The sequence below is a fragment of the Scyliorhinus canicula genome, chromosome 18, assembly GCF_902713615.1.
Source record: "Scyliorhinus canicula chromosome 18, sScyCan1.1, whole genome shotgun sequence".
In the NCBI taxonomy this organism is placed as follows: domain Eukaryota; kingdom Metazoa; phylum Chordata; class Chondrichthyes; order Carcharhiniformes; family Scyliorhinidae; genus Scyliorhinus; species Scyliorhinus canicula.
Window position 1 is genome coordinate 20,087,589 of NC_052163.1, and position 144,179 is coordinate 20,231,767.

Here is a 144,179-nt window from a genome sequence, read left to right on the forward strand (position 1 = left end):
TCTCGGTCTTCCAATGGGAGATGGACCGAATGGTTGACAAGCACGGTTCACGGGCTACCTTCCCGTATCTCGATAACGTCACCATCTGCGGCCACGACCAGCAGGACCACGACATCAACCTCCAAAAGTTCCTCCGAACCGCAGAACTCCTTAATTTAACCTACAATAAGGATAAGTGCATTTTTAGCACCGACCGTCTAGCCATCCTTGGCTACCTAGTGCGTAACGGAGTGGAAGGCCCCGATCCCAAACGCATGCGCCCCCTAATGGAACTCCCTCTCCCCAACTCCCTCAAATGCTGCCTGGGCTTCTTCTCCTATTACGCCCAGTGGGTCCCCACCTACGCCGACAAAGCCCGCCCCCTCATCCAATCCACCTCCTATCCCCTGTCGATGGAGGCCCGCCTGGCCTTTAGCCGCATCAAAGCGGATATCGCAAAGGCCACGATGCATGCTATCGATGAGTCCCGACCTGGCTGGCCACCCCAGGGCCCATCTTGCTCCGGAAGTATGTGCGGGTGCACAAGTCCGACCCATTGGTTGAGCGAGTCCAGTTACTCCACGCCAACCCGCAGTATGCGTACGTGGAGTATCCCGACGGTCGGCAGGATACGGTCTCGCTCCGGGACCTGGCACCCGCCGGCGTGAGGCCTTCTCCCCCTACATCAACACCTCCCCCCCAATCCCGATTCCCCCCAGCGTCCCCTGCGCCCCCACGACCCAGCGCACAGACCCCCCCGTCCCCGATCACAGCGTCTCCACCACCGGCCTGGGGTACGGGGACACATCTACGACCGACGCTCCCAGAGTCAAGAACGATCACCGGCCCGATGTCACCGGCTCCACTGCAACGGTCCACCAGAACACCACGGGCACCCGACAGGCTGATCGTGTCCATCTGATGCAACCATGGGACTTTATTGGACTCTATTGTAATATTTTTTTGCACCCAACTGTATTCGGTTTTGTTCACTTTGGCCACGAGCCAGTGGGCAGCCCCCATCTTCTCGATGGTCTCTACTCATACCACCAGTCCTCGCCCCCCCCCTCTCTCTTTTCCCCTTACAACACCCCCCACCCCCGGCTTCTTTCTCCACAAGGGGTGAATATGGCGGTATGAATGGGAGCACTGCCATTGGTGCAGAACACTGGTTTCCCATTGGCTCTGGCTGGTCATGTGCCTCTCGGCTGATTGGCTGGGACTAGTCATGTGACTGCTCACCAATTGGTCGCGAGGCTAGTAGACCCCACCTCCGAGGCGGGGTATAAGTACCCAGAGTTCCCGGCGGTCAGCCTTTCACTGTAGTCGACCACTGGGCTAACATCTAGCTGATTAAAGCCTAAGTTTGGACCTTCATCGTGTCTCGCGTCCAATTGATGGGACATCACTTATGTACCGGTGGTGAGAGGAAATAATTGAAGTTTGCTCAACTCTCCCTCCTGTCTGCAACAATAGTTTATTTTAATGTAGCCTATTACATCTGCCTCGGTTATATCATCCCTCATCCTTATACACTGAAGGGAATCCTTGGAATATAGCCTTTAAGCCTCAGGATCATTTTGCTGAATTGGCACTACACCAGTACAGGGTCTGCCACTCTGAACTGAACACAGTAATCCAGATGAGATTTGACCAAGCCTCTATATAAACCACCTTTAGGTGCGCAGCACGGTGGAGCAGTGGTTAGCACTGCTGCCTCACAGCACCAAGGTCCCAGGTTCAATCCCGGCTCTGGGTCACTGTCTGTGTGGCATTTGCACATTCTCCCCGTGTTTGCATGGGTTTCGCCCCCACAACCCAAAGATGTGCAGACTAGGTGGATTGATCACGCTAAATTGTCCCTTAATTGGGAAAAAATGAATTGGGCACACTAAATTTATTTAATAAAATAAACCGCCTTTAGACAAAGGCCAATATTCTATTAGACATGATTGTATTTTTATACGGGTCCACGTGCGAGACTTGTGTACAGGAAAACCCAAATCCCATTGTTCTTTCATGGATCCACGGTGGATGGCCTGATACCTCCCCACATTGAGCACCATTTGCCACAGTTTTACCCACCCACTTAATCTGTTTACAACCCTCTAAGCTTTCTTGCTCCCACCTGCAATATTAACTGTGCTTGCATAGAATCATCAGCAAACAGTTATAAAACCCTGTATTGGTCCCTGCGAAACAACAACACCTGCCAATCGGACTAAGTACCTTTTAAACTTACTCTCTATCTCCTACCTCCCGAACCAGTTTTTTAATCCATGTCACAAGGAGAATAAACATCTAAACTGGGTCCAGTTTTACTTTCACAACCAAAATTACGGGAGATAGTTGCAGAGATTATTTTAAAAACTAAAGTAAGTCATCCTGTAGATCCTTCTTCAGGCTATAATATCCCATGACATTTACCTGAATTGGAAGACCTATCAGATCAGACAATGATCTCATGAAGCATATTTTACATCCAAGGTGTTGGCATTTAAACATTACATTAGACTATACTCTAAAGACTGGCTCCAACTTAAAGATCAGTTGAGACCCATCTAGAAATGATTTGTGAATGCTAATTTAACACGAGGTTGAATAAATAATACTTGCATTTACAGTGTCTGATAAAGTAGTTACATCTCAACCTGCTTTACTGAGGGATCACTGTTATTACAATCCCTCACCCAAGTTTAGATTTGGATGCAGGCGGACATGTCAAGATGAAGAACTGAAAGCATTTCTTCCTCCTGGCCCACATATAAATAAATCACTTTATTTTCCACATTCCACCTGTTCTTGTTACTGTATTAGTGCAAACATGCTCCTGAGGGAAATTTTGCACTGTTTATCAAAGTCATCACTAATGCATGGCGCATTCCAGCTCATCTTGACCTGATACCAGAGTCTGTGAAAGGAGACATGAAGGGTGGGGAATTGGGAACATCAGCCATCAAAGAATTCCAGTCTGCGTTCACAAGGACACAGCCACATGAGATCAAGCATTCATTCAGTCTTTACAAAGGCTGCCGATATTTTACATGTATATTAAACCTTTGTAAAAAATACTTGAGCGGATGGGAAAATAAAAAAATAAGCGCAAGAAGGGTGAAGGCAAGTGATGAAGTATTGTAGCAAACAAAACTTATTTCATTGGTGATGAAGTGTGTCATATCTTTGAGTTTGCCACAAAGAGAAAAGGTATGGAGGTGCCACACTCTGGATTCTTACAAACACGATGGAGAGGTTTTATTAGGGATGTTGTTCATACAAACTTAAGATGGAGAACTGAAGCCTGTGCATACACTCACTGCCAACGTCACTACAGATCACATGACACTTCATCAGTATAATAATCTTTATTGTCACAAGTAGGCTTACATTAACACTGCAAAGAAGTTACTGTGAAAAGCCCCTAGTCGCCACATTCTGACGCCTGTTTGGGTACACAGAGGGAGAATTCAGAATGTCCAAATTACCTAACAGCATGCCTTTCGGAACTTGTGGGAGGAAACCAGAGCAAACCCACGCAGCCACAGGGAGAACGTGCAGATTCCGCACAGACAGTGACCCAAGCCGGGAATCAAACCTGGGACCCTGGAGCTAAGAATCAACAGTGTTACCCATTGTGCTATTGTGCTGCCTGATTCAGCAAACAACTGCTGCTGATGGATAGTGATCTGCACACAATGCTGGGTTAATAGTTGTCTTAAAATTTCTGCATATTCTCTCTGAGTCATCGCATTTCAGTCCAGCAAGTTTTGGTGTTGCCCAATCACTTGCAACTTTCAACTGGTTCAAAGACTCATGTTTGGACTAGCCTTTCTAGTTCTTTTTTGACTTGTGGTCTGATAGGGTATGTTCAGTTCTATTGTATGGGGTTTAGCTCAGTTGGCTGGACAGATGGTTTGTGTTGCAGAGTGAAGCCAACAGCGTGGGTTCAATTCCCGTACCGGCTGAAGTCCCTGCCTTCTCAGCCTCAAAGGGGAAAGCCACCTCTGGGACTATGGTGACTTCACATTTACAGTTCCAGCTTTGAGAAATTTTGGTGAACTCTTCGGCTTGATCTTTAATTGGACTATAACTCGGGTCATGGAACCCAATGAATCTTCAAACACCTTCTCTTACTTTTCCAGTTGCTGTCGGTTGTTCTTGGACTATACTAGTTGACTTACTGCTCCACATTTGAGTTTGAACTTAGTCAGTCATGCTTTTCCAAATAAAGCAGGAATATCTCCTTGGACAACATGAAGAGGCATATCCACCATTTATCCATTGACTTCTACTTTCACCATAGTGCGTACTTTTAATGGTACAACCTCTTCTGTGTACAACCTTATCATGTTCTATAGACTGGTCAAAGTGAATGATGAATTACAGAACATTTAGTTTAAATAATTTATTGAAGAACAACTGCGTGATAAGATAACTAGGATAAAAAGTAAATAAACTACTAAGACTAATTGACTATTGCGGAACTTTAGCATTGCTGCCAACGGTGCTGAGGACCCGGGTTCGAATCCCAGCCCTGGCTCAATGGTCCGTATGGAGTTTGCACATTCTCCCAGTGTTTGCGTGGGTTTCACCCCCACAACCCAAAGATGTGCAAGATAGGTGCATTGTCCATGCTAAATTGCCCCTTAATTGGAAAAAATAATTGGGTACTCTAAATTTGAAATCAACTATTGCAGAACTACTGCTAAATATATCTAACCTCCTGCATGACCTACTCCCAACTCCCCAGCCACATGGTCACGTGATGGGTTTACACTGCCACCTAGTGGTCGGAGGCCATGCATAATATTATGTACAAACTTGCTTTATGAATATCATCACAAACCTTAGGATTACATTTGACAGTTTTAAAGGCAGATGCTTCAACATTCGATTATAAATTGTCTCAGGTATTAGTGATACAGCAGCGCCCATATCCATTTCCATTTTAACGCGATGCCCATCAAGTTTTGGAAATGCCCAGAAACGGTGTCGATTCCCCCCGCGCCAACAAGACGCCTAGTTTCAACTCCTGCAGTTGCTGTCGTCTTCTGAACTTTGAACTTTGTCTACTAATTTATAGACTTGGTGAGCAGTTTTGCATCTGTGAGGCTTCACGCCATCTTTAAATATTGTGGAGACGCCTAGCAGGGGCAACCACAACTGCAGACTGCCTGACCTACCAAACACTTCCAGGACAGCGCCCTGCTGTGGCTTCAATCTTGAAATTCAATTTCACCCCCTTCAACACCGAGCAACCTCTAGCTTCATAGCTGAAGGCTTTTTCTTTTCATTCCAATTAAGGGGCAATTTAGCATGGCCAATCCACCTACCCTGCACATCTTTGGGTTGCGGGGGTGGGACCTACACAAACAGGGGGAGAATGTGCAAACTCCACACAGACAGTGACCCAGGGCCGGGATCGAACCCAGGTCCTCAGCACTGTGAGGCAACAGTGTTAACCACTGCTTCACCCTCTGAAGGTTTTTTCAAATTTGTAATTAGTTTGTTAGTTGTGATAGCACCTCACACCCCTCAACTCTCAAGTTCCTCCTCGAGGGCACATGTGCCGTGTCTAAGAGGATGATGATTGCACAGCATGTGAAGCAAACTTTGATGTCAGAACAGTGTGTCTGAATTCTAGGAGCTTCAGCACCACAGAGGCAGCTCCCAACAATCAAACACTAAAGAGCTGGGCTTCAGCATTGGGGTCCTCTCACGACCAAAGGATCAGGGTGTGTGGATCAGGGGAGGACACATGAGCACAGTCTCCCTCATGTTCCAGGCAGAGGGCTGGGGTCTGGGGTCTCGGGTCTAGGAGCTCCTGATGTGGCCAGGAGTGAGAGTACAGAGCAAGGTTTGCTAGCACAACTGGCTCGCTGGATGGCACTCTGAGAGAAGGCGGGAAACGTAACGGTGGGGAAGGCTTGGGGGATTTGAGGGTCCCGGTGTGGAAGCCCTAACTGACTGTCAGTCTCTCTCTTTCTCCAATTCCTTAGTTATTATGATATTTGCTGATGTGGGCCCACGGAGGTTGCGCTCGCGTTGCTTGTGGAAGCCGATACAGGCAGACGCCAGAGAAGGCAGCAGCGATGATGCAGGCTGGAGGCGGCACCCCATGTGCAGGGCGCTGCCCCTCACCCTGAAGACCTGGTCACCCATCATTTGAAGAGTGACCCAGAAGGGGAGACCAGCGATGGCCCAAGGTGCACAGTCATCGTTGGTCATTCAATGAGATGATGAACAGCATGTGCCGCAGAAGACTCCATCTCAGGACCTATGCCACGCCCTCATGAACTTGCCACTCCATGGAGGAGGAGGACAACCACTCCCGGTAGCTGTAGAGGTCACCGCAGCCTTCAACCTTTATGTCACCAGGTCATTCCAGGGCTCGAGCGGGAATCTATGTGGCATCCCACAATCTACAGCCTAGTGATGGATGCTCAGTATGCCCGGGCATCAGACCTTATCAGCTTTGAGCTGGACCAGAGCCACCAGGTTTTCTGGTATGCAGGATTTGCTGCCATTGCTGGGATGCCCCAGGTCCAGGCGGCGATCGATGGCACACATATCGCCCTGCATGGACCAAAGCATCAGAGAGTGCCCTATATTAACAGGAATGGGTCCTACTTCCTGAATCATGCACCGGTGTGCTCACTATCCAGAGACCATGCATGACACCTACATCCTGGGACACCCGGTGATTCCCGTGTCATCGCGGGCCACCCCAGGATGATGGGTTGACTCGTGGGGGACAAGAGATACTGGCCGAGACCATGGATGATGACGTTGGCACAGAGGCCGAAAGTGAGGCGGAGACCCACTATAATAAGCCCTATATAGCCACCTGTGCTGTCATTGAGCATTGCATCGGTCAGCTGAAAATGTGGTTCCGATGCTTGGACCGCTTATTATGGACTATCTTCTCCTGCAATGAGAGGGCATTGTGAGCCTTACACTTGATGGATCACGGGGTCTTTGGCAGGTGACATGTGTGGGCACCACACCTTGACATGAAGGGATTGCGTTGGTGGGTGCCATGGGGTTCAGGGGAATAAGCACGAAGATGAGATGTGGCAGGGTGTGAGGTGCCACTCAGTGATTTGGAGGTGAAGGGGGGTTTGGAAAATTGAAGGGTGGCAGGCAGAACTGATGCCGAGAGAGGTGATAACTTTCCTTTGCAGCTCTGTGGAGATGGTTGGTCTTCTTCCGCCTTTGGACCCCGGTGCGCCTCGTTATGCTGCCCGCACTGACAGCAGCTGCCACTGCCTCCCAGGTGGCATTCCTGACCCGGATGCTGGTCCTCCGACCCCCTCGGGGGAACAGGTTGGGCCGCCTCACGTCCACAGCATCTAAACGCCTGGCCAGGTCAGCATTGCCAAAGTGAGAAGCAGGTCTGCGCGCTGCCATGCTTGTGTGTTGACTGGGAGTGAGTAGTGAGGGAGCGTTTAAAAGCAGCTCCCCCTTGTTGGCAGTGGGCAGCTGAGGTATGAGTCGGGAACTCAGGTGGCGAGGGAGCCAGTAATGGCGAGAATGGCTCATTTTTAGCACTAAGTGCCGTTGAGCACGGGCCTCAATTTCATCAGTGCAGCCATCGAGAAATATTCTGCCAAATGCGCCCAAAATGACGCTTTGAAATGTTTCCGTTAAATCGCGCCTGACCAAGTTCAATGTTGTGGATGCTATGTGCATGATATTGAAATAGCCACAGAAAAAGACACACCTATGGAAGTTATCATGGCAAAAACAGCCAACAGTGCTATTTAACAGGTAGATGGATAAAATATACATACCAAAAATTATTGTTTGTTAATCTGTCCTAGCTTGACTCCTGCCCACAATAGCTCCTTCATTGCTTCACATGCAAATCCATGCACCATTAGGGGAGGCACTCAAGCCGCAACTTAGAGATGAAAATTTCAAAATACTCACAAGTTAAAACTTTAATCTGACATCACAGGAGTTAATTGTTGATCGATGTGTGAAACTAAAATTAATACATGATCCATTAGAAAAAAACACAACCTTAATTTTCATATGTGGCACGATAGTGCCGTCTCATAATTATTTGCTGTTCTCCCAAGTATTTTACAATGGATTAGATGAGTAAAAAGTCAAGGCTTGCCAGATCCCTGTGTTTGTGGCCATTCCTGTCTATATGTATATGTAGTCAAACCAGAATAAAACTAGAAGTTCAAAGTTCCCTTTTGAAAACATGTGTTGTGCACTGTCTCTTTCCTGGCCTGCAAAGGTGTTACACTCTGGGGAAAGAAGGTGAGGTGTCGGAGGTCTTTCACCAAACAAATTTGGTTGGAAAAACTTCTGGCAAATGAGTACAGGAACTCTGAGTTTACTTTGCTGAGAAATAGTTTTAAAAATCCAGTGTAAATGAAAAGGCTGCATCACCAAATATTACTGAGCGACTGGGAGAGTGCAATCACGACCAAGCTTCTTTTAGAGCATATTTATTTCTTGCTCCTCGCCTGAGGTGTGGTGATCCTCAGGTTAAATCATCACCAGTTGGCTCACTTTCAAAAGGGGAAAGCAACCTCTGATCCTGGGGGACCATGGCGACTTTTCATTTCACGTTGAGTGGTTAAAGATGTATTTTACTGATAATAAATTTTTCAATCGCCCTAACAATGTAACAACCCAGCTGCTGATTGGGCAGTGGCCGGGGGGTGCGAGGGGGGGGGGGGGGGGGAGTAAGGGGGGGGAGTGTGTTATTTCTGACACAAGCAGGCCCAGAAGTGTATCGAATGTTCAAGTATTTGCCCCCCCCCCCCCCCCCGACCCCCCACCCACGAAGCCAAATGACACGCTGCTGTCAGACATTTTGATTAAGTTTGATCAGCACAACAGTCCCAAGTCAATGGAGACTGCAGAAAGTCATTGGTCTGGAACAAGGAGTCAGCTGCCCAGTGAGGACATTGGAGACTTCATCGTGGCTTTTGAAAAAGCTGTCCATTCTTTGTCATTTTGGGGCATTTCATGAGAGAACACTGAGGGATAGATCAGTGTGTGGTTCAGATAGAGAACGTCATTATCAGAAAGTTGCTGACATTGTCAAAGTAAATTTTCGACATAGCTCGCTAAACAACATTGACAATGAACATGCCGGAACGTGACTCGACAGAAGTCAGAGTTAACAACTGCTGGCTGTCTGCTGAAGTAAAAAAAGCTGAATGCTGAGTAAGCAGAGGCCAAAAAAAAGTAGTTAGCAGTTGCAGAGGTACGCAAAGTCCTTGAACCAAGCTTCTGTTGTCATGTGAGAGTACGTTTAAGAAATGGGTGTTTATAACTGGGTGTGTATATAAGTATCTGTCGCGAGAGTACCTTTAAGAAATGAGTATTTATCACTGCAGTGATGTCAGAGAGTGGGTGGAGCTGGGCTGTCTGTTAGCTTTTTAACTTTCGTTTTAGGCTGTTTGCTGCAGGGTGTGTGTTAGCTTCGTTTTCAGTGTTGAAGCTGAAGCCAGACCAAGCAGGTGTACTGCTGTTCTCTCTGCCATCAAAAGACTATCTCTTGATCATTTGGTGAATTCAGAATTATAAATGTTCTCAGTAGTGAATTTAAACCTAATGTGCTTCTGTTAAAAGTGTTTTTTTTTTTGTCTTCTGGATGCTGTTTGGGAAGTTATTAAGCATTACTTACTGTTGTATTCTTTGGGAGTTGTATTTGAATTAATGGTTGCTAAGATGTTCACTGTCAGATGTTTTAAAAAGGTGTAACTTGAGTTCATCGAATAAACATTGTTTTGCTTTAAAAAATACTTCTCCATTTCTGCTGTACCACACCTGTAGAGTGGGCCGTGTGCTCCCCGTAACCACAATCTATTATAAATTGTGGGTCAGGTGAACTCCATGATACACTTTGGGGTTCTCTAAACCCTGGCCCATACCCGTGTCAACATTGGACATGGAACTGTCCATTTGTGAAGGTGGAGTGCCACGGCTGCAAGAAGAAGGATCAACTTGCCAAGGCATTTCAAAAGAATTTAAATGGAGAAAATGGCAGTCACTGTGTATGGTTGTCCTTATCTGAGGAAGAATGTTCTTGCTGTGGAGGGAGTGCAGCAAAGGTTTACCAGGCTGATTTCTGGGATGGCGGGACTAACATATGAGGGAAGACTAAGTCGGTTAGATTTATACTCATTGGAGTTTAGAAGAGTGAGAGGGGATCTCATAGGAACTAAGGTAGATTCAGAAAGAATGGGCGGGATTCTCCAACCCCCCCGCCGGGCCGGAAAATCGCCGGGGGGCGGCGAGAATCCCGCCCCGCCACCCCGGCGGCGGCTGCTGGATTCTACGGCGCTGGTTTTTCGGCAGGAGTGGGAATCGGGTTGTGCCGGTCGGGGGCCGTTGGCAGTGCCCCCCCCCCCCCCCCCCGGCGATTCTCCGCTCCGTGATGGGCCAGTCCCGGCGGCGTAAAACAAACAAGGTCCTGACCAGCGGGACCTAGCTCTGTGGGCAGCCTGTGGAGTTCTCGGGGGGGCGCGGGGGGATCTGGCCCCTGGGGGGGGGGGGGTGCGCGAGAGGAGGATCTGGCCCCGGGGGGGGGAGGGGGGCATACCGATCTGCGGGCAGACCTGTGCCGTGGGGCACTCTTTCCCTCTGCGCCGGCCGCTGAAACGATCCGCCATGGCAGGCACGGAGAAGAACCCTCCTGCGCATGCGTTGGGATCACGCCAGAGCATGCTGGCACCCCGCGCATGTGCCAACTCGCGCCAGCTGGCGGAGGCCTTTCGCCGCCAGTTGGCATGGTGCCAACTCTGTCGGCGCCGGCCTAGCCCCTGAAGGTGCAGAGGATTCCGCACACTCCGGGCGGCCCGACGCCAAAGTGGTTCACGCAACTCTTTGGCGCCGGTACGGCCCGCCCGCCAGATTCCGGAGAATCCCGCCCAATGTTTCTAATGGTGAGGCAGTCCAGAACTAGGGGTCACAGTTTGAGGGTACAGGGGAACATTTCTTTTTAATAAATTTAGAGTCCCAATTCATTTTTTTCCAATTAAGGGGCAATTTAGCGTGGCCAATCCACCTACCCTGTACATCTTTGGGTTTTAGGGGCGAAACCCACACAAACATGGGGAGAATGTGCAAACCCCGCACAGACAGTGACCCAGAGCCGGATTGAACCTGGGACCTCGACGCCATGAGGCAGCAATGCTAACCACTGCGGGGGAAACATTTTAGGACTGAGATGAGGAAAAATGTCCTCACCCAGTGGTGAATCTGTGGAATTCATTGCCACAGTAAGTAGTTGAGGACAAATTGTTGTGTAAGTTCAAGAAGAAATTAGATATATCTCTTGGGACTAAAGGGGTCAAATGAAATGGGAGGAAGGCAGGATCAGGGTATTAAATTTAATGATGAGACATGATCATATTGAATGGCGAAGCAAGCTCAAAGGGCTGAATGGCCTCCTGCTTCTACTTTCTATATATTATGTCAATCTCAAATCAATGAGGGTTCAGTTGAGACCATTTTTTGTTTCCTTTACTTTTTTCATGAGATGTGGGTTTTGCTGGCATGGCCAGAATTTGTTGCCCATCACTAATAGTCCTTGAGGTAAGTGTCTTGTTGGCCATTTCAGAGGCAGTTACGAGTCAACCACGTGGCTGTGGATCTCAAGTCACATGTAGGCCAGACCTGCAAAGTACGGCAAACGTCCTTCACTAAAGGACATCAGTGAACCACTTGTGCTTTTACTGCAATTGATGATATCTTCTTGGTCACTATTACTGAGATTAGTTTTCAATTCCAGACTTGTTGAAATTATTTGAAATTATCCCACCAGTTGCCATGTTGGTATTTAAACGTTTGCCCCATGGGTATTAGGCCTGCGCCTCTGGCTTACTTGTCCAGTGACTTTTCCACTGCACCACTGTCTCCCATATGGTCGAAGCACAAAGATGTCCAGTGGAAATTTGCAGGGTAGTGTGGTCCAAGTAGCATTCGAGTGAGCTGCCGTAAACATGAAAATCAATGCGGTCAACATGATTCCTGAATCACTGTCGAATGATAGATTGAGTCAGGATCAGCTGGAGAAATCACACACAGAATTACAAAACAGAATTACAAAGTTATGGAAGACAGAAAATCCCAAAATAGGAAATATTGGTTGCAGTCACATATCAGTGGCAATGTGCAAAATTGCTCATCATTGTAGTGAAGGGCAAAAAACAGTCTTGCTCAGAGGAAACTGGTTAATAGCCCTTACGTTAAACTAAAATAAGTTTTTTTGCATAGAAGCAAAATTCACAAAGCAACGTGGTCACCAAATACCCTCAAGTGTTCAGTGAAAATGGAAAACCCATTCAAGGATACAAGGCCAATGTACAGGTCTAGATGAATGCAAGACTAGTTTATTGCAGGCCTCATCCAGTACCCTGTGCAAAATAAGTGAAAAGACTGCGGACATTATCCCAAGTAGAACAGAGGAATTGGGCTACTTCCAGTGTGGAGGCATCAAAGTTGGTTGGTGGTGTAAGAATATGTGGTGATTCTAAAGAAAATGTAAATCAGGTACGAGAATGTAATCCACCCAGTACTTCGCTAAACATGTCGGATCTCTTCACAATGTTGTCAGAAGGTCATATTTTTCCAAAGTTCGATCTGACAAACATCTTTCTGCAACATGGGTTAGATGATGAGGCTGAGTCGTGTTTGATTATTAATGCACACATGGGTTTGGGCTGTCATTTGATGTTCCTTCAGCCCCTGGAATTTTTCAAGGAATATTAAATGAAACTTTGCAAGAAATTCAGGGGTACTGTGCTATTTGGATGACATACTTCTTTTAGCTCGAAGCAGGCAGGCTGAATAGGTGCTCTCTCTCCCATGTTCTGAAAAGCACTGAGTTTGGGCGAAGGCGCACAAATGTGAAATGTCCCGAAACTCTGCAGAGTATTTGGGACACAGGGTGGCGGAGGATGGGTTACATCCTACCAGGAGTAAGGTTCAAGAAATCAAAAATATGCCATGACATCAAAATATCCGGGAGCTCAGATCTTCATGGGGCTTAGTGAATTAATGTGGTAAATCCATAGCACGTTTGGAAACCATATTGCATCTATTGAATGCAGTCTTGCGGACGAATGTTCTGTGAAATTGGACAAGGGAGTGTGACAAGGCATTCCACTTGGGGAAAAGTTAATTGGCAGATGTTAGGACATTATGGTGTGTTCAGAGAAGATTAAGCGAGAATGTGATGCCTCTCTATATGGAGTCGGCGTGGTAATCTCTCCTGAGTTGGAAAATGCTGAGGAGAGACTGATTGCATTTTCTTCATGCACTTTCAGTGTCAGTGAGCAAAACTATGCTCAGATAGAACGTGAAGCATAGTCTTTGATCTTAGGAGTAAGAGGCATTAGACGAAAGAGCAGGGCCTCAAAGGTTGTAACCTCTGGATTACTTCCAGTTCCGCGTGCTAGCGAGTAATAGGAGAATAGGGCAGATGAATGCATGGCTCAAGAGTTGGTGTAGGAGGGAGGGGTTTAGACTCCTGGATCATTGAGATCGTTTCTGGGGAAGGTGGGAAGCGGGACAATCTACACCTGAACCAGAATGCAATGAACTTTCTTGCGAGTGAGGTTGCTAGTGTTGTTGGGAGGGATTTAAACTAGTTTGGCAAGGGGAGGGGACAGAGAGTTTTAATGCAATAGGGACAGAGCATGTTGAGTTTCAAGGGAGTAAGGTGAGGCTGGATGACCTCTATTTTAATGCTAGGCGTATCATAGGTAAGACAGATGGGTTAAGGGCGTGTATTGAAGCTGTGATGTTGTTGCATCACAGACATGGTTGAGGGAGGGGCAGGACTGGCAGCTCAAAGTTCCAGCATATAGAATCTTCAGGCAGGACAGGGAAAGGTGTGAAAGAGATGTTGTTGCATTATTAATTGTTACAGCAGTAATGGTCTTCTAATGAGGCTTTGTGGGCAGTCACACTGCTGGGATCTATTATAGACCACCACATTGTCAGCAGACAATAGAGGAGCAGATATGTAGACAATTCACGGAGGTGTGTTAAAAACAACAATAGAGTAATTATATCGGGGGATTACAACTTCTCCGACCTTAATTGGGGTAGTCACATTGTAAAGGATTTAGAGGCAGCAGACTTTTTGAAATGTATTTAGGAGAGCTTTTTCTATCAACGTGCCAAAGGTCCAACAAGGGAAGGTGAATTGCTGGACCTAGTTTTCAGGAATGAAACTGGACAGCTGTTCGAAGTAGCAGTGGGGGAGCATTTTAGTGATAACGATCACAACACCATACATTTTAAACTTGTCATGGAAAAGGAAAAATATGGGGCTGGATTCTCCCAAAATGTGACTATGTCCCAACGGCAGAGTAAAATCGGTGGGGTTTTACTCCAGGTATTCCGAGAAACAAGTTGAGCGAATTGAATGCCCTGCAGGGGCTAGAAGGGACCCGGAGTAAATCTCGCAGCTAATACTGGGCCCCGCACTTCCGGTTCGGACGGGGGCAGCCGCGCTGAACTTCATGGCGGACTGAGAAATGAGACACCCCCCCGATCAGCCGCGCACCTGAGCATCTAACCCCGTGGATCTAATCCCTGATCGCCTATAAGGCTCCCCTGTCCTCCGATCCCCCCATCCCCTGACCAGAGCGGCCGCGGACTGAGTCCGCAGCCGCCACGCGAGCATCCCGACTAATAGGTAGTTAGTTCCACGCCGTCGGGAACTCGGCCGGTGGGGAGGTTTGCTGGGTGTGCCTCTGGCAATGGGCCCCCAGGTGCATGGCGTACTCCACGGTCATGCCGATTTTCGGGGCCTGGAGAATCACCGGACCGGCGCTGGGACTGATTACGGCGTAGAAGTGGATTCTCTGCCCCCGCGCCGGCTGCGACTTGGGCGGCGGAGAATCCAGCCCATGGTCTTTTTGGATGGGGGGGGGAGGGGGAGTGGTGTTGCCTCGAGGATGAAAAGTAGGAGCAACAAGTCCAGAGAATCCTGGCAATCGAGGAATATTCAGTACTGAATAGGAAGGAAAAGAGTGTCTTTTAACAGGTACAAAGGGAGAAAATCTACCAAGGCCTTCGTGGAGTATAGAAAGCGCAGGGGGGAGTTCAAAAAAGCAATTAGGAGAGCAAAGAGGGTGCATTAAAAACACTGTCAGATAAGATTAAGGAGAATCCCAAAATATTCCCTCAGTGTATCATGGGGAAGAGGATAACCAGGGAAAGAGTAGGACCCATGAGGGACCACGTGGGTAGTCTGTGCGTTGAGCAGATTACATTGGCAGGATGTTAAATAAGTACGTCACATTTGTCTTCACTTTGGAGAATGAGGATGTAGGCACAGAATTCAGATAGAGGGACTGTGAGGTTCTTGAGCAGTTTGACATTGGGAGTGAGCAGTTACTTAAAAGGCAGGCTTAAAAGTGGACAAACCTCCAGGTTCAGATGAGTTGTATTCCAGTCTGCTGTAGGAGACAAGGGAAGAAGTAACATGGGCTCTGACCCAAATTATTAATTCCTCCCTGGCCAGAGGGGAGGTACCAGAGAGCTAAGGTGGTGCCACTTTTCAAGAATAGTGAAAGAGCTAAACCAGGGAATTACAGACCAGTGTATTTCACATCAGTGATAGGAGAACTATTGGAGAAAATTCAGAAGGACAGAATCAAGCTCCACTTGGCGAGGCAGGGTTTGATCGGGGACAGTGAGCATGGCTCTGTCAGAGGGAGGTCATGCCTAACAAATTTGATTGAATTTTTTGAGGAGGTGACCAGGTAGTAGAGGGTAGGGCACTTGGTGCAGTTTGTATGGATTTCAGCAAAGCCTTTGAAGAGGTACCACATGGGAGACTGATAAAGAAGGTAAAGGCACATGGGAGTCAGGGTAACGTGGCAGGTTGGATCAAAATGTGCTTAGTGATAGGAGACAGGGGGTGGTGGTAGAAGGCTGTTTGTGTGACTGGAGGCCGGTGTCCAGTGGTGTACCACAGAGATCAGTGCTGGATCCGTCATTGTTTGTGATATATATAAACAATATGGAAGAAAATGTCCGGGAATGATAAGTACATTTGCAGATAGTGCAAGGATTGGCCAAGCGGTTGACAGTGAAGAAGAAGGTCCAATTCACAGTGTTTAGCACTGTTGCTTCACAGCGCCAGCATCCCAGGTTCAATTCCTGGTTTGGGTCACTGTCTGTGCAAAGTCTGCACGTTCTCCCCATGTCTGTGTCGGTTTCCTCCGGGTGCTCCGGCTTCCTCCCACAAATCCCAAAAGACATGCTTATTAGGTGAATTGGAGATTCTGAATTCTCCCTTAGTGTACCAGAGCAGGCGCCATGGTGTGGTTTTCACAGTAATACAAAGATATCACAGTAACTTCATTGCAGTGTTAATGTAAGCCTATTTAGATCATAGATCATAGAATTTACAGGGCAGAAGGGGGCCACTCGGCCCATCGAGTCAGCACTGGCCCTTGGAAAGAGCATCCAATTCAAGCCCACACCTCCACCCTATCCCTGTAACCCAGTAACCCTATTTAACCTTTTTGGACACTAAGGGCAATTTAGCATGGCCAATCTACCTAACCCGCACATCTTTGGACGGTGGGAGGAAACCAGAGCACCCGGGGGAAACCCACGCAGAAACAGGGAGAACGTGCAGACTCTGCACAGACAGTGCCCCAAGTCGGGAATTGAACCTGGGACCCTGGAGCTGTGAAGCAACTGTGCTAACCACTGTGCTACCGTGCTGCCACTTGTGACACTAATCAAGATTATCATTATTATTATTATTAAGATTTTTGGTAGTGGAAAGTTAGGTTTGGACACATAGACCATTTAAGAGGTTCATGAAGAAGAAGAGAGTTGAGAAGAATCAAATGAGTCTGATGAATTGGGTAGCTTGTAGCCATGCTGGCCACGCAAAATGGACACTGAGCCAAACTAAAATGGAAGGCTGCTGGGAAACAGACAGTTCAGCCAGAACAGCAGTCTGCAAAGAGCAGTTTGCATTCTGCAGCAGCAGAAACCAGTTTGGGCTCAGGTGAAAAGACCTTAGCTAGGTGCAAATGGCAAAACGCTTTGCATGCTAATGAGGCCATCAGACTTGAACACCCACACAATAGATACATTTGGTTCTGAATGGACACATTCTAATCAAGACCCAGACATCGAGGCACCAGAAATCTCCAAACAAAAGGACATAAGAAACGCCCCCTCCATCACGGAGACCCCCTTGCATTGGGGAATTAATCCAGTATCGATAAGAAATTGATCCAATAGGTAGAGCCCGCCCGAGAAGAGGGAAGGACAACGGAACCCCTATAAAAGATAGGGACCTCGTGTTGTCCGGTCTGTTAAACCCGTGCTCCGGCTCTGACTGACACCTGGCATCCTGACTCCAGCCGTTGAGCACCAGCCGCCGAAACCGTAAGTTCAACGCTCGCTACGCGATCCAAGCCCACTAGACTCCCAAGTACCAGAACGCTTGCTGAAGGCTGCAGACAAAACCAGGACGAAGGCCTCGTTCTCTGACCTTGCCTGTTCCTGTTAGATAAGTATTCTGTTTGCTTAAGTTTAGTTATAGCTTAGTCTCTTAGTGTGTGCATGAGCATTTATTATTAACTGTATAATAAATATTGATCGTTTGAACTTGACTAATCGGTGTATCGTCTTTATTACTTTGAATTTGACCTTGGAATACTTGTGACGTTGCCTATACGGCAACTGGCGACTCCAGAGCTAAATAATTACATAGAACAGAGCCTAGCAGTGTTAAGCACACGTCGAACTCGGAGGCGTGTTAATACACTCCAATAAACGCGTTTTACGCCCATAGTAAAACGTGCAACATTTAGTGGCGACATCCGCCGGGACCCTGTTGTAAGTGGAAACACCACAGTGTCCAGGACCCTGAAATTTGAATTAGAACTCCAAATTGCAGAGAAAGAAAGAGATCACAAGTATTCAAGGTGTTCAAAATAATAAGCGAAATTCGGAAGTGTGTTTAGTGCATGCGTACTAACAGGGCTGTAAGGTAAAACTGAAAGCTTTTTGTTGCGACAAACTTTCGGTAGTTTTGTGATCGGAACATAGCGTAAGCCGTACCCGTTTTTCGAAACACCACCCCAGCAACCCCCTGTTCCAAATTATAAAAAGAGAGTCAGAGGAAATGGCCATGCAGGCAATGGAACGTCTGATGGATCCAGCAAAGTTTGTGGTCGCAGCGACCAGCAGCAGTAGCAGGGTAGGCCAGTGTCCCACGTGGGAGCTGGAACTCCGCAAATATCTGCAGGGAAAGGGATGGCCCCTTTGGAAAGAGTTTTGTGCAAATGAGGAGACAGGTCCCGGAAGTATAGGTCATACTTGGTGGGAGAACCTCTCTCAAATACACAAAAAGAGTTTAGGTAAAGCACGCAAGCCGATGGCGATTGTGTCCTGCTTGGCACAGTTGCGAGGCGCAGAGGAGGTCATCAGGACGCTCCGGGCAGATTTAGAGGAAAGGAACCGAATGAGTAAGGTCGATGTCAGGGACATCGAGAAAGAAAACCTGGAATTAAAAGGGAAGTTGGCAGAGAAGGATAGAGAGGTGGATGATGCCAAGAGGGCTCACCAGTCTTGTCTAGCTCATCTGAACAGTTCCCAGACCCAGTATGAGAAAGCCTATCAGGACGTGCAACGTGCCGTTCTGATAAGACAGGAATCGGAAAAGCAGGTGGAGGCATTGCAGAGGCAATGTTCCGATCTCAAAGCAGCTTTGAGAGCACTCCACGCTGCAACGACCGAACAAAGACAAAGCACAGTCGACCACGCGAAATGCAGGAAACAGATTGCGGAACTGCAATCTCTGCTTTCGGTGCAGAATGGCTTCCAAAGCACCTTTGGAGCTCAGTTAGATGGGGAAAATGCCCCAGATTGGCAGGAATTAAGCGAGACAGCGCAGCGTTATGTTCAGGGAACATGTGCGCCCGCAGCTCAGCAGAAACGACAGGCACCCCAACCCCCCACAGCTCAGATCATAACCGCACCCATGAATCCCGTAACCACACAGAGGAAAGCCGAATCAGAAGGCGCCCCAGACATAACTTACACCACCCCTTTAACAGTAACCCAGCTAAGGGACGCTTGTGAAAAGATCACTCCGTTCCTCCCCACTGCAGACCCCCACCAGTTTTTCGCTAAAGTAAAACAGCAGGCTACCATGTACGGCCTGGATGAGAGAGAGCAGGTTAAGCTCACCGTGCTGAGCTTAGACCAGAGTGTAGTAGCAGCCCTCCCCGACCCACAGAACGTGGCAGGAGGCAGCCTAGAGGAGATGCACACTGCCATTTTAGATGCCATCGGGTACAATAGAGGTGACCCCGTAGAAGGATTGAATAAGTGCAGGCAGAAGAGATCCGAACACCCCACAGCATTCGCAGGAAGGCTGTGGATTCATTTCAGCGCAGTTTTCGGACAGCTAGATAGAGCGCATTTAACCCGCGAAAACATGGTTAAATGGACGCGCACAATTATCTCACACGCAACAGAAGCAGGACAGAGCGCTTGCAATAATTACGACCCCTCAGAAGAGGCCCATAACGAAAAATGGGTCCTGAAAAGATTGTCCCGCGCTTGGGAGCAATCGCTTCAGGCAAAAGGAAAGGTTAGATCCCCAGAAGAGGCTCAGGCTGCTGCAGATATCCAAGCAGTCAGAGAGCACCAGAAGCCCGCATGGGTAAATGAAGGCAAGAGCAGCCCACAACAGAAAGGACAGGAATGCTATAACTGTGGACAGTTAGGGCATTGGGCAAAAGAGTGTAATGCACCCCAGCGATCTCAGAGAGGCCAGCAGACAGGCACTCTGAACCGCAACAAAGCAAAACCCATCCACAATGTAGCAGTACAGTCAGGACCCACCAATGTGGACGAGACGAACTGACGGTGTTCGGGCTCCCCCACTTGGGTCTGTGACACACTATGGGACTCATCAGGGAGGCCCGTAGTCACGGCGAAAGTCAAAGGGAAGCCCATAGAGTTACTGTGGGACACAGGAGGATCCCGCACCACCATTAACTCCACAACCACGGCACACTCAGACACGTGGCCGACTACCTCCACCATCACACTTAGCGGGTTCACCGGACACTCGCAGCAGGGACATATCACAGCACCCGTAGCGATCCAGCTAGGGAACATTTCCACAAGACACCCCGTAGTTTTAGTAAATCTTCCCCGGACAGCAGAGCACATCCTGGGGATAGATTTTATGAACGCTCATAGCTTGTCGTTCGACCCAGTGAACCAGTGTGTCTGGCGAATGGCGAGATCAGACAGAGCCCCAGCCACCCTCACAGTAGGAGACTACGCTAATCGAATTAGCGCAGTGGGAGAGTACTCATTCGACCTGACTACACTCCACACCGACAGACAAATTAAGGCCCTACTGAACAAACACAGGACAGCATTTGCAAGTCACCGTCATGACTGTGGCAGAATGACTGGACAAGTTCATGTTACCGGACAGGACCCCCGACCGCAAAAGCAGTATAGATTTCCCCTCGAGGCAGAGGTGGAAATAGAAAAAGTTATAGGCAGCTTGTTGGAACAAGGTGTACTGAGAACGGTAGCCTCCACCAACAATGCCCCTATTTGGCCAGTGAGGAAGCCCGATGGATCATGGCGTCTGACCATCGATTATCGGGAACTCAATAAAGTAACCCCCGCAGTAGCCCCAACGGTAGCTACTAGTCCCGAGACCATGCTCAAGCAGGGTCTCAACGCCAAGTACTTCACGGTATTGGACATCAGTAATGGATTCTGGTCAATACCATTGGCAAAAGCGTGCCAATACAAATTCGCATTCACTTTTAAAACACAGCAGTACACGTGGACATGCCTCCCACAAGGATTCCACAATTCCCCCTCCATTTTCCACCGACAGCTGGCAAGTGGATTAGAAAAATTTTCCCGACCCGAATGTCTGGTACAGTATGTAGACGACCTACTACTGCAGACAGACACAAAGGCAGAACACATTTCGCTTCTGGCCGAACTCCTGGAACTCTTAACTGAAATTGGCTGTAAAGTTAACCCGAAAAAGGCCCAAATATTGGAAAGTAAAGTGATGTATTTGGGATCAGTCATCACGCACGGCAAACGCGAGATCGAATTCAAAAGAATTGATTCGATTGTCAAATTGCCCCTTCCCCAAAATGTATCAGCCCTCCGGTCGTTTTTAGGACTGGTTGGCTATTGTCGGAACCACATAGACGGATTCGCGACAAAAGCCGCCCCACTTTCAGACCTCCTTAAGAAAGGAGCCCCCTGGGAATGGCTTCCGCAGCATACAGGCGCTGTGGAAGAGTTAAAACGAGCCCTTAGTGCAGCACCCGCGCTGCTAGTCCCCGACCAACTTTCACCGTACGCAATCGAGGTAGCGAGCACCGATCTGACCCTCTCGGCCGTGTTGCTTCAGGAACGGCACGAGCAGCTAAGACCAGTGGCTTATGCCTCCCGACTGTTAGACCCAGTAGAACAAGGATTTTCGGCCTGTGAGAGGCACCTCCTTGCTGTCTTCTGGGCAGTGCAGTATTTCTCATACATCACCGGACTCAACCCCATTACTATTCTAACCGAACATACACCCACACAGCTACTACTAGACGGTCGACTGAAGGACGGTTCAGTTAGCCAGATTAGGGCAGCTAGGTGGACCCTACTTTTACAAGGACGGGACATTACTGTAAAACGGACACGCACACACACATACTTAGCCGACAACCTCCAATACCCCGGACAGCCCCATGACTGTGAAATTGTAGCTCCCCTGCATAACACAGGACCCTTTTTAGCAAAAACACCCCCCAGGAAGATAGGGAACCCGAAACAAAGCCCCCAGCCCACAGACACGTGTGGACCCTTGAGGATTTATGTAGACGGTTCCTCCACAGTTTTAAATGGTGAGCGTATCACAGGATGCGGCATCTACGTAGAGGACGCGCAGGGGCGCGCTCTCGAAGAGATAGCTCTTAAGTTACCAGGTCACTTAGGCGCGCAGGCAGCAGAGCTAGCAGCCATAGCGTACATAGTGGACCACCCCGATTCTTTCCCCAGCCCAGCAGACATATATTCAGACAGCTTATATGTCTGTAACAGTTTAACCGATTTTCTGCCCCTGTGGAGGACACGAGGTTTTGTCTCCGCAGACGGAAAACCCCTTCCATCAGCCCCCTTACTCCAGCATATCCTAGAGAAAGCGAAGGACAGGACCTTCGGCATAATAAAAGTAAGAAGCCACCATAGGTCATCACCCCCTGGGAATGTAAAAGCCGACGCGTTGGCTAAGGCAGGTTCCAGGAGAGGACACTTATGGACCCCCCCAGCTAGCGCACCAGCTAGCGCCCCTGTGAGCGCAGTCCAAGTCTCACAGACTGATATTAAAGATCTCGTGGCAGCACAGCAACAGGACGGAGACCTCAGGGAGGTTTTCAAGGGAAACTTTGTGCCTGCTTACGAGCACTTTAAACACGCACTGACCACACATGAGGGTGTGATCATTAAGGACCAACTTTATGTGGTCCCACAGCAGGACAGGAATCAGATGATTGCCTTGTTCCATGACGGACACGGGCATCAGGGAATTGATGCAACAACGAGGCACCTCAGGCAACTCTGTTGGTGGCCTAATCTCAGGAATGATGTAACGCACTACATAGAGAATTGCCTGATTTGTGCTCAGAATAACCCGGAGCGGTATTCTAAGAAAGCACAACTTCGGCATACTCGCCCAGTTAACGGCCCTTGGACAAACCTCCAGATCGATTTTATAGGTCCATTGCCCCCTTGTCGGAATGGCTATAAATACGTTCTGGTGGTGATAGATACCTTTACCAAGTGGGTAGAGGCATTTCCCTCACGAACAAATACATCAAAGACAGCTGCAAAGATCCTGACCCACCACATCTTCACGAGATGGGGTTTACCCCGAAGTATCGATTCGGACCAGGGATCTCACTTTACAGGACGGGTCATGAGGAACGTCCTGACAATATTCGGAATCAAACAAAATTTTCATATTGCGTATCATCCACAGTCCAGCGGGATTGTGGAGCGCATGAATCGGACCCTAAAAACTACCCTTAGGAAAATGGTTCAGGAGAACAATTCCACATGGGATTCAGTGCTCCCATTTGCACTCATGTTCATAAGGAACACTGTCTCCACATCGACAGGATACACACCACACACACTCATGACCGGACGCCCTATGAAAGGTACAGAATTCCTTTTAGGACTGGACATGACAAGCCCCGAAGTGACGGCCCTCACACATGAAAAGGCAGTTAAAGATCTAGTTGAGACTGTGAGGTCTGCACAGATTGCAGCCGCAGTCCAGCTAGGGAAACGCCGACAGCAACGTACTGCCTGTTTCAATAAGACCGTCCACACCACAGAATTCCAGGTTGGGCAACAGGTCATGTTATCTGTTTATAACCCCAGCAGTTTTTTGGCTCCAAAATATTCCGGTCCCTACTCAATTTCGGACAAAATTAGCCCCTCCGTTTACAGGATAAAGTATCCTAATGGGAAGACCGCGTGGTTCCATATAAACCAGTTAAAGGCATATGGAACACAGGCCAACCATGCTCACCATGTCCTGCTGGATGCAGCAGAACACTTCACCCCGCCCACCAGAGACACTTTTCCACCATCCCCCTTACAGACCAGTTCATCCACGGACTCGCCCACGACTCCGCCCACAGACCACTACAGACCACGCCCCGACACGCCCACAAGCTGCCACAGCAGAGACAGTAGGACTGACACTGACTCTGAAGACAGCGACACCACACAGCCATACAGCCCACACTGCACCAACTACGACCCCGACTCCAGTGACCCCATGGAAGTCACTTACCTCAAATATCCAGAACCACCACCCGACCCCGACTACCCCGACAACACACTCGACGCTACACAATGGCACAGGGACAATTCCTACAGGCTTGTCCGCAATGACGAGAGTGACCCCCGGTCACACAACTCCAAAATAGCATGCCTGATCCACACAAGGGTGTGGGATCCGGGAGAGCAGGACGACACGGTGTCTGACTCCCGACACGGCAACCCCTTTGTGACCCTGTTCACAGAGGCAGAATCAAAGTGAGGTGTCCAGATGATGTAAGATAGGAATCGTTTGAGGGAAACGATGTCCTTTCTGATGGAACCTGCACGTATGTTTGTCTTCGTTTTATGTTTGTTTGTCTTCAGGTTTGTACATTGTTCAGCTGGAGGATGGACATCTTCTTTTCAGCTGAAAAGATTGTGACCACCTCACATGCACGTTAGTTTGTCCGCAGATACTTTTGAGAACTTCGGTTTGATTGGAGATCTTTTCCAAAGTTGTAACACTTGTGACAGCCTGGTGAGCAGCTCACCGTATCGTCTAAAATATCTGAAGACCAGCTCATGTCCTCAGTTGGAGCATCTTGGCTCCCTTGGTTTTTTAGGTGCCCCTCTATTCGGCGAAATAGAGGCTGCAAGTCATGGTCAACACATTCGTACCCGTTTTTTTTCCAGGTTACTCAGGCAGTGGACAAACGGCACTGAGGACCCGCCCTGTCTGAGAACCAACCCTTGGTCAGCCAAGCTCGGGTATGGCACAGCACGCCCTACCCGGGGATCCCATCCAACTCGTACCCGTAGCGGCCCATACGCAACTCATTCGGATGTTTATTTCCAAGTTTGTTTTCATTTTACGTTAGGTAGCCCTTCGGCCACCATCCCACATGCTATTTACATCCGGGAACATTCGGATGGTAAATCAGCAAAGCCTGCGAGACGGCTCGCAGAAGGAAGGATTGTTAGGTGTATGCTGGTCTTTGAATTCGCTTTTTGAAAAAAAAAAAAAATGAGGGGAGTCACAGGGTGTGACTTAGCCAGTCATTTTAAAGGGTCAATTGGGATTTGAAAGACAGATGCACTAACAAGTAAAGGTCTTAAACTGTGTATTGACAGATACTGTGCTTGATCCCAAAGGTTTCAAAGGACGAGACAGAGGTCGAAGCCAGGATTGTCAAAAGAAGGAAGAGAAAGAAGAAGAACAGCAAAATGATGGAAGCCCACTTATTACTGTTTAATGTCATATGTATATGTGTGGAAACAAGACACGTTTCCCCCACAACCCCCACCGTAAATGTTAGTACAACAAACCCCCAGTGCTCAGCTCTGATCAGCGAGGTTCAGACCTGGTGTACTAAATTCATGACGTGGTACTCCATGTCCTACATAATCGAATCACTGTTGGTGATCGCGATCCTCATCATCCTAGTGCAGACCCTCAGGTTGAGGAAATGGAAGAGGAGAGCCTCTCGTTCCAGCACCTCACCCATCTATAGAGTGCAATCCCCCATCTTCGGATTCCACCAAACCCCTCAACCCCTCACTGATTACAACACTCTGTAAATAAAATTCAGCCATGTATTATATTGTTCCATACTCGACTGCCGAGTTGGGAAGTGTGATGTTGTGGTGTGAATGGTTAAGATTTTAGAGTGATTAAATGTTTAAGTTAAGGTTAAGGTTAATAGTGATAGGTAGAGGTTCCCAATTGTAGTAATGCATGTCCCTTTTGACATAGGGCCAAGTAGAAATGTTAGTTAAAATTTTTTTCTCTTCTTCCCATAGTTTAGAACAGAGTAGAACAGGAACTGGCAAGAGGTCAGAACACAAGGAAGGCAAAGTACATAGGTGATCCTTCACAATAGTATGATTGTGAGGATCACAAGGAGGGAATGTAGCCATGCTGGCCACGCAAAATGGACACTGAGCCAAACTAAAATGGAAGGCTGCTGGGAAACAGACAGTTCAGCCAGAACAGCAGTCTGCAAAGAGCAGTTTGCATTCTGCAGCAGCAGAAACCAGTTTGGGCTCAGGTGAAAAGACCTTAGCTAGGTGCAAATGGCAAAACGCTTTGCATGCTAATGAGGCCATCAGACTTGAACACCCACACAATAGATACATTTGGTTCTGAATGGACACATTCTAATCAAGACCCAGACATCGAGGCACCAGAAACCTCCAAACAAAAGGACATAAGAAACGCCCCCTCCATCACGGAGACCCCCTCGCATTGGGGAATTAATCCAGTATCGATAAGAAATTGATCCAATAGGTAGAGCCCGCCCGAGAAGAGGGAAGGACAACGGAACCCCTATAAAAGATAGGGACCTCGTGTTGTCCGGTCTGTTAAACCCGTGCTCCGGCTCTGACTGACACCTGGCATCCTGACTCCAGCCGTTGAGCACCAGCCGCCGAAACCGTAAGTTCAACGCTCGCTACGCGATCCAAGCCCACTAGACTCCCAAGTACCAGAACGCTTGCTGAAGGCTGCAGACAAAACCAGGACGAAGGCCTCGTTCTCTGACCTTGCCTGTTCCTGTTAGATAAGTATTCTGTTTGCTTAAGTTTAGTTATAGCTTAGTCTCTTAGTGTGTGCATGAGCATTTATTATTAACTGTATAATAAATATTGATCGTTTGAACTTGACTAATCGGTGTATCGTCTTTATTACTTTGAATTTGACCTTGGAATACTTGTGACGTTGCCTATACGGCAACTGGCGACTCCAGAGCTAAATAATTACATAGAACAGAGCCTAGCAGTGTTAAGCACACGTCGAACTCGGAGGCGTGTTAATACACTCCAATAAACGCGTTTTACGCCCATAGTAAAACGTGCAACAAGCTGGATAAGTACCAATAGTTACTCGAACATAAATTGCAACTGAAACCAATTCAGATAAGAATCAAAGTCAGACGGACATATCGGGTGAACAAAGAACAAAGAATTATACAGCACAGGAACAGGCCCTTCAGTCCTCCAAGCCTGTGTCGATCACGTGTCCTATCTAAACCAACCTCCTGTATCCTTCTATACCCCGTCTGTTCATGTGCCTATCCAGATAAGTCTTAAAGGTCGCTAACGTATCTGCCTCAACCACCTCACTTGGCAGTGCATTCCAGGCCACCACCACCCTCTGGGTAAAAACCTTCCCTAGCACATCTCCACTGACCCTTTCTCCCCTCACCTGGAACCTGTGTCCCTTTGTAATTGTCATTTCCGCCCTGGGAAAAAGCCTCCAACTATTCTATACCTCTCATAATTTTATAAACTTCTATCAGGTCGCCCCTCAGCCTCCGTCTCTCTAGGGAGAACAATCCCAGTTTATTCAAACTCTCCACATAGCTAATACCCTCCATACCAGGCAATACCTTGGTAAACCTTTTCTGTACTCTCTCCAATGCCTCCACGTCCTTCTGCTAGTGCAGTGACCAGAATTGGACACAGTATTCCAAATGTGGCCCAACCCATGGTCTATATAATTGTAACATAATTTTCAAGCTTTTATAATCGATACCCCATTGTATGAAGGCAAGCATGCCATATGCTTTCTTTACCACCATTTCCACCTGTGCTGCCATTTTTAAGGATCTGTGGATCTGCACGCCCAGATCCCTTTGTGTCTCTATGCTCCTGATGGTTCTGCCATTTATTTTATAGCTTCCACCTGAACTGGATCTACCAAAATGCATCACATCGCATTTGTCCGGGTCAAACTCCATCAGCCAATTCTCCGCCCAATTTTGCAGCCTATCTATATCCTGTTGTAATTTCTGAAGTGGAAATTTCAGCTGAGATAAAGGTTAAAATCAGTCTTCGTTGGAGGAAACAGCTCCACAGACTCAGGTCCAGATAGGTCCAGGTCCTTCCCCAAGTTCTTGGGTCGAGAAAGGAGGAATAGGAAAGGTGGAATATTGTTAGGAATAGGAAACCAGCGGTTAAGTTGGATTTGGAAATAAATGAAAACTAAGAAATGTAATGTAAGTTGCATGGAATTTAAACTGATGTGTAACATTTTCATGAAGCAAAGAGGAATGTAATAGAACCTTCTTGTGGCCATTTGTGTATGCACGTATATATATATGTGTATATTTACAAATTCAAACAGAAATAAATTAGTTTCAATTAGGTTCTTTGAACTACATGTGTTACACACTGTCTCTTTCCTGTCCTGCAAAGATAGCAGGCGGGATTCTCAGGTCCTGGGGCTCAGTGTTCGCGCTGTCGAAAACGCCAGAGCGTTTTACGACAGCGTCAACAGGCCCCGAGGATCTGTGATCCTGCACCGCACAGGGGGCTTGCACAACACTGGAGAGCCTCACGCTGCACCAGCTGCCGAAAAGGGCATCAGGACAGGTGCCGCACGTCCGCCATGCACGGCACGGCCGGTGACAATTTGCGCATGCGCGTGGGTTCCTTTGCCGCACCGGCCCTGACGCAACATGGCGGAGAGCTACAGCAGCCCAGCGTGGAGGAACATAGGCCCGCACCGGGATAAGCCTGTCTCCGATCGTTAGGCCCCGATCACAGGCCAGGCCACCGTGGAGGCCACCCCCAGAGTCGGATTCCCCCCTCCCCCCCACCAGGCCTTCCCCCGCAACATGAACGTCAAGGTCCCGCCAGGTAGGACCATACGAGAACGGCGGGGGCGGGACTCGGCCTAACTCGGCGGGCACTCGGCCCATCGCGCGGGAAGAATTGCCGGGGGGAGCCGCGTTGAATGGCCCCTGACCGGCGCCGCGCCGGAGCCAATGGCGCCAATTTTCCAGTTGCCAGAGAATCGGCAGACTGGCATCGGAGCGGTGTCACGTGATTCGATCCCCCCCACCCCGGCGATTCTCTGACCCGGCGCGGGGTCTGTTTTATAATTAAAGTATCTTAATATTCATTGTTCAGTGTCCTATCACATTCTCCAGAAAAGCATCTGAATTTTCAAAACTCAGAGCTTCAAAGCGTGTTTTGAAATACACCCTGCAACAAAGAAATAATTGGCCTCACCATCACATTCATCTCCAATACATACCTGCCTGCTCTTCCATAACTGCTTGTGATTGGTTCCTGTGTTAAACATCCTTCCCAATCGGCAAAACAAGGTAATGGAATGTAGACACACAAACTTCTATTTTCCCTATTTAAAGCATCTGTAGAGAAATATGAGTGAAAATAAAAATTGCCTTTCCAATGAAATGGCAGTTAGGGGAATATGTCACAAAAACAGAATTTACTGAATTTAATGTATTTTACACTGTTACATTACTTAGTTTGTTTCTTTGAATATGACTAAAAGTAAGTTTTTTTGTGTGTATAGTTTTAGCCTGGTCGCTGCCCTGTTCAACCCAGTCAATACATAAGGGAGTTGATTCTGATTTCTGGATGACTGATCGTAGTGGAGTGCTTTGGCTAACTGCCTGTTCTGGTCCTGATTCTGAGGCCCTGTCCTCAGTTTCATTTAAATTTGGCAAGCGACCGACAGGGTTTCGAATTGGCATCCTGTTGCAGATCACTGGACTGAGGTCTCAAGGTCAGGTGGAAGCAGCCACCAGCATGAAACGTTGCTGGGGGAGGAGAGCATGGATTCCATCGCGAAGAGTGGGTGCCCCAGCAGCAGCAACGACCCAGTTCACTTTTGTGGGTCCCGAGGAGACAGTCCGGTGGGGTTCAATAAATAATTTGACGTATATCCTCAGGCAGGCATCTTCAGTTCCATCACCCATGGAACCGATTGGAGATTAGTTCTGTTTACCTCAGCGGACCCTGATTTTATATTTTATAAGGTTTCATGTGAAAAAGGCTTTGGAAACTCAGCAATAGGCCTCTTTCAAACTGGAGCCGGTTGCATTACATTCAATGGAAACAGAAATTAGGATCGATCCGAGACAACATCACTAGCATTATACTACAATTTAAAGTCAAATTTACACCCAGGTTATACAGGTTAATATATAATAGATTGACAGTCTTGCTGGGCCAGGTGGGCTTTTCCTACTCATCATGTTTCTCTGTCAAAATTAATTCTACTGAAAATAACTATTACAGTTCAAGAATTTTGTAATCTCTGACACTTCATCAACTGTCTAAGCCTTGGAAAAGATCAGGGTGATAATTGCAAACAGAAAACTGTTGACAGCTTGCACATTTCCTCATAGAAACAGAAGATCATGGGCGTGATTCAGTGGCCTCGTCGCACACCCGACTTGGTGTCCGGCCGGCCGTTTAATCTCGCGAGAGGCCTCTCGTGAGGCACTTGAAACGTTTTGCGAGAATCAACGCAATCTTGCGGCGCGACGCGATCTAGATCTCGCTCTCGCATGGCAAGATCCAGATCTGAATATTTAAATGCCTGGGGACTCTCCGACCGTGCCCAGGAGACCTCGCCAGGGCACCGTTTGGCACTGGCCCACACAAACATGGGCACAAACGAGCTTCAGCTCGCCAGCAGGAAATCCCTCTCAGTGCGGCCTCAGCAGAGGGAATCTCCGCCAAAGTGCCGTTGAATGGCGCCTCAGCCGCCAAGAAACAACCCGTTAAACGCACCGTTAAGCGGACTTTACTTCAAGTCCGCTGAGTCGCGCCCCAAGAAAATTACAATTGCTATGGCTGGAATTTTCCTGGTCCCCCCCACCCCCAAGGTGGGTTTTCCAGTGGCGGAGGCAGTTTGCCATTGGCCACCGACTTCTGGAAGTCTGCAGTATTTAGCAGAACTCACTCATCCCTCCACCTGGGAACCTAGGGCGTTGGCGGGACAGGAAACCCCAGCCCACGCCCCTGGAATAAAAATGTTCTCCTCCCACTGGCAAACTAATTTCTTTTTTAAATACAAACGTCTTGTCAGGTCTCCAACTTGATGGAATGTGGAACCCAATTTGATTTGTTCCTTCTGCAGTTGGGAAATGCAACATACGCAGAGAGGGGCGACAGGCTCGAGTCTGAGGTCAAAGGTGATAACCAGAATAAGTTCCAAGTCCCTGGATCATTTCCACTTCGATCTTAATATTTTCATTTGGTGGTTTGCAACTGCCACTGATTTCACCCCTCAAACATTTTGCGACCAAAAAAATTCAGTCAAACACAAGATTCGGTTTCATTGTTTTATAATAAATATCACAGGTGGTCATAATTTGCAGTTTAAAAAAATACCCTTTCGAATGATTGTGCCATTTCTAGTAGCTGGAATAACAGTGCTTACATTTATTTCTCAATCAATGTGAAAGGATTGAGCTAATTAAGCCTCACAGCAATGGTCAAAAACAGAGAATTATGGAGTCACAGTAGCACAGATGGTCAAAGAATCATAGAATTTACAGGGCAGAAGGAAGCCATTTGGCCCATCAAGTCCGCACAGGCCTTTGGAAAGAGAACCCCACCCAATCCCACCCCATCCCCGTAACCCAGTAACCTCACCTAACCTTTTTTTTGGACACTAAGGACAATTTAGCATGGCCAATCCACCTAACCTGCACAATTTTGGACTGTGGGCGGAAACCGGAGCACCCTGAGGAAACCCACGTAGACATGGGGAGAATGTGCAGACTCCGCACAGACAGTGACCCAAGCTGGGATTCAAACCTGGGACCCTGTGAGGAGCTGTGAGGTAACTGTGCGAACCACTGTACTATCTTGCCACTCCTAATGGTCTTTCCAGTCTGTGCCAACTCTCTGTAGAACAACAGTCAGTTCCATCCATGTCCTCCCTGCAGCACCCCCCCCCCCCCCCCACCCCCCACCACCACCATCCCAAACACTCTTGGCTCTATCCCCATCACCCTGCATATTCCTCTCATGTCTATCCAATTTCCATCTGAAATCACTGATTGCCTTCACTTCCACCGCCGTCCTTATAGGCAGCATGATGAAGGTCGCGAGCACTCACCGTATAAAGAAGGTCTTCCTCACATCCCCTCCCTTAGATCTTGCTCCAAAACCATAAACATTTGTCCGTGTGCCATTGTTGAATCTTTTCCCCTGCCTCCAGCTCTAAAGTTCACATAACATCCCACATCAAAATAACAAGAAGAGAATGCCTATAAATTCTGGTAAACTGAATTAAAAACAGGAAATTATGGAAATATATTGCAGGGTCAGTCAGCTGATCGTCAAAACTTTCTTTTCTGTTCGGCATGCTGACGCATTTTTTCTTTTCTCATTTTGTTACAATGCTCAACATGATTTCACTAAATCTTTACAAGTAAGTGACTGCTCATTCCTACTGTCGGAGAAGCCAGTAGGAGCTGGTGGCTCAATGCCAACAATTACGTTTCTAAATGTTGAGCCCTCGTTTTATAGGTTTTATTATAGGAAAAATGATACTCAGAGACAACTCACATAATGACGCAAAGACTGCAGGAGACCCTCACATTACAGTTGCTGAGTTTAGTCGCTGGGTGATTATTCCTCTGGGTCTTCACTGACCTCCTTACAATGGTTTCTGTTTTTAACCTCAGTTAAAAGGCCATTACATCATATCCTCCATATGACAACACTCTTGGTTTTACAGCTACCCAGAATTCCGACACAAAAGCTGTCCTCACGAGCACAGCATACAGAGGGTGATTTTCCAGCCACACTGTGCCCGGGCGCAAATCCCGCTCTGTTGGGAGAATTCTGGGAGAGACCCGAAACATAATTTGCACCAGGCGCAAAACAGTTTCCGATGCTCCAGGCCCGTTCCAACTGGCATGATCAGCCTCTCACCCAGAAAGGGCGAGAACCTGATCAGAGCTCATTTACAGTTATTTGGATCTCATTCGTGAGATTAACGTCGAATGAGGCGGCCTCCCACAAGGTCATCCATTTTGGGTGGTAAAATAGAAAGGCAACTTATTATCTAAATAGGGAGAGACTTTGGGGTGCTCCGTTGCAGAGGGATCTGGATGTAATAAAAAAAAAGCAAATGAAATGCTGGCATTTATAGCTAAAGGAATAGAATATAAAGGTCAGAAAGTGTCATTGCAACTGTACAAGGCAGTGGTGAGATCGCACCTGGAGTATTGTGCACAGTTTTGGCCCCCATATTTGAGGAAAGATGTAGTGGCATTGGAGGCAGTTCAGAGGAGGTTCACTAGATTGATTCCAGAGATGAGGGGCTGGATTCTCCGTCGGCGGGATCCTCCATTTCACCGGCAGCACATTCACACCCTTGGATTTCCCGACAGCGTGGGGGTGCCTACCAAGGGAAACCACATTGGCCAGCTGCCGGGACGGAGGATCTCGCTGTGGGCGGGGACGAGCCACACCAAAAAACAGGTGCGGCGGGATGGAAAATCCCGTTCCGAGAGGTTTGACTTAAAGAAGAGAGATTGAGCAGTTTAGGCCTATACGCTCCAGAGTTTAGAAGAATAAGGGTAGATCAAATTGAGGTATATAAGATGATAAAAGTATGGATAAAATGGGCGGGAAGCGGATGATTCCCCTTGTGGGGCATTCTAGAATGGGAGGTCATAGTCTCAGGATAAATGGTAATAAATTTAAAACAAAGGTGAGGAAAGACCACTACTCCCAAAGGGTCGTGAACCAGTGGAATTCGCCACCTCGGAGTGCGGTGGATGCTGGGACAGTGAATAAATTTGAGGAGTCAGACAGATTTTTAATTATTAACGGGTTGAAGGGTTATGGAGAATAGGCAGGACGGTGGTGATGAAGCCAGGATAAGATCAGCTATGATTGTATTGAACAGTGGAGCAGGCTCGAGAGGCTGAATTATCTACTCCTGCTCCTTGTTCTTATGTTCTAAGAAGAACAATTCTACTTAATTCCACCTTCCAGCTCTTAGTCTGTAGCCTTGTAGGTGACAACACCTCAAGCACAAAGTTGGAGTTGTTGATTAATAAGGGGATTTCCTGATTAATAAGGGGAAAAGGGTTATGGGGAGAAGGCAGAAGAATGGGGATGAGGAACATATCAGCCATAATCAAATGACAGAGCAGACCTGATGGACCGAATGGCTTAATTCTGCTCCCATATCTTATGGTCTTATAGTATGTGCCCACCTGCCCAGTGGAAAGTTACCCAGGCACGAAACACGACTGGTCCTTAAAAGCAGAGACCAGGTGCCATGGACTCTGAAATGGACTTCTTCACTTACCTCCAGGTAGCACAAGGTCACAGCAGCCTCTGGCCAGATACCGTGGGCAGTGAGGTGTTCCTTCAACGGAGCTGGGAGCTGAGGGGGTTGAGCTGGCTGGAGGAGGCCTGGGATGGGGTCACGTTGGGTTTATGAAGCCTTAAAACCTGCTTTCATTCATGCTTAACACACCATACAGGGCAAAACATGGCTGCAGCCTATCTGTCCGCAGATCTTCTCACACGACAGAGCCATTCTTCAGCTTCTCTCTTGGAGAAGCACTTCACTGTCCTTGAAGTTTCAATAGGCTCTGTGGTTTCAATGATCCAGAATTCCTTCTTTTATCCCTTTGTTCTTGCTTGTTTTTAATTCCACTTCACAGTCCATTAACTCTGAAATTCTTCGTCTTTGTCCTGTTTAACTGCATTTTTCTATAGTGGGCTTTTTCTACTCTGAAACACTTCCTAGAAAGAGCAGGTGCTCTGTCAGAGCAATTTTTTTCAAAGTAGGTTTGTTTAAAGTCTGAAGTGCTTCCACGAAGGAGCAGGTGCTCTGTCTGACAGCAATGATTTTAGACTGGATCTTTCTGAACCTCTAATGCTTAAACAACATGCCTGCACTGGAGGTACTTTTCTCCCATAGAAGCAGCTGGCAACACTCAGCCATTAAAATGCTCAATGAAGACCTTCGTGCAGCCACTGTTGAATTCTCTGGACAGACGTCATGACCATGGTGGGGGGGCTTGGGGGGCTTTGTAGCCCCCCAGGTGATCAGGAACTTAATAGACAATGCTGCCTGGCAGGGTGGCACTGCCAAGGGTCAGGGCCAAGTGGGGGGGATTGGGGGGAAGGGCTTGAAGGGGGCCTGAAGGGAAGGTGCAGAGGATGGTTCCCTGAAGGGCAAGGGGCCTTTGCCCACTGCATAGCGGGGTGAAATACACATTCATCAACCATACCTCTCATGCTAGGGTGCCACTAACTCACCACCTGCATCTCTGCTTAACTCACTCAACTGGATGCTTCACAACTACACAAAGATGCTTTGCCTATTAATTCATCATCTTCAGTACGTAAATATGTTTTACTAAGTTCTTTCCATGCCTTATTATATCCAAGACATTCAACTCAATGGTTCCAAGCCACATCCATGCTATAAATAGTGCTGAGTTACTTAAACTCATTATACAATCCCAGTAGAATTGGTAATCAGATGTAAAGTGATATTTCAGTGAAGCTGCAGTAATGATGCTGTAATTGTGAACTACATCTTGAAGTTGACACTACTACAGCACTGACACTCACAATCAACACAAAAGTGGACTCAAAACGGAATACAGCCATTTCGTAAAATTACAACCATATAACCAAAAAAAACAGACAATGGGCTGCTATCCTGGAATAAACCTATGGTTTAATTTATTATGTCATTTGAAACCTGTGATTAGATGGCTGCTTTGTGATCACTGCTACAGGTACCCATTGTTCTGTTATTTAATTCAACATTTCATTAGCTGAGCATCCGACACAGGTATTGGCTGAAAATTAAAATCTGAAAACGCGAGAATTCCTTCAGCCTGAACGGAACACACAATTGCTTAAGATGGCGATTGAACATTCAATTGTCAAAATAAATTAAGCAGCAGGTACAGCCGTAGTACTTCCATGTTTAGTCCACGAAGATTCGATATGCAAAAAAACTGCTTCTCATTTCAAAATGGTTTTGATTGAAACAGAAGTAGTTTATGAATGCACAAAATGGAAAAGTGAGCTTTTTGCTGCTCACCTACAGTCTTGAAGAAGGTATCTATTACAATATTTATCGATAAAGATGTGTATTTCATTCCCTGTGGAGTATTTTTCTGCCAGGTTATTATTCATCAAATTTGATTGCCTGCTAACAATGCTGTCCATATTATAACATAGCTACTTTTACTAATCTTACTAGCTACAAGGCACCAATGATCTTCGTGCAGTAAAGGCAAAAAGGTTTCAAAAGGTTTCTTGAAGAAACTCAGACAGACGAATCCTGATGGCAGTTTCCAGTTCTTGGATATCCGACGCACAAAGTACTTTTCAGCCTTCTGACTTTTTTGCAAGCAACAGTCTTGCAGTATGTATCTAGACAAACAAAATCATGCAGGCGAAATAGCCAAATTATCAACGGGGCTCTGGGAGACCAAACAATGCTTTGGTGGCCAGAGAGAGCTGAGGGTTTCAATGCCTGCCCGCCGTTTCAAAACATGCTCATAGCTAGAATTCTCCAAATGAACATGAGTCACGACTTCCACACAGTTTCGCAGTTGCGGACGTTAATGTATGTAACAGAAGATGCTGCTATAATTTGGTTTGCCACAATGTATATTTAATAGACATAATTCTGGATGACAGAGTTTGCAGTGGTGCATTTGTATCCATTATGCCACATCACAACCTATATGTTAGTAACAAAACCAGCACCATTAAAAGGTATTAAAATAAATCCTGTCAGAAAGTTTTAACTCTTAGCACAGGCATTTACATGGATAGCACTACAAACTAGAGCTCATTTGGAATCAAACTTAATTTGTTATGACATAACCAAAGGAGAGTCCCCGCAAACTCTTAACAAGGAGCCTAGTGCTCATTTATAAAGTTTCTGCCAGATGTGTTAGATTCAAAATTTCAAACAACATCTGCCTCTTTTATCCTTCTTCAAATTTCACAACCTGCTGGGCGCAACTTCATTTCAAAAACATTCGCATAATAATAGCAACTTCTAACCAACACAAGCTTTGCCGCTCAGTGCGATTGTAAGAACTGTCCCCATTGAGTCAGTTGTTTCATTTCTAAGATACAACCAATTTTCCTGCAAATGTTGTGCGCAACAATTCACCTAAATGACATGTTTAAATATTGCAGCATATCTTACTCTGGCAGAGATTGTATGCCAAAATACAACCGTTCCTTCGTTTATGATGAGTGACAACTTTACTGTTTGGATTGAACATCCTCCAATCATCCTTCTTATCTGTCGGGCGCGATTTAACGTCCTCGTCACGCCGGGCTTGGTGTTGGGATGAGGTCGGTGGGGCGGCACGGTGGCACAGTGGTTAGCACAGCTGCCTCACAGCGCCAGGGACTCGGGTTCGATTCCAACCTCCAGTTTCCTCCCACAGTCCAAAAATGTGCCGGTGAACTGGATTGGCATTGATAAATTGCCCCTTAGTGTTAGGTGGGGTTACTGGGTTACGGGGCTAGGGTGAGGGCGTGGGACTAGGTAGGGTGCTCCTTCAGAGGGTTGGTGCAGACCGGATGGGATGAACGACTTCCTTCTGCACTGTAGGGATTCTATTCTTCACTGCCCGAGATCGCGATCCACAAGTGAGATTTCTGGTTCCGCAGTGTCAACGGGATTTCCCGTTGAATGCACCCCTCGTGGCCAGGAAACCCGAGGCGGGAGTATGACTTTGATGGGACCGGAATATCCCGATGGCATGAACAGTAGAAAATTCCACCCACTGATATAATTCATTCATTCTTAATTTTACATGTTTGCCATGTCAAATATCTAAGTTCATCTTCAGAACTGTGTATGCCGATGTAAATTTGTCACACTACAGTCACACCTCTTGTCAGAGTGCCACAAAATAATTATAAACACAGCCTAGCAAGGTAACATAGCGTGCATAATAAATAAAGACATCAGGGTTTACAATAGGAAATGTTGAATTTCATGCAGATATGTTGGGCGATCTACCAGTGACGATGCGCCCGGAAAGCAGTGCGTCATGGCGCAACATGGAGGGCAAATGGCGGGAGACCCCGCTCCTGGGATCTATCCGGCGCGCCATGCCTCGCAAGATCTAACGGGATATTGCGATGTGAAACCCGCCGCCCATTGTAGGCGGGATCACTTTTTGTGAAATCTGTATATTAGAGCAAGACGATTAGTCTCATTCTACTAGGCAGTTTCCCGAGGTAACCGTGGTGTTCGGATTTATCACCTTCGCCTTCGAGACCTTGGGTGAGCGCCATTAAGTATTGGTCTCCACAAATTGGGACCAGACAGAACGGCACTATTGGGGGTCTCTCAGGGGATCAGAGGCCCTCAGATGCTCGCCCGCTGGGTACGGTGGCATCCTGGCACTGCTGGTGCCAGCCAAGCACCTCGGCAGTGACAGCCTGACATCCTGGCAGTGCCACCTGGGTACCAGTCTGGAATTGACAAGGTGCCAAACTGGCATTTTTTGCGTGGCAGTAATTGGGCCTGGAGGTGACTTATGCACATGAGGTAGGGGGCCACGGGGGGGGGCCAAGGACCCCCTTATAGGTGCGTTGGGCTTTGGGTGCCACCTCCGTGGTCAAGAGAACGGTATGCCATTAAAAATGGCGCCTGGATCTCTCCCTGTGCTGAGGAGCTCCTCAGTGCAGGATATGGGACCAAGTGCGGCCTCAGCCATGCATACCACTCTGAGGCCTTGTATCTAACCGGAGTAACGTTAGATAGTGTTGTATTTCCCAGTACAATGAACGTCGGGAGACCCGCCGCTAAACGTGCTCATTATGGGACAAAGTTTCCATTTGGTTCAAGCATGCCCGTTATTTTTAAGTAGTCGTGTTTGGTTATTAAAACCTGCCTAACATGTAAATCAATCTAATATTTGACGTTACATAATGATGATTTACGTTTATGCAGGTTACTATGTGGTCAAAAGCATGACAGTCGTATCATCACAAAATTAACCCGATATTAGTTAGTAAATGTGATGTGCAGCTGTCAGCGATAGGCAATATAGACTGATATGGCTCATGATGGGCAACAACAGTGCTACAGCCAGGCTAATCATGAACAACACCACAGCAGAATGTGAAAAAAAAACCCTTCAGCAATTCAATTACAAATTAAATATGCTGGTATCCCATCAACGATTGGTGGGCTTGGCTTTCCTTCTCTGAGGCAGACATGAGTAGGAAAAACCCGTTTTCTTGTGCAGCTTACGGGTGGGATTCTCCGAGCCTCCATGCAGAAATCGCGGTCCCCGGAGAATCGCCGCAAATCGCCTGCGGTCTACGCGTTGTGGGTAGCGGGCCATTGACAGAGGCCCCCCCCCCCCCCGCGATTCTCCAAGTGTAACTGGCCGGGTTCCCGACGGTGTAGGTCTCTCATGGTTTCATGGACAGTCGGGGCAGTGATCAGGTGGCACCGATCTGTGGGTGTGCACGATTTCGGGGGCAGCGACGTTACTGGTGCTGCTCCGTGGTGTGAGTCCACCAGGTCCCTGCAGGAAGCATTCCAGGGCCTTGCTAGCCCCCTGCAAATTGGAGAATGACTCTGTACTTTCTTAAGGAAAGTCCACAGTGAAACGCCGGCGTTTTGATGACACAGCCCCATTATTAGAGAATTCCACCCAGGAGCTGTAGCGTCATGTGCAAGGATTCTACAATAATGACCATCACATCATCAGACAGCAGCTAAACCTTCTATGCTCATTCCCCATCCTCATGGCCAATGTGACCAATGCAACACCTGTGCTACACACAACATAGCACTTTCTTTTAAAGACAACAGGCCCCACTAAAGTGATAAGATAATAAAATGCAGAGAGATTAAAATTGCCACCTTAACATTGTGTTCCCCTACTTCAGTATCATTCAGAATCTAACAGGCCACAATGTGTTCGCCAAAAATCAACAGGGTGTGATGCCTAAGATAGTACTTCAAACATTTCACAAGTTACAATTATAACAGCTGTTAGTGATCAGTACTTTGAAGAGGAGCACAGTTGTTTTCAACAGAATTGCCTTCCGAGCTTCTAAGCAGTTTAACCAGTTCAGCATACTGACATCATGCAGTCTAACAAAATGAAATGCACGTTGATCTCATGCTCGGGAAGTGGTTTCTTTCTATTCACTTACTTTTAACCTGTGATTAAATGCTATTCAGTTGAGGTGGGGGTGGGGGGACTGGTTAGACATGAACACTCGTGCAACCTCAATCAATGGCGCACCAACTGTTCTCCCAGCTTTACCTCCCTCTCCCGTAAGATCCAGCCAAGACCAGCAAACTGACTTCCTCTGGCCTACATTTGCATTTGATATTTCAAAATATCTGTATTTCACAAATGGATTTCACAGTTAAAAAGAATTTGATTTAGAAAATGATATGTTAAGTGTAATAAAATCACCGAAGGTGCTGTGATCTATATGAATAACTAGATAACTGTAGCTCACAATAATGGCAGACATTACCATGCAAAACGTCAAGTAGGCCTATGCTTTTTATAATAATAATAATAATAATTAAAGCTATAAATTGAACTGCTCAAAATAAACACAATCTCAGATCAACCTGAACGCAAACTGCAACGGATGCTGTAAATTTGAAATAAAAATAGAAAATACTAGAAGTATTCAGCAAGTCAGGCAGCATCTGTGGAGAGAGAAACGGGCCAGAATTTTCCACCCAAAATAGCAGTGTCTGGATCTGAATGAACACCGGCGAGCTTCTCCCCAGAGAAATAGCCGGGAATTCTCTCCAGATCTTCTGACACGTTGTCAAAAGAAAGCAGGGGAACGTGTTTTGTGCCATCGCTTTGGCGGAGGGAGGGCCTCATGGCCCGGTTCTACAGATATCGGGCCGCCATTTTTAGTCTTTGAGAAAGGGTTAGAAGCGGACTCTTTGGGGTTGGGAGAACTTTGGCCGGGATTCTCCGAAATCCCGGCCAAGTGTTGACGCCGGTGTCAAAACCGGCCTGAGAGATGCTGGCGTCAACGGTCCTCGAGGCGCAGGCTTTCACCCCTCCCTAGGGGGCTAGAACGGTGCCGGAGTGCAGTGCGCTGCTCCGGCGGCGAAAGCCGGCCAGGATGAGAGCACAATGCACAGAATGAAAGGGGATGGGCATGGTCATCAAGGGATTAAACACAAAGATATTGGAAAGAATATGGAGATGAAAGCTCAGCTCAGGGAGGACTTTGAGGTTGCGAACTGTCTGGCTCAGCCTGAGCCCATGTCTGGGAGAGCGGTTGGAAATGATGGCAAGGCTTAGACCCTGTCATGCACTTACCAGCACTTACCAGAGAGAGACTATTATGTTCCAAATGTTCAGTTGCATTGTTTGAAAAACAACATCATGGTTTAATGTTTCATCTGAAGGTTGGCACCTTTGACAGTGCAACAAACTATAAATTACAAACAAAAAGGCTTGCACTTGTTTAGCGCATTTTACAACCACAGGGTGTGTATCAAAGCCCTTTGCAACCAAATGACCACATAACCTGTTTCTGTGATTCCCTGGCATAACTTCCTTGCTCTTCTTTGCACTTGTGCCATGCGATCTTTTACTTCCACCCATGGTAGCAGGACCTTGGTTTGACGTCTCATCCAAAAGGCGGCACCTCTGACAGTGCAGCACTGCCCCAGTACTGCACTGTAACGTCAGCCTAGATTAGTGTGCCCAAGCCTTGGAGTGGAGCTTGAACCTCCTGGCTCAGAGGTGAGAGTGCTACCAAGTCAGCAACAGCTGACACTTTGGGTGGAATTGTCCAGATGAATGACAAAGTGTAATTTTGGGCGAGAAAATCGACGCACTTTGCGCCAGCAATCCGCATCGCGATCTTCATCCACTTAGTCAAATTCTTTTCACCCGCATGATGGCTGTTTAGCACAGGGCTAAATCGCTGGCTTTGAAAGCAGACCAAGCAGGCCAGCAGCACGGTTCGATTCCCGTAACAGCCTCCCCGAACAGGCGCCGGAATGTGGCGACTAGGGGCTTTTCACAGTAACTTCATTTGAAGCCTACTTGTGACAATGAGCAATTTTCATTTCATTTCATTTCATGCTGCACCTGAGTCATCAGGCATCTGATTCGCCCGCCCCAGGGGTCAGCTGAGCACTGCAATCAAGGGCGCTGCATTTAAACGGATCCTCAGCACTCAGGCAGTGGCGTCTGGGAAAGCAGTGGTGTAGTGGTATTGTTGAGACCCAGGGTAATGCTCTGTCGAGACCCAGGTAATGCTCTGAGGACACCTGCTCGAATCCCACCGTGGCAGATGGTGAAATTTGATTTCAACAGAAATCTGGAATTAAAGGTCCATGAAACCATTGTCACAAAAACCCACCTGGTTCACTGATGTCCTTTAGGGAAGGAAATTTGTTGTCCTGACCTGGTTTGGCCTACATGTGACTCCTGACCCACAGCAATGTGGTTGACTCTTACCTGCCCACTGAAATGGCCTTGTGAGCCACCCAGTGAAGGGCAATTAGAAATGGGACCAGTCAACGAAGCCCACGTCCCATAAACAAATAAATAATAAATAAATAAACCCTCTCAGTAACGCCAGGAGGATGGTGCAAAAGTTCAGGGGCCCTCACCAGACTTCCTGTTTCCATGGAGGAGACGTGGCCCCCGCTATGCCCACGTGTTGGCAGGAGGCCTCAAGCAATGTCACCAATCCATCCTGGGGTGCGATGGCTGCAGTTGGAAGTGCAGGCAGCATGATCAGGAGGACGGGGGTGCAATGCCCAAGATGAATTACCTATATGTGTTGCAAGAGTGAGTTACTCTCTGTCTCCCCCGGCATTCCTCCCTTCTGTCACCCCTGAAAGTCACCATTAACCCACCTTCTGTCACCTCGTAGGCTCTCATTACCCAACCTCCCAACATCATCCTCAAAACCCTCAGCTCTCCTCGGCACAACTTCTTTCTAATGAGGTATGGTGCCTACAAATGCCAATTGTCCTCAACCCCCAAGCCGATAGGCATCTGGTTCACAATGACCCCTTAGTGTTCTCACAGGAGGAGATAGCCTCTGCACAAGTTCCTCCCTCACCTGATAGAGATGCAAAGGCAGTGCTAGGAAATTCAAGGGCATTGTCAGCGACATTCTGCATCTGAAAGACAGATTGGAGGAATTCCGGATCCTTCAGTCGCACGAGATGTTGCTGGCATTGCGTGGCACCCAGGCTCACACTCCAAGGATGGCGCCCACAATGGAAATCCTGGGGTAAGATGTCAAAGTCATGGCTGGCAGAGTCCATTGCTGAGGGGCTCCAGGGCTTGTTCCAGAAGCAGAAGCCCATTGCTGAGGGCATTGACACTATGGTTCAGAGAATGGCTTGCCTCCAGGACCGGCAGCCTTAGTGGAATTGTGGCATTTGGAGCTCACTCCAGCTGCCCCTCCATTCCAAGGAGGCACCAGGGGCCCACGTGCACCCCAAGTGTAGGAAACTCTGGAGCCCATCCCAGAATTTTCCACCGTAGAGACTCGGGCAGTCTCCAGTGCTTCTGAATCCCCCCCTTGGCCCCGACGCGTCTCAGGAGAAGCAGGCAGACAGGGTGACAACGCAGCACCAATGACACACAAAAGTTGGTCGGGTCCCTCCAGGTCCAGGCCCTCCAGAGGACCCCCGTTAAGGGCATCTCAGGCTGTAGGGTGCAGAAGGCAGCCTCCAGTTCTGATGTGTATCTCCAGACATCAAGATCAAGGAAGTCTAGAGGCACAGCCTGGACATGGGTGAAGTTAGGCACTGGTGGTTAGGGTTTAAATGGTGTGTCACTATCACTAGTCTCCACATTAAATCTTTTAACGCACAAAGCATTAACACTTCACTGTCTTTGACCTTTGTCTCACTGGGAAAGGTCATTGTCTCTTCTGAACTCAGCTCTTCCCACAGGGCCTGAAAGCTGAGCGAACGGTAAAACCCGCAGTGTCAGACTTCCTAGAATGACTCTGCCATCACTCAGTGAACTCTCCACCTTGCCCATTTTCCCCCCTTGGAGCTGCAGAACAAAGGAATGTTCCGCCGACCCTCTTTCAGACATGAGACTGGGAATCAATGTGCAGTCAGCACACAGACAGGAGTCAGACATATGCAGAACCTGAGGAACATCACAGATTTCTTCACTGCGAGTCGTCATCACCCTCCTGCCTTGGCATGAGACTTAAGAACATGGACACCACGGTTCAATTCCCATACCAGCCTCCCCGAACAGATGTCGGGAATGTGGCAACCAGGGGCTTTTCACAGTAACTTTATTTGAAGCCTACTTGTGACAATAAGTGATTTTCATTTTTCATTTCATCACATGTTAATCAACCCTTCAGTGGAGGTGGGGACATGAAGGTCTTTGGGTATGTGGAGCTGCTGCGCAACAACCCTCCTTTTCGAAGAACCTGGAAGCGACAAGGGCATCCCTGGTCTTACTGCTCATATACACCCTTTGCCACCACCTGTACTCCGCCGTCCATGTCCTCCTCAGGCTCATCCTCCACTCCCTCATGGTTCTTCTCCACATCAAAGGAAGTGGCTAGTTCCTACTCAACCTACTCCCCAGCTGTGCCATGTTATGCAGGGCACAGCAAACCAGGACAATGTAGGAGACCTTCTGGGGACTGTACTGAAGGGCTACTCCGGACCGGTCGGGGCAGTGGAAGGCGCCTTCTGAACAGCTGAATAGCTGATCAGATGGCTTTGTGAACTTCATTATACCAGTACTCTGCATTTGTCTCACGCCTATGAACTGTCGTTATCAGCCAAGACCTTAGCGAGTATCCTTTGTCCACCACGAGCCAACCTGGCAGCTGTGGTGGTCTTTGAAGAGCACTGCGATAGCCCCAAGACGAAGCTATCATGCACACTCCCTGGGAATTGTACACGAATGTGCATAATGTCCATGCAGCCATCACACATAAGCTGGACATTAAGGAGTGCAACCATTTCTGATTAACAGAGACTCCCATGCTGCTCTGAACGCCACGTGAGTTCCGTCGATGGCCCCCTGGACCTGTGAGAGTCCAACGATGGTTGCAAATCCCACAGCCCTCTCATCTGATGGCCGTGACGAGTTTGAAGTTGACGTCATCCGAGAACCGGTCATACAAAGCACTTGTAACCTTGGCATTTGTGAGTTGATGGCTGAGATATTCCACATAGGTCATCATTTGAGCCCTGGAATAAACCGGTGGGATGAAAATTCAGTCTGCTGTGACATTGATGGCCACAGGGAGTGGGTGACTCCTCCTTTAAGTGGCATGAGGTTTGCTAGAACGTGGCACAAGTGCCGCATTGTCTCCTTGTTGAGGCAGAGTCCCCCGCGGTGCATAGTGCCCCACAGCTCCATTAAGGACACCCAGGCCCTGATAAACACTTGGTCTCCTTCTCCTGTGCCTTCCAGACCCCTCTTCGGCCTAATGGGGGCTGACTTTTGAGTCTGCCCAGTGGCCCGTGACATCCTGGCACTGCGTCCTCCCTGGTTTGGGCATCTTGTAATGGCTGGAGTCTGACCACCTCCAGCACTGAAATGAGTAAAATGGTCAATTACACAGGCTCCATCCTGACTCAAATCAGAACTACATTGCTTGACCAGCCACAGTTGCTGCACTCGCTCCTTCAGAGTTGCCCATGAGTTCACATATGGTCGTTCCTTCCCTTTATATCAGAGCTCTTGGGTTTCTGGCAGTCGGGTTCAATGGCCGCCCTTCCATCATGTTCAGGGTCAACTGAAAGTCTATTTGATCCTTGAGGGCTTTGGATCCCCCAGGACATTCGGGTGTTCACATCTGTGAGGCTCAACACAATTCTTCCCAATGCCCTGCATCCAACTCTCATACCTTAACTTTGAGACTGAGGGCAGCTGACGTTGGTGAGGATTAAATGATGGCCAATTAGTTGGATGAGCAAGACTCTCAGGAATGTTGGTGGGCACAGGCTGCGGCAGAGAAAGGCAACACATTTAGGCATCATTCATGCTCAGGGGGCGAAATTCTCCCAAAGGGAGACAAAGTGCCGACGCCGGAGTGAAACCCGGAGTGTTTCACTCCGGCGTCGGAGGCCGCTCCTCGCCCCCTATTCTCCCACCCCCAGAGGGCTAGGAGCGGCAGCGCATCAATCTTGCGCGCCAGGCGTTGACGCCTGCGTCAAAGCGGCGCCGCTTGAATGACGCGGCCGGCGGTGTCTAAATGATGTCACCTGCGCATGCGCAGGTTGGCCAGCGCCAACCCGCGCATGCGCGGTTGCCGTCTTCCCTTCCGCTGCCCCGCAAGACATGGAGGATTGATCTTGCGGGGCGGCAGAGGGAAAAGAGTGCATCTTTCAGAGACGCCGGCCCGACGATCGGTGGGCACCGATCGCGGGCCAGACCCCTTCTGAGCACCCCCCGGTGCTCGATCCTCCCTCCGCCCCCCCACAGGCCCCACACGCAGCGGTCGCGCGATGTTCACACCGGCAGCAACCAGGTGTGGTTGGCGCTGGCGTGAACCAGTCGGATTCGGCAGGCCGCTCGGCCCATCCGAGCCGGGGAATCACCGCTCGACTGGAGCGGCGTTTCTCCGAGCGGCCTGTCGCAAAACGCGACACGCCGTTTTGGGGGGGGTGGGAGAATCGCATGGGGGTGCCAGGGCGGCGTGGCGTGAATCCCCCAGCACTCCCGCGATTCTCCCACCCGACGTGGGGGTCGGAGAATCGTGCCCAGGCTTTGTCATCCCATGATCTAATTGCTGCCATGCCTTAACACTTAAGACTCCTGGGCAGCCACTAGGCAGCCACTGCATTACCTCTGGTTAAACGTGCAACCCCCACCTCCACTTCTCTCGGGGTCTCATACAACCAGGATCTCATTCCCTTCCCTCCACATCACGAGCCCCAGTCCCCCCCCCCCGCCCCCTCAACCCACATCCCCAGACCATTGGCAAAGGCTAATTGTGAGCTCATTCTCACTTATTTCTCACACAGGCTGCAGATTCAGTTGTGGTAGTGAAAGAGGTTTTCAGAAATGAGAAGCCTTTTTCTCGAGTCTCTGAGGGCAGTCAGCCATGGTGTAAACAGAAAGCCTTTTCATTCACTCTGGATTGTGAGGTGCTTTGAAAACTGACAGGCTGAAGACATTCTCTGGAATGTGAAGGGGTTTCAAAACTGACACACAGCAGGCATCATGGCAACACACACCATCCGCGACCCCCATCTTGGAGGAGACCCCTGACCTGCCACCCTCACTTCTACCCCAACCCAACCGCCAGGACTCCGGAATGACCGCAACTCCTCCCCCTCCCCCCCCCCCCCCCCCCCACCACCACCCCCCCCCCCCCCCCCACCCCACTCCCACCCCCACCACCCCCATTCTGTAGCTGGCCAGTAGTTTTTCCTCCATTCACCGTGGAATAATGTGAAGAGGACTACTCAACTCCTTTCTCCCTCTGCGGGTCTGTAGTGCATGGTCCGTGTTTTTAAAAAGCAGTCGGAATTCATGCCTGCGTGACATCACACTGGCGGGCCAGTATATTTAACGAGGCCTGAGGATTTGACTTTAACCTCGCTTATGACGTTCAAATGCATTCAAATCAGGTTTGTGCCCTTTCTGGGCAATAACCTGATTGCATCATTGGGGAAGGGCACAGGAACATCTGAAATCTCGCCACTCAAATCCCGTTTTTGGCCTCTCGAGAGAGAGAGTTAGCGGCCATAACGGGATTTGTGCCCACGGCAAACAGGCCCTGTAAATTCTGCCCTTCATGTATTGCGTATGTCAAAATGTGTCACTTTTCTTTCTCTCCCCTTGGTCTTCAGTTACTATTACATTAGATAACAGTGTATTTGAATAAAAGTGGTAGGGCTGCACTGCATCAGTCGCACATAGCTTTATCGATTATTTCATCTATTCTGTAGCAAGTTCATTGAACATTTATCCGCCAACACACTACCCACAATGTGAAAACAGGCTCTTATTTCTACTGTGCAAAATGAGCAATTTGCAATGTTGAAGAAGTCAACGCAAAAGTGGCTAAAATCCTTATCATGTTCAAGCAATTAGAACCCAGTTGTCAGGCACTGATCAATTATGCAGTTACAGAATTCAATGTAGCCATGTAAAAGTTCCAGCTTCTGTGACTTGAATATGGCATCTGTCAACGCCAGTCTTTCAGTTGCCTTACAGACATTTCAGTTCATTAACATGCATAGCTACACTTCTGGGTATTAAAAGCGCCAAAACCTGTTCTTTCAACAAGATTGCAACAGCTAATAATATACAGTCAAGAAGCTGCATGATCCTTCCTCAAGACATCCTTCCTTCCTCCTTTATAATCAATTACTGAGGAAAAACTTCCGAGATTTTTCCTTCCTTCTGCTCCACACGGATGGTTCTATAATTACCCCAGAGATCAAGGCCCACAACTTCAGAAAGTATTTATTGCTCTGGTTAGGCCACTGAAGCCAACTTTGCTTTCTCCTTCTCTTCCTCTCTTCCCCCTACCGAGCCGCTGCACCCTGTCTCAATAGTCTCTGGGCAGGTATTAGGTTTTATAGAGAAAATTAAGAGCAACACTTTTTATAAATTGAACAGCCTTCGTGGCACATGGGAAATTATTCTTTCATGTCACTTTCCAGTATCCCTTTTTAAAATTAAATTTCAAATTAAAACAGATCAAGTATAGCAATTGATGTTATTGGTCCAATTTTAAAAGACAAATTACTCGAAAAACATAACTAAAAAACATAAGCCAAGACGATTAGGTGAAAAAACTGAATGGAATAGAAGTCAGTCCATGACCCACAGGGGAGAAAAAACGGATTTGTTTCCAGATTAATTTTTGCTGCTGAAGTTGACTTTCTTTCAGGGTCTATTCCTGAAGTAGGACAAAGGATGACTCAAACATAACAATGGACACAAATATGCCAATTAAATTACCAATCTTTAAACTTACAGATCCTTTGCATAAACTAATTGGGTTCATGTACAAGAAAAGAAAAAGAAAATATCTGAAAATACACAACAGGTTATTCATTCAGCTGTAAAGAAAAAATACAAGGTAAGATCTTTCCTCAGCTCAGCCTTACACCCAAACATATATTTGCCGCTACACAGTGAATTAACAAAGTTACAACATTCTAAATGCTCGCCTTTGCTGGCTTTGGTTTTGCAATATCTAAGATAGACACTGGTCTCCCAGTAAAGGAAAAATAAATGGCCTTTTGAGGTCACTTCAGGTCGAACAGACTGGCATGAATTTGAGGGCGTGGGTGCATATTTAAAATATAACTTTTGTTCTGCAGTTGTAAAATACGTACATTGCTAATATAAACACCGTCTACTATTAATCTTGACCCGCAAATTTGATTTTTGGCGCCAGGAAGAATTTGAACGATGATGTCATGTGAACATCTTTACATTTTCTTTTGTTTTTTTCACCAAGTATAGTTTATAGCCAACAACAGCATTCTACCATAAAGTACATGGATTGCTTCTCTGTCTCGCAAAGATGAAATAATTTAGACATGGGACATTCTGGTTATAATCCAACTCCCTTCGAATAGAACATGGAATTGTGTTGATATATTAGCTTGCCTGTAGACCAGTGCTCGCTGACAGAACTATAGATGAGAGCAATATCTTTTAAGTTTTGTATCTCAAGTATAATTAATTTAAAACTTCACAATTCATTGATAAATAAATTTACATCACTGTACTTGACCTTCCGGGAACCGTACATTTATTTGAAACTTACAAAATATGACTCTTTGTTTCAAATATTAGGTGAGGTTGTTGTTTTTGACAGGTGCAGACACAGTGGACCGAAGGGCCTTTTCTGTGCTTGTGGAAGGGAAATTAACATAAACCAACTTCAAAATGGGAAATGCTTGACTGTAGTTCAGCACTGCTTTTGAATGAAATAAAGTAGGTCAAGTAACATAAATGAAATACTGCTTAATATTCTAGTTTCGGCCTTATTATGAAAACACATTGTCCTCCGAAAGATAACAAAATGTGTACTCGAGTTGTTTTTAACCAAGGGCAAGATCATACGTACTACGTATTTCATCTTACGTACTTTCCAAGGTCTATTTAATATAAACATGCCTGTTTACTTCAAGCTGTTATTTCAGATTATAAAACATGCTGTCTTCAATCGAATCTCAGAGTGCAGTACACTGGCTTTTGCAGCTGGAATACTCTCTTTCTGCAAATATATTTGTGTAAATAAATTTCCTTAAATCTAACCTCGAGGAATTTGTCTTTGTTATGATTTCCACGACAGTGCTTATGATTCTATGACTCTATTTGACTTACTAGATTACACCAATTTAATGAGAAAAGTTCAGCATATCTTTGAAGTCAATATTAATCATTATTTTTAATATTTTTTTCAAAGATCTCAAGTTTGAAACTACTTTCCAGCTTTGTCCCCTTGTCTACTTTAAGACTCTGCAGAATATCCACAGGTGTGACCACAGCAAAGCTATTGGACAAAAAAAAAATGTTTAATTTATTTTCTGCCCCCAATAAGCTCACAAAATAGTCACAGATGCAATGCAGTTTATCTGAAAAGTTTAGCCTGTAGACTTCTATCCTGGCTAGCAAGCGGGGTTTCAGCTGGACAACACGCAACTGTAGGAGCCCATCACTGTGCGCAAGTAGCACAGTGGTTAGCACTCTTGCTTCACAGCACCAGGGTCCCAGGTTCGACTCCCAGCTCAGGTCACTGTCTGTGAGGAGTCTGCACGTTCTCCCTGTGTCGGCGTGGGTTTCCTCCGGGTGCTCTGGTTTCCTCCCACAAGTCCTGAAAGACGTGCTTGTTAGGTGAAATGGACATTCAGAATTCTCCCTCTGTGTACTCGAACAGGTGCTGGAGTGTGGCGACTATGGGATTTTCACAGTAACTTCATTGCAGTGTTAATGTCAGCCTACTGGTGACAATATTAGAGATTATTATAAAAAGTATTTCCAAGCCAAGTGATTGAGAATTTCACAAAATATCGTGTTTGCCCACTATGAATGCTAACCCATTCTCCATAAGAACACAACCCCGGTTTGGCTCGAAGCAAAAGGGGTTCAAATGCTGTTAAGGTCAGGAATTCCTCACCCGTATAGGAGTACTGCTAAAGCTAAGTTAGTGTCACAAATTTGTATCCTTAATTTTACTCAGCTGGAACCACACAATCTACCAACCAGCATTGTGCATGAATATGTTTTCTGCTGTGTGCCCACCAAAGGTGGCGTTGCCGATCTGTTAGACTGTTGCCTTGTACAATTATTGGGAACCATATGGGAGGAACCTGAGGTCCCCAGTGACAGGGCTGCCCCCCGCAGGTCCCATGAACGTGTCAAGTTGGCCGATCAAACAGCAACAGTATCTTGGAGAGCTTTGGAGCTGCGTAGCTCCTGTATTGGATTACAAAAAAGTGTGCAACAGCGGGTTGACTTGGGTCCAAGCATCCATTAACAGTCATTTGATCTTGAATGCACATCAGCCTCGAATAGACTGCTCTTACCTCCCTTCCTCACCCATCTGGGCGATGAATGACACAGCTGTAACTTGGTAAGCAATTTTGGCGCACAATTTATACATAATTACTGTCTTGAATTGAATATCTGTTTCCCACTATTTCCGCTTCCTCAGTGACACCTTCCTAAACCCTTTAGCAGTGCCCTTCTTCCTCCATCAAACAAAGAGGTCACATTCTTTCCAATTTTGCTCTTTAAACAATCTCCTTGAGGTGGTTTCCAGAAGAATTATGAATTCACTAGTGGTCTGCTTAATTTCTTCATCTTTGAACCATTCGTGCAGTCAGTGGAAAACCCAATGTTTTCTTCAATTCAAACAAAAAAGGCATTTGGAGCATAGCATTGTGGAAACCACAATTAATACCTTATCTTCAGGAAATATACCTTTGTCTCCTTCAAATAACAAATACAGGTAATTATTTCTGAAGAGATTTTATTGCACTTACAATGACAATTGCCAACAGCACTTGGTGTAAAATGATGGTCAGAATTTTTTGTTGCTTGTGCAGGCAGGCAGACGTGCTCCTGACCCAGAAGCACGTGAAATCATGCAAACAGACGCAGGTACGTGTCGCGACATTATTGCACAATATTTGGTCAGCAGGCACGCACGAGATTCAGCAGATTGTCTGCCGACAATCAAGCCAGCAATTTAGACCATTAAGGGTCTGATAGAACACATCATTGCGCAGCCAGTCTGCTTTTACAGTTGGTGGACAGGCCGATTGGTCAGGTGGCCTTAACGTTTCAGCTTCAACCTGCATCCAGGGTGGTAAGGACTGTCCGAGCTGAAATAAAGTTTAAAAAGGTGCCTGTGGATTGAGGTTTGCGTTTGAATGTGCCATCTTGACACCCTCTACAGTGTTTTACCCTCGCGATTTATTTTTCATCGTCTCCCTGACTCAGTTCCACAGCAGCCGACCCACAGGGGTGGCATATGGGCAACATGGTTGCACAGTGGTTAGCACAGTTGCTTCACAGCTCCAGGGTCCCAGGTTCAATTCCCGGCTTGGGTCACTGCCTGTGCGGAGTCTGCACGTTCTCCCCGTGTCTGCGTGGGTTTCCTTCGGGCGCTCTGATTTCCTTCCGCAGTCCAAAGATGCACAAATTAGGTGGATTGGCCATGCTAAATTACCCTTAGTGTCCAAAAAAGGTTTAGGTGGAGTTATGGGGGTAGGGTGGAGGTGTGGGGAAGGTGTGGGCTTTGGTCAGATGCTCTTTCCAAGGGCAGGTGCAGACTCGATCAGCCAAATAGCCTCCTTCTGCACTGTAAACTATGATTTTATGATTCTATGACCAGTCTGCATGCACCCTCCCTTTTCTCAGGACCTGCCCTCTAGTACATAGAACATAGAACAGTACAGCACAGAACAGGCCCTTCGGCCCTCGATGTTGTGCCGAGCAATGATCACCCTACTCAAACCCACGTATCCACCCTATACCCGTAACCCAACAACCCCCCCTCCCTCTAACCTTACTTTTTAGGACACTACGGGCAGTTTAGCATGGCCAATCCACCTAACCCGCACAGCTTTGGACTGTGGGAGGAAACCGGAGCACCCGGAGGAAACCCACGCACACAGGGGGAGGACGTGCAGACTCCGCACAGTGACCCAGCCGGGAATCGAACCTGGGACCCTGGAGCTGTGAAGCATTTATGCTAACCACCATGCTACCGTGCTGCTCTACCCGCACTGTCCGGTGGACTGAGCCTTTCCCAGTGCCAATATCACACTGGCTGCCCATCAATTGGCCGGTCAGGATGAAATGACATTTGTTGGCCAACGACGGGCAGGGGCTCATTTTGCATCCACTTGCAGGCCTGCCATGTGCCCCTGCCCGACAGGCGAAAAGTTCAGGCTGGTGAGTTTCTTCCTCACAAGAGAGAGAGGGTGAAGATAAGCTTTTCCCAAATGATGTGAACTAATTATTGGAAAAAAAAACTATTGTTCACTGTGCTGAACTATCGATAACCTGTGGGCTTAGCTCAGTGGGCTAGACAGCTGTTTTGTGATGCAGAACAAGGCCAGCAGCCCGGGTTCAATTCCCGTACCAGCTGAGAATTCTGTATTCTCTCTCTGCACAACCAAACAGGCGCCCGGAATGTGGCGACTAGGGGCTTTTCACAGTAACCTCATTGCAGTGTTAATGCAAGTCTGCTTGAGGCAATAAAAAGATTATTATTACATGCATCACCAACTCTGGACTGTTTTTTAACTTTGGCTGCATCATCTAGTTTCGTTCAAGTTCAGAAATCTCCCTGGTTATGCTGAGGAAATATGAAACCTCATACATTAGTTGTCAAATGGTACAGCAAAGGTAGAGAAAGGACACTAAAATGTTCCTTAAAATCTAATAAACTTGATTAAATTACATTTTCTTTCCTCTCCTTGAAATCACACACACTTTTCAAATACTGGATCTCAGGAAATAAGCAAGGACAATTTCCTTCATGAAATGCTAGAAGGCAGAAAGGGGTCCAGGCTGTAGGCTGGGATGCCTGCCCTAATTAAGAAGTTACCCAACTGAGTTGAAACTGATCTCAGTACAGGATAAAGGAACTACCTAAGTAGCTTTACTTTTCCATTGCATTAAAGAGTTTTTACAAAAACCTTTCTGTGCACGGATGAAACTTTTTTTTTAAACTGCATATACAATTGTTCGATGCATTAATATGAAAACAAATCTTAAAATGATTCATTTAGGCCAGAGAAAATACAAGCTGAAAATGATCCCGTGTGAAATAATAGCGTACTGGAAAAAAAAAGTCTTAATCTTTGCCCCGTACACTTCTTACGCAAATATTTAGACATTTGTTAAACCACGCATACTTTTTAACTGTTCAACAAAGGCACTGTAGGACAGCATTACCAACGTCGGGAGGGGAACAAATGATTTTGACAGTCAAGTTGTGCCCTATTACATAATATGCAACATTGCCCCTGCCAACACACCAGTGACCTTACTTCAAAAGGACTTCATTGGCTGTGACATTCTTTGGGACATCTTGAGGTTATAAAGCATACTGTATAAATGCAAGTTCTTTCTGTCTTACCAAATTAGAAAAGAGCGGACCAGGGAATATTTAGGGTAGCTCATTGGTAACATTCTTTTACATGGTGTCAGACTGATTATTGAAGCCAGGTTTGATACAATTTAGCTGAAATTTGAACACGGGTAGTTGTAGACACTAGGTTAACAGTCTCTATTATGTTGCTAACCACAGTTCAAAATAGATGTGTGGTGTCCAGCTCCCAACAGCAGCAATAATAAACAATGGTTCCGTCGAGAATCAGGGTCATGCCAGATCCTTGCAAGAGCAACTCAGCAAATCCCACTGATTTTCCCTGTTGCCCAGCAGATCTTGGTTCATCAGCTGGCTATCTAATTCCTTTTCAAAAGCCATGATTAAATCTGCTCCCACCACACTCTCAAGCAGTGTGTTCTAGATCCTAAACATGTGCCATGTAAAAGAGATTTTTTAAGTTACCGATGTTTCTTTTATCAGTCACCTCATAAATCGGTGACTTCCATTCTTGCTCCCTCAGCCAATGGGAATCATTTCGGTCCAGATCCCTCAGGGTTTTGAACACCTCTACCACGTTTCCTCTCACCCTTCTCTTCTCAAAAGAGGACAACCCCAGCTTCTCTAATCTATCCACATATGAAGTCCCTCGTCCCTGGCACCATTCTCGTAAATTTTTCTTGTAGCCTCTCCGAAACTTCCTGAAGTGCAGTGCCCAGAAATGGTCACAATCCTCCAGTTGAGGCCTAATCAGTATTTTGGAAAGTTCACCATGACTTCCTTACTGTGAACTCCGTGCCTCTATTTAGAAAACCCAGGACCCGGATGCCTTTTTAAACATTTTCTCATCCTGCCTCATCACCTTCCACAGTTTGAGCACATATAACCCCAGGTCTCTCTGCTTGTTCATCCTCTTTAGAATTGTATCTTTTCTTTGATTATTGCCTTGAGTCATCCTTCATTATCTCACCGGCTAACCATCAAGAAGGACTAATAAAGTTTATGACAATATCTGAGATGCCAATCTTCTCTGCTGGAGTTCAGGATGCATAGCCTGGATATTATGAAGGAGAGGAAATGGCAATATAACTATATCAAAATAAACTTCCAAGAAAAGGAATTACACCAGGATTCCTCTGAAAATCAATTTTAAAAACCTCTATTGCCATTGGCACTGTGTATTACAAAAAGTTGGGAAACCAATTTAGCCATCACGTCAACTTCAGTTTTAAATTCACAATTACCACAAAAGTTACACTTAGCTCTTTTTAAACAAGAATTGAATTTCTCTGACAATGCAGAACACTGACCTGTTTTTAATTTCCTTACATCGGCAAGAATAATATTGTAAAGCTCAAACAGAAATAAACACAATAGAAAAGACTGCTTTTGAACAACCATTTAAATCGATTGAAACTTCTACACTTTGTTTTACACCTTAAAATGGTGTTACAACATTATGATTTTTCACATTTTCTCTGCCTGCCGATCCCCCACAACAACTCTTCTTTTCTCCTCAGTTTTTAGATCTCTTCATGGCTTGACCAAGAGGTTGGATGATTGCTTTCTTGACAGGCCTTGAACAATGTCACCACCATCAATGAGGAAGACGAAAGTCACTCAACTTGACCGGTTTTCTCTTTCCCCAGCCGAGCCAGCCCTGAGAAACAGTTAACCTTTTCCGAGCAATAATCGAGCTATCAGCACAAGCAAAATCATCGACATCAACAGGGATCCTGAACGACGGCTGTATCTGGCTGGCCGAATCGAAAATGAATTCACCAATTCACCAAATGTCATGCATTGCTAAGCGCAATACAGGAAATTATATCGACACATAGCTTCAACCAAGTGACATCTGCTCACCCTTCGCATTCATTACACCACTGGAACAGAACTTTATGATATCACATCATGGGAGTACTAGACAACATTGTTTGCTCCCAAGCTATCTCTAGCCTGCAATTCTTCTTTACCCCCCTTTTTTTTCTCTTTTTTTCCTGAAATTTAGAGTACCCAATTAATTTTTTCAATTAAAGGGCAATTTAGCGTGGCCAATCCACCTGCCTGCACATCTTTGGATTGTGGGGACGAAACCCACGCAAACATGGGGAGAATGTGCAAACTCCAAACGGACAGTGACCCAGAGCCGGGATCAACCTGGGACCATGGCACCGTGAGGCAGCAGTGCTAACCACTGCGTCACGGTGCTGCCCTCTAGCCTGCAACTCTAACTCACAAAAATAAAAAACTACATCCTATTGTCCAAAAGGGGCGGGATTCCCCAGTCTTCCAGCCACACGTTTCTCGGCCACGTGCTGTTTGCTGGTGGCAGGATCCGATCCTCCAGTCACGTGTCAATGGGATTTTCCATGAAAACCGCCCCATGCTGTCGTGTAACCTACTGGTTGGGGTGCGCTGCCAGCGGGAAAAGTGAATCCTGAAGACTGGAGAATTCCAGCCATAGTTTTTGTAAAATTTAGGATTATTTAATTTTTCAGTGGTCTTTAATAATCCTTGATATTTCGGCAACTTTTTTTTAAACTCAGACTTTACTGAGAAAGCTAAATATTCAAAATGTTTACAACAGATATATTGATGAAACATTGCAAAGTTTTCTATTTGTTAACCTTTTAAGTTTGCTTAGATGTTGCATTCACTAAACCGTTGAAGCTGAGGCAGTTCAAATCAACTGAACAACTGAAGAGTTGCAACCCAATGTGTCCTGGTGACTGTCTTATGAGCGGTAAGAAAGTGATTAACACGGCATCTTTCTTTTTTTAAAATAAATTTAGAGTACCCAATTCATTTTGTTTTCCAATTCAGGGGCAATTTAACGTGGCCAATCCACCTAGCCTGCACATCTTTCAGTTGTGGGTGTGAAAACCACGCAAACATGGGGAGAATGTGCAAACTCCACCCTAACAGTGACCCCAGAGCTGGGATCGAACTAGGGTCCTCGGCGCCGTGAGGCAGCAGTGCTACTCATAACGCCATTGTGCTGCCCCTAACATGGCGCTTTTCTAATGGGGAATTCCCTCATGCAGCAAGGCCACCCAATGTAGGCACAACTCTGTTGTCATGGATTTGTGTCTCGGGTACCGTTAGCGTCTTATTCTAGAAAAGGGGTGGGCAAACTACGGCCCGCGGGCCGTATGCGGCCCGCCAAAGGTTTTAATGCGGCCCACCAAGATCAAGTCATAAATTTTTTTAAAAAAATTTTTTTAAAATTTATTTTAAAAAAATAAGGTTAATGGGGGGGGGGGGGGGGGCTGTTGGGTTACTGGTATAGAGTGGATACGTTGACTTGAGGGCCGAAGGGCCTGTTCTGTGCTGTACTGTTCTATGATCTATGTTCTATATGAGGCGCCCAGAATCATAACCGGGTGAAGCGCCATTTTTGAAAAGTAGAGAAAAAGAGGGCTAAAGGCAGGATGCCGCCGGGGGAAGCGCTGAGGTATATGCCGCAACCTAATTGGTTACAACCGGGGCTATTAATTAATATGCTATGCGGCCTTTAAAATTGTGAATTTCTGAATGTGGCCCTTGCACGGAAAAGTTTGCCCACCCCTGTTCTAGAAGATATCTCGCTGGCAGCAATGGTCTTTGTTCAAAAACGTTATGTACATGCCAACTATTTACAAAGGTTAAATCATCGCAACAAAAATCTGGAGCTGCCTTCTGAGACATTACTCAGACACAGTGATGTCACTCACTGTGAGACAGCTTCCTTTGCTCAGTACGCTCTTATTAAAGTTAACCCTTTACAGTGTACGACGAGAAAAGGGGGGGTATTTTCTCAGAAAGAGGGAAAATTGGAAGGCCTCGTAATGGCTATTGCTAATGTATTTTCACATGGATTTTAGTCTTATACAGTTTTGGGAGGTAAACGTTTAAACATAAATTTTAAATCTGGGTTAGTATTTGACTGGACTGTTCCATGGTTGAATTTGTGAAGAAAAATTCATTGATAAGTTTTCTGTCAGGTCAAATCATTTAATTGAGGTGAACAATGATGGTGATGCTCATCATCAAGATGATTCAATGTTTATTGTAATGGAAAGGGTAGAATCGCAGAATGACTTTCATTAAAACTTCCAGTGTTCAGTCCAACTTTCCAAAGAACTGTCTTTACCCTGCTTTGCAGAAATGGCCTTCAAGGTGCCCATTTTGATACAACAGTCATAACTTCATCAACGCAGGATGCCAAGAGAAGAAACCTGGACCTTCACAGCAGAACATAGCCACAAATAATCTACTACCTGCTCCTCACAGAAAGATGATGGCAAAGATGATTTAAGCTCAACAAACAAATTTGCACGAGCCTTAGCAGAAAGACTCACAACCTCAACCTACAATTTCTTCTACATTACCAATAGCTTTGAAGGACACAGTTTCTTATACCTCGCACAAGGGGAAACTCAAGCGCCTGTGCTTAAACAAACGAGAGACATTTTCTCCTCACAATGGTGTAACATTGCAAATTGTGATGACAGATACTAAACATGGTAAAGTATTAGGTTTTGAGGGGAAGAGGAATTCATATTTTATTAGATTTAATTTGAATAGTCAAAATGGCTTTGCTGGATTACAGTGAATGGCATGTCACAGCCGCCGCGATACATTTTCTGCTCCTCTCGTAAAAAGGGTGCATAATCAATTTGCGTCATATTAGACTTCATGGTATATCAGTTTTGTAGCAAAGGGCTTTTGTATGGTCTTTGAATCATCGATTCAAAAGTATGCCTCAAGCAATATAGCTTATACCACAAGTAATTTAACATCACAGTGTTCCAAATAAGGGGCTATGTCATACTTTTGTATCCCAAAATTTTAATTTGGTTAAACAGTAAGTGAAAGCATCAATGCCCTAAAGTTAACCCAATTATTCTGTGCAGTCATTGGTGTTGCATTCATGCTAAAGTCACCTTTGGTGTCAGCTTTGGCTCAATTCACACATGACTGCGTGGCAAAATTCGGCTCCAACTCCATCTACAGGTTTGCTGATGACACAGCCATAGTGGGTCGGATCTCAAACAACGATGAGACAGACAGGAGGGAGATCGAGAACCTAGTGGCGTGGTGTAACAATGATCCCTCACTCAACGCCAGCAAAACTAAGCAGCTGGTCATCGACTTCAGGAAGTGAAGTGTCGTACGCACCATTGTCGGCACCATTGGTACCAAGGTGGAGATGGTTGACAGTTTCAAATTCCTAGGCGTGCAAATTACCAACAATCTGTCCTGGTCGATACTACGGCCAAGAAAACACAACAGCGCCTATACTTCCTCAGGAAACTAAGGAAATGGAAATAAAAATCAAGGACGAAAGAGATGTATAACTGATGGCTGATTGGCCGTAGTACAAGATCGCCCAAAACCAAAGTTATCCCCAGAGCTTCCGTTGAGGAGAGTGATGCCACACTGAAATTACTACCTTGTATGATACAGATACAAGTGACAATCGCACCGTACGTTTCTAACCATTGAAAAATATGTTTGCTCTAATGTAACAATAACTTTAGTGGTATAGCACCTTTAATATAATAAAACTCACAAGGTGCTAACAATATTTGACACCATACCACAGAAGGGGACATTAGGACAAATGACCAAAAGCCTGGTCAGGATTTTCCAGCCCCGCCTTGGCGGGACTCAACACGTGGGATGCAGTGGACCAATCAAATATCCATGAACTTTCGGTAGAATCAGACTATACCTGCATCACAAGTGGCCAGAGACTCCAGACAGTAGATTTTAAGGAGGAAAGAGATGAAGAGGTAAATAGTTGGAGAAAAAGATTGTTGGTTGATTGAGAAATCATTTTCCAATATATCGCAACTATTTGTACATTGAAAGGTTCATAAATATAGCATCCTTTTTATTGTTTTATACTTTCTTTAATGATTGTCGATGGGCAGGGATTTTCCGCACCCTCTGTGGCATGTTTCACGGCGGTGTGAGGCAGAATGCCATTGGCTCTTAGCAGGATATTCTGGCCCCACTGCTGTCAATGGGATTTCCCCTTGAATCCACTCCATGCCGCTGGAAAACCTGCAGCAGGGGTTCGCGAGAACGACTGGAAAATCCCCTATGTTATGAATAATGATTGCTTGTTTTGTTTGAATTGTCATCACAACTTGACATCTGCCGCCATGATAATTTTTCAATGAACCAATTAGGAAAGGACTCCTACAGCTCATGGTCTTGGCAGTTGAAAAACCAGACTCGCCAACGGCGAGGCAATTAGAATCGGGGGTGCTCAAGAGGCCAGAATTAGATGAGTGCAGATCAAAAGAGTTGTGGACCTGGAGGAGATCTCAGAGATAGTGAGGCTGGAGGTCACGCAGGTATTTGAAAACAAGGGTGAGAATTTTAAAATTAAGGCATTGCTTAACTGGAAGGTGTAGATCAGCGAGTTAAGACTTGGGCGACACCAGGGTTTGGAGGACCTCTGGTTTCCTGAGGGTAGTAAGCGAGACGTTGGCCATGAGTGGTTTAGAACAGTGACATTCAGAGATAACAGAGACATGGAAGAAGATTTCAGAAACAGGTGAGCTAAAGTAGAGGCAGAATTGAGCAATGTCATGGAGGTTGAAAGAGGTGGCCTTAGGTAAGCTGGAAGACAGATAGGTAAACTGGAAGACACCATCAGGGTCAAATATGACACTCAGATGGGAAAACAGTCTGGTGCAGCCTCACACTGTTTCCAGGGAGAGAGATGGAGCTTGTGGCTTGGGAACAGATTTTTGTGGCCAGCTCTAAAGATAATAATGATCTTGGCCTTCTCGATATTTTATCGCAGGGATGTTTCTGTAGTGATGGTTCAGAAATGCTGACCACATCATTTTCTCTAACTGTCCCCTGCAAAGATCAGTTGATGGAGCTGGAAAACAGTTGATAGAGGTATATGTATTAATCTGCTAACCTTGCATGTGCTTCACGTTTTAGGGAGTTGGTATTTTATTTAAAAGGTGACAGTTACAAATGAACATACAAAATACACAATCGGGAAAAGGCCTGCTAGTTGATCAGGCCTGCCCCATGGCTGGGGCATCATGACTTAGCACATCCTGCCCTCCCCGCCATGCAGCCATGTAGGAGTGGCAAAAAGACAGAGAAAGAACCCAGGGTCAAGAAGGGAAAAAATCCTCTATGATCCTGAGGCAAAGAAAGCCAGTCCACCATATTACATGGACCATATGTTACCCATATAGACACTTCATAAATTAAATAAATGCACAAATTGAGCAATAACTTCAAATTACTCAGTCAAATATTTATGGTTCTACTTATTAAAGCGTTTTTAGAAATTGACTGAATTCAGAAGTTTTCAACCTTTTGTATAATGCAATGGAGACCCTTAATGGGGAAAAAAACCTCCCTCCCCTTGTAAACCTGAATTTTTCATTGAAAATTATTGCGATGGCCAAGCTCATGAAAAGTGATAGAAATATATCCCTCAGGTTAAAAATGTACCACCCACCAAGGTTTAAAAGTTCCAAAATTAACCAGAATAGTCATTTTAATAGAAAATTCACATATTTTCTGGAGCAGCATTCCCCTCAACCCCCACGACAGTTTGTGCTACATCGCAGCTAAGAAGGAATGTCTGCACATTTTTAATATTGGCTGCCAGCACCCCTATAAGATATACAGGCCTATAAGATATACAGTAAGGCATAAAGGGTAAAAGAATCAAATTAGCTAAAATATAGTTCACATTTAATTTAAGCACAATAAAAGCACAATAAAACATTGTGCTTAAATTTAATGTGAACTATATTTTAGCTAATTTGATTCTTTTACCCTTTATGTTTTACTGTATATCTTATAGGCCTTTTACCATTCTGTATCCTTCCTCTAGGCAAGACAGTCCAGGCAGCAGACTTTTCCACAATTGCTACCAATACTGCTACATTATTATGCCACGAATGATGTGATTCCCTCTGGAGAAGGGTAAATAATGAATTTTACTTTCCATCCTGAGGCACAATGCCCTGTTTGCACATTGCACTTCATCTGGCAACCTAGCTGTGACCTGACCAAGCTACCCAACTTCAGGCACACAAGCTCAAGTGACAGGCAACCCTGGAACCTGAACTTATGACCTGCTCATTGGGAGTCAATTGTCAATCATTAATTTAATATTTATTATGCTGCATCTTTTCTGACAGCTGCAACATTTTCGGCATACGCTCGTGCTAAATTACTCACCACTTAACCCACACATGCACCGTAACAACATCTGCAAGTTATCTGACATTGTGACATTTCAGCTGTTACACCGGAGGCTGGGAGTGAGACAAAGATGGATAGCTGAAACTGCTTAACTGCGACTACCAATTAGGCTCTGGTTTAACACAGAGAGGGACATCAGGCAATAACCTTGGGGATGCCTTAAATCTGACAATGTAGCTCAATGTCTGATCAATTTTGATGCACCACCTCCAGTACCCCTATCAACACCTCCGCCCGTCACCTCAATATTTATCTTTTTATAATGAAAAGCAAATTGGGATCGGAAGCCAGAAATACTCAAGAGCTTTAAAAATGGTATCTATACACAGCTTTAAGCCACTTATTATCCAAAATTAGTTACATTTTTATGGTGTTGTGTCCATTTCAAATTTGGTCTGAAATTTTTGCAGAATGTGTTTTCTGTTACCCAACAAGTATCAGTAAAAGGGGAAAATAGTGGAGAAATGTTTAAAAGCTTTTTCGAGGCAGGGAAAGAGTTGAGTACTTTAAGAATTACTTATTCTAACATTCAGACATTTCATTTATTTATTGTCAGTTCATTTATTGCTCGTGTTTAAATTCATTGTAAGAATAGCTCAATGAAGCATTTTATATTTACACGCAGTTAGTAAACAATATTAACTTTTTCAAAACTTAAGAGTACTCAATTATTTTTTTCCAATTAAGGAGCAATTTAGTGTGGCCAATCCAGTTACCCGGCACATCTTTGGGTTGTGGGGGTGAAACCCTTGCAGTCATGGGGAGAATGTGCAAACTCCACACAGACAGTGACTCAGGGCTGGGATCGAACCCGGGTCCTCGGTGCCTTAGGCAGCAGTGCTAAGCACCGCGCCACCGTGCCCCGCTAAACCGTATTAACTTTAGATTCTTTTAATTTCAACAGGCAGAATGGCATTTGTAGTAATCCACGGGAGGCAGGAGTTCAGTCACCACACCAATATTTATTTACAATAACGATATTACAGGAGCAGCTACAAACAGTGCTGCTAGCAGTCCAGTCAACTTAAGACTGGCTCACAAAGCCTACACAGGTGATTATATGGGCCCCCTCAATGAGCTATCATTGAGGGAACTCATACTCCAATTGGCTAACCAATAAAGCCAATTGGAGTTCATTACAGCATTAATGACAATTCTGCTGAGTTGCAATATTTAATATGTTCCCTTGAAGCGGCGGGAAAATGTAGTTTGTTCCTTCTTTGAAAGAATCCTTCTTCTTAACTGTGCAACAAATATTTTTATTTGGCCATCTGACTGACTCTTTTTTAATTTGCTATTTATTCTTCTCTGACATCAAAGTTTGATAGAAATCCTGCTCTTCAAGATAATAGGTCATGTTTAATGGTTCAATGCATCACTTCAAAAATGGCCTCAGCCTTCCAAATCCAGGCCTATAATCCTCACAGTCAAAGGGCGAGTGCAGGTCAGTTGCTCAGAAATTTTGGGGAATCCGATTGGGTCAGTGGGGGTAAAGAGACAGTGGCTGGGGCCTTGTATGGCGGATCATGAAGGGATGAGGGGGTTGGTAAAGGCATGAATCCACCAAGTTTGCACCTTGAGGAAGCTGCCTGGTTAGTCAATGCATGGGAAACCTGGCCAGTGGCAATTACGTTACAGACTCATCATCATATTTAAAGTTGCAACTTGCCTCTTTGGACTGGTCTCCAATTTCATCCTTCTGGTTTCAGTGCAAAATGGGTTGGGGCTGGTTTCAGTACTTTTCGACTTCAACACACCACCTGCCCCAATCAGCCTGGTTTTTAAGATTAGAATTCAACCCAGAGTATCCAATCTTTACATTCTGGCTCCTTACGCTTCCTTATTTTCCCGACTATTGGAGACCGTGGCTTTAGCCATCTCATTCCCATGCTCTGGAACTTGCCGCCGAAAATCATCTCCCTCCTCCTTTGAGATTCTCCTTAAAATGTATCTCAACTGTCAAGCTTTTGGCCACCCTGCTAATATTTACATAATTTTTGGCATCCATTTTTATTCTGATTATGTTTCCTTGAAACATCTTGGGATATTTCTCATCATTATATAAGTGTATGTTGTCATTATTGGGCCATGACAGGGAAAGTCACTTTATACCCCTTAAAAGCAGAGCCAAAGTATTGAAGCTGGTTGAGTCTACACTTTGAGAAAAGAGACAGCATTTCTTTTTATAAATAATGAAAAGATAAAATTTAAATATTATAGGCAAAATTTCATCTATATCAGTAGAATTGACACTGGTAGGGTTATGCAAAGCGCAGTCTAACTTCTGCCCAGTGAAGGTGTGGGCTATTCATAACTTCAAACATGAATTATGTTCCTTATGCTGGAACTCGATCCGCAGGATGCAGAGGCGAAATAAATCTTTTTGCATTGGCTCTAATGTTTTAAGGCCTACCTGGCTGAAGCAAGCACCACAGAAACGACAGAGGAGCAGAAACTCAGTCTTCTGCACGCAAGGGTGAGCCATCGTATATCTACTCAACTAAACTGTACCGGCTCATATACAGAGGCCCTGGCCCTACTCGATAGAATGTACGTGAGGCCTATCAATGAGGTCTACGCGCACCACGTTTTTACTACTCGCCGCCAGCGCCCTACGGAATCGCTCGAAGAATTCCTCAGAGACTTAAAAGCCTTATCCCGGGACTGTAATTATCAGGCTGTAACTGCTGCAGAACATAGAGAACTTGCTGTCCGCGATGTCTTTGTTGCAGGCCTTAGGTCGAATTACGTGCGCCAGCGACTGCTGGAGAAGGGAGCTCTAAATTTAGAAGCTACTGTTGAACTTGCTACAAATATGGAGGTCTCATTTCGTAGCCTCACCTCATTTCCTGCCGACTACATGACCCCGTCATGGGCCCCCGACCAGCGACTCCCCCAGGCCTGCGCCGCGCGGCCACCCAGCCACCATGCTGCCCTAGCCTGCCACTTTTGTGGCCAGCCCCAGCACCCGTGGCAGCACTGCCCAGCCCGCAACGCGACCTGCAGCAGCTGCAGGCGAAAGGGCCACTACGCCAGAGTGTGCCTGGCAAGGAAGGCCCCAGCCCCTAAACCTCCAGTGGCACAAAGTAATCGCCCTTCGCACTCGCAGGCCCGCAGGCCCCGGAACGCAGCGGCCTATGCCCCGAATCCATCCCCACCCGCCACGTGTGATCTATGGGGGCCGCCATCTTGATGGACCCCCACCATGGGCGACTCATCATGGCCACCATCATGGACGCCATCTTCCTCACCGCCCGCCACATACAATCCACGGGGGCGGCCATCTTGGGCCCCATCCTCTCCACACTCAGCAAACGCGATTGAAGATTGCGACCTCAGCGGGCACACATCGCGGGGCCATCCCAGCGCAGCCGACAGAGCCGCCGACTACCCGCAACTCAACGCAGTCACAATGGACCAATCGCTCCCAAAGCATCTCCACAACTCTATGACGACGGTCCAAATCAACGGGTACAGTACACCGTGCCTTTTCGACTCCGGGAGCACTGAGAGCTTCGTACACCCAGATCTGGTAAGACGCTGTTCGCTCCCCGTTTTTCCTGCACGGCAAACTATCTCCCTCGCTTCGGATCTGAAGTCTGCATACCACCAACTCCCAATCCGCCCGGAGGACCGCCACTTCACAGCATTTGAGGCCAATGGCCGCCTCTTCCACTTCCTCCGGGTCCCCTTTGGCGTCAGGAATGGGGTTTCGGTGTTCCAGCGAGCAATGGACCGAATGGTGGACCAGTACAGGCAGCGGGCCACGTTTCCATACTTGGATAGCGTCACCATCTGAGGCTATGACCAGCAGGACCACGATGCCAACATCAACCGATTTCTCCAGACGGCCCAGACGCTTAACCTCACATACAACAAGGAGAAATGCGTTTTCCGCACAATTAGACTAGCCATCCTCGACTATGTCGTGGAAAACGGAGTCCTGGGTCCCGACCAGGACCGTATATGCCCCCTCCCGAACCCTCACCGCTTCGGAACTTCGACACTCCTCAGTCGAAAAGGAAGCACAAGCCATTGTGGAGGCTATTCGTCACTGGAGGCACTACCTCGCAGGTAGAAGGTTCACCCTCATCACCGACCAAAGATCGGTTGCCTTCAAGTTTGACAACTCGCAAAGGGCCAAAATTAAAAGTGACAAAATTCTGAGGTTGAGGATCGAACTCTCCACCTACAAATACGATATTATGTACCGACCCGGGAAGCTCAACGAGCCCCCAGATGCCCTGTCCCGCGGGACATGTGCCAGCGCACAGAGCAACCGCTTAAAAGCTATCCACAATGACCTCTGCCACCCAGGGGTCACCCGGCTCGCCCACTACATTAAAGCCCGAAATCTGCCTTTCTCCACCGAGGAGGTAAAAGCCATCACCAGGGGTTGCCCGATCTGCGCGGAGCGCAAACCGCACTTTTACAGACCAGACAGGGCTCACCTGGTCAAGGCTTCTAGGCCCTTTGAATGCCTCGCTATCGGTTTCAAAGGGCCACTCCCCTCGACTAACAGGAATGTTTACTTCCTGAACATCATAGACGAGTTCTCCCATTTTCCCTTTGCTATACCGTGCCCTGATATGACCTCCCACACAGTCATTAGGGCCCTGCATAGTATCTTCACCCTGTTTGGTTTCCCCAGCTATGTACACAGCAACCGGGGTTCGTCCTTTATGAGCGACGAACTGCGTCAGTACCTGCTCGGCAAGGGCATCGCCTCGAGCAGGACTACCAGGTATAACCCCAGGGGGAACGGGCAGGTGGAGAGGGAGAACGCGACGGTCTGGAAGACTGTCCTACTGACCCTCCGGTCCAGGAATCTACCGATCTCCCATTGGCAAGAAGTCCTCCCCGACGCGCTCCACGCTATTAGGTCCCTCTAATGTACTGCTACCAACCAGACCCCTCACGAGCGGCTATTTATTTTTTACAGGGGCACTACCACGGGGGTTTCGCTCCTAGCATGTTTGAAGACACCGGGCCCAGTACTCCTCCGGAAGTATGTCAGGGAGCACAAAACTAATCCACTCGTCGAGAAATTTCTCCTACTACATTTGAACCCCCAGTACGCCTTCGTAGAGTTCCCTGACGGCCGTCAGGACACTGTATCCCTCCGGGACCTAGCACGTGCAGGATCCAACCCCCTCACTACCACCGCCGAGGTACCCCTCACACTACATCCCACCCAACTCGCCCCCCACACATTTTTTTTGCGCGCCCGCGCCAGCTAGCTCCCGGCGCCCCCAGTCCCCAGTCGAACCAGACAGGTACGAAGCTCGGGTGGAGTCGCCCCGGAGTCCGCCATCGTACCCCAACCGACGGTGCTCATCCAGCCACCAGAAGGGTGGGCCGGCATTGGAGCGGCGGGACGGGATTCGCATGCCCCCCGGCAATTCACTGACCCGCCACAGGCTCAGGGAATCTCGGCCTATGGCTGTGATTCTTCAATTAGAGTTTTTGTGTCCCCACCAGCAGGAAAGCCAGAGTGATTCTTGCTGGTGCTAGGGACAACCCCAATGTGCCATTTATTGTCACTGAGCAAAGGATTTTACCCAGGGTCAGGTTTTCAGTGCCATTCATTGGTTCACCCGGGTTCCCGTTGGAATTTGGAGGGATGGAACCTAATCTCAGTGACAGTCCTATTCTTCAGGGACCAGGGAGACCTTTAAAAGGGCACCCCAATCTCATAATGTTGTTGCAGACACCCCCAGATTGCTAGCGAGGTTTTACCCTATAACACTGGCAAGGACCTCCTGCCCTCAGTACACCCCTTCAGCATCCTGCCATGCCACCCCTTTCAGGCTCCACCTCTTAGCCGTGCAAACCTGGCACCTTGCAGTGCAAGGGGTGGTCATTTGACTGCTCTTCCCATCTGCAGCCTTTAAGTCCGTTAAAGTATGTCAGTATCTCAAAAATACAGTTCTCTGATAACAAAGTGGAAGTGTTCCCATCTGTAGCCCTAAATCCTTTAAATTGTCTTCAAATAAGTTCAAAGATCTGTGAGATGGAGGTACATGTTTTCCCTTTAATGTGGTGGAAACATTTGAAGTAATTTTTTCACAGTCAATTTCTTTTTTCTTATAAATTTAGAGTACCCAATTCATCTTTTCCAATTAAAGGGCAATTTAGTGTGGGCAATCCACCTACCCTGCACATCTTTCGGTTGTGGAGGCGAAACCCACACAACACAGGGAGAATGTGCAAACTTCACACGGACAGTGACCCAGAGCCGGGATTGAGCCTGGGACCTCGGCGCCGTGAGGCAGCAATGCTAACCACTGCGTCACCTTGCTGCCCCACATCAATTTCCTTGCCTCGAGGCCCAAAAGCTTTGAACTGCATTGTTTACATTAAATTGTGTGGTCCATTGCCTTCTAAAAGCTCCTTGATTGACAGGTACAGGCAATTTCAAAGGGAGGATTCAGATTGTTTTTATATGTAGCACTGCAGGGATCCAGTAACCCTCAAGTGCATCCTCTTTTGGCGCAGGTGTGCGGGCAGCAATTAGAGCACCTGCGCTTTCCAGGAAGCTGTTGAGAACAAAGAGACGGCCTCTTTAATAAAACTGGTTAGAAAAACAGCTGCAATCCTGCAACAATCTGGGTATCTGACTGTAGAATCCAGCTGAACTACAGTTAAAGAGTTGGGGGGGGGGGGGGGGGGGGGTGAGTCCTTTCTTTATTGAGCCCATACAGACTGAACTCCTGCACATGAAATGTTAACTATTCCTTTGGGTTAACCCTTATATAAGTGCACTATCTTCTTTAATTGTATCTTTCTTCTATGCGCGGTGTGTGACTGATGTGGCGTACGTATAGGTTTTTGGGATGAGTGCGGCAATACAACATTCGCTTTATTTAAAACCACGAAAAGCTGCTGCTGTTTCTTCAAATTGACCACACGCTAAAGGGGGCTTAGTAACATATTTACCTTTCCAGTGCAAAAAGAAAATTGCAAAGAGTAAGGAAAGGGAGTTACGGTTTCAGTTTATCTCTCCTCCCTTCTCCGGAACACTAACCGGTGAAAACGCAGAACAATCGAGAGCTAAAACATTGCCCAGCATGTTCAGCAAATAATTTGGGTAATTTGAAATGCATGATTGAAGAAAATAGTTTGATTTTCAGCCTCTTGTGCTTGCAATGGCACTTGCTGCTAATGTAAGAAATAGAGGTTCATTTCTCACTGTTTACAAATAAACCTCCAAATTTTAGCAAAAAGGAGACAAATAGTAGCAAACCTCATGTTGTCAGAAACACTCTTCCACTTCAGCTTACATTGTTGTAATTATCCAGGGGCATTGAATCTTATTTTCAATTTCCTGGGGGAATAGTGAGTATAAGCTATTTGTTTTGTTCCAAAAATATTTCCAAATTCCTCCTCCCGACCACTAACGTAATTTAACATTACGAACAGGTTTCTGAGGTAGCTTTCACGTAAAACAGGAACAAACATTGTCTGAGCACGAACTGACGTTTCATGGGGTTTCCATTCCCCATGTTGCCAGTTTCCTTGTCCCTATTTGACATTGAATTAGCTGCAGATCGAGACAGACCCGGGACGGGTTTCTCCCAGCCCCGCGCCGGGCCGGAGAATCCCCGCAACCGCGCCACGATGTCCCGACGCCTGCACGGGATTCTCCGCTGTGCGGAGAATCAGCGCCATTGGCGCCGGTGCGTTTGGTGCGACGTCGGTTGCGGGGCGCTCTACACGGCCGGGCTGCCAATTCTCTGGCCTGGATGGGCCGAGCTGCCACTCTAAAAAGGCAGTTCCCACCGGCGCAGTCCACACCTGGTCGCAGCCAGCGGAAACTGCGCGCAGGGTCAGTGGGCGGCCTGTGGGGGGGGGGGGCTCCGACCCCGGGGGTCGGGCCTCTGATGGGGGCCTGACCCTGAACTCGCACCAGTTCACCTGAAATACTCGTGGGCATCAACTCAAAACAAGGCTCACAGGATTAATGGCTAGCTGTGAATTAGAATTCAAGATGAAGTCTAACCCAACTGCTGCTCCTCGGCAAAACAACCACACATAATAATAATCTTTATTAGTGTCACAAGTAGGCTTACATCAACACTGAAATGAAGTTACTGTGAAAATCCCCTAGTCGCCACATTCCGGCACCTGTTCGGGTACACTGAGGGAGAATTCAGAATGTCCAAATCACCTAACAAGCACATCTTTTGGGACTTGTGGGAGGAAACTGAAGCACACGGGGAGAAAGTGCAGACTCCGCACAGACAGTGACCCAAGCGGGAATCGAACCCGGGACCTTGGCGCTGTTCACTTCTCTGTTGATCGTCAATAGTTTTCTTTAGTTAGCAAAACTCGATTAGTAAATTCAAACATTTGAGCTCCAAACAGAAAAGTATAATTCATTTTTACCAGTGAAAGGAAACAGGTTGTGGCATCGTAAGAAGCCTCACTGAAAAATTGTATGGCACCTCATCATATAAGAGTGAAAGCAGAATATCACCAGTCAGTTAAAGCAATCAAAGCAAGCCCTCATCGCTTGAATTTAATTAAAAGGACAACAGAATCTCGATAAGCAGCATGTCCCATCCGGCTTTTAAAAACGCCAAGCCAGAAAAAGGTCACAATGCATATGACATTGGAATACAAACTTTTACATATGATTCCATGTCATTTCTTAGAAGGTTAAATATTGAATGCCTAATAATACAACATAATTGCTCAGTGATTATGTAATTGTTCTGATCTCTAGTTACTATTGCCAGACAAGTTACTTGCTCACAATGCCTCTGCAAAGAAAATCTATATCTAGATATCACAAAATCAAGTGGAGTTTTAATTCAGGACATTCTAAGCAGCTCAGTAGTTAGAGATATAATCAGAAACGAACTGTGAATCTTCAGTCATTTATAATGAGTCTTCATGTGTTTGGTTTAATCTCAAACTCGGAATAGCTTCCAATTATATAATTGTTATTCCTGTTATTCACATCTCAATCTGGACTGCCTGCAAACTAACTGAACTAAACAGTTATCCACATTTTCAGATCTGCTCAGTTTTTGACAACATTTCCATGGCAACTTCACTTTCTTAGTTCCAGCTCCTTATACCGCCACTGCTGCAAACCACTTGTGTCAGTGACTCGTGATTTTTGTTCAGCGCCTGGAAATTAATGTTGCTGTTCAAGCTAACAGGAGTGTTAATGGAGCATCGGTGAACCATGATTTCAGCTGAGCTGGTAACATGCACCTCAAATCAGTTTTTCACATTGTGTTAAATTATTGCCGAGCAAAAGAGTCTTTGATGTGTTACATCTGAACATCTGCGGCTGGATTTTGATCGTGGAGGCAGACAGTGGGAGTCGCTCAGCCTCTCCACAGGAGAAAGTGCTCTTAAGTCAGGGTGTAGGCTGCAGTCGGGCCAACCCAGGAAAATATTTGGAGACAGCCACAAGTGACTGCTGAGTGCAGAGATGGGTTGTTTAGAAGGTACTGTGGGACTTCATTCCAATTCATATAAAAACAGAAACTCCCTCCACCCTCACCTGTCAAACACCCTCAATCCCGAAATACACCCCATGCCCGATTCATGCCAGCTTATGTGCTCCCCCCCATCTGCTATGGCTAATTCCGAGCTTTCAGCCAAGAATACATACTGAGGCTTGGCTGACAGCCCAGAATTGCATTAGACTGTTGAAACATCCAGAGAAAACATGCTTGATTGGCTGGTCTTCCTTTCTGATCTATGCTGTCAATTTCACAATGTTTCTTTACAAGAGAAAGAGGTATTTCAAGGGCTTGCATTTTCTGCTATCGATACTTTTTAAGGTCCGGATAATTGACACCTTTAGCTGCAGCTAAAAAGGACTTTATTCTTAAGTAATTGGAAAATTATCCCAAAGGTCTTTTTTTCTAAGGTTTTTACACAATCTACTGTCATCATATGGTTCACTACTTCTACACAGTGCCTGAATCAGAATGCATGTGCGAGAGCTTGACATGGAGGGCATGAGGTGCCATAAGAGTGGTTTGCAGGGACATAGCTTGGCATGAGGGATCACAGCGGTTGTTTGGGGGGCTTAGTTTGGCATGAGGGCACACAGTGATATGGGGGTCATGAGGGCCATATACGTAGTTTGAGGGGAATAACTTGGGATGACAGCATATCTTCACATGCGGGCATGAGGGGACATTTTAAATTTCCTTTTCAAAAGATTTCCTCATTCTGACTATCGTCCCTGACAACTCTGAGGTACCGTGAGACATGACTCTTCGAAAAGCTGGCCCAGCTCCATAAAAACTGTGGAGGCAGAGGACATGCCTATCCCCACAATAAAGTCAGCCAGGTTTGGAGAGCAGGGTGCAAGCTTAGGACCTGAACTAGCCTGCACCCTTAACAGGTACCCCTGCAATTGGGAAAGTCTGGGAATGGGATGGGGAATCCCGGAATCGGGTCCCAGTTACCATTTTAAAAGACTCCCTCGTCATCCAAACTCGGTGAAAATCCAGGGCTGTACACTACTGAGGTTTGTTGATGCCAGCAGAATACATTGTTAACTGTGAAGCACTCCGTGTTGCAATATTTATGTATATATAGTATTACTATTCAAATAGCCTATTAATATTTAGCTAAAGGTAGCTATTTATAATAAGTTCAATCATGTCACGTAAATCAGTAAGGTGAAACTCAAACACACAGGCAATGTATTAAATGGAAGGTAAATTATTTGCTTTTCTTGTGGTATATTTAGGCACACTTTCCACAATTGTACACTTAAATAAAGTTCGGTGCAGTAGGGTTTGCTGAAACTACTGCATGAGTGCACCATCCAAAGTGCGTGCAAGAATGTTGCTAAGCTAGTTAAACAGCCACCTCACCAATATAAATAACACAATCTGGGCCAATCTATTAATGGATTGCAGTGCATTTGACGGAATGGAGGAAGACAGCAGGTAGCCAGTGATAACTTGCCTATGATCAACATGATAAGCAACAAGAAACATTGCTGTGTTGCAGTGGGACCAATCCATCAGTAGATCAGAGTTTAAAATTGGAAAGAGGTGCTCTCAGGAAAAATGCCAAGGAAAGTAAGCATGAGTAAATGTACGCTAGTAGATAGAAAGGTTTTGCAATACCGTAACCTACCATAACCTACTTAAACTGAAGTGCAAACAAGAACTAGTAGCACAGGTCACAACATCGTAAAACTAAAAAAAATCCAGGCAAGAGAGGCTAAACTTTTACTCTCCTTCGTCATTCAGTACAATGACAGTGCATTCAAACAATTTAAACATCCCATTGCCAAGGCACGTTACATTCAAGAAAGCTATGCATAAGGTTGTGGAAATATGTTTGCTGCATAAATTGCGCAGTATATATTGAATTATTTAATGGAAATCATTCTCCATGCAAACAGAATCTATTATTTTTAAAGTAGTGAGGATTGGACATAGCAAGTCAACCCTTGTGACAAAGCAATAATGAAGACTATCAAATAGTTGTCCAGATATTGCAACCATGTTGCAAGTTGGAAAAAGCACAAAATAAATGCAAAAAAGCAAGTCATTCTTTCAGGAAGATAGAAGCAGCTTAATTTTACAATTTTGGTCATCAATCGTAAGTTATATGCAATGGTGTTTCAACAAGGAGTTTATGGATCAACAGCCTACTGCAAGATGTCCCATGTATTATATGCCAGACATTGTGGCAAATATTTTGAGGCAGCACTGATGGTGAAACTGTCAGTATTCATTGGCATTGCTCTGCTGAAACTGGCAGCAACTCCTGGAGTCCACACAGGCACAGCTAAGCTGAGAAATCCAAAGGTTGTAATCAATGGTTCTACATTTTGCCATTGGGGGATATTGAAATATCTCCATTCTAGAACTGGTGTAACTGGTTTAAAGGCTACTGTTGAAAAGCTAATTCTATATTAGTGGAACATCTAATTTCCCTGTTGTGATAAAGTTATTCCACATGCTTTTTAATAAATGCTGATATTTCACCTTCCTCCTTAACCTCGGGCTGGATCCTCCACTTTGCACCGCCGGTAGCGGAGGAACCAATGAGGCGGAGAACCCAGCATCAGGGAGAAAACTGCATTGGCACCCTTTCCGATGCTTCGCCCCCGCCCCCCACCACCCGCTGGCGTCGGAATCAAGGATCTTGCCCCACACCAGCAGGAAGATGCAAATGAATCGTTAAGATTAAGATGGGCCGGGAACTCGGCCCATCGCCGGGTCAGAGAATCGCCAGGGCGCAGCGTGAATCCTGCCCCCGCTGGCTGCCGAATTCTCCGGCGCCGGAGATTTGGCAGGGGTGGGAATCGCGCCGCGCCGATCGGCAGCCTCCCGGCGATTCACCGGCCGGCGGTGGGCCGGGTTCCCGCCTGTTTTTGCCAGGTCCCGCCAGCGTAAATCAAGATAGGTCCCTACCGGCGGGACCCAGCTCCGTGGCCGGCCTTCGGGGTCCGGGGGGGGTGGGGGGGGGGGGGGGGGGGCGCGGGGCCTGGCCCGCAGTCGGGGCCTACCGATCCGCGGGTGGGCGTGTGCCGTGGGAAAACTCTATTCCTATGCGCCGGATGTGTAAGACTCCACAATGGCCGGCGTGAAGGTCAACCCTCCTGCACATGCACGGGGATGATGTCAGCAGATGCTGACTCTCCCGCGCATGCGCGGACCCACGCCGGCCGGCGGAGCCCCTTCGGCCCCGGCTGGCGCGGCCCCAAAGGCTTTCCAAGCCGGCCGGTGGAGCACAAACCACTCCAGCGCCGTCCTAGCCCCTGAAGGTGTGGAGGATTCCGCACCTTTGGGGCGGCCCAACGCCGGATTGATTCGCGCCACTTCACTGCGCCGTTTCTGCCCGCCCTGCCAATTCCCGGAGAATCCCACCCTATATCCTCCAGGCGCATGTGATTCTCCGGTCCTCTGGCTGTGGAATCACATGGGCGAGAATCATGACACCTTCTGACAAACGTGGCCCTACAAAGGCGGACTTTGCGTTGGAACAAGAGGGTAAGGCTTTAAGGGCCCCTAAAGTCAATCGGACACCCTCCTTCCTCCGCACAATGCAAGACTTGTCCACCCCAACTCACCAGACCCCCCCCCCCACTGCCCTCCATCAGAGACCCCCCCCACTGAAGACCCCTAAATTAAGATACTCCACCCAGAGACCCTCGAAATAAAGAAAATACAGAATTAAGTGTTTCCTAATCACCTCACCTCCCTTCATGGTTGAGTGACTTTGAAGTGGTCAGCAGGAAACTGTTTGAAGTGGTCCAGGAGCTGTCAATCACAGCTTGATGTTTATAAACCTTGTGGTTAGACCACTTCAAAGTTACTGAACCATGAAGGGAGATGAATGGAACAGTGCTGAAAGCTGGGAGGGGGGTGGGGGGTGTGTGGAAGCTGTCAATCAAAGCCAAGGAAACTGAATGAATGGCTTGCATATCAAAGATCTGAGGGGGGTAAAACCCAGCCGACTGGTGTTCTCATTCCAGGAATTGACAGCCGTTGCTTCCTGCGTCTGAGCCAGCAGGTGTATTGCCAAGGTGAGTCTTAAAGCAGTGATGTTTTTTACTGCCTCCGTCTGGACTGCTGTCTAGCTTCCAGACGGTGGTCTATCTTCTGGGGACTTGCTGTCCGAGGTGTCTCTTTTTGTGGGGTCTCTTTGTTTATCAGGACTTTACGGGCAGCACGGTAGCATTGTGGATAGCACAATCGCTTTACAGCTCCAGGGTCCCAGGTTCGATTCCGGCTTGGGTCACTGTCTGTACGGAGTCTGCACATCCTCCCCGTGTGTGCGTGGGTTTTCTCTGGGTGCTCCGGTTTCCTCCCACAGTCCAAAGATGTGCAAGTTAGGTGGATTGGACATGATAAATTGCCCTTAGTGTCCAAAATTGCCCTTAGTGTTGGGTGGGGTTACTGGGTTATGGGGATAGGGTGGAGGTGTTAACCTTGGGTAGGATGCTCTTTCCAGGAGCCGGTGCAGACTCGATGGGCCGAATGGCCTCCTTCTGCACTGTAAATTCTATGACTCTGTGGGGGGTCTCTGTGGGAAGTCTCTTTATTTAGGGTCTCTGTGGGGTCTCCTTATTTAGGGGATCTCTGATCGCGGTCGGTTGGGCCAACCCCGGTACTAGGGGGTCCCAGAAAATCTGGGAGTGGGATCTGAATTGCGCTGCGGAGCGGAGGGGAGTGACCTGCGATGTGGGGAGGTTGGTGGCCAACCATGGGACTTTGCTATCAGGCCACCCCTCAAAATGGTGGCCCACACGGAGGATTCTCTCGGGAATCACTTGTAATCCTCGCATCCATAGATTTGCATGGCTAAGGATTGCGAATCGCTTCCTGATTGTGTAAATCAGGTGCATTTCAGGGCTCTGGCAGGTGAACATAGCGCACGATTCTCCACTTGCCAACACCAAAATCGTGAAATGCGATTGGGTGGAGAACGCAAATACCAGGGTTGGCACCATTTTGACACCAAATTGGGATGCTCCGGCATTCCGAAAATGGGGTAAATGCGTCACTCACTGCTCGGGGCTAAAGTACAGGAGGCATATCATTAGCGGGCCTGTCGCCTATTCTCCAGGGTCTCCACGACTCACCGCCTCTGATGCGCCGAGTTCCCGACGACGTGGTTCACTTGTGGTCTCAAACATCGTGAACCTGGCGTCATGGCTGCTGAGCAAGAGAGAGGAGGTAAGAAATGGCGTGGAGTGACTGCGGGCTGCCGGCCCGGACACCGGCCGTGCTGGCTGGGGTGGGGGGACCATCCCAGGGCCGGGGGAGGTGAGGGGGAGGACATGCCAAGCAGCCGGGGTGCACCCCCCACCCCAACAGGGCTGAGGAGGTGCCCAGGCACCAACCGCCATTACAGCTGCCATCTTGCTGCACACTCACTGACCACCCATCTCAGCCCCTGGTTCTACACAGTGACACCGGCCGTTTGGGAATGCCCAACCCCACCACTATAGCATGCCCCTACCCCCAAACACCCCGCCCAACCCACCGTCACCCACCGGGGGACCATTCAGGGCCATACCCAAGGAAGCCACAGTAATGGCAGTGCCAGCCAACGGTGCCCCTGACAGCAGGTATCGGTGTTGGATATCGACAGGGCAGGGGTGCGGGTGTGGGCAAAGGACAAGCGTGGGCGGAGCCCACGGTGCCAACCTGGGCCACGGTGTAGCCCATGGAAACTGGCTGAGTATGGCAGTATGCACCATGCTAACATGTTGGCTTCTAACCCCTGAAGACAATGGCGTTTAGCATTCAACCAGCAATGGTGGCCACTGTGGTGATGATTGCAGCTATGCGAGATGCCCTGCGACCATGTGAGCGGGGGCCGCTCGGAGAGGAGGGGGAAGCTGCAGCAGCGGAGCGGGCAGCAGCAGAGCGGGCAGCAGCTGAGCGGGCAGCAGCAGAGCGGGCAGCAGTGGAGCGGGCAGCAGCAGAGCGGGCAGCAGCAGAGCGGGCAGCAGCGGAGCGGGCAGCTGCAGAGCGGGCAGCTGCAGAGCGGGCAGCAGCGGAGCGGGCAGCAGCAGAGCGGGCAGCAGCAGAGCGGGCAGCAGCAGAGATCAGCAATGAAGCGGGCAGCAGCAGAGCAGCCAGCAACAGAACGGGCTGCAGAGGAGCCAGCTCCAGGTGGCAGCCGCACAGGCTGGAGGGCCAGCCACCCAACAGGTGTGGAGGATGATGTGCCAACGAGGCGCCGCATGAGGACTCATGTGTACCGGCACCACATGTCATTCAAGGACCTGCCGGACCAGGCATGCCGTCGGCGACTCCGGCTGAGCAGAGAGACAGTGCGACACATCTGCCAGATGATGGCACACCTGGCACTGCAGGGGTATGGGGGAGGACACCTGCTCCCGATGACCATCAAGGTGACGGTCACCCTGAACAAAGACATGACGGGTCCTTCCAATCGCTGAGTGGGGACCTGTCCGGGATCTCACAGACCTCAGCACACAGGTGCATCTATGCCATCACGGAGGCCCGATAGATCCAGGCAGATCATTACATCCATTTCTATTTCCATGTGGGCCGAGCCCATCAGAATGCCCAGGCGGGGTTCACAGGCATCGGCAGGATGTCCTGGGTCCATGACATGTATGTCGCCCTTCGGGCACCGACGGATAACAGGCCGCTCCACACTAACCAAAGTGGGTACCATTCAGCTGATCTGTCGCCATCAGCTGGGCATCATGCACCTCTGTGTCTGATACCCGGGCAGTGTGCACGCCTCCTTCATTCTGGCACACTCGGTGATTCCTGACATGTTCGAGGGGCAGCAACCCCCCAGCTGAGGGGTTGGCTTCTGCGTGACAGGGGTTACCCGTTGCGGCCGTGGATGATGACACCTATCCGGAGGCCACAGACCAACGCGGAGACCCGTTACAACAACGTCCATACAACGAGCAGGAGAGTGATCAAGATTTGGCATCCTGAAGATGTACTTCAGGTGCCTGGACTGCTCAGGAGGGGCCCTCCAGTACAATGCTGAGAGTGTCACCCTCAGTCTCCTGTCAGTCAAAGTGACTCTCTCAGGGAGTCAGATGAGGCACATATAAATTGCTAGCTTTCAATGGGCTTTTATTGAAAGTACGAGAGTCTTGTCAGTTTAATTTAATCAGGGAGGCTGCATTCAGTTCCAGTGAGTAAGATTTAAATTAGATGCAAGTGACCTGTTAAGCATAAAGAAGAGGTTTCCACATATAAAAGGTGAGTTCCTAAAATCCATACCTTTCCACCGCTGACAAATAGCGAGCCGCTTCCACTCTGCCAGGGTTCTGACATGCAGCCCCCGAGTGATTCTCCAAACTTGCCTGTCATCTTTCCCACTGGGTGGGCTCCACAAAACCCAGCCCAAGAAGCGACTTCCTCAATTGGGGCAAAGAAGGGGCCTTAAAAACTCAATAGCGCATCGTGTTCATTAAAATGTGGCATGGCTATGGCTCCCTTCTTAAAGTGCAATTTTGTACTGATTATTCATTCTGTCTCCCAAATCATCTCCCCGTTCTCACTCTCAGTGATTATGTGGTGAATGTATTCACCATAATGCATGCATGATATTGTAACCTGTGACCTATGACCTGGAAGTGGTGATTTGAACTGCTTCCAGGTACTGTACCGTGACCCGGGTATGGCTCTGCCTCTGGCTCCGCCCTCACCGGGGCCATATATAGACCGGCCTCCTGTGGGCAGCATTCATCTGTGCAACTGACTCTGGCGACTCAAGTTCATGACTAATAAAGCCTACTGTTCACTCGCTCTCTCTGCCTCCCAGTCAATTGAATGTATATCAATTTATTAGTCATCAACAGCACTACGGAAGCCACTCTAAAGCCAGACAGGCTCGAACTCGACGCCCGTGCGTCCGAAGCCAAGGAAATATTCGAACATTGGCTCAGATGCTTTGAGGCCTATCTCGACTCCTCCACGACGCCTCCCTCAGAGACTCTCAAGCTGTGACTACTCCACGCTTGGGTGAGCCATCGAATCTCAGTAATGATTGAGAAAGCGACCACGTACGAGGCGACTCTCAAGGCACACTTTGTGAAGCCCGTAAATGAGGTGTTCGCCTGACACCTCCTCATTACTCGCTGTCAACGCACCGGAGAATCGCTGGACGGGTATCTCAAAACCCTGACCCTACTCGTGAGGAACTGCAGCTATCGAGATGTGATGGCGGAGGAACACATGAACTCACAGATCCGGGACACCTACGTGGCGAGGGTCCACTCGAACTATATCAGCCTGCTGGAAATCGGGACCTCCAATCTGCGGGACACGGTAAAGCTAGCTCCCTTGCCAGAGGTGGCCTACCAGAACATCAGTGTGTTCCCTGCGGGCCTGACGAGCCCCTCGTCGGGGCCCCCGTCGGACCCGACTATGTCGCAGGCCTGTGCCACGTGTCTGCCAACCCACCCCGGGGAACCGTAGTGCTACTTCTGTGGCCAGGGTCAACACCCCCGGCAGCGCTGCTCAGCCCGCACAGCGACGTGTAGCAATTGTGGGAAAAGGGGCACTTCGCTGGAGTCTGTCTGGGCCAGCCTAAGGCCCAGAAATCGAAAACGCACAAGGCCCGCCCCATGTACTCACAGCCCCACAGACCCCGCAATGCGGCTGCGTGCGTGCCCGGAACGTCCCCATCAGATGCATCATCGGCATCGTGCGACTCGTGGAGACCGCCATCTTGGTCGCCGGTCCCAACACCGAACGACACGTGCGACTCATGGGGGCCGCCATCTTGGCCGCTGGCCCCAGCACCGACCAACACCTGCGACCGATGGGGGCGGCCATCTTGGTCGCCATCTTCACCCCAGCCCGACATGTACGACTCATGGGGGCCGCCATCTTGTGACTCCACCAACCACACAGACTACCCGCAGCTGGGCACAGTCACCCTCGACCAGTCGCAGCCAAAACAGCTGAAGAACTCCATGATGGTCGTCAGGGTCAACGGGCACGGGACCCCCTGTCTTTTCAACTCCAGGAGCACGGAAAGCTTTGTGCACCCCAACACGGTAAGGCGCTGCTCCCTCCACACCTACCCAGCCTCCCAAACAATCTCCCTTGCCTCCGGGTCCCATTCAGTTCAGATCCGGGGGTACTGTATCGCCAATCTCGCGATGCAGGGTGCAGAGTACGCTCGTTTTAAGCTCTACGTCCTCCCCCACCTCTGCGCCCCCCTACTGCTTGGATTGGACTTTCAATGTAACCAATGAAGCCTTACCCTACAGTTTGGCGGACCCTTGCCCCCCCCCCCCTCACGGTGTGCAGCCTCACGACCCTCAAGGTCTCCCCCCTTCACTCTTTGCGAATCCCACCCCTGACTGTAAGCCCATCACCACCAAGAGCAGGCAGTACAGTTCGCTAGACATGACGTTTATCAAGTCGGAGGTCCAGCGACTGTTGAGTGAAGGGATCATCGAGGCCGGCAACAACCCCTGGAGAGCGCAAGTGGTGGTCATCCGGACCGGGGAAAAGATTTGGATGGTTGTGGACGACAGCCAGACAATTAACCAATTCACGCAACTCGATGCGTACCCCCTGCCCCGCATAGTGGAGATGGTCAACCAGATCGCGCAGTACCATGTGTTCTGAACGGTCGATCTGAAGTCAGCCTACCACCAGCTCCCAATTCGCCGGGAAGAGCGCCACTACACTGCTTTTGAGGTAGCCGGCCGGCTCTTCCACTTCCTCAGAGTCCCCTTAGGCGTCACTAACGGAATCTCGGTCTTTCCGAGAATGATGGACTGAATGGTGGACCAGTACGGTTTGCGGGCTACGTAGCCGTACTTGGACAATGTGACAATCTGCGGCCATGAGCCAGCAGGACCATGATGCCAACCTCCAGAGGTTCCTCCAGGCCGCCCAATCTCTCAATCTCACATACAACAAAGAAAAATGTGTCTTCCGTACTACCTGACTAGCCATCCTCGGCTATGTCATAGACTCCTAGGGCCCGACCGCATACACCCCCCTCATAGAAATCTCCCCTCCCCACAGCCTCAAGGCCCTAAAACGATGCCTGGGGCTGTTCTCCTACTATGCCCAGTGGGTCCCCAACTATGCGGACAAAACCCACCCACTTATTCAAACAACCATTTTCCCCTGATGGATGAGGCCCACTCGGCCTTCAGCTGCATCAAGGCCGACATCACCAAGGCCGCAATGCACGCGGTGGATGAGTCCATCCCTTTTCAGGTAGAGAGCGATGCGTCAGACATCGCACTGGCCGCCACACTCAACCAGGTGGGCAGGCCAGTAGCATTCTTCTCTAGGACCCTCCACGCTTCCGAAATTCAACACCCCTCAGTTGAGAAGGAAGCACAAGCCATAGTGGAAGCCGTGCGGCACTGGAAGCACTACCTAGCCAGTAGGAGATTCACCCTCGTCACCGACCAACGATCGGTAACCTTCATGTTTGACAATGCACAACTGGGCAAAATAAAAAATGATAAAATCTTGAGGTGGAGGATCAAACTCTCCACCTATAATTACGATATCAAGTATCGTCCTGGGAAGCTCAACAAGCCCCCAGATGCCCTGTCCTGCGGCACATGCGCCAGCACGCAAGATGACCGACTTTGGGCTATCCACAATAACCTCTACCACCCGGGGGTCACCCGGCTTACCCACTTCATTAAGGCCCGCAATCTGCCCTTCTCCACCGAGGAGGTCAAGGCCATGACCAGGGATTGCCTAGTCTGCGCAGAGTGCAAACCGCACTTCTACCAGCCAGACAAGCCCGCCTGGTAAAATCCTACCAGCCCTTTGAGCGCCTAAGCATTGACTTCAAAGGGCCCCGCCCCTCCACCAACTGGAATATATACTTCCTCACCGTCATCGATGAGTACTCCCGCTTCCCCTTCTTTGTCCCCTGCTCCGACATGACCTCAGCCACCGTAATAAAGGCACTGCACAGCATCTTCACACTGTTCAGTTTCCCTGCCTATGTCCGCAGCGGCGGGAGCACATCGTTCATGAGCGATGAGCTACGTCAGTAACTGCTCAACAAAGGCATCACCCTGAGCAGGACTACAAGCTACAACCCGCAGGGAAAAGGGCGGGTGAAGAGGGAGAACACGACGGTACTGAAGGCTGTTCTTCTGGCCCTTAGGTCTAGAAGTCTCCCGATCCCCCGCTGGCTAGAGGTCCTCCCCGACACCCTCCACTCCATCAGATCGCTCCTCTGCACGGCCACAAACAAGACCCCTCACGATCGTTTGTTTACCTTCCCCAGGAAGTCCATCTCCGGGGTCTCGCTTCCATCTTGGCTGAAAACCCCGGGACCAGTCCTTCTCCAGAGGCACAGGAGGAGCCATAAGACCGACCCCCTGGTCGAGAGGGTCCAGTGCTCCACGCTAACCCCCAGTACATTTACATCGAGCACCAGGACGGACGGCAAGATACGATCTCCCTACGGGACCTGGCACCAGCTGGTTCCCCCGCCAACGTGCCCCCCCCCGCCTACATCCCCCCCCCCCACTGCCCGCCACCACCCACAGCACCCCGTATGCTCCCCTGGGTCTCCTGTATTGTCCCGCGCCGACACTGCCGCCACCCATCACCACCCTGCCTACCCCCGCATCCTGTCTCCCACACCCTGGGCTGAGGCTCAAGCTCCAGACACAACGCCCCTGGAGTCACCACCTGCGACAACTGTGCCTGCCGCACCGCCAGAGCTGCGGAGGTCAAAGATCCGCCTCCAGATAGACTGAATATGTAATGGCCCCACATCACCCACGCTGGACTTGATTTTTTTAACAGGGGGTGAATATGGTGAATGTATTCACCATAATGCATGCATGATACTGTAACCTGTGACCTATGATCTGGAAGTGGTGATATGAACTGCTTCCAGGTACTGGACTGTAATCCCAGTATGGCTCCGCCTCTAGCTCCACCCTCACCGGGGCCATATATAGACTGGCCACCTGTAGGCGGCATTAATCTGTACAACTGACTCTGGCTAGGCAAGTTCATGACTAATAAAGCCTACTGTTCACTTGCTAAGATGCTTTTGATACGGTCGATAAGAACATTATTTTTCAATGGAAAGTTGATAAACATTTGAAACAGAGGATGACAAATTGAAGACAATGGGAAAGAGTAACACAGTGGGATTGGTTTAGCAAGCTGGCACGCATACAGTAGCTCATTTTGTTCCATGGAACTGATTTAGTACCGGTTCAACTTAGAACTGTGCATTAAGGAGAAATTCAGAGGCCTCACAGCAACGCAAAGGTCACTGAAGGTACATATCAGTAGTCACCATGAAGATTCAGCTTTCAGCAGCAGCACTCAGGTCGAAGCAAAAGCAGCTGGCTTCTTATTTGATGCCAACTCCTTGCCAAAGCCTAAAGCATAGAGGCCCTCCAAGCCAGACTGGGTCAAACACACAGGCGCTACTATCTGGGTCTCCAACACATTAAGGTAAAACATCGGGTGAGTAGCCACAGAATCACCTACAAATCCTCAAGAGAAAGACCACAGCACCTTAGTCTATTCAAGCAAAGAATAGCACAGCACAGAAGGAGCCACTGCATTTGTGCCAGCTTACTAAACTAATCCCACTGGCCAGCTCTTTAGCGTTGTATCTTCCCCTGCTTCAAATGATCGTCTGCTTTCCATTAAAAAACAAATTGTCTCTGCCTCAACCAGTCCCCACTGTAAATTGCGAAAACCTCTCGACATAAAAGAAATCTCCAACTTCTCTCCTCAGTGGCCATTTTAAATTGAATGCCCTGAGCCAGCGATTCCCCAATCAGAGGAAATAGTTACTTCCTATTTATTCTAACCGCTTTGTAATTTATAAACCTCAAATCGCCCCTTGATATTCTTTGCTACAATGTAAATAGATCCAATATCCAAGTGGCTGTTCAAATCATGTTTGTTTCTCATCATTGGTATCATTTTGCTGTTACAAAAGCACTAAAAACTGGTGTACATTTTCAAGTAGTTTCTTTCAAAATCTGTCTTTTCACAGAAAAAGAAATGGTGAGGATAAATGTAAAAAAGTCTATTTAACTATGAGGACAGAATGCAAAGAAAGAACTTCCCACACACATCTACGCTATTTCAGTGACTGCTCTGCTTCTGCTAACACCTCACCAATCTCCTCCATCTCACAGCATGTCAACAACTAATGTTATGATCCCAGCTATGAGAATACTGGACAAGCCTGATACTTGTTAGGATCTGGCCTGATAAACCACAATCATTTGAAGAATGCAATGCGTGGAATTCCCAATGGGCAGGGAATAAGCAGCAGGACCCCAAGATTTAATTTGATCACCAAAATAATCTTAACAAATCTGAACAAATAAAACAAGAGCAATAATGACTAAACGGGTCCACTTCGTAAATAAGATAATGATTCTAAACACTATGAGCGTCTACCTTAAACTCAATCCAACAGATTTGGCCCAGCTTAACCTTCTTACTCTGGCATAGGCTTTAAAACACTCATACTCTGGGAGGTAGTTCCTTTATCTCTGGCTTTGGCTGCACAAGTCGCAGCTCAGATCGATGGTATCTTCCTCCCAATGTGACCTCCTAGTCCAAGTATAAGCATTGCTGATGGTCATACATCACAACCCACCAGACATACGTAGACACTCGCTTGATGTCTATTCCACGGCTGGACTTCTCCCTTTACAGAGCTATTTCACCCTACCCAATTCTCTAAACTCTCTCTTTTTGACTCTAAACATACAGAACTGGGTTCTCTGGTCACACACATGATTGATGTCTGCAGCCTCCCAGTCAGCTTCTCTTACATTTTCCTTCAAATAAACCCAACAGCTTTCCTTTTAGAGCCGAGCATAGCTTCACCCTCAGCAATTTTCTCCATTGCAACCTCCGAGCTTTCTTGCTTCCAAAAGCCTCTCACCTCAGTCATATTTCAAGCATACTAAACCAAACTGAAAGTAAAACAACCCCAGTCCACTTTGAACTGAAACCAAAACTCAACCTTCATAACCCTTGATATTGTTGATAAAGTTCAAAGTTGATATTAAGGAGGATGTGCTGGAAATTTTGAAAAGCATCAGCATAGATAAATCCCCTGGGCCTGACGGGATTACCCAAGGTTACTATGGGATGTGAGGGAGGAGATTTCTGCGCCATTGGCGATGATCTTTGCGTCCTCACTCTCCACTGGAGTAGTAGTGGATGATTGGAGGGAGGCAAATGCTGTTCCCGAGTTCAAGAAAGGAAATAGGGAAATCCCTGGGAATTACAGACCCATCTATTTTATGTCTGTGGTGATCAAAATATTGGAAAGGATTCTATTGGATAGGATTTATGATTATTTAGAAAAACATAGTTTGATTAAAGATAATTAGCATGGCTTTGTGAGTGGCAGGTCATGCCTCACAAGCCTCATTGAATTCTTTGAGGATGTGATGAGACACATTGAGGAAGGTCGGGCAGTGGGTGTGGTGCATGTGGATTTCAGTAAATCATTTGATAAGGTTCACCATGAAAGTTACAGGGCATGTTATACAGGGAAATTTGGCTGGCCGAAAGAAGACAGCGAGTGGTAGTGGATGGAAAGTATTCCGCCTGGAGGTCGGTGACCAGTGGTGTCCCACAGGGATCTGTTCTGGGACCTCTGCTCTTTGTGTTTTTTATAAATGATTTGGATGAGGAAATGGAAGGGTGGGTTAGTAAGGTTGCCGATGACACAAAGGTTGGGGGAGTTGTAGATAGTGTCGAGGGCTGTTGCAGGTTACAACAGGACAATGACAGGATGCAAAGCTGGGCTGAGAAGTGGCTGATGGAATTCAACCTTGATAAATGTGAAGTGATTCATTTTGTAAGGTTGAATTTGAATATTGAATACAGGGTTATCGGAAGTGTGGAGGAACAGAGGGATCTTAGGGTCCACATACACAGATCCCTCAAAGTTGCCACCCAGGTTAATAGGGTTGTTAAGAAGGCGTATGGTGTGTTGGTTTTCATTAACAAGGGGATTGAATTTAAGAGCTGTGAGATTTTGCTGCAGCTTTATAAAACTCTAGTTAGACCACACTTGGAATATTGTGTCCAGTTCTGGTCGCCTCAGCATGCTTTGGAGGGGGTGCAGAGGGATTTACCAAGATGCTGCCTGGACTGGAGGGCATGTCTTATGAAGAAAGGTTGAGGGAGCTAGGGCTTTTCTCACTGGAGTGAAGAAGGAAGAGAGGTAACTTGATAGAGGTATAAAAGGTGATGAGAGGCATGGATAGAGTGGATAGCCAGAGACTTTTCCCCAAGGCAGAAATGGCTGTCACGAGGGGACATAGTTTTAAGGTGATTGGAGGAAGGTATAGGGGAGATGTCAGAGGTAGGTTCTTCACACAGAGAGTGCTGGGTGCGTGGAATGCACTGCCAGCAGAGGTAGTGGTGTCTGAGTCATTAGGGACATTTAAGCAACTCTTGGACAGGGACATGGACAGCAGTAAATTGAAGGGGTGCAGGTTAGGTTGACCTTAGATTAGGATAAATGGTCGGCACAACATCGTGGGCCAAAGGGCCTGTACTGTCTTTGTTCTCTAGCCTACAACAGAGACAGTTACAACAATGGGCAATTTAGTTTAGTACACAAAGGGCGGGATTTTCCCATCCGCCAGCTGCATGTTTCTCGGCCACGCGCCGTTCTCTGGTGACGGGATTCTATCTGCCTGCCATTTGCCAATGGGATTTCCCATCATTAGCACTCCACACCAACCCGAAACCCACTGGCGGGGGTGCGCTGCCGACAGGAAAATTGAAACGCAATGACCAGAAAATTCCAGCCGAAGAGTCTAGTTATGGGACAGCTCTGTTATCCAAAATGCAAGTAAATTTGTTCCTCCACAGCAAGCCTTTTAATCAGTGAAGTAAATACCTCCAAGAAATGAAGTAAAATGTAAAAGAGGCAAGGAGCAAATAATGCAATGCAAATAATTCCTTGACCATGGATTAAACAATCAATGGGACAATTCAGCTGGGTGGTGAAAACAAATTTGTTGTCTTTGGAACTATTTAATTTTCCATATATCAAAAGACACCCCGACAAAATTTGGGGTTTTGTGACACATCTAAAAATAGCTCAATTTTCACTGATCAGTAAACAATTTGGGAATGATCTCTCATATGGAAAGTAACATATGAACAAGTTACAAACCATGTACATACATTTTATCAGATAACTGGACATTTTGCCAGGAAAATAAATTTGACTATTTTGGTCACTGAACACAAAAGAAAATTGCTTGCACAATTTTGAACTAAAAAAAAAAATCACCTGTATATTTTCCCGGCTGCGTTCTAATTGTGACAATACTGATTATTCATATTACAAGGCGGCTACTATTTTGTCATTTAAGAAGCACAGGCCATCTCAAAGATTGAAAATGCAGAACGGGGCAACACACAGTACAAACACCATTCTTTAAAAGAGTTATATGGGAACTTTGATGTATTGCATACAGTAAAAAAAGTTGTTGCTCAGTTGCACGATGCATTGATTTTTGATCTAAAGAGTGTTCCATCTTTATTAAGAGTATGAAAGCTACAGCGAATGGAGCTTCTTTATCCCCGTCACACATTCCTCAAAAGTATTTGGTCACTAAGTTAAACCTGCAGCAGTTTACCACAAGTCAGCTAAAATATATATATATGTATCTGCAAATCTCTTTTAAGTGGTTGTTTAATGTTAGCAGAAACTAGTTTATTTTTAAAGAAAATATGTAAATTTAGAGGAAATTAAACCCCCAGGATTCAAATAATTTTGCTTTAAATAGCAACCACAATATAGTTTAAACTAGCACAGTAATACTGATAAACCAATGGAGGAGAAAAACGGAAGGAAAAAAATGTTGCTTCCGGGGATGCGATGACTAAATTTAAGGTCCATTTTACTGGGGTATTATATTCTGCTCATGTAGGTGACCATAAGAAGCTTATGTTCATCCAGTCACATTTCATTTGTGGAATGTGAATCTTTCTTTAAATTTTACAACACCACATCCTCCCTGTATTATAAACTGTTGAGAAACACTACATTAAGCAGTCTGCAAAATTCATATTCTCTGTTCTTTATTCTGTTTGCCATAATTAATTATCATATAATCCCCACTGCATTCGAGACACCACATTTCAATTAGAATTAACTGGAAAAGTAGACAAGCGCAGCTGATTCCAGTCAGCCCTACTCCTTGGGGAACAGATTATTTTCTCCCCGCAAAGTTTAAAAAGTTCTCCATCTTAAGCGTTAATTTGAAGCATTCACTGAGTCATTGACAAACTGCACAAAAGCCTTTATTCTGTATTATGCCCCATCACCATTCACCTATAATTGTCTATAAAACTGTCACATCTCAAGTTGCACCTTTATTTTCAATCATATTTTATAAATCATAGTGGCATAAAATTACATAAATATGCAGCAATGTTTTTTTTTAAAGGGGCGACAAATACAAAATCATGGCCCAGTTTTTTGTTTAAAATTCCGGTTTGCAGAAAGTACTGTGCGCTAACCGGTTATCTTACCCGCCCCCCCACCCTTTTACGCTCCTCCACAGTTCACAATTATCTGACTGACAGGATACCTGCTCCCAGACCCCCCCCCCCCCCCCCCCCCCGTTTGTATTGCTATAAGCTGGAGACTTGGAGTCGTGCAAGAGCGGTCCATTTCCATTCTCTGATTTCGCTTCGCCTCTGGGAAAAGAGCCTGACCCCCACTTGATTACACTCCAACAACTTGGCAATGATCCAGAGCTCACTGTGTGGGGAAATCAGCAGCTCAAACGTGCATCCTGCTACTCCATTCTGCAGTGCATCGGTATGTCAATGAACTACCCCGCTCTAACACCTCATTTGCACTGCTTTTATTCGGCACTTCCGCATTACATCACGGAAATGTCCATGAATTTCGTCTAAGTCCACAGGCACAAAATTAAATTAAAAAGCACTTCACAGCGATATATCTTTGTTTAGCAACAATGCATGAAGGAGTTCAACGTCGGAGAAAGGTACTTCACGAACAGCAGAAACAATAAAAGCAATGAGCAGGTACAGGATAATTCGTGTGTACTTTAACACAGGGTGATTGTTTCAGAAATTCAGTATGATTTGAACACAGATTCCTGCTGCCAAATTGCAATTTTATTTCCAGACAATTAATTATTCGCAATGCACAACTGCACATTATACACAGTACAATAGGCTGATCATTTTCTCCTTCAATAATTGTTTGGCTGGCTCTGACAAAATCATGTCACAACTGCAAACGCACTTATGATGAACCCCAATGAGCCACGGGCCGTGTCGAACACCATTGCTTTGCAAAATGTGAAAAGCGTACATTTGTCACGTTTTTGCATCAATTCTAAAGGTACGGCTAAAACAACATAAAGATTAAGCAACAGTCAATATTTCTTGCGCATGCTCTTGCTGCTTTAAATACGTACACTTAAAACTTATGTGCTTCATATTTTTTACTCCTGCTTCTTACTTTTCAGTATAAACATTAAACAGTTGCAGGAAAAGTGAGCTGATACGATGTGGACTTGTGATTCACCTCCCTGTGCATGAAGCAGCCTCACACTAACCATGTCTCAATGCAAGGCAACCTGATACCCGCAGTTGGATTTTGGCGATGAGGGAACCTGGTATACGGTACTGAACTTGGGCCACCTAGAAGACCAAAGTGGCTGGCAAATACTAACTTGTCCTATATAGATTCTCCTGCCGTGCTGAAGCCTGACATCTCTTATATATGGAGAATCAGAAGTTTGTGGCATTAAAGAATCTAGGTGCATCCTGACAAGGAACGTGTGCATGCTCCATACCCTGCAATGGAAACTCCTCTTCCAATGATTTCTCAACAGGTTGATTTGGAAATTCTAAAGCATGACAATGGGGGTCCAAAAAGGTCCAAAACAAAGGAACAAAAGTGACTCTGCGAAGCTAGTTTTATTGAATCTCATCATGTTCACTGTCAGTAAAAATGCAGCTTTACAACAGTAGCTGCGATCTCATCTCCGCCAACTTCACGAGGGAAAATGAATAAAGTCGAAAGTGAAAATCTGTGGATGGACGATATAGGCTGGAATCCTCCAGCCATTGGGATTCTCTGCTCCCACCAGCAGTGCACCCCAACCAGGGGTATCCTGGAAGAATGGGCTGGCTTCAATGGGAAATCCTTAAACAAAGCAGAAAAGAACTATGCACAGATAGAGAGGGAAGCTCTCGGCATCATTTTTGGAATCATACTTTTTTAGGAAAACCTATAAAGAAGGAGATTTACTTTACTCTCAGGTCATCGACCACTGACAATGATACTTGGGCCTCACTCCGGTATTCCATCTCCAGCAGCAAACCGGATGCAGAGATGGGCTGTTGTCAGTATTTACATATACAAGAAAATGTCATCAATCAAATCTCCAACGGAATGCTGATGGACTCTCTAGGTAGTCTTACCTAATGAGTAGTTTGCGTGGTAATATTTTGATGAAGTTGATAACACATCTGTAACTGTAGGACAAATTAAGGAGGATACCAGAAATGATCCACACCTGTCAGAAGTTATGGACATGGCACTTTGTGGAAAGACCGCAGGAGCACACCCAGAGTTGAAGTCGTATGTTTTCCGAAGACGCAAACTATCCGTACAGGCTGATTGTCTCCTCTGGGGACTGAAGGGCAATATTCTGCTATTGTTATGGAAACATGCCCTAAACCAACTTCATTATGGTCACTGTGGGATAGTAAGGATGAAGGAGATAGCCAAAAGTTATTTTTGGTGGTCTGGGTTCGAAAGGCAAAATTAAGGAGAAGGCGGGCATAGGTTCGGCTTGAGCAAAGGTTCGAAACCTGCCGCCACTACCATCATTACACCCATGGGAATGGCGAGAAGAACCAGGGCAACAAGAGTTCGGTCTGCTACACCGTTCAAACTTGGGGCAACATAGTGTGGCGAAGACACGCTGATCAACCTTTTGCAACTAGAACTAGGATGCCAGATTCAGAGCCAACCAAGAATCCACAGCAAACTGCACCCAGTGAAGACCTGGACATTCCTGAGTTCCTGGCCATGCCAGAAGCAACTATAGGAGACTGTACCCCAGTTGAGGACACTTCAACACCAGGTCAACCTTCGAACATTACATCAATTTGGTTTGAGACAACTACAGACGACATTGAAGCAACGCCAAAAACACCAGAGGTTGCAATCAACATGAACGCCTGAGGTTCGCCAATAACCACTCAGAATTCAAAGTCCTTTAAAATGTTTAACTTATTGGCGGATGTGTTTATTAATTGTTCATATTGTAAATTTTGATTGCTAATGTCACACTGTGTTTCATTGCAGGAACCTCGAATGTAAGGGGAGGAAAGTGCTATGTATTCATGTTTGTCCCTAGTTGGAACAAGATCACTTTAAGAGTCCTAACATGTGGTGTATTGTTGAATATCATCGGCCTTATGCTCGGGCAAGTGGGCCCACTGTCCTAACCCCTGCAGAGGACACACCTTCCAATAAAGCTCTTGTATGTTTGTATCTTCGTGGTCTGCAAGTCTATCTTTTAAAAATACCACAAACATGATGATCTCAAGTATTCCATGGCAGATAATCAAAATTCTGTCTACTCTCAATAGATGGATTAATAGCAAAAGATACAGTTCTGGTAAATATATAAAATCATGCAACATACAGAGCAGAATGAGGCCATTCGGCACATAGAGTCTGCACTGGTCCTTGGAAAGAGCACCCGACTTAAGCCCATGGCCTTCATCCCATCCCCATAGCCCAGTCATCCCACTTAACCTTTTTTGGACGCTAAGGGGCAATTTAATATGGCCAATCTGCCTGTGCTGCGCATCTTTGGACAGTGGGAGGAAACTGGAGCACCCAGAGGAAACCCACGCAGAGACGGGGAGAAAGTGCAAACTCCATACAGTCATCCGAGGCTGGAATTGAACCCGGGCCCCTGGAGCTGTGAGGCAGCAGTGCTAACCACTGTGCCCCCCTGCCGCCCATAATTGACCAAATAAAGAGGCATGGCTACGATGATCAATTGATGACAGTATAAAAATTAAACTTGTTATTTTTTGACAGCACATTTTATGTGCAGGGCTCATCATGTGTATGTGTACAAATTATATATGAAGCCACCACCATGTGCCTTTCTATTGGTAGCCTTAATTCATAGCGTTAGATGTTACGCTGCCAGCTAAAGGCAAAGTCGCAGTTGCAAGTTGACATTCAGTCACCCAAAGTAGTTTTTTATTTATTTTCTAAATTTAGAGTACCCAATTAGTTTTTTCCAATTAAAGGGCAATTTAGCATGGCCAATCCACCTGGCCTGCACATCTTTGGGCGTGAAACCCACGCAAACATAGGGAGAATGTGCAAACTCCACATGGACAGACCCAGAGCCGGGATTGAACCTGGGACCTTGGCGCCATGAAGCAGCAGGGCTAACCCACTGCGCCACTGTGCTACGCACCCAAAGTAGTTTTCACGGTTTGTGTATAATTATTGTGACTTTGAAGTCAATGCAAAGTCACAGCAGCGGGGAATGACAGTTTCTGTTTGTTTAATTGTGACTCAGTAGTAATGCACAGCCTGCCACAGAATGAAATCGTACGGGGACTGAACATTAGATCCTTCTGTGTCGTTCTTTACCAAAAGTTTCTTTTCAAAATCCTACTGGAATTTTTCCAGAAATACAGCAGAATCACATATGATACTATAAGCTATATCCCGCAGGATTTTTTGCTTTTTTTCTAGAATTGAATAGTATAGCAAAAAAGATACATTTCAAATCCTCAGTGATTCCAGTCGAAGTTTCACCAACACGATTCATCCAAATTTGTTAAGTGCTTCTTTTTAAATGTATGGTTCTCTGTTGAGGCAAAGTGTACCAGGATTTTTTGTTTTTAGAAGTTCAGGAAAGTGAGGGTTAAACAAAGTAGTAATAAAATCTGAAGGCATCAACTCCTACTTGCCCGAGTGATGAGCAGATTTTCGTATGTGGGCCTAGATAGGGAGCACTGACAATGCTATTTGACTATAGGAGGAATCACAACCAAATCTAATCCTGCCCTCTGGGGGTCAATTGTGATTGGCACTAGGAACCCAGGTGATTATCTGGACGGGAGAGCCCCAGCACTAAGAAAATAAATCCAGGGCTACACTGCTAGTCTCATTCCAGCATTCACTTGTAAAGATTACTGTAAATTCAATTAATCTCGTGATCAAACACATTTTATTTTGAAAAATTAATGCAGAGATAATCTGGTGATTGGTAAGCAAAAAACATTGTATCCTTTCAGTTAAAATACTTCATACATTAAAAATACATCCCATGGAATCCCTCTCTCAACACATAATGTCCTATATAAAACCAAATGCCATTTGGGATTCAACCATATATCTTGATAATGGCTTTGAGAGGTCCAAACAAGGGTTCATCCTGAACATGTCAACACAGACATTCAGCCGGATTTCAAAAAGCTAAGTTCAATAATTTAATGGGGAAGAAAATGTCATCTTTTATCATTATAAAAACAAATGTACTTTATTTTACATTTCTTTCCGTATTTTTGTGCTTTTTCTTGTTCTACATTCCTGTTCCACAATTTAATCACCTAACATTTAACAACCTTTCAAAGGATACATACGACATAAATAAATTACAGGGATATCAAATTATCCGCAGCTTTGCACATGGTTTCAAGACCCCCTCGAATATCATTGCCCATTTTAACAGGACACACAGTTGTTCGTAAGTGGTGACTTGACTCTGGGGGGTTCCTTGGTTTATCTATTCAAAACTTGGAAGTTTCATATGGAATCCTGAAAGCCCAAGCCGTCAGAATGCAAGCTTTCTCAGAGAAATAAAATATGACGATTTATATTTACGACTTACATGTGGCTCAATGTCAACCTTTGTGGACATGGATGATCAACATGTATTACAACTATCACAGAAAAACTAGTGTTTGAGAACAGAATAAACGATGTTGATTGCCATTGACATAGTAAGCTCTCAATCCGATGGTACAATAAGTCCGGTATAAACGGAGCCCTATATTCTATCTTATGTGTTTATAAATGCTAGTGCTGACTTTTATCATGCTGTTTGGTATTTTTGTACAAGGCATCACATTTTATAAACAGCAATCCAATCACAATACGAATTCTGGAAATTTGAAATGGGAAAGAGATTTTTCCCATTGCAACTGCAACAACGCTATTTCTCATTAGCATGGCCTCATCATCTCAAAATTCAAATATTTAAGACAGCATCAGAAAAAGATGGAGAGAACAATCTGAATGCATTGAATTTGTCTAATGCAAACGTAAAGGTGCCAACTAGGAGAAAACAGAGAGTGCTCAACCCACATTCATGTCCTGAATATGCTTTATGCACACAAGTGGTTGGTGTCAATGCCATAATCCAGAGAGACCATTCATTTTCAGATGATCTCCTTACAATCAATGCTTAACAATTAAGAACTAAAGCTCTAATGCCCGTACATTGTATATCGTTTCATTCACATTTTCAGAAATCCTTAAAATTAAATATAAACGTTAAGCTCTGAAAATGAGCTTTAAATCAAACAAGTTACTGCAATCCTGTTGAAATTTGCAATTTCTCCCCTTAAATCCTGAGCCATTTGCTGAAAGTAGGTTAACAAAAGAATATGTCAGCAAACATTATGACAGGTTTATGGCTGAAGTAACCGGTTATCATAAATTCCAAATTTATGCACGGTCAACTGGGTGTGCTCCGAATGATTTAATAAGCAGGACTGTCAAAAGGGAAAACAAGGTTTGAAGAAGAATGTGCGATAAAGTATAAACTTTAAAAGGAGGTCATTTTTGGTTATTAATTGTTTCAGTCAGAGGCGATTTTAAAAAAAAAATTGACTTCTAAATAAGTTTCTTCAGAACCGGACAACACAGCAAAGGTCACAATCTGTTAATGACCTCATAAGTTGTAGAATATTGGCGCAAAGCAGCAAGGGCTCCTGGTCCTCATTCTTACAACTTTCAGATCCTGAGCAAACCAGCTTCCAATTACACAATGCCGTACAGCATACAAATGCAAATGAATCAAGAGTGTAACATCAGATGCCAACGTTATAAAGCTAAGTAACTAATCACATTAAAATTCACACATATCATTCACAAAATATATCACACTGCCACATTGTCTTTCTCATCTCTGCTGGCTAAATTCTGACATTTAAGTAGTCTGTTGAGTACGTATTCTTGGAAGAAATTTGGGGCACAATCATTTCTTCAGCAAAAAATTAACTATTTTCAGCATTACAAGCTCTATAGAGTATAAAAGGTTTATCCTTTCCCCGAATGTGCAGTTGCATTGGAGTGCAAATGTTTTTTTTATAAACATCATTTCCTCTTACCATTGCTGTACTACGTGGATCACTCAGCAGACCATCAGCCAAAGCGAAGGTATAATATTCCTAATGAAGATTCCTACGGACGCAGTGGAGACTGAGTAAGTGTTCAAGACAGCAAAGCTGATTTTAAAAAAGTAAATTGTTCCTGTACATGTACCGAAGTAGCTGCGCATAAAAGCAGAGAAGCTGAATTCCCGTCCAGGTGAGCAAGCTCATCAATTTGCACTGTGCCAAACATAGTAGCAGCCATTTCAGTGCAACAGGTGCCTGCACTGACTGCGAAACATGTCCGTACAAGCAGGTGAATGCTGGAAGACCACAAAATGTGCCTGCCCTGCTTTGAAAATTGCCCACATCTCCCTATATGAAGCTAATCCTGGAGCCAGATGAAGATGGACACTATTAACAGAAGGCCAAGGACACCTTCTCTTTGGCTCCATTCATAACGGCAAAACAGGCAAACAACATAGCAATTGTTCTCTCAAATGTCACCTTTCTTGGAGGCCGTTTCCCCCCCCAAAGAAAAACCCTTGCTTTTTCACATAAAGCATCACACTACCTCAAATCTCTCTAGTGAAACAATTTACATAAAATATTCTTGTCTGGCCGAAACAATTTGACTCTGTTCTAATGCATTCCAAAAACCTGTTCTTATCCGCCTTCAGTAGATTCAGTAGCAGACTGATCACACAAAGCCCATATTCAGCAGGACGCATGGAAGGCCCATTTTTTTGATTGCTTGTTATCAACAGCATCTGAAGAAAACAAAGAAGTCAAAGAAAAGTTCCTGCTGTCGCAGTCCAGCCTGATGTAAATTGTTGGAGCACCCCAAAAAATATACATTAATATTTCGATTCAGTCACACTGATTCACAAAGATTCAATTTTCTGTCTTGGTGCATGTTTGTAAGGTTCTGACCATTTCTAAACATGTCTCCTGCAAACCCCTTTTTGGTGACCAGGTGACTGAAAACGTCAAGCAGCTACCTTCAAAATTCTTGGGCAATTGGTAGCAAAATTTCAGTATACTCAGACCGAGAAATCATTTGGGGTTTTTTTCAATTCAAGTTGAGAAATCTAGGCCCATGACACGAATGCTTAGGAGGTGGAGGATGTATTCAGGCCTACAATAATGACCCAAAAATTGCTTGCAAAGTTGAAAAAGTTACAGATTGTTTTGATATTTGGGATTCAGTGGATGTTGCATATTTGGATTTTCATTCGGCATTCGGTAATGTGCCTTTTTACGGGACATTATAAAAATGAAGAGATGTGTTTTTTTTAATAAATTTGGAGTACCCAATTCTTTTTTTCCAATTAAGGAGCAATTTAGAGTAGCCAATCCATCGACCCTGCACAACATTTTGGGTTGTGGCAGTGAGACCCACGCAGACATGGGGAGAATGTGCAAACTCCACACAGACAGTGACACAGGGCCGGGATCGAACCCGATTCCTTGGCGCTGTGAGGCAGCAGTGCTAACCACTGCTAATGCTGGATGCACAATTCCAGGAAAGTTCTGCTGTTCTGAAGAAAAGTGGTATTAAAACAGATGTAGACACATGTAGGATGGCTAGGCAACAAAATGCAAAATGTTGATGAATGCAACTATTTTCTAAGTAGTGACGTGCCACTAGAGACCTTTTTCGTTCGTCTTTTATATAAATGATTTGGACACAAAAGAAATATATCAGAAATTGCAGATTACCAAATTAGCAGGGTTTGACAAACATCAAGGAAGAATATAGAAGACTGCAAAACTGTGTTGATTCTGGGAGGATAAATCGAACAAGATATTTTCCAATTGTTTCCGTTAATTGGTGAATTTGTTGTAACGAGCCATAACTTCAAGATTATCACTAAGTAATTGAAGGTGCAAGAATTATTTTTTTTTCCACAAAATGTTATGAGAACATGGAATACATAAAAGAGAAGTGTGTCTGGATGCTTTGCAAAGAGTTGCACTCAACTTGTTTCAGATGAAAGAAACTCCCTAAATAAAATATAATTACATTATTACTGAATCTTGGATTTATGCCATCTTGCACTTAATGTCAACAAAGCTCAAACCTATACTTTCCCTCATTTGGTTCGTGAATTGATGATCTGAATGTTGTCCTCGTGACTCAGTAGCACATTAACAGGAGTATTTAGCCAGTGACGTGTGGAGATCCACCTGATAAATTCCAATATAAACATGAAGCTTCCGAATAGATCAATGGGTTGACAAAATGTACTGTGCCACAGAATGGAATGGTGCAGCTTCTCATGATGTTCCATATGATTTCAAATCTTAATCAGACAATGTTAGAGGTGTCAATTAGAGCCGAAGCATTTGACCTCTGATGGGGGTGAGGTGAAAAATAAACTCCGCAGATGGTGGGTGAATCGATGCACCCGCTATCCTCAGCAGGGAATGCACGACCAAGGCTGCACTTAGCAAGGGTCACCCAGCTGGAAAATGCTACCGGGGGCAGGAGTCAGACATTGCCCGAAGATGCTGAGCACCAAAGCTCATCGCTGAGCGGGTTGCATCATCCTCCATCCCATGGACCAGACCCACTGGTACTGCCAACCCACAGCCCACACCTGTAGTGCGGTAGGTAGGTATCAGACGGGGCTCCAGGCTGGGGCTGGCCGTGGGGTGGGGGGGGGGGGGGGGGATGCGGTGCGTTTCCCTGGCCAGTCCACTGCCCCCCCCCCCCCTCCCAGTTGGTGAACCTGGAGGTGATCAGAGCTTCCACTGCACGTTGGCCCTGGCGCACACGCCCTGCGGCCTCATTTGCCTGTCTGGACTCCATGTCCTGCCCATCTTCGCTCTCCCCACATCCTCATCGTCGGATGAGGGCTAGTGTTCGACCTCCTCCTCCAGTACAGGATTCGAAAGCACCGCTCGATAACACCCCTGGTCATTGTGTGGGGGTCACTGTAGCAGTCGGTCTGTGGCCTCGGGATAGGTGTCATCAGCCACGACTGCAGTAGATAGCACCTGTCGCCCAGGAGCCATCCCCCCCCCAGCCAGGGGGGATCTCAAACATGTAGGAACTGTCGTGTGTGCCAGCAGGAAGGCGCTGTGCCAACTGCCTGGGTATTGGGCGCAGAGGTGAATGATGCACATCTGATGGTCACATATCAGCTGCACATTCATTGTGTGGAACCCCTTTCGGTTTGTTTAGAGCGGCCTGTCACCTGTAGGTGCTCATAGAGGACATGCATCCCGTCGATCACCTCCTGGACCCGGGCATGTCGGTGATGGCAGGGCAGCCTGCTGGGCTCTGTCCACATTGTAGTGGATGTATTGAGCCACCTGGACATACAGGGCCTCGGTGATGGTGCAGATGCATCTGTGCACCGAGGTCTGTGAGATCCCGGATAAGTGGCCACTCAGCTCCTGGAAGTACCCCGTCACATAAACTTCAGTACGACCATCATCTTGACGGCCACGGGGAGCGGGTGTCTTCACCCATACCCCCCACGGTACCAGGTGTGTCATCATCTGGCAGATATGTCGCACTGTCTCCCTGCTCAGCCGGAACCTTTGACAGCATGCCCGGTCCGATGTGTCCTCGAATGTCAAGTTGTGCCGGATCATACAAGACGTCATGCGGCACCTCCTTGGCACCCTCCTCTGCCTATTGGGCAGCTGGCTCTCTATCCTGGGCTGCTGCTACCTGTCCCTGTGTGGCACACTCCGCTGTTGCATGCCCCCCAGCTGCAGCTTCCTCCTCCACTAGCAGCTCCAGCTCCTACAGCCACAGGGCATCCTCCAGGACGACTGGCAGGAAGGCCACCATTGCTTGTTCAGTCCCAATATCCATTGTCTGCAAGAGGTGAAAGGCCAACATGATAACGTGGTGCCTACCCCCATGCCCAACCAGGTTCAACGGGCTACATGGTGGCCCCTGTTGGCACTACGGGCTCCGCCCCCACATGTTCCCTCCCCCTTCCATTCCCACACCCCTGCCCCTTCAGAACCAGGGATCAAGGTAGATGGTCAGTGGGTGCGCAGGCCATTTGGCATGTTCCCTGGTCAACCCCCTATCCCCCAGCCTGGCAGGGCCCCTCCCACCCCAGCCAGACTGGTCAGTGTGTGGCCGGGCAGCCCACAGTCGCACCTCTCTGTGTCCTACTTCCTCTCTCTCTCCCTCATCAGCCATGACACCGGTTTCATGGTTTTTAAAAGCACAAGTGAATCATGCCGTCGGGAACTTGGCCCATAGGAGGAGGAGAATCCGGAGGCCCCGGACAATACCGGGTCGGGCCCACTAATGATATGCAAATGGTGTCTACTGTACGTGCGTTCTGGAACGCATTGACGTTGCTGTCAAGACGGAGAATTGCGATTTGGCGTTAAATCAGCGCCCGCCGCAAATTTAAAATCAGAACCTCTTCTCCGCCCAATCGAGTTTCGTGATTTTGGCGTCACCCAACAGATAATCGCGCCCTTCAGCTTTCACAGACCATTTTAAAGGTGGCAGATGGGGAAATCAGCCAAAGGTGCCAATCCCAGGGAATGCCCACAACCTGGGCCTCTGTAGCCCGGGACAAACCCCCCTTGCCCCCCACTTCCCAGGAAGGACCCTTCTCGGCACCCTCATGGCTATTGTTCAGAGTGTACTTCCCACCTTGCCACCCCTTGTACCTCAAGATGCCAGACTGGCACTGCCAAGTGGTGGGGCCTGAAAGGGGAAATGGGAGGCAGAAAGGGGACCTGGGAGGGGGTTGAGGTGTGGGAAATAGGGGGGACTGAATGAGGATCAGGAGGGTGAGGGAGCTGAATGCGGGGTCTGGAGGGACTGAGAGGGGGTTCTGAGAGGGGGCCTTGCTCACGATTATGGTGGGGTGGTACCCTGACAGTCACCCAGAGTGGAGTAGGGGAGCTGCAGCCAATATAGGTCAGAGCGGCCTATAAAAACAGTGCTCCAATCTCCGATGTGCGGGACCTGTCCGGGAGATTAGGTTCCGCCACTCTCAGTTGCAGTGTGAATCCCGGCATGCCACGGAATGCCACGGAAAACCCGATTTCACAGAATCACAGGAAAATACATTGTAGAAGTGGCCCTTTGGCCCATCGAGTCTGCACCGACCCATGAAAAACACCTGACCCACCTAATCCCATTTGCCAGCACTTGGCCCATCCCCTTGAATGTTATTTGTCAAAAATCTTTTCCCAAGTGCCATGGAATAGCAGGACTGGGGCGCTGCTGGCGCCAATGGGGACCAGTCCCAATTCTCCACTGGCGGGAGCACTTAAACTCTGGAACGGAGATTCCCGGCATTGGTCCCAGAAAGGGAGAATTCCGTCCTAAGAGTCATGCTCAAGTTCTAATCTCCCCAGCTCATGTTCTTCCGTCATGCGGCCTTTTGGATTCTCTGACTAGTTGCAAAAAGATGCTTCGGAATGACTTGCTGAGCTACTGACCTTTCCCTTCCATTTCATTCTGCGAATGATACCTCCTCTTGACAGCACAGCCAAGATCTGGATCTTCTTAAGCAAGGGCAATATCCTACAGGCAGCAATCAACAGTTAATAGACAGCTCTATGTGCAGAGAATAATTGATACCCATGAGTAATCACAAGACAGTGGTCTCATTGATGGGTACAGATAACATCACAAACCATGACTGTAGAGCTAAAGCAGTTCATACTTCTCATTTGACCCTTGAAATGAGGTTACAGTCTTAATATCATTTTATATATACCCAGTTTAAATGAATATCATGGAGATGATGTGGTTCCTTTGTGGTCTTGATTATCGATACATCAGACTGCAAGTTTCTACATCTATTTTACGCTTGCCCACCAGAAATATAATCAATATAATTAAACCATTCTGAAACAGCATCTTCAATAAGTTATTAGTTTATTCCAAAATCAGATTTTTTTTTCTTGCTCCTTTTTATGTCAATCTTTTCCCCGCCAAGATTCCATAGGCACAAGATCACAGATCATTGATCATAGAATTTAGAGTGCCCATTCGGCCCATCGAATCTGCACTGGTGCGTGGAAAGAGCACCCTACTTAAGGTCAGGCTTCCACCCTATCCCCTTAACCCCAGTAACCCGACCTAACTCAGGGGCAGTTTAACATGGCCAATCTACCTATCCTGCACATCTTTGTAGGAGGAAACCGGAGCACCCGGAGGAAACCCACGCAGACACGTGCAAACTCCACACAGTCACCCAAGGCTGGAATTGAACCTGGGACCCTGGAGCTGTGAGGCAGCAGTGCTAACCACTGTGCTACCGTGCCACCCTTTCATTGTGAAAGAATCCATAAGAGGACGGGACTACAGTGCTGAGAGAAGATGAATGACCTTCCTCGTGCAGCCAGGGTAAGTCTGCCTCTTCATATCTCCCGTTACACCCCTCAACACACGCATCGCACCTCCAAGGTGATCTCTCACCCAGCTACCTCACGGGGTCCCAACACTTGTCATGCTGCCCTCTACTTACCCCTCCCCCAACTCCCGGTGGTCCCCCCATTCGGTAATCTGCTCCTCACATGCCGGCTACCACTCACTTCCCACACATGCCAGACTTCATTAGCATCTGTCCAGGCAGGACACCCGCCTACACTCTGCCCATCTGTCCCATTGCAGGATACGCTCGAGCACAATGGGTGTGAGCGGGTACAGCCTGCCGAAGTCATGCCCGATCTGAGAATCCTAACGCCCTTTTGAGGAGAGAGCCCTCGAGCTGGCTGGTGAGAAGCAGGACCACACCTGTACAGAGGGTGAAGTGGGGACAAGAGACAGAAGTGAGAACCCTCCACACGTGCAGCCATGGTGCAAGGCTCACGTGAGCTAACACTATCCCAGCGGTTTGCCCATGTGATACACTCACGCCATCTCGATTCCCCAGCTGATCGATAAGTCGATTAGCCTGGATCATCCTTGCACCTTTTAGAGACCCCAGGCCCGAGCAGCTCGGAGGGAGACGTCGAGGAGACAAGCATTGAGGAGGTGTCACAGATGCCACTGACAACCTCCACCAGCACAGACATTCACACCTCGGTGGACAGGCTTCTGGGTCACTCACTGGTGAGCACCTCACAGCTGAAGATCCACAGCAGGCGGAGGAAGGTCCCAAGGATCCGGCACTCAGACGGATGCCGGAGCCCAAGGCACTGCTGAGCCCCAGGTCAATGACGTGCCCCAAGGTTTGGTCGTCCCAGAGCTGCTGGAGCCACAAGCATCAGGAAAGGATAACAGCATCCCTCCTCGGACTGCAAGGCCAACTGGAGGAGGCCCAGCGCCTTCTGTCACTCATACACAATGAGGCCAATGCTGCTCATAGTGGAGACTTGGTGCAGGACATGCACTCCATGGTGCAGGGCTACAACTGCATGGTGCAGGAACTAGTGGGAATCCACGTGTGTTAGCGCCCGATGACATTGGAGCATCTGGATTTTACTCCAGCTGCCACCAACCCCGCCCCCCGAGCCCATGGAGGAGCCCAGGGACCCCCGAGCACCCGAAGCAAAGAGAATCGGTAGGAGAGCTGCCTAGTCCCTTCCAGCTAGCAGAGCCTGGGGGTATGCAATCCATCTGATGCCCCCCTTCCTGTGAATAATTCACCTGCCGATCCGCACACAGAGCACGGCAGCACTGTAACACCCATGCTGCCCGAAAGTAGGCCCAGGCCCTCAAGGTATAAGCTCCCCAAGGGACGCCCATCAAGGTCATTTTAGGCAACGGGACATGGGGGTCAGCAGCCCGCTTCAACCTCAGCTGTGAATCCTGGGAATACAAGTAGATGTCGCGGGAGGTTGAGGAAGAGTGAGAAACAGGAGGCATCTCGTGGGCATGGCTGAACCTGGGCACTAGTGGAGATAAGTCACCATTGAAATAATGCAATTGTATTTTTGTTCACCATGCAGATCCTCCACAATGTCATGCCATGGTGCCATGCTCTGTAAATCCACGCAAAAACTCAGCACTTCATCCCTATGCAGTGAGAGAATGGCAGAGCTCCGTCCCTCCCACGTCCCACACTGACGATGCTGTAAAGCCCCAACCCACCCCCTCATTCATGGAACATTTACCCTACCCCCGCCACCCCACAACAAAACTCAGTCCTCTCATTTCTGCCAGTATTCTTTAGTTATGAGGATGACAAGGGCTGAAAACAGATTGAGAGCCTGCCCACATCGTCAGTAGGTGGAGAAAAACACCGAGGTCGTGACCTCGGAGGAGGCAGTAACAGCTGGGATGTGTCATTCAGCATCTCTGGGTCCCGAGATCACCCTATTCAGTGGCAGGCTGCGTTCAGCTCTCTGTCAGGCAGGAGTCAGACAGTCACTGAGGATAAGTGACTATCGCGTTGTCCTTACTGCAACTCATCTCCTGCAGCGTCCGGCCAATCACTTCAGCCTCCTGCCTTTAAATGTAGCCACCATCACGATGACCTTCTGCAGGTACCACAGTAGTGAGATGATGTCAGACCCCATGGTGAGATTGGTCTTCACACCCTGGTCCTGTTCGTCCCCAAACCGAGAGGCTATAAGGGCATCCGAAATCTTGCACCCATGCGGGGCCTGGCCATCGCCTGAGATCCTTCCTCTGCAGATTGCCCCTCATCACTAACCTCAGCACCCTCCTCATCCGAGGAGATGTGGCACCCGTCCAGCTGCTCGCCCCGCTGCTGTGCCAGGTTGTGCAGAGCGCAGCAGACCACTATGATGTGGGCACCCTCTGGGGGCTGTATTCGAGGACATCTCCAACCGGTCCAGGCACTGATTTAGCTGTCCAGGGGCTGATTTAGCTCACCAGGCTAAATCGCTGGCTTTTAAAGCAGACCAAGCAGGCCAGCAGCACGGTTCGATTCCCGTATCAGCCTCCCCGGACAGGCGCCGGAATGTGGCGACTAGGGGCTTTTCACAGTAACTTCATTGAAGCCTACTCGTGACAATAAGCGATTTTCATTTTCATTTCACTGGAACCACATCTTCACCAGTCCAATCACCTGTTCCCCCAGCACACACATTGATGCATGAACCTCATTATTGCGAAGTCTGAGCGGGTGTTTGTGGCCTCTGTATTGGTATCATTACTCACCCCCTGAGTGGGTACCCGTGTCTGCAAGGAGCCATCCCACTAGCTGCTGCTCTCCCACAAAAATGTCTGGCATCTGTGAGCTTCCCAAGATGTATCTGTCATGGATGTTCTCCAGTACTGGACCTCTGACATCTGGAGGTAGGAATATCTATGGCAGTGTACTCGTGGCTGGTATTGTCTCCTCCGAGGCTCCACCAACTGTGGTCCTGCTCCCGGATCATCAATGGGCCCAGCCTCCCCCTCCTTTGGAGGGTGCTGATCCTGGTCCTGGCCATGTGCAGTGGCACATTGATGTTGCTCCTGCTGCTCAGTCACAATCAAAAGAATTGCCAGCTCAACTGGCTCCATGACTCTCCCAAATCAAAAACTGAAAGGAAGAGAACATCAAAGTGAGTGATGAGGAGTCCTGATGATGCCCTGACCCACAGCCTTCTCAGGATTGCGGATATTCACCCATGCACATCGCCCCATGTGAATGCCTTTCTACTAAATCTCACTCCCTCCCCTGTCACACAATAGCCATTTCCCCATTGTTGCCCCTCTCAACTCCACCTGAACGAAGCGCTCCTACGCTTGAGAGGCTCATCGGGCCAAGTAGCTCCCCCATCGGTGAGGAGCGAGGGCAGTTGAGTGAATTCAATGGACCTGGGTTCTAACAGCACAGGGGAATGCCACCTGTCATCCCCTAAACAGGATGACCGATGAGCGCCTTCAATATAACACCTTGGATGGGCGGCCACATCTGTGTTACCTCTCTGTTGTGGAGATATGAATATTTGCCTTTGAGTTTAATACTTGGGGGTCTAGGCTTCCAAAGGGTTAACTATTGGGTGCCAATCAGTGGCACACTCATGCACTGCAATGTTGAGTAAATTGGCACAGTCCACCCTCCTGTGCAAGGGTCTTCAACCCTCATGAGGCTGGTGTCTCACAGGACCCCACCCATGGACCTCACAGTCGCTCCCTGTGCTGACTCTGTGGCTTTATCTGCTCCCGCCCACTTTCCAGCCGCCACTCCAGAAGGGCAATCGCTCAGCAATGATATCACCACAAGCACAGCAAAGAGGACAGGAGAAGCGCTGCCTGCAAAGCAGCTGCCAGACCCCTTTAAACCTGGAGGCTCACAGACATGGAGGGTCGCTAATGCCTGTGAGTGTCCCAGCCCCACCGAGATGTCAAGACAGAACCCACCCCGCCCCGACCCAGTTGGGGGGGGGGGGGGGGGGGGGGGGGGGGGGTCCTGGGGGGAGAGCTCGCTAATGATATGCTAATGTATTTAAAATGCGGTTTCTGACCTTCCTCGGTGGGATGCTCGTTGCATCACCGGTTAGAGGCCTGGAAATGGAGAAACGTTATCTTACCGTATTTTGAGCCCGTGTCGCCATTCTCGCTGACGGCTAGTGCGGGCTGAAAATTGCCTCCTCTGTCGTTAAAGGCAAATTTGTTGCAGCCAATAGTCAGGGTGTATGGAGGAACATGGAACCATGAATGGGTTATGAGGCAGCATTGTGCCAAAATGTACAGATAATGTAAAGTGCAAGGAATAAGTGATTTAAGTTTCGTTAGGTGAGTTGAACTCCAAGATTAGAGTACAGTTACATATCTTGACACAGTTGCATATCTAGACACATCAAAAGAAGTATGTTCCACATTGCTTAACACTGCTGGCAGAATGGCATATACCTGTAACCATGTCTAGGTTCATACGTGCTGTCAGAGAAAACTATTCACGAAACATCATACATATCTCACATATAACCTACAGTCAGAAGACTAGCGGTTATTTATGTGAAGTTATTGGAATCTAGAACACATTGTACACTATAAATGTGGCAACTAATTGGGTGGCAGTGGCCCAGTGGTATTGTCGCTGGACTAGTAATCCAGAGACCCAGGGTAACACTCTGGGGACGTGGGTTCAAATCCCCCCATGGCAGATGGTGAGATTTGAATGCAATAAAAATCTGGAATTGAAAGTCTAATAAAAGCAAATTGAAAGTCTAATGCTGACTGTGCAAACATTGTCGATTGGTGTTAAAAACCCATCTGGTTCGCACATGTTCTTTAGGAAAGGAAATCTGCCGTCCTTACCAGGTCTGGTCTACATGTGACAGCAATGTGGTTGACTCTTAAATGCCTGAGGGGATGGGCAATAAGTGCTGGCTCAGGCCAGCGACACCCAGATTCTATGAACGAAAAAAAAACACTAATCTTGAATTGTGAAACTCTTTCTGAATGCTAATAAATAGCTCTGAATACTGACATCTCATTTTGCTGATAAGGCAAATTAACGAAAGATAAGACACTGTCAAGAGAAAAGAAAATATTAAAGTGACCCGTTTCTGCCCCTCCTGATTTGGTAACTGTCCAAATTCCCAGAAGAATATTCAGAATATAGTTAATTTAAAGTTTTCTCTGTTATCGTATTGACGTGAAGAATGGCGGTAACAGGAGGCTAGTTCAGCAGCTGAATATGTGATAAGAAAGATTAATGTTATCTCTAGTCTCCTCTAATAAGGACTAATTGATCTTTTTTCACTGGTTCACTGCCAACAAATCACCAAACCAACTTTATTGAACAGCAAAGTACAAATGTTTCAATGTCATCTCAGGTGGTGATTTTAAGAATCTGGTGCATAGCTGTGTCAGAGCTAATAGAAGATGTTAGAGTTGTGATAAGCATTGTGTCAACTTTGCTCGTACCCAAACACCGAATGTCAACACCAACCCATGCCCAAACTCTCTGATCAAGGTAGGCAAACAATTAGTGCAATAAATTATCCTGCTCCAGACTGGCTGAAGGCTTACCTGACACAGCTGAAGATAATTGTGGTTGTCAGAGGCCAAATATGACAGACTCAGCACATTACTACAGGAGTTCTTAAAGTAAAGGTCCTCAGACCAACATCTTCAGCTGTCAGCTGCCTTTCTTCTAGGATGAGGTCAGGTGCGTGGCTGTTCACTGGCAATCCCTGTGTTTAAACCCATTGATGACTCCTTTGATGCAGTCCATGCCAATCCACAGCAACACCTGGACAATATCCAGGTTTTGGTTCATAAGACCATAAGACATAGGAGCAGAATTAGGCCGCTTGGCCCATTGAGTCTGCTCCGATATTCAATCATGGCTGATATTGTTCTCATCCCCATTCTCCTGCCTTCTCCCCATAACCCCTGATCCCCTTTTTAATCAAGAACGTATCTATCTCTGCCTTAAAGACACTCAGTGAATTGGCCTCCACAGCCTTCTGCGGCAAAGGGTTCCACAGATTCACCACCCTCTGGCTGAAGAAATTCCTCCTCACTCTGTTTTAAAGGATCGTCCCTTTAATCTGAGATGGTGTCCTCTGGTTCTAGATTTTCCTACAAGTGGAAACATCCTCTCCACATCCACTCTATCCAGGTCTCGCAGTATCTTGTACGTTTTAATAAGACCCCTTCTCATCCTTCTAAACTCAAATGAGTACAGACCCAGAGTCCTCAAACGTTCCTCATACGACAAGTTCTTCATTCCAGGGATCACTCTTATGAACCTCCTCTGGACCCTTTCCAAGGCCAGCACATCTTCCTTAGATATGGGACCCAAAACTGCTCACAATACCCCAAACGGGGTCTGACCAGAGCCTTGTACAGCCTCAGACGTACATCCCTGGTCTTGTATTCTAGCCCTCTTGATATGAATGCTAACATTGCATTTGCCTTCTTAACTGACGACTGAACCTGCACATTAACCTTAAGAGAATTGTGAACAAGGACTCCCAAGTCCCTCTGTGCTTCTGTTTTCCGAAGCACTTCCCCGTTTAGAAAATAGTCTATGCCTAGATTACTCCTTCCAAAGTGCATAACCTCACACTTTTCCACATTGTATTTCATTTGCCACTTCATTGCCCAGTCTCCTTGCTTGTCCAAGTCCTTCTGCAGTCCCCTTGGTTCCTCAATACTACCTGTCCCTCTCCAGATCTTTGTATCATCTGCAAACTTAGCAACAGTGCCTTCAGTACCTTCTTCCAGATCATTAATGTATATTGTAAAAAGTTGTGGTCCCAGATCAGACTCCTGAGGCACACCACCAGTCACCGGCTGCCATCCTGAAAAAGAGCCCTTTATCCCCACTCTTTGCCTTCTGCCAGTCAGCCAATCCTCTATCCATGCCAGGATCTTACCCTTAAAACCATGGGCTTTTAACTTATTTAACAGTCTCCTATGCAGCACCTTGTCAAATGCCTTCTGGAAATCTAAATAAATCATGTCCACTGATTCTCCTTTGTCTAACTTGCTTGTTACCTCCTCAAAGAACTCTAACAGATTTGTCAGACACGACCTCCCTTTGACAAAGCCGTGCTGACTCAGTCCTATTTTACCATGCACTTCCAAGTGCTTTGCGATCTCATCTTTAATGACAGACTCTAAAATCTTACCAATGACCGAAGTCAGGCTAACCGGCCTATAACTTCCTGTCTTCTGCCTCCCTCTCTTCTTAAACAGTGGTGTTACATTAGCCACCTTCCAGTCCTCTGGGACCCTTCCTGCCTCCAGCGATTCCTGAAAGATCATCACTAATGCCTCCACAATTTCCTCAGCTATCTCTTTTAGGACCCTGGGGTGTAGTTCATCCGGTCCAGGTGACTTATCCATCTTCAGACCTTACAGTTTCCCCAGAACCTTCTCCTTAGCAATGGTCACTGCACTCACCTCTGCCCCCTGGTTCTCCTGGAGCTCTGGCATCCTACTGGTATCTTCCAGCATGAAGACTGGTGCAAAGCAACTATTCAGTTTGTCTGCCATTTCTTTGTTTCCTATTATTAATTCTCCAGCCACATTTTCTAATGGTCCAATGTCTATTTTTGCCTCTCTCATACCTTTTATATATTTAAAAAACCTCTTCCTATCTTCCTTTATATTACTGGCTAGCTTGCACTCGTACTTCATCTTCTCCCCCCTTGTTGCTTTTTTAGTTAGCTTTTAAAGGCTTCCCAATCCTCTGGTTTCCCATTTATCCTCGCCACTTTGTATGCTTTTTCCTTAGCTTTTATGCTGTCCTTGACATCCCTCGTCAGCCATGGATGCCTTGTCCTCCCCTGAGTATGTTTCCTCCTCCTTGGGATGAATTTCTGTTGTGCCTCCCTAATAACCCCCAAAATTGCTGTTCCACTGTCTCCCCTGCCAGGCTCCTTCTCCAATCAACTCTGGCTTGCTCCTCCCTCATGTCTTTGTAGTTACCCTTATTTAATTGCCAGATTATGACCACCTGGAACAAAAGACAATCCAAATCAGTGACCATCGTACCACCATCGTCAACATATTGATGGTCGCTAATCACCCCCAGCTTAAATAAAACAGATATAGTCAGTACTTCATTGGCTGTAAAGCATTTTGAGACACCAGCTAGCCGTGAAGAGTGCCACATAAATATAAGTCATAGAGTCATAGGGGACAACTCTACGAGCATAAACAGCAATCAAAGATCCCAAGGCACATTTGAAGATGGGCAGAAGATTTCTCCTAGGTCTGGACAGTACATTCCTTAAATACACAAAACAGATTATCTGTCCATTTAGCTCATTATTATTGATAGGATTTTGCTGTGTGAAAATTTGCTGTTGTATTTGCCTACATTAAAATGAGTACATTTGAAATGATTATATTACGATTGTACTCCATCAGCTGTGAAGTACTTCAGGAAATTAAATTAACTCAACTTCTTTTCTTTTTTGCACTTTTTTTATCCTGCTATTTATGAAGCATATTTGGGAGAATCTCCTAAATGCAAGACATTTAACCAGCAATAAATATCATTTAAATGCCATCCAGGTTTTGTTTTGCATATATTATTAATGGTGGATACTTTATCTAATGTTTAAATGACCAAAACGTGGCATTGACATCAATTTGTCAATTGAGGGGCTGTTTAGCACAGGGATAAACCGCTGGCTTTGAAAGCAGACCAAGGCAGGCCAGCAGCACGGTTCAATTCCCGTACCAGCCTCCCGAACAGGCTCCGGAATGTGGCGACTAGGGGCTTTTCACAGTAACTTCATTTGAAGCCTACTTGTGACAATAAGCGATTTTCATTTCATTTCGATTTACTGCACAACAGAAGTCAACTGAGTTGTCATAATTCAAACAATGTGAATTGTTGTCACATATATATTCTAATAAATCCTGGTCACAATTCAGAACTATTTGAACACCTCAATCAGATTAATTTTACTTATTTTCAAAGATGGGAGAAATATGAGCTATATATTGTGAAATGGCAGCAAGTCTATTGCGATTAAAATTGTACGTTTCAGTTCTTGATAATGACTAATGCTTTAATTTTAAAAATACTCAGTGACACTAGGCTTTAATATGACACTGTACAGATTAATTCATTTTACCAATGCTCAGCTGTAACATAAGTTTAAAGAAACAGTTTGCTTAAAAAAATGATTTAATATGTTAACAGATTGTTTGGATTCATACTAGCTGATGTTTTCACAGAATGGCTGTGAAACTGGTTTTGATAGTACATTCTCAACCCACTCCATCTCACATGCCTTCATCCATGTTAGATACAGACATACACTGAGCCTGATGGATCTGTCCCTGTCCTCCAACTTGCCCATGCAGCAGTGCCTTTAACCCACCCACAGGAGTGCTAAACTAATGGTGAAGATCTGAAATATTGTACAATGAATTCATCTATGTTGTTACTTTTCTGATTAGTAGCAATAGAATGGCATTTACAAATTTATCACCAACTAAATGTGCTATAGTTCCTTTAAATAAATATAATTTTCATGGTTTGCATGTATCACTGAAACAAGTCAAACAATTTCGGTATTATTTACTAAGGGAAGGGAATGTTTAAAAATGTGCAGGCTGATGATGTATTTATGGTAAGCTAGAGGGTCAATATGAATTCATCCACTAATTATTGATAAAGTGAAATCCCAAACTAATAGCCCACTAAAATTCTGACAGCTCGTGAGACTTACTAAACAAACAAAACTTAGCAACTTAAAACTTTTTCACATCAAATATGTCACATCTCTCTTTTCATACGAATGATTCCACTGTATGAAGTCATTGGCTGAACATATGTTGGCTGTGATTCAATCGATGACATAACCTGCAGAACAACTGTGTAGCAAAGATAAAAACAAAGTAGGAAAAGAAAATCGAGACAACATTTTGACACTTACTACTATTTAAACAGTAAAAACTTAACTGAAAAGTAATCTGCCGTTATATTCTGAAGTTATTTTAGGAATATAGGCAGCATTCGACCAAGTATGGCATCAAGGAGCCCTGGCAAAATTGGAGTCTATGGGAATGGGGAAAACCCTCCACTAGTTGGAGTCATACCCGGCACAAAGGAAATGCTGGAGGTCAATTATCCCTGCTGCAGGGCTACATTGCAGGAGTTCCTCAGGGTAGTGTCCTACATCCAACCATCTTCAGCTGTCTCATTAATGACCTTCCTTCCATCGTAAAGTCAGAAGTGGGGATGTTTGCAGATGACTGCACAATGTTCAGCACCATTCGCGAGTCCTCAGATAGTGAAGCAGTCCATGTCCAAATGCAGCAAGATGTGGACAATATCCAGACTTGGGCTGACAAGTGACAAGTAACATTCGTGCCACACAATTGCAAGGCAATGACCATCTCTAACAAGAGAGAATCTAACCATCACACTTTGACATTCAATGGCATTACCATCTCTGAATCTCCCACTATCAACAACCTGGGGGTTACCATTGACCATAAATTGAACTGGACTAGCCATATGATTACTGTGGCTACCGGAACAGGTCAAAGGCTAGGAATCCTGCAGCGAGTAACTCACCTCCTAATTCCCAAAGTCTGTCCACCAATTACACAAAACAAGTCGGGAGTGTAATGGAATACTATTCACTTGCCTGGATGAGTGGAGCTCCAACAACACTCTAGAAGCTTAACACCATCCAGGACAAAGCAGCCCACTTGATTGATACCCCTACCACAAAGATTCAATCCCTCCCCCACTAATGAACTGTGGAAGCTGACTGTTCCATCGACAAGGTGCACATTTCAGTAACTCACCAAGGTTCCTTAGGGAGCACCTTCCAAATCCACAACCACTATCATCTAGAAGGACAAGGGCAGTGGATACATGGAGCAGCACCACCTGGAGATTCCACTCCAAGTCACTCACCATCCTAACTCGGTCATATATTACAGTTCCTTCCCTGTCGCTGGGTCAAAAATCTTCAAATTCTCTCCCTAACATCACAATGGGTGTACCTACACCTCAGGGTCCGCAGGGGTTCAAGAAGACAGCTCATCAACTTCTCCTGAAGGGCAACTAGAGATGGGAAATGAATGATGGCGTAGCCAGTGATGCCCCATCCCATAAATGAATGAAAAAAAGACTGTGATGCCACAACATTTAACTAAGAAGGTTATATTCTAATCCATTCCCCAGCTTCTTTTTAAACATGCAACAAAATGCTTCTAATAAGTACATGCAATACAGTTACTGAATTGTTTTTAATTTTGCCCCGTACCTAAAGCAACAATAGGTACACATGCACACTTACCACATACGACACTATAAAAGATACTGCCTGCCTGATGGAATCAGGTTGAGGTCGACTGAAAACCCCCATTTTGCTCTGTCCATTCAACGTGGCTGTCCTGGGTCCCTCTATTGGGTAAAGCCACGCCAGCAGCCCAGCCACTCTGCTGGGGGAAACCCATTTAGTCCATAACTTTATTAAGAAATCCAGAAATAATTAAAAAGAAAAAAGAAAAACTAACCAGACACTCATAGATTTTGTATGACAAATCTCAAAGATTATTATCGGGGGATAAAAACATATGGGGACAAGATACCACACATGTATTTTGCAGAGTATTTTTGCCTCCAGCCTCTATTATGTGAGTGATGGGGTTTTGTGCTCCAGTTTTAAACTTGAGTGACTTTTTCCATTTGTAGCAATCAAAAGAAAATATATCCACTCCAGCAGCCGGCACCCGATTGCAATAACAAGGCAGCTCATGCAGATGCTTAATAGTTGCAAAAGGGCATATCGCAAATTGTTTTTCTCCAAAATAAAGCTTTGCTTATATTAATACCCAGATCATTGTAATAATCATTCTAACTCCCACCAGAGTTAACTGATCTTTCTCAATAAGATAAAAAGTGAATGGGGAATTATCCATACACTTTGGTGACAATGGATTATGGAACAGTGATAAATACCTGGAGTAGTCTCTTCAACATCCGCACAGCAAAGCAATAGTGACGTTCACCAAAAGTCAAAGCTGCCTATGCCCAAGTCATTAGAATCACAATACAAAATGTGGTATGGCATTATATGAAATGAGAGTCTTTCTTTTCTCTTCTCATTATTTGCAGATGAAACACGTGGTCTGAACAAGGCTGCATAGCTCTCACCAGCAACAGAACTCAAACATACTCAAAAGATTAACCAGTTAATTTGTGCTTCCAATAAATGTGGCATGTAGCAAGATACACAAGGTTGCTTGATGACTTGTTTGGATTCGCACAATATTCAATGTGAATGCAGATTAGAACGGTCTTAGTTTTGATCAGTAATCTGCAACAAACGCAGCTGCAGTAGGCATCGAGGGACTAGAATTATCATCAGTTTGCCGAGGCTAATGAGCAGAAGAAGAGGGGGAAAAAGCATGCATTCCTGACTGCTACTTCATTGCGACTACTGGAAAGTGAATGTGTGTGTGGATGTCAGGGAAGGTCAGCCTTCAGATTAGTATAGTGACATTCTTATATTAAATAGCTTATCAGTACTCACTATCTAAATTCACATAGAAATAAAGAATGGCTATTTGACTGAGGTAACCAGAGGGTAACCAGCGTCACTGCACTTGTGCCTCAGGGCAGACCAATGTATGAAGGAAGGGGGAGAAGGAAGTTGGAAAGAAAATACTTTGCAAGTCCAAGTAATTCTTCAAAATTCCATGCATACAAATATTTTGATCAATATGTAGAACATTATAATTAGAAGCAAGAATGTCACATATCTACTGCCATGAAAGAAGGATAAAAATGATGGAAGGAAAAATTGCATCCAGACGTAAAACTTGGTCTCACTAATCAACTGCTGAGCCATTTATCACTTGCCTGTGGACGATTGAGGATTCCGTTCATTCTTCACAGGACATTTAGGGATGAAAATCAAACAGTCATCCAGGTTCCCATAGGGAAGAGACACTTCATCAAACACCACAGTTCCTCTCTTACTGTCAAAACCAGAACTTGTGCATTCAGTTTTCCGCACAAAGTCATCTACGCTGAACCTTGTCAGAATTCTCAATGTGGTTTGAAATACTCGTCTGTGGTAAACTCGTACTGAAGCAAATAAACGTTTAAATTTTGCAGCAAGTGCATCGAACAGGTAACCCTTATATTTTAGATTAAAATTATCCAAAACTAACAAGGATTTGTCAACAAAATAAAAAAATGCTAATATTGGTCAGTGTTCCTTCCATTTTCCACAATGAAAACTCACATTTATGATTTAGGGTATTTATTTACATCAACGAAGTTCCATACCATGCAAATAATTTGCAATAGTTTTGTCACCATAATCAGTCCAGCAAGACAGTGTAAATTCATTTTGAAATGTTTTTAAAATGTCCTCAGTTATGTTCTGAATCATGCTAATTTTTCTGACTAGATCGCTAGAATGAACACTCGATTAAGTATTGCTCTCCAGTTCCCCACTCTGCTTGAAAATAGGGGGCAGGATTCTCCGGTCCCCAAGCTGCGTGTTTCTCGGCAATGCGCTGTTCGCCGGTGGCAGAGTTCTCTACTCCCGCCGCTTGTCAGTGAGATTCCCCATTGAAGCTGCCACCCACGCTGCCGGGAAAGACACGGACAGGGGAGCGCTGCCAGCGGGAAAAGAGAATCCCAATGACTGGAGCATTCCAGCCAGATGTTTTGAAAGGAAAATTGAGATAGCTTCCCCAAATTTTGACAAGAATTTGATTCCTGGCCTGTTTCGGTCATGTACGACGAACCAGGAAGCAGAATGATCACCACAAGGTGCCACCTTCAGCCAAAACTGATATGATTTGGAAAATGAATGATAAAAAGGCCATCACTCGTTTTTACCAAGTTACTGGCTGAACCAATTTACTCACTAAAAAACGCTGCCTGCCAATGAAAGGAGGCCACAGTGAGGAACAGATTGTCCAGTTAAACATGCTGTACAGTTATGCATAACCAGTGTGGGAGTCTATTTCTGACAGGTATAAAAGAGGTGCACTACAATGAGGAGCACGCATCTCAAAGAAAGGGAGCTTTATGTACAATCCATATTGGAAAACCAACAAAGAGCATAATAAATTTTCATTTTTCCTATTTTTAGTGTTATTTATTTTTTGCACGTCAAAGGCAATATTATGGAATTGATTAACAGGAGTAAAATTGAGATTTACCAACAAGGTAATAATAAATAGTAGCCAAGATTTTGCCTGTCCAAGGCTCTTAACTTACGTTTTTATGGCAGTAATACTACAGCTGGTTTAGCTCAGTTGGCTGGACAGCTGGTTTGTGATGCAGAGCAAAGCCATCAGCATGGGTTCAATTCCTGAACCAGCGGAGGTTATTCATGGAGGCTTCGCCTGAGGTGTGGTGATCCTCTGGTTAAGTCACCACAAGTCAGCTCTCCCCCTCAAAGGGGAAAGTAGCCTATGGTCATCTGGGACTGAGGTAACTTTGCTTTACTCCAAGTAAAGCCAAAAAGTGGTGAACGACAATGCGATTGAATTTGCAAAAGGCATTTGACAAATTTCTGCACTAAAGGTTGTCAGTTAAATTTGAAGCAGCAGAGAAATTGGAAGAGGTGGAAGGGGGGACGCTCAGTTTTGGGGGTGGGGAGGAAACTTGAGAATGAGTCAGATAATGGTGGGATAGGAAACAGGGGGGAGATATCAAGGGAATTGTGTTGAGAGTGGAAGGATGTGGAGGTACTGAGTGATATCCTTCAAAAAGACTGCTGTTGTGCCCTCCTATGGTAATTTACAATAACATTTTTGATTCAAATCTCAAAACAAACTAGTCATAATTGAAGATATTACCAAAGTAGCGTGAATATTTGATGCTGAGGAGGTAGCCCAAGAACCACAAAAATTATCTGGACAATATGGCCGGGATTCTCCGACCCCCCCCCCCCCCCCCCCCCCCCCCCCCGCTGGGTCGGAGAATTCCCGGGAGGGAGGCGCGAATCCCGTCCCGCCCCGCCCCCCGATGCCGGCTGCCCTATTCTCCGCCACGCCGGTCGGGGGCCGTTGACAGCGCCCCCCCCCCCCCACCCCCCCGTGATTCTCCGGGCCCCGATGGGCCGAGCGGCCTTCCAGTATTGGCCAGTCCCGCCGACGTGAATTACTCACCTCACGCATGGCAGGACCTGGCAGGTTAGTATGCAGGGGCGGTCCTCAAGGGGGCGTGGGGGGATCCGACCCCGGGGGGGGGGGGGGCCACGGTGGCCTAGCCCGCGATCGGGGCCTACCGATCTGTGGGTGGGCTGGTTTTGTGGGGGGGACTTCTTTCCTCAGCGCCGGGCCCCTGTAGGGCTCCGCCATATTGCCCGGGGCCGGCGCAGAGAACAGAACCCCCGCGCATGCGCGGAAATACGTCAGCCGGTCCGCACATGCGCGAACTTACGCCGGCCCTTCACCGCCAGCTGGAGCGGCATCAACCCCTCTGACGTCCAGCTAGCCCCCGAAAATGCAGAGAATTCCTCAGGGGCTGTTGACACCGGAGTGGTAGGCATCGGTTTTCCTGCCAGCATGGGGGCTTAGTCCCTAGAAGGGAGAATCCCGCCCGTCATGTTAGCAGGTGCAATAACACATTCTATTTAATACAGACTAGTGCAAAGTCAGGTTGAGCATCAATGATCACGAGTTGCAACTTTGTCAGAATTTACAGGTGTCCTCCAACATGAGGAATGTCAGGGGCACATATAAAGGAATCAAAAAGACAACAGGTCCATTAGCAAAGAAAATGGCTCCCCTGGAAACAAAGGAAGTGAAGGTCATCACTGACTGCGAGAAATAGATGGAGAGATGGGTGGAACACGACCTGGAATTTTATCCCAGGGAGGACACGGTTGCCAAGGAAGATCTGGACACCATACGAAGCCTGCCGGCCATGGCAGAGGTGCATATCGATCCCACCGTGGAGGAGCTTAGCAAAGCTATAGAGTTGCTTGCCGTTGGCAAATCTCCAGTTGCTGATGTTATACCATCTGAACTCATCAAGCACAGGACACACTGGCTACGCCTGCATCATCTAAAAGTCAGGGACTCAGGTTTTGCACTGGCGCCCCTTTGCATATTCTTTTCTTTGCTACTGCCATTTGCCTTCAGGTCATCAACAGAAGCTGTCAACTTACATACCAGAACTGAGCAAAAGCTGAGAAAGCCTTGCTCTCCTGAGGTCCAAGGTAAAGTCGCCAAGTGCACCAAGTACTCAATCAGAGCATTCCAGATGGAGGAACACCTTCAGCAGCAAATGGACAGACTCGCCCATGCAGTAAAAAGTTTAATTCGACCATAACCATCAGGAAGACATGTGTATTGACAACATGACTCGGGAGGTTGTTGATAGCTTCACCTATCTATGATCCACAATCACAAGCAATCACAAGCAATCTGAATGGTGACGCTGAAATCAACATACACACTTCAAAAGCTGCAGTTGTTATGCCCAAGCTGAGTAAGAAAGTGTGGAACAACAGCACCCTGACTGAGGACACCAAACTGATTAGTAAGTTTGCAGTGGACACAAAGGTAGCCTGATTAGCAAGTTTGCAGACGACACAAAGGTAGGTGGATTGCGGATAGCGATGAGGACTGTCAGAGGATACAGCAGGGTTTAGATTGTTTGGAGACTTGGGCGGAGAGATGGCAGATGGAGTTGAATCCGGACAAATGTGAGATAATGCATTTTGGAAGGTCTAATGCAGGTAGGGAATATACAGTGAATGGTAGAACCCTCAAGAGTATTGAAAGTCAGAGAGATCTAGGTGTACAGGTCCACAGGTCACTGAAAGGGGCAACACAGGTGAAGAAGGTAGTCAAGAAGGCATACGGCATGCTTGCCTTCATTGGCCAGGCCATTGAGTATAAGAATTGGCAAGACATGTTGCAGCTGTATAGAACCTTAGTTAGGCCACACTTGGAGTATAGTCGCCACTTCTGGTCACTACACTACCAGAAGGATGTGGAGGCTTTAGAGAGTTTGCAGAAGAGATTTACCAGGATGTTGCCAGGTATGGAGGGCATTAGCTATGAGGAGCAGTAGAATAAACTCGGTTTGTTCTCACTGGAATGAAGGAGGTTGAGGGACGACCTGATAGAGGTCTACAAAATTATGAGGGGCATAGCCAGAGTGGATAGTCAGAGGCTTTTCCCCAGGGTAGAGGGGTCAATTACTATGGGGCACAGGTTTAAGGTGCGAGGGGCAAGGTTTAGAGGAGATGTACAAGACAAGATTTTTACACAGAGGGTAGTGGGTGCCTGGAACTCGCTGCCAGAGGAGGTGGTGGAAGCAGGGACGATTGTGACATTTAAGGGGCATCTTGAAAAATACATGAATAGGATGGGAATAGAGGGATACGGACCCAGGAAGTGTAGAAGATTTTAGTTTAGACAGGCAGCATGGTCGGCACGGGCTTGGAGGGCCGAAGGGCCAGTTCCTGTGCTGTACTGTTCTTTGTTCTTTTATTCTAACTGTGAATCTACCAAGCCTGTATCCTCAGTGGTGCAGTGGTGAGAGCTGGAAAAGGCTGAACAGTTTAATCGGATGGATAACATTTGTATACCCAGTGAGTGAGCACTCACAACCTCCTGGGAGTCCGCATCTCCGCTACAAGGAGACCTGCAAGCGAGATATTAAAATGGCGGACATTGACACTGACAACTGGGAGACAGCCACTGATGATCATGACCTCTGGAGAATGACTGTTTGGAAAGATATTGGAAGAGGCAAGCAGAAGCAAAAAGCACAGAAAAGGACCTGGTGAAAACAGAGGTCAGCAATGCGTGCACCTTCTCAGCCCACTGTGTTCTTCTGCAGCACGTACAGCAGAAACGACGATGCCAGAGTGGAACTCCAGAGCTACACAGGCAATGCTTAACACAGAGATGACCTCCAAGGTGCAAAACAGGCTGCCTGGAAGTGTAGCACTTCACAAAGGAACAAATAAAAAAACACAGACGCAAGTATTCCACATATGAGGTTAAGGATTAACGTGAAAGAGTTTAAAGAGCGTAAAAATTTGACTGGACCCAAAAATAGGTAAATCAGAGGGAAGGGCATATACTGCACATGACAGTGCAAGTGGTCTCCAGAACAACTGGAACCCCATGCTGGAACCTCATTATAAAGAGTGCAGCCTGTATTATTGGCACGGCTTATTGGCTGCCTTGCTGTTTCAGATCCAGGGGATGGAGGAGAAAACAAATTAACCATCACTGATCAGATCGAAGATATGTTTAATGGGAGCTGCATTGTGGCAACAGGCAGGAAGGAAATTTCATAAGTGAAAGCTGGCTCCAGGTGACCCAGAGACAGCATTGGAAAGGGGAGGGGGGTTCCCATTGCATTAGAGGAGGGGGTGAGGGGATCCCATTTTCCCCGGTGTATAAATGCCCTTAAGATAGTGTCTCTGACACAAATAGGAAAAGCCAGCTGCATAGAAATGAGGTTTAGATTTAAAGGGTACAGCTTCAATCCTGAGAACGGTTTAATTACCTCAACAAAGTTGTCAATTTAAAAGCTGCCTCTGCACACTAATGTGGCAGCAATAATTTGTATCGCCGTAATACCTTTAACGTAGCAAGACCCTTTACAGGAGTACTGGCAAATTTAAAAGACAAAGCCTCCACATCAGGAGATCTGAGGAGAGCTGGCCAAAAGCTTGTTCAATGAGGTAGGTTTTAATAACCATCTTAAATAAGGGAAGGGGGCAGAGAGATTCGGGAATGGCACTGCAGAACTTAGGACCCAGGCAGCTGAAGATACGGCCACATGGAGCCAGAATTGGAGGTGTGCAAAGGTCTTGGGAGATTGTATGGTTGGAGGAAGTTACAGAGAAAGGGAAGGGCAGCACACAGAGACAAGAATGACAAGAATTTTAAAATCAAGGCATTGCCAGTTCAGGAGCCATTTCAGATCAACAAACACTGGGACAAACAGGACTTGGTGGAAAGTTAAGATTGAGGCAACAGAGCATTGAATGAGCTCAGGTTTATCTGGGGGAGAATATCGACACCCAGTCAGGAAATAATCAGGTCACTGAGGCAATAAAGTTACGGATGATGGTTTCAGCAGCAGCCGGGCAATGTTACTGAGATGGAGAAATAGGTAGTCAAGGTGATGGAGCGGACATGTGGCTGGAATCTCATCCTGGGTGTCGAATACAGCTTGCAACACCCTGGTTCAGTCTGAGACATTTTCCAGGGAGAAAGCTGGAGTTCAGGCGGATTTGCGTTGCCTTTGCTTTATGCGAAGCAGAACAGGAAGGGGTGTTCCGATTTCTCTTGATGGCTAAATTAAGATGGACTAAATGGCCTTGCTCATCTGCAATTATCTTTGAAAGTTATAACTGAAATTAGCACTCACCAAAGAAAGCCCAGGTCATTTCAAATTAGAACCAAAGATTGATGATTAAAGGTTCACAAATTTAGTCTATGCAGACAATATAAAGCAGAACGTGCAGAAACTCCTACAATGCCTCTGAAATAAACAAAGGTAACCATTTGATTTCAAGGGAAATTAATTTTGGTTTGATGTGGTCTGTTCATATTTTGATTAAACTATCAATTTGCATTCATTTAGAACTGTTTAAATGGTCTTCCTCCTGTAGGATACATAAATAATTTTGCAGTAAACAATTTTAAAGTAAGTTCCTTTATCTTTAAAAAAAAAGGAATGCCCTGTGTAATTCTGTGAAAACAACTCCAAAACCAGCTGTGATATCTAATGTGTGAAAGGAACGCAACTTGGTCTATTGGCCATTTCACAGCTTCCCTTCGGTGAAAGCAAACATTAGTGAGAAGTAGGGTTGCAGCCTTAAGGATTTGACTCCTTCGCTTTCTTGGCAGACTTGAATCTGTAGCCTTTCAGCGTACAAAGTATCGAGCATGTTGCAACCTGCATCCAATCTACATGCCTCTAACCGCATGGTTTCATTTTCTAACTACATATATCAAGGTTTCAAAGATTCATTCTATCACCTTATTCATCACGCTAAACTGTACATGTACAGCTTTCTATGTACAGTCCCACGAATCAAGGTGTAGCGCCATTGAGAGCTGCAGCCTTTTTCTGTTGCCTCGCACAAGTTGTAAATCTCTGGCGAACATAACTCAACATCCGCACAAATGTTTCAGTCTTTCTAAAATTAATTTTTTTTTCAAAGTCATTTTTTACTGTCTCCAGGGAAAAGATGGCAGTCAGTAGGGGCTCCTTGGTTTTTCCGCCCGTTTTGTTTCCAATATCACAAAAAATACTTCTAAAAACTGTCCAGGTTTTGACCCAGTTGTCTCAAACTAAAAATTTCAGAATCTAACATATAAAGCCACTGTGCAGCTGATTGTTATAAGGCTGGTGGGATTTCATAACGTTTCTTTAGTTCTTTTAAAAAACATTGAAAAGGTGTAAAACTTGGGCCATGGGAGGAAGAGGTAGGAGAGAAACCCGTGTCAGGTTTTGGCACAAAACATGCGTTACTGGAGCGGACAATGGAAGGGAATTTCAGGGGCTGTGCAAAACAAGCACTTGATCTTGGTAGCATTGTGGATAGTACAATTGCTTCACAGCTCCAGGGTCCCCGGTTCGATTCCGGCTTGGGTCACTGTCTGTGCGGAGTCTGCACATCCTCCCCGTGTGTGCGTGGGTTTCCTCCGGGTGCTCCGGTTTCCTCCCACAGTCGAAAAGAAATGTGCAGGTTAGGTGGATTGGCCGTGATAAATTGCCCTTAGTGTCCAAAATTGCCCTTAGTGTTGGGTGGGGTTACTGGGATATGGGGATAGGGTGGAGGTGCTGACCTTGGGTAGGGTGCTCTATCCAAGAGCCGGTGCAGACGCGATGGGCTGAATGGCCTCCTTCTGCACTGTAAATTCTATGATGATCTGATACCGCCCGTTTTGCCCGGTGGAGATGAATTTCTACCTTAACCTTCAAAATGACAGGTCACAGCCCGTTGAACACAATTCAATTTTCAATGCTTAGCCTATTTCATTAATGTTGCTGCAGGAACAAACCCCCTTCAGCAGCATCCAAAACCACAGCACTTCCACTTTAATACAAAACTGCCCCCCTATTCATGACACATACAGTGTGGAGGATCAGCAAATCACGTGCAGATTGGTTACCAGCATTCGTTTTGCACCTTGCCAAACATTTGAAAGCTTGACTCATTAAGATACAGTGGAGGGAGAGGGGGGGGGGGGGGGGGGGGGGGGGGTCATCCGAGGAAGAAAGATCAAAGTCCATGATCAAGACCAGAAGACTAATCACTCAGCTGACTTGCTCTTTCAGGAAATAGCTGTATCCTCACAGGGCATTTGCATACTCTCCAGACTCTGTTCTGTTGTTCAGTTTTAATTTGATGCCAATGGATTAATCTCAGAGCATGTTATTCTGTGGTCTGCTGATGAAAGCAGCTGAAAATGCAAGAGACTTGACAAGTCTTCGTTAAAGGGGAAAACATATTGATAATAAACGAAAAAGGATATTCCACAAATAGCTTCTGATCATAAAATGCGGTACATAATTTGCACCTTCACACAGATTTTAATAGTCTGCATATCCCGGATTGCATTATTTTCTCTGCTGGCCCCACCCTGCTTTACTATGAAAACAAAATAGAGAGCACATTGTTACCTTTCATTTGCTGCCTCCTAAAGTTACATTTTTAAGTCTTTTTATTGGGATTTTCACAAAAATCACCTCAAAACAAACAAAACAGGAGGAACGCAAGCCATGGATATCCATGTACACTTGGTACAGCGTAAAACAATAAGTCAGCACAAGAATAGGAACATATAAGACAAGATGAACCAGGGGCAAAATCTCCAATATATTCCCTTCCCGGATATAGGACCTGTCTGCACCAGAACAGGATACAGGCAACATTGCAGACCGACATCATAGCCATCACTTCAAAACAAAATGGCAGAAGGAATAAAACAGTATCCCGAGAACCGCAGAAGTGAAGGGTAAATGAACACTCACAGCTCATATTAAACTCTTCTCCATGCCTAGGCCAGAACAGAGAGCCGTAATATCACTGAAGATAGGATCGGGTACCACCAGGCATCAATCCTAGCCAAATAAATCCCAGCCCTCAACAGTCTGCCTGGGACACTAAACAACAAAAAAACGATATTGGGCTGGATTCACCGATTTAGAGGCAAAGTGCCGACGCCGGTGTGGGAACTGTGATGTTTTATGACTCAAAAATCGGAATCGAACCCTCACCAATCCTGCGACCGGTGAGCGGCTAGCAGCCACGGTGGGTAAAACTCCCAGCACCCAAGACAAAAATGGCTGGAGAATGGCCGGGTCACAACCTGCAGCGGGTACGCCATAAAACATGGCGCCGGCCGTGCGAGGCCCCGTCCTGCCAAATACTGCCCCCCTGCGCACCATCTGGCCACCCCCCAACATCCCCCCAGCCCTCACGGAAGCCCCCCTGACCAGCAGCATGGCTCCCGGCCAACTGGCGGCGCTGGACCTTGGAGACAAGATGAAAAGTGTTCCTTCGATCCACCAAGGACAGTGCTCTCTCTGTTACAAGAACCTCCTTGTGCACCTCCAATGCCCCCAGAGAATTGCTTTGCAACTCTTGGAATTCGGCTTTGATGGCTTGCACTGCAGAACCGAGACATTCAGACCGGTCAATATCATCATCGCTAGCAGTCATCATCCATCGGAACTTGTCGCACCATCAGAGTGGGAAACATCCAAAAGTAGCTGTGCAACGATTGAGAAGCCTCCATTCCAACTCCTTCGAGTCATCACGAGTCAACGAGGATTTAATCATTGCGTCTCTAGAACAACAAAGAAAATTACAGCACAGGAACAGACCCTTCGGCCCTCCCAGCCTGCACCGATCCAGATCCTTTATCTAAACCTGTCGCCTATTTTCCAAGGATCTACTTCCCTCTTGTTCCCCGCCCGTTCATATATCTGTCCAGATGCATCTTAAATAATGCTATCGTGCCCACCTCTACCACCTCCGCTGGCAAAGCGTTCCAGGTACCAACCACCCTCTGCATAAAAAACTTTCCACGCACATCTCCCTTAAACTTTTCCCCTCTCACCTTGAAATCGTGGCCCCTTGTAAGTGACACCCCCACTCTTGGAAAAAGCTTGTTGCAATCCACCCTGTCCATACCTCTCATAATTTTGTGGACCTCAATCAGGTCACCCCTCAACCTCCGTCTTTCCAACGAAAACAATCCTAATCTACTCAACCTTTCTTCATAGCTAGCACACTCCATACCAGGCAACATCCTGGTGAACTTCCTCTGCACCCTCTCTAAAGCATCCACAAACTTCTGGTAATATGGCGACCGGAACTGCATGCGGTATTCCAAATATGGCCTAACCAAAGTCCGATACAACTGTAACATGACCTGCCGACTCTATTCAATAGTGCTGAAATATTGACCAACAGATCCCGGCAGAGTATGTACGTCAAGAAAAGACATAAAAGAAATGTGCAAACAGATTTTTAAAAAGGTTATAAGGCGAGCTGAGCCGGAGCTCACAAAACGCAGCCGCTCCCGGGCTCACATCACATGACCCCCAAAGTTCATTTTTTAATCCTCCTTCTACTGGAATCTGCCAATTTTTAGTAATTAATCCAGAACATCTTTAGTTATTAAATAATTTAATGTGGGACCAAAGAGTACAAACAGTACTTACATAATACCCTTATATTTGCCCAGAGAGATGGAAAAAATAGGTGATTATATTTATAAGGCGTCATTAAAAATGCAAGGAACTAAATTTCAGATAAAATGTACAGATATCATCCCACAAAAATGATACAGATGACTGTTTAATTCAGCCAATATTTGCAAAAAGCCCAAAATAAATTACAGATATTTGACACCTTGGGGATAATTTCTAATGACTCTTCGAGATGGTAAAAAACCTCTAACATGTCCAAACTCAGGTCTCAAACTGAAACGCAGCTCAGCCAATATTAAGCGCCAGGGGTTATCTTAGTTGAGGAATGGAAACGTGTGTTAGGAATGACTGCCTGGACCCTGGAGATCGATGATGGAGCTAACTGGCATTGAAATTGCATTTAAGTGCTTATTAACTAGACTGCCTCGTCATTTTGGTGGATAACACGTGACTTCATGCATTCTGCCAACAACTGCAAGTTGAATGGGAGTAAACAGGTCAGTCATTGCTGGAGATTATGAGAACTGCTTAAAGGTTCATCACCTTCTACTGTTCTCTTGCCACTGGGAGATGGAAGAAGATTTTTGAAGTACATTAGGAGATGTTCTGGGACCCTTTGTCTAGACTTTATAAGCACTCCATCAACATTTATTACGGAAATTCATCCAAAAAAATTGTATTATGCCACATTATCATATTGAAGGGGCATGGTGGCACAGTGGTTATCACTGCTGCCTCACAGTGCCAGGGACCCGGTTTCAATTCCAACCTTGGGTCACTGTGTGGAGTTTGCATATTCTCCCCGTGTCTGAGTGGGTTTCCTCCGAGTGCTCCAGTTTCCTCCCAAAGTCCAAAAATGCACAGGTAAGGTGGATTAGCCATGCTAAATTGCCCCTCACTGTTCAAAGATTAGATGGGGGTTAGAGGGCTAGGGTGCTCTTCCACAGGGTCGGTGCAGACTTGAATGGGCCAAATGGCCTCCTTCCTCACTGTAGGGATTCTATGGATTGGACATGCAGGAGTCACCAGGAGAAAGGGAGTGCTTGGTCATAGCATCTTACTAGATGTCCCAGACTTCAGGGGAATGGAATGAGAGTATGAGTCTAAGCAGAGCAGCAGTCGCTGCTGCTGGACAAAGGAACTGGAGGACAAAGCTGGACTCCTTCCCTCCGAGGGCATCCCTCCTCGTCTGGACTCCCATGCACCTTGTTGGTCGGTCCTTGAGCCATCTTGAAAGCTGCCGCTGCGTGCCAATCAGTGTAGTCCACATCTTAGTGAAAGCATGGAGACAAATCAATTGCTCCCAGAAAATTGCCTCCGATCAGTAGTCTGTCTACAGCTGTAACACCTGTCTGTCTGTTGTAACACCTTCAGGCAAGTTCAAATTTGGTAATCAGAAAATAGGCCCAAAACTGTCTGTCCTACTGTCAAACTAACCTGTCTTATAAACCTAGCATCCATTTTTGCCTGCTTGCACCCTTTTACCAAAATGACCAATGGGGGCGATGTTGAGCCTGCACTCCCCGCCCGTGAGAAACTCGCCACTGGTGCAAAATCCAGAGAGAATCGAAAAATGGGATTCTCTCCAGCACGATTGGATTTTAGAAATCCATCCTCCCCCTGGCGAAGCAGTGTGAATCGTGCCACAGGAGTCCTGGAATCTCATTTAATACATTGGTATGTCATTAGCGTGCCTCTCCAGACCTTCACCCCTCTCCGAATATTCATCAGGTGCTGTGATGCCATCATGCCGGCATGATTAACAATAGGTATGGCCAGACATGAGGCATTCGAGGGAACCCCTCCAGAGACACAGAGGTAAATATAGCCCCGGGGCAGCAGTGCCAATCTGTGCCAGGGAGCAGTGCCAGGGTTGGCCCCATAGGGTGGGTGCGTATGGGGGGGGGGGGGGGGGGGGGGGGTTAATGCCAGCAATGAATGGTGAGGGAGGGGGGCTGTTTGCCGGCTATGAATGTCAGTGGGGAGTGGAAAGCCATCGAGACCTCTGTGATGTGGGCTGTCCAACTACAGCCCTAGACGGGATGCCCGTCAAAGATGGCTCAATCTGTTTGGAGCCAGTTACCAGCTGTGAGGCCCGCCCCACCAGAGTGACAGTGTAAACCACACCCACTCACTTTTTTTGCCAAAGCAGCTTAAAATTCTGTGAGAAATCCATTGACACTGTCGCGGGACTTAACGTTTATCTCACCGAAATGGACACATTATTTTTTGGTAAGATTCCGCCTATTGACTTTGAACTCTGATTTGCTTATAATTCTGCAAATCTGCTTTTCATCAGCATGTGTGTGTGTGTGAGAGAGAGAGAGTGCGTGTGTGTATGTATGTGTGTGTATGTGTGTAGTGTGTATGTTCGTACCAGTAGGGGAAAATTATCTCCAATAAAATAAAGGCGAAAGCTGCATTTTGAATGATATCCTTCTCCATAACGACATCTCTAAGTATTGAATGGTTTAAACTTTACATCCTTAGTAAATGTGATCCAATCTAACTTCCAATGTACACCCCATTACTTACTTTTGCAACAGTCTGTACTTCCACGAAGAATAAACAATGCAACAGATGATAGATGATAATGAGATTCCTGCAGAAGATGGATCACAATTGATGGATGATTAACTGCTTTGGAATTTTACTGTTTATCATTCAATGAAATAATTAACTTTAAAGTATGTATTAACTCATTTTTATAAGTCTTCTCAGTACAATTTTACACGGGGAAAAAACTCATCACACTTATATGAAACAATAAATACAGAATCATTTTCAAGATTATGTTAATGAGTCGATCTTGTTATCCGAAGTACAACCTATTCTAGATACTTTCCTTCATAATCATGGAGTGCAATAATCTTTCAGCATGCACGCATAGGGTGACAAGTCTGATTGGATCCCTCCATGTCCATTAATACCACTGCACAAGCTCAGTAGAATGCTTTACAAATGTTCAACTCTTTTCTTCCCCGAATGCAAGTTATTTCCCTCATTTTTCAAAGAATCCCTACAATGGAGAAGGAGGCCATTCGGCCATTCGAGTCTGCACCGACTCTCCAAAAGATAACCCTACTTAGGTCCAATAGCCTTCCCTAGCCCTGTAACCCCGCCTAATCTTTGGACACAAAGGGGCAATTTATAATGCCCAATCCACCTAACCTGCACACCTTTGGCCCATGGGAGGAAACGGAGCACCTGGGTGAAACCCACGCAGACATGGGGGGACGTGTGAACTCCACACGGACAATCACCCACAGTGAGAATCGAACCCAGCACCCTGGTGCTGTGAGGCAGCTGTGCGAACAACTGTGCCACCGTGCCGCCTCATGTTTTACATTCTCCTGAAGCACAAATGTGAACTGATGCAATATTGGTCTGGCACATCCTGCGTAATGCTTTTGAAATGTCTGCTGCATGATATATCAGAGCGTTGACTCATTCCCTGATATCCACTCTGTGAAAGGTCTTTTGCGCTTCACTCAATGCTTCCCCCCGCCCCACCCAGCTGATGCCGAAAGCTTACTATGCAAGGAATCATTGGTAAATTGTGCTCCAGAACACAAATCAACAGTAATATTAATATATTTTTTGTAAGATTGCAGCTTGATCTTGGGTACAAGTACATAATGTGCTCACATTTCATTATCAGAACATCTTGATAGTTACTCTTAAATACTGTGACTAAGTTTAACATGAGCGTTATATGCTTTTAACTAAGGTCAGATAAGTTTGAGGTACCTCAATTTAACTTCTGCATTCATTTAGCACAGATTTAGTAGACAGTTTAATTTCACTTATGAAAGATACTCCAATTTTTTTTCCAGGTCTTTCAAACACAAGAGAAAATGAATCTGGAAGGTGGTAGGGGGTGCAGATGATGAGAGATACCAGGAGGCTATCAGATGCGGCGTTAACCTGGTTGGCGCCTGAGCAATGAACATCACAGATGTGTAATGACAGTCTCGCGGTATTTTGAAGAGAGAACATTATCTCAGTAAGCGACTGCAATCGGGATAATCAGACCTCTCAGCAAATTGTAATCATGGTCTAAACGTGAAAATCAGCTGATTTGTCAGTTCTATAGAAAATTAATCCTAGAACAAATTACATTCCACCTCTTAAAGACTTTTCTTTTTACAAAAATGTACTTTATTCAAAAAATATCTGAAAAATCAAATACAAAACATCTCAAAATGGCCATCACAGAAAGTACAATGATATTAACTTTTTCTATATAGATGATGTTGCACTCGGAGGTGCTTCTATACAATAAAGGGAACATTACAGACATTTCAAAATGATAATTCCAAACGACCTCAGAGTGCAACATGTGCCTGGAGTTTTTGGCCCCACCCACTGCCTGGGTCATTCAGTCCCTCCAAAAAGTCAATGGACTTATGGCTGGCCCAACACACCCCCTGCAGTGGGACCTGCTCTAATGAGGCCGGAAAATTCAGTGCATAAGTTTAAGGTCCGTGGGGAAAGGTTTAGAGGAGATGTGCAAGGTCGTTTTTTTACACAGAGGGTGGCGAGTGCCTGGAACACGTAGCTGGTGGAAGCAGATACATTAACAGTGCTCAAAAGGCATTTTCGACAAATACATGGATAGGGTGGGTGTAGAGGAATACGGCACTAGGAAGTGCTGAGGGATTTGGCCAAGGATGGTAACATGACCGGTACAGGTTTGGAGGGCTGAAGGGCCTGTTTTGTGCTGTATTGTTCTTTGTTCTTTGCATTTCCAGCCCCTCGGTGCACGATGGTTGAAAAGTCACAGACAGCGATCTTTCCCAATTGCATCTCTGCGGAGGCTGCCCCAGGCTTTAGCTCGTCCCTCAGCACGTAGTCCTAGGCTCTGGAATGTGCTGGTCTGCAACACTCGTTCCAGGACAACTCTTTGCACTGGAAGACCAACAAGTTTCAGGCTGACCAAAGAGCGTCTTTCTCCGAGTTGATGATCCTCCTGCTGCAGTTGATGTTTGTCTCGGATGTGTATCCCTGGGAACAGACCGTAGAGTCCTGTTTCACGGAGCTGCTCAGGATGAACCTCGACAAAATCCGTTGCACCTCTCTCCAGACCTTCTTTGCAAAGGCTTTTTGCAGTACACATTAATGATCTGGAAGAAGGTACTGCAGGCACTGTTGCTAAGTTTGCAGATGATACAAAGATCTGGAGAGGGACAGGTAGTATTGAAGAAGCAAGGGGGCTGCAGAAGAACTTGGACAAGCTAGGAGAGTGGGCAATGAAGTGGCAAATGAAATACAACGTGGAAAAGTGTGAGGTTATGCACTTTGGAAGGAGGAATCTAGGCAGAGACTATTTACTAATGGGGAAATGCTTCGGAAAGCAGAAGCACAAAGGGACTTGGGAGTCCTTGTTCACGATTCCCTTAAGGTTAATGTGCAGGTTCAGTCGGCAGTTAAGAAGGCAAATGCAATGTTCGCATTCATGTCAAGAGGGCTGGAACACAAGACCAGGCATGTACTTCTGAGGCTGTATTAGGCTCTGGTCAGACCCCATTTGGAGTATTGTGAGCAGTTTTGGGCCCCATATCTAAGGAAGGGTGTGCTGGCCTTGGAAAGGATCCCGAGGAGGTTCACAAGAATGATTCCTGGAATGAAGAACTTGTCGTATGAGGAATGTTTGAGGACTCTGGGTCTGTACTCGTTGGAGTTTAGAAGGTTGAACATAGAACATACAGTGCAGAAGGAGGCCATTCGGCCCATCGAGTCTGCACCGACCCACTTAAGCCCTCCCTTCCACCGTATCCCCGTAACCCAATAACCCCTCCTAAATTGTTTTGGTCACAAAGGACAATTTATCATGGCCAATCCACCTAACCTGCACGTCTTTGGACTGTGGGAGGAAACCGGAGCACCCAGAGGAAACCCACGCAGACACGGGGAGAACGTGCAGACTCCGCACAGACAGTGACCCAGCGTGGAATCGAACCTGTCACCCTGGTGCTGTGAAGCCACAGTGCTATCCACTTGTGCTACTGTGCTGCCTGTGCTGATGACATTATTGAAATGTACAAGATACTGCGAGACCTGGATAGAGTGGACGTGGAGAGGATGTTTCCACTTGTCGGAAAAACTAGAACCAGCGGACACTATCTCAGATTAAAGGGACAATCCTTTAAAACAGAGATGAGGAGGAATTATTTTCAGCCAGAGGGTGGTGAATCTGTAGAACTATTTGCCACAGACGGCTGTGGAGGCCAATTCACTGAGTGTTTTTAAGGCAGAGATAGATAGGTTCTTGATTAATAAGGGGATCAGGGTTTATGGGGAGAAGGCAGGAGAATGGGAATGTGAAAAACACCAGCCATGATTGAATGGTGGAGCAGACTCGATGGGCCAAGCGGCCTAATTCTGCTCCTATGTCTTATGGTCTGAGGCACATTCCACAAGGGGGTGGACAATGGTCTCTTGCCCGCAAAGACATTTAAAAAAAAATGTATTTTATTCCTTTCTCGGAGTTACAAAGTCAATGTGCAGAATGGATGGGTTGAGCACCTAATTCATCCCCTTGCTTGCTCCAAAAAACAATGCAAATTCAAACGGAATCCAATTCGTTGTTTCCACAAAAGGAACATACTCGATCCAAGCTGACAAGAACAGGCGTTACACCTGAACCCATGCTTGAACCTACGCTTGATCTTAGCCATATAATGCTTGCAAGTGCAGTGCTCCACTCCCCCAAAACTAATCTTTAATATTAGGACAGCATAGGCAGAAAGAACATTTTTTTCATCACATTAAGAATAGCCAAAGCAATGTAAAGCTCAGGGTTTGTTAGAATGCAAGGGCATATTTAAAATGTGGTTTCTAACAAGAATGAAATTAGACTCTATCCAGTGTGAAGGCAAGGAATGCAAAAACAAACAGCACACTTGCTGCTCTATATTTCTCAGGCATCAGCTCACCAACCTAACTTTATTGTTAGTCTTTCACCAACATCAAATCCTAAAGCAGTGTAAGGGCACAATTGGCAGTTTAATACCAACCTAAGATTATCATTAAATCCTATCAGAGGACAAGTTTTGTTTTCAATAATTTGAACGCATTTAGCTTCCAACATTTTTTTTTCCTTTCTGAACTATGAGTTCCAAGAAATTGGATTAATTTCAAAGATAATCGTAAATCATTCGCGCGCAATGACTTTTCTCATGCGATAAATCAACTTCCAGAAGTATGAATAGGTTTCTATCTTCCAGTGGCCACTTACCAATTAGCTGTTAATTACAATAAGGGAATGCTGAAATAATTACAAATACAAAAATATTTTAAATTCCTTTCATTTTGAAATTCTTTCGCATTATTGTAAATATATATTTGCTACCATAAAATTACCAATTATGTAACCACCTGCTAGCTATGAACATTCTGCCCCCCAAATAAACTAAAACTTTGCAAAATTCTGCTGAAGTGCAGTACTAATGTCAACTAAAACCAGTCTCGCTAAATAAACCCTCAGACTTCCATGTTCAGCAACCCACACTAACCAAGATTATTCCAGACTAGTTATTTCAGCCCGTTCAGCATTTAGGACTAATTTAAGATATTGTGTGTACCTATAAGATGCCTCAGGCCAAGCCATTTCTGAGTGGAATGGAGGCACCATGGACATGATTTAGCAGTTTGCTCACACTGTTTGTTCTGAATTTTTACAAAGGAGCTTGAACTCAAGCTGAGAAGTTTCCCAAGACCTCCGCCAACTTGCAGGTTCAGCAAGTAAACACCAACACCAGCCGGTATCTCCCTCAAAATTCTATGACTTTACCATCATGGGAGACATTTTTTCACAGTTTAGCACAAAAAAAAGCACAATCAACTCTAAATTGGCTTTAGAAGAAGCAAGCCAAAATGTGAACAGCTTCCAGGTGATGCTCCCATTGATTCATCTTCGATAGCTTTTTGTGGGGTAAACTTTCTTTCTCTGCCAAAACTTAAGTTGCTAATCGCCTAACTTCCACATATTTATTTTCATCTTTGGCTGTTTCTCAAAGTGCTGGGTTTGTGGATTATTTAGAAGACACATTTTCTGAAAATTTCTATTAATGATGAACATGATAAAAATATGCACGTTTGCATAATATACCTCAAACCAAAAAAAAATAACTACTGCTAAAGTTTTCCCTTCGGTGTCCAAGTTCTACTCTAATCCCCTCAATGACACAAATTGAGTTGTCGAGTGCCTGATTATCATAGAATCCTAGAAATATAGAATCATAAAATCCTAGAAATTACAGTGCAGAAGGAGGCCATTCAGCCCATAGTGCCTGCACCAGCCCTTGGAAAGAGCACCCCACCCAGGCCCACACCTTCACCCTATCCCTGTAACCCAATAACCCCACCCAAACATTTGGATACCAAGGCAATTTAGCATGGTCAGTCCAACTAACCTGCACATTTTTGGACTGTGGGACCCAAACCAGGAATCGAACCTGAGACCCTGGAGCTGTGAAGCAACTGTGCTAACCACTGTGCCACCGTGCCGCCCCTAAAATGTTTTTCATTTGTTAAAAAAATTCTTGTAACAGTGGCCAACTTTGTGAAGGTACAAATGAGGATTCTTTGAGAATGGTATATTACAACAGTTACATTCTGGGGTGCCCTATTAAAACAAACTTTTTTGAAGCCTTAGGTAGAGAATGCAATCCTTTTCTAACTCCCTTTTTTTCACATACTGCTCTATCACATCTCAACATTCACTCTTGTTTTAATGTGTAGAACAAGATTGCATACCACACATTTTTCTGCCGTATCTCCAATGCCATTCTCTAATGCCGTTCAGGAGCTGAATTTTTGTGAATTAGAACTACACCTGCTAGCTTCCTTCTCGACTCTCTCCCCACAAAATGCTTCATCGAGCGGCTAAAGAATCAAGTCTGAAAAACAGTCGACACCGTGCAAGTACTCCAAGGGTCCAGTGCTCGCATCTTAAAAGCTGCAAGGATGCAGTCATCCTGGTTTAAACTTCCCCACAACTGCAGCATATGCCATTTTACAACTAGCTTGCAAAATATCCATCTGTTAAAAAAAGTGATAGTTTGTTGTCTCCTTCCAAACTCAGGAAACTCCAGAGAACAGACAGACCAACCACACGTACGAACTGAAAAGTGTTAAAATCTAAACTATTCCAGTGGCCAGCCACAGAATGTAGTCCTGTAAATATCCACTTTAGAAATGGGGAGCGGGATTGACCGACCCCGCGCCTGGTCGGAGAATCGCCGGGGGGGGGGGGGGGGGGGGGGGCGGCGTAAATCCCGCCCCGCTGCCCCGCCACCCGCGATATTCTCCGGCCCCCCAAAAATCCCGTCGACGTGAATCGCGCCGTGCGCCTCGCAGAATGGCGAGGACCGGCGCGGCGCAATGGGCCCCGGGGCCGCCCCAATTCTCCAGTTTGGATGGGCCGAAGTCCCGCCGACGTGACCACTGGTCACGCCGGCTTCAATTGAACCACCTATTTAACGGCGTCAGCCAGTCGTGCTGGTTGACGCCGGCCAGTGCGGAGGTAGGGGTCGGCGTGGGGCGGCCGCCGGAGAGGGGACGGCACGGCCGCGGTTGGTGGGGGGGAGGGGTTGCAGGAGCCGTTGGAGTGTGCGGCTGGGGGGGGGGAAAGGGGCTTGGGAGAGGGACAGGATCTGGGGGGGGGGGGGGAGAGGCTGGGGAGGGGGGGTTGGGAAGGGGGGGGTGCCGGGGAGGAGAGTGGGGGGTGGTTGTGGAGGGTGCGTGCCGGGGAGGAGGGGCGGGGGGTTTGGGGAGGGTGCGTGCCGGGGAGGAGGGGGCAGGGGTTGGGGAGGGTGCATGCCGGGGAGGGGGAGGTCGTGTTCACCTGGCCAGGTGCCAGCTGGTGACAGTCGCGACCATGCAGCCCATGGCACCTGGCTGCGCGGGGGTGGGGGGGTATGGGCAATTATGTCATGTTGTCTATCCCTCCCCACCCCCACCCCCCACCCCTTGCAGGCCGTTATGTTTGGTCATCACCCAGCGATGTTGGCCGCCATGGCGCAAGCCGCACTTCTACATGTTGCCCTGGGGGAGATAGAGCAGGAGCGTGCTAGGGAGGCGGCGGAGGCTGCGGCGGAGGAGCGGGCCGCAGGGAGGAAGATGGCAGGCTCACAGGCTGGAGGGCCACCTGCCCGACAGGACGAGGAGGAGGAGGAGGTGGTGGTGGTGCCAGGCGACCGAGACGCCCGATGAGGCCCTGTGTGTACCGGTCCCGCTCGTCGTACCAGGACCTCACGGACTGGGCATGCAGGAGGAGACTCCGGATGAGCGGGGAAACCGTCGCCCATATCTGCCACCTGATGGCACACCTGGCACCGCGTGGCACTGGGGGAGGACACCCTCTCCCCGTGGGCGTCAAGGTTACGGTGGCCCTGAACTTTTATGCCATGGGGTCATTCCAGGTGGCGAGTGGGGACCTATCCGGCAGGCATTGGTGCACCGGTGCATCCGTGCAGTGACAGACGCCCTATATGCCATTGCGGACCGCTACATCCAGTTCCCTGTGGACCAGAGCAGCCAGGATGCCCGGGCAGCGAGCTTCGCTGCCCTGGCCAGGATGCTCATGGTCCAGGGGCAATCGATGTGTATTGTGTGGTGGTATGGATATGAGCACTGCCATTGGTGCAGAGGATTGGTTGGGACTAGTCATGTGACTGCTCTCCAATTGGTCGAGAGGCAAGTAGGCCCCACCTCCGAGGCGGGGTATAAGTACCCAGAGTTCCCGGTGGTCGGCCTTTCTCTGTAGTCGACCACCGGGCTAACAACTAGCTGATTAAAGCGGATCCTAATTGTGTCTTGAGTCGAATTGATGGTACATCACATTGCCGTGCGGCCACCTGCGGATAACAGGGCCGTGTTCACGAATAGGATGGGGAACTATTCCATGAACGTGCAGGTGGTCTGTGACCACCGCATGAGGATCCTGCACGTCTGCGCCCGGTTCACGGACTAGGGGGGCGTGGGAATCGCCGAGTATGGGCACAGACTGCACACTACTGCACCAGCCTACCACCCTCACCCCACCCACCCAACACCAATCACCCTCACCCCACCCGCATGGACACTCCCCTCCATTGCACATTCAGTGCGGCACACTGGGCAGGGCTTACACGGTCACCGGTGGAAGCGTGTCTATTGCAGGCCATGGAGGATGATGACGACCCGCTCTGCGATGAGCTCCTGGCTCTACATCGTTAGACAATGTCTGACCCAAGGCCACAGTACCACCCACCACCCGGACCAGCCCTGCATGCGGCCATGACACTGCAGCGCACGGTCCCGACCTCTGCCCGGGCTATGGCGAGGGCGACCCAGGGGGTAAGGGGGGCACACTCACCTGAAGCTGACGTTCTATCACCCCTCATACACACACTAGCGCTCACCACACACCACACACCCGCACGCATCGGACAGAGCACAGAGGCAGCTTCTGTAGGTGTGAAAGTGATTTTAATAATAAACAGTTCATACTCGTGCCCTAGCCCCTATAACTCGTCTGTGCCCTGCACCCGTGCCAACTTACTCAGTGTCTAACTTTCTGGCCTTACGGGCCCTATGACTACATCTATGTGGTTCCCCAGACAGTACATCAGAACTGAAGGTGGACTCCTGTGATTCCTGCCCTGTGACTGGGGATCTCTTTGGTGGCCGTTTCCTGGGGCGGCCCGTCCTGGGTGGGCCCGGCTGCTGCCCGGGCAACTGGGATGGCGAGCTTCCAGCTTGTCCTGCCCGTTGCCCACCAGATGCACCTGGGATGGATTGGGGGCGGGGAGTCCGAGGTGTCGAGGTGTTCCGGGACCGCTCCTGCAGGGGGGCCCGAAGCGGACCCAGCACCTCCTCCTCCCTTGGGTGCCCGATGGCCCCCGGGCCTCTACATGGGTCGGGGATTCGAACGGACCGAGCATCTGATATCTGGCGCTGCCAGTCCTGGAGGCCCATGCTGGTATTGACAAGGGTTTGCAAGTTTGCAGCCATGGAGCTCAGGGAATTAACCATCCCTGTCATTGTCTGGGTGATGCCAGCCAGCACCTGGGCAATGGCGCCAATGCCCTCAGCGATGGCCTGCAGAGACTGGCCCATAGTCTTCTGAGACTGGGCCATAGCTGCTGAGACTGGGCCCTGGCTGCTGAGACTGGGCCATAGCTGCTGAGACTGGGCCTTGGCCTGCTGAGACTGGGCCATGGCTGCTGAGACTGGGCCATGGCTGCTGAGACTGGGCCATGGCTGCTGAGACTGGGCCATGGCTGCTGAGACTGGGCCCTGGCCTGCTGAGACTGGGCCATGGCTGCTGAGACTGGCCCCTGGCCTGCTGAGACTGGGCTATGGCTGCTGAGACTGGGCCATGGCCTGCTGAGACTGGGCCATGGCTGCTGAGACTGGGCCATGGCTGCTTGAGACTGGGCCATAGCTGCTGAGACTGGGCCATGGCTGCTGAGACTGGGCCCTGGCTGCTGAGACTGGGCCATGGCCTGCTGAGACTGGGCCATGGCTGCTGAGACTGGGCCATGGCTGCTTGAGACTGGGCCATAGCTGCTGAGACTGGGCCATGGCTGCTGAGACTGGGCCCTGGCTGCTGAGACTGGGCCATGGCCTGCTGAGACTGGGCCCTGGCTGCTGAGACTGGGCCCTGGCTGCTGAGACTGGGCCATGGCTGCTGAGACTGGGCCTTGGCCTGCTGAGACTGGGCCATGGCTGCTGAGACTGGGCCCTGGCTGCTGAGACTGGGCCATGGCCTGCTGAGACTGGGCCTTGGCCTGCTGAGACTGGGCCCTGGCTGCTGAGACTGGGCCATGACTGCTGAGACTGGGCCTTGGCCTGCTGAGACTGGGCCATGGCTGCTGAGACTGGGCCATGGCTGCTGAGACTGGGCCTTGGCCTGCTGAGACTGGGCCATGGCTGCTGAGACTGGGCCCTGGCTGCTGAGACTGGGCCCTGGCCTGCTGAGACTGGGCCATGGCTGCTGAGACTGGGCCCTGGCTGCTGAGACTGGGCCATGGCTGCTGAGACTGGGCCATAGCTGCTGAGACTGGGCCATGGCCTGCTGAGACTGGGCCATGGCTGCTGAGACTGGGCCTTGGCCTGCTGAGACTGGGCCATGGCTGCTGAGACTGGGCCATGGCCTGCTGAGACTGGGCCATGGCTGCTGAGACTGGGCCGTGGCTGCTGAGACTGGGCCCTGGCCTGCTGAGACTGGGCCATAGCTGCTGAGACTGGGCCATGGCTGCTGAGACTGGGCGCTGGCTGCTGAGACTGGGCCTTGGCCTGTTGAGACTGGGCCATGGCTACTGAGACTGGGCCATGGCTGCTGAGACTGGGCCATGGCCTGCTGAGACTGGGCCATGGCCTGCTGAGACTGGGCCATGGCCTGCTGAGACTGGGTCACGGCGTTGAGCGCCTCTGCAATCTGCTGCTGGCTCTGGCTCATAGCTTCCTGTGAGAGGGTAGCCATGTCCTGTGCCACAGACACCGCCTGCACAGAAAGCCCCAGGCCTTGCAGACTGCTCCCCATGCCTGACACCGTCACACCCATTGCCTCCACCGCGGACGTCACCCGTGTGGTTTCGGCCTGAGTGGCACGCATGACCGACACCACTCACTGCTCCTGGACACGGGTGGACTCCTCCACCTGCATTTGCAGCTGCCGCAAGCCGGCCGTCACCTCCTTCGATCGTTGCTTGGTCCGTGACTGCATCGGATATATGGGTGGGTGTGGTAACTCCAGGATCCCGGGACCCGCCTGGGCGGCAGATGGTTGCCTGCGCCGGGCGGCCCTCTGACCACCCGGCCCCTCGGCTGCTCCTGCCTCTACCTGCAGTACCAGGATGGCTGTGTTGTGCACACCAGTGTGTGTCCCAGATGCCTCCTCGCTAAAGTGCCCAACTGTGGTGAGTGTCCCTGAAATGGTGGAGGGTGTAGGAGATAACAGTGGCATAGTGTCGCGCTCCTCATCCGACCCGGAGTCAGGGGTCCCCTGGAGTGATGATTCCTGTCCATCTGTCCCCTGCATGTGGGTTTCGGGTGCGTCAGGTGTCTGGGATCGGTGTCCTGCGTGTTAGTGTCCTGTGTGTTAGTGTCCTGTGTGTTAGTGTCCTGTGTGTTAGTATCCTGTGTGTTAGTGTCCTGGGTGCCGGTGTCCTGGGCGTTGGTGACCTGGGTGTCAGTGTCCTGGGTGTCAGTGTCCTGGGTGTCAGTGTCCTGGGTGGGGTGTGTCCTGGGTGGGTGTGTCCTGGGTGGGTGTGTCCTGGGTGGGTGTGCCCTGGGTGGGTGTGTCCTGGGTGTCGGTGTCCTGGGTGGGTGTGCCCTGGGTGGGTGTGTCCTGGGTGGATGTGTCCTGGGTGGGTGTGCCCTGGGTGGGTGTGTCCTGGGTGTCGTTATCCTGGATGGATGTGTCCTGGGTGGGTGTGCCCTGGGCGGGTGTGTCCTGCATGTGGGTCTCCTGGGTGCTTGTGTCCCGTGCATCAGTGTCCTGGGTCGACTGCGGCGGGGGCCTGTTGCTGTGGCTTCCTCCTCGTCACTGGGTGTGGTCCGCCGGCATCACCGCACTCGCACTAGATGGGGGTGGCGTCCGCCTAGTGCTCCGGGTCTGTCCCTGACTCGTGGGCACCCGGGCACATCCTGGGGGTGTTGTATGCCTGGTTCTCCGGGTCTGTCCCTGGTTTGTGGGTGCCCGGGCACGTCCTGGGGGCGTCGTACGCCTGACGGGGCCGGGTCTGTCCCTGTCTCGTGGCTGCCTGGGCACGTCCTGGGGCGTCGTCCGCCTGGTGCTCTGGGTCTGCCCCTGGCTCATGGGCGCCCGGGCACGTCCCGGGGCGGCGTCCGCCTGGTGCTCTGGGTCTGCCCCTGGCTCGTGGGCGCCCGGCCACATCCTGGAGGCGTCGTATGCCTGATGGGCCGGGTCTGTCCCTGTCTCGTGGCCGCCTGGGGGTGGTCGGCATCCGCGGGGAAGGGTGGGTCGACGTTTGGTCCTGCTACACACAATACAGCATTCATGGTTAGACACGCAGACGGGGATGGGGAAAGGGGGGATATGGGGGAAAGGGGGGATATGGGGGAAATGGGGGGAAAGGGGGATATGGGGGAAGGGGGGATATGGGGGAAAGGGGGGATATGGGGGAAAGGGGGATATGGGGAAAGGTGGGATGGGGAAAGGGGGGGGATATGGGGGAAGGGGGATATGGAGAAAGTGGAAATGGGGGAATGGGGGATATGGGGAAGGGGATATGGGGGAAGGGGGATATGGGGGAAAAGAGCAAAAATGAGCTAAGCTTAGCTTTTCAAAAACAGATCACAGAAGCTATTGGTTCTAAGGTGACAAACCTCCAATTCCCCTGAAATCTTCAGCTTTGTGGAAGTCCGACGAGGTTTCCGATGAACCATTTCAGAATGTAAGATAGCTTTTTTTTCCTCGTATTTTTAATGTTCTTTTGGAATGTTGCAGTTGTTCAAAGGTGGAAGACACATTTTGGAAGCTGTCAAAGATGCTCAGCACTGGGGCGGCATGGTGGCACAGTGGTTAACACTGCTGCCTGAAGGCGCTGAGGACCCGGGTTCGATCCTGGCCCCGGGTCCCTGTCCGTGTGGAATTTGCACATTCTCTCCGTGTCTGTGTGAGTCTCACCTGTGACAGTGAAGGAACGGCGATATATTTCCAAATCATGGTGGTAAGTGACCTTGAGGGGCACTTCCCATCTGTCTGCGTTTGCCATTGTCGTTTCCGATGCTTAGGCTGTTGCTGGATGGTCCGTCCGGTTTCATCACTTTTCATTGACTTTTGAAGTGTTTTGATACAACTGAGTGACTTATTAGGCAAGTCAGAGGGAAATTAAGAGTCAACTACGGTACTGTGGGCCTGGAGCCGCATGTAGGCCAGACCAGGTGAGGATGGCAGATTTCCTTCCCTAAAGGACAATAGTGAACCATTTGAGTTTTTTACAACAATCGATAATGGTTTCATGGTCATCATTTGACATTTTATAATTTCAGATTTTTAATTAAATTCAAATTCCACCATCTGCCGTGATGGGATTTGTATTTGAAGGGTTCGCACCCAGCTTGCAGGTAAGATGGTGGACGGGGTTTTCCGGCACTTTCTGCTGGTGGGATCTTCCTGCCCCACTGAAGGTGATCCCCTCAGTGGATTCGCCGGTGGCAGTACCGGCGAGCCATGTAAAATGCCATAGACATCAGTCGGGCCAGAGCTGGCGGCTAATAACGAGCTGGTTCCCTCCGCCAGAAAACAAGCGGGAAGCTGTAAAATCCCACCCAGTTTTGGAACTTTTTCTAGGGCAAAGTGTTCAGAAGCACCCCAGAGTACTTTGGGTGGTGCTTGGGTGGGTTCCTTGATGTGCCAGAGAGCGGTACCATGCTTGCACATGGAGGGAAGGGGAGTAGGTCACCAGTCCACACAAAAGCTGCGACAGAGGGTGTCCCATGAGTGTTTCCTGGCCCCTGTGGGACCCATGGCACCTGTCCACCTCACCAGCTGTTAGCACTAACACCTCCAGCGCCTTACCCGTCACCATGGAACCCTCCGTCTGCTCTGGTGTTCATTTTCCAATCATTCACATTGCCACGGTACTGTTGAATGCCAATTCTCTTCCAGGTAGAGCCTGTATTTAAGAAGGGCGGGCTGGCTGTGTAAACTGGTCTGCAAACAACATTTCCCAGCCACCCTGCAAAGTGCAGAAACTGCAGGCAGCATTGAGAAGTAGAAAGCAAAATGAGAGCTGCTGACGTCAACACTGCAATCAATTCACAGGCGATGGGTACACCAAGTCTCTGAATGGGTGTGGGTAGGTCACAAATAATGACCCCTGTGCCCAAACTATCCGGCTGTCCAATTTCTAGTCCATCAGGTTTGACGACCATTTGATTACGGGTGAAAGGTATAACTGGAGGTGAGGCATGAATCATGTGTATCAGGTATCAATACGAGGTAATGAAACCATACTGAATTCTTGTACATTACTCAACATGCAATAAATTGACCTACCCCATATCTAAGTATGCAGCAACAGATTTACAACTGCATTTTTAGGGAAGGAAAAATTACAGTGCCATCAAATATCATTTGTCCTTTGCTATTAGAATAAATCAAATAACTAGATTGCAGAATCAATGCATTTTGCAAACAATCTATCATTTCATGTACTTTTGTCTTGAAGTGGCGCACTTATTGTTTAAATTCCGACAAAATAATTGAGAGTTCCATAGCTACCTATTAGACTACTTCAGTGATCTTGCAGGGATAGGGAAACTAATGGACGAATCTGTTCCGCTTTAATGATCACTTCTGCTGACTGATCCTCAAGCAGCATTTGCTGACTGTGCTCTGATCCCCAGAAAGAGAATTTGTCGCAGTAAGGGAGATCATGAGAGAGGGAAAAGATAATCAAGAGAATGCAAGGGAAAGAAGAAGAGAATGTCAACAGAAAAATCATGTCAAGTCCTTTTTGGATATCCTCCACAGTAAAAAAGGCCATGATGTGGAGATGCCGGCGTTGGACTGGGGTAAGCACAGTAAGAAGTCTTACAACACCAGGTTAAAGTCCAACATGTTTGTTTCAAACACTAGCTTTCGGAGTGCAGCTCCTTCGCTGCGCTCCGAAAGCTAATGTTTGAAACAAACATGTTGGACTTTAACCTGGTGTTGTAAGACTTCTTACAATAAAAAAGGCAGCCATGGTTGATGCTTCAAGAGTGTTAAAGTCGCACTGAGGACCCGGGTTCGAATCCCAGCCCTGGGTCACTGTCCGTGAGGAGTTTGCACATTCACCCCGTGTCTGCGTGGGTTTCACCCCCACAACCCAAAGATGTGTAGGATAGGTGGATTGGCTACGCTAAA